This window comes from Pongo abelii, chromosome 19, assembly GCF_028885655.2.
Source record: "Pongo abelii isolate AG06213 chromosome 19, NHGRI_mPonAbe1-v2.0_pri, whole genome shotgun sequence".
Lineage (NCBI taxonomy): Eukaryota > Metazoa > Chordata > Mammalia > Primates > Hominidae > Pongo > Pongo abelii.
In genome coordinates this window covers 10,750,736-10,894,914 of record NC_072004.2, presented here as the reverse complement: position 1 = coordinate 10,894,914, position 144,179 = coordinate 10,750,736, and the positions used below count along the sequence as shown (strand labels likewise).

General features: G+C 45.1%; 3 protein-coding genes and 1 non-coding gene across 4 annotated transcripts; all 4 read left to right on the top strand.

Annotated features, from left to right (window-relative positions):
* Nucleotides 1–45,768: 45,768 nt before the first annotated feature.
* Nucleotides 45,769–88,110, top strand: LOC134760550 (basic proline-rich protein-like). Its single transcript, XM_063718570.1, has 5 exons — nt 45,769–45,870; nt 84,439–84,609; nt 84,836–86,559; nt 86,625–86,832; nt 87,907–88,110. The coding sequence occupies exons 1-5, from the start codon at nt 45,769–45,771 to the stop codon at nt 88,108–88,110; spliced, it is 2,409 nt and encodes an 802-aa protein (XP_063574640.1).
* On the top strand, nt 74,039–74,145 carry LOC112129764 (U6 spliceosomal RNA). Its single transcript, XR_002912117.3, has one exon. It is a non-coding gene; the product is annotated as a U6 spliceosomal RNA (small nuclear RNA).
* Nucleotides 88,111–107,631: 19,521 nt separating the features above from the next.
* PIRT (phosphoinositide interacting regulator of transient receptor potential channels) lies at nt 107,632–108,045 on the top strand. Its single transcript, XM_054535460.1, has one exon. It carries the CDS (start codon nt 107,632–107,634, stop codon nt 108,043–108,045), a length of 414 nt encoding a protein of 137 aa, XP_054391435.1.
* A 22,489-nt stretch (nt 108,046–130,534) lies between these two features.
* On the top strand, nt 130,535–130,774 carry TMEM238L (transmembrane protein 238 like). The gene has a single exon (XM_054535459.2). It carries the CDS (start codon nt 130,535–130,537, stop codon nt 130,772–130,774), a length of 240 nt encoding a protein of 79 aa, XP_054391434.1.
* Nucleotides 130,775–144,179: the final 13,405 nt, after the last annotated feature.

Genomic DNA, 144,179 nt, shown 5'->3' with positions numbered 1-144,179 from the left:
TCCCACCATGATTCCAGCCCTGGAGCCTCAAGGGCTGGGTGAAGCAGCATGCTCTATCTCAGCACAGGGTCAAGTCTGCTCTTAGGTGAGTCCCACACTGGTCTGCCTGAAAAGATGTCGTGCAGCTCAGGTGAGGTTAAGAAAGAAACAGTGTGGACACCTGAGAGAGCAAAGTTGTGAGTGTCTACAAGTTGAAGTCTAGGGCAGACAAATGTAGGGCAAAGACCTCTGTCTGGTTGTTAGCATGCAGTCAAGTCCCCACCCTGCCCAACCCATTCTGTTCATCCCTGTCTCTGTCCCGAGCCAGAGCTCTTTGACAGAAAGAGCAGAGTTCTGTATCTCTCTACCTCCATCCGTATTCCAGTCCTGTGAACATGCCTGGCTTCTGATGAGCATCATACAAATGTAAACCTACTGTTCCCAGGTTCTTTTCCTGTGACTTTAACTCACTAAATTTAAGATAACTAAACTGCTGGTATAATTGCTTCCAATTCCTCTTCTCCCTTTCTCTCTTTCCTTTTTTTTTTTTTTTTTTTTTTTTTTGAGATGGAGTTTTACTTTTTTGCCCAGGCTGGAGTGCGGTGGCACAATCTCGGCTCACTGCAACCTCCGCCTCTCGGGTTCAAGCGATTCCCCTTCCTCAGCCTCCCAAGTAGCTGAGATTACAGGCTCGGCTAATTTTTGTATTTTCAGTAGATATGGGGTTTCACCATGTTGGCTAGGCTGGTCTTGAACTCCTGACCTCGTGATCTGCCCGCCTCGGCCTCCCAATCCCCTTCTCTCTTAAGCCTGCTCCACTTTGTCTTTTGCTTCAATCATTCCATCAAAGTGACCTCGTCCAGGCTATTGCTAAATCCAAAAAGAGTGGAGAGACTAGGCGGTAGCTGGTGAGGAAGTGGGGCCAACAGGAAGTTTTGCTCTGTAAGATGGAACAAGTAACAGCGTGTTACTGGAGAGGGAGATAAATTGACACTGTAAAAGACAGCAGGGAGAATTGCTGGTGTGATGTCACAGAGTAGAGGAGAACGAATAGAATGAAAGTATAAAAACAAGATTGGCTTACTATGGGAACACAGACAGTTCATCTAGAAAAATGGTCCAGAAGGCGAAGCATACGATGCAGATGCCGTTAAGTGGATGGATTTGGTGGTGGGAATTTGAGGAAGCCCTCTTCAGATTGCTTCATTTTCCCAGTGATACAGGAAGTAAGTCGTCAGCCAATAGTGTGGGTGTGTGAGGAAGCCTAGGGGATTTCTGAGGTGAGAGGAGAAGATATGAACTAGTTATTTGAGAGAGGAGAATAGATGAACTAGGAAATACATTACTGCTCCCAACATCATGTCTGTAGTCATGAGTCAACAAAAGAATCATCTTAGGTTTATTTTTTGTTTTGTTTTCAAGCCTTATTCAGCTGCATGGGTGCAGGCATGGAGCAGGGAGAATAAAACAGTGTGAGATGTGCAAGGAAGTTGAAGGCACATACAAGGAAATAAAAATAATAGTCAGCCATGGACTTTAAACTGGATGAGGAGGGAAGCCATAACATCACGATGCAGTGGGCAGCGGAATGATCGGATCAGTGGATGGACTGTCCCTGCGAGATTGGAAAATTGTTAGAGTTAGTTACTAGACGCAATGAGTTAAAACATAGGAGGTAGTGGTCAAAAAGAGTTGCATAAAATAGACATTATGAAAAGTTGCAATTATTGATCATGAAGAGTTCTAGGATAAGACCATGGGAGTGAATGGCCAAGCTAGGGTAGAATATAACTTCAAGGGAGGAGAAGAATTCAAGAACGGAGAAAATTATCCAAGGGTTTGTGAAATCTTCAAGAATTAAGATGAGAGTTGTGTTGGAGACACTGAGATGGCCTTCAAGGATGCAAAACTGTCAAGAAGCGTGAGACCTGAGTGCTTGGTCAAGAGAAGTAGTACTGGAGGGTAGGGTCTGACATAGCCTGATAACATGAGAGTTCAATGGGGGTTTGAACGAAAGTGGGAGAAAGCCTGGTCTGAAAGAAGAAATGAGAAACCAGGAGACTCTGCGGTATAAGGAAAAGGGATGGGAGAGAAGCAAGCCATCACTTAGAGAGTGGCAGAGAAAACTGCCCTCAATGAAAGCCAGGTCCCCGTTACAGCAAGAAGAAAAAAGGTCCATCCAGAGGAAAGGTTGAAGACAGAGAATTTGGCTAATGATGGACCAGGAATTCCTGATGTCCCCGTGGATGGTTTCCATGAGATGAGGACAGATAGGAAATGCATGGGAATATGGAGTGCATTTGGGGAGTTAATGGGCTAAGAAATTTGGTAACCTAGGAATCTGGAGCCTTGTGTGCAGTGGAATTGAACAGAGATACAGGGGAAAATGAGATTTGTTATGAAGGACTCAGGGCAATTAGTAGTAGGGTTGAAAGCATTGAAGCGCAGAGAAGGGTGTGTGTCTAGAACTGACTCCGGACTCTGTCATTGGAGGTGAGGAGGCTGGAGAAGCTCAGTCTCATTCCAAACTCCAGAGACTCCTTCCTGATCCTTATCAAGGCTGGACAGGTTTTCTGGGAGCTGAGGTTTTAGGCCCACTGCTCAGGGTTCACTCTTGGCTCCTCTTGAGGGAAGGGCAGCCTTGCCACTATTTCCTCATATGAAAAAAATGAATCGTAGTACAACTATCTCTTAAGTAAAAATTATAGCATACCTCATGGAAGAATAAGTTCAAAAATGAATGTAAAAATCTTGGCATATTAGAAAGACTGCAATCTTTCCCTTTCCTCAACCACAACTCCATTTAAAAAAATAGACTATTAACTGATGGAACAGTTATGATTAGTGAGAAAAAATGCAGATATGAGTGGATCATATGCAAAATGCCTACTTGTCCTAGGTACACTTGGGAAGGTCTAACAGCTGGGCCTCCATCAATAGGCTACTGTTCTCCAAATGGAAACTAATGCAAGTGCCCAGGAGGAATTAATCAGTCTCTCTAGGACTGGTCTAGGAACCCACACTTTTTATGTGACATAGACTCCAACTGGTGGCTCACTAAATCTTGTTGATTGATTGGGAAGGCTGGGAGGGCTGGAGCCCAGCTGACAGCTCTATATCGATCGTGGCTTTTAGCCAAGTTATTAAGTGGTTAGAGTAAGGGGTTGTATGGCAGAGTCCCACATTTCCTCTCCGCCCTCCCCTTCCACGACATTTCAGCTGAAATCACAGTATTTCCCAAAAGGATATTAGCTCCCACGGACAAAAGGGCTGAATGCATTAAGCAAGACAGGCTTTATTGCACATATCAAATTTTCATGTGCTGTGTGGGGTGCCTGGGCTGTGCTCAGAACAGCTTACCCCTCACTTAGAAACCTGAGAGGAGTACAGGAGCCTGTGTGGCTTAGACATTTGGGGAAAGAGCAAAGAAGTCACCTTCAGAAAGGACTCAGTGGATGTTTGGCCTTCTGTAGCAGGGAAATTAGAGTGTGTAAAATTCTTCAGCAGTTCCAGGAATTCCCACTTTCTGAGTCAGGAGGAAATAAATTAACCTATGGAATGTTTCCCCTGAGAAGATGCAGCTTCCATCTGCTTAGCGTTGAGAAAATCAGTAAATCTATCAAGAAATAAATAAATGAAAGGGCCAGTATTATTGAGTGTTAACTAAGGGTTAAGACTGGCTTGGGCAGGTTCACATAGAGAGTCTCAGCTTTGGTCTCTGCATTAGTCTATAATACTAAAACAAGCTCATGTTTTTCCTCCTGTAAAACTCTCTAAGCTCATTATCTTGTCCCATGAGATGGTTCTAGTTCATCTGGATATAAGAGGACATATTCAGATCTTCTCCCATAATAGCAGTGAGTCCAATCTCGAGATTTGTAGAGTTATTAATGCATCTTCCCCACTGAATCTCCTCTTGGGGAGTAAGAATTATGCTGCAGGAAGATTCCTCTTCTACTGAGTGTAAGTATGAGGGAAAATGATAAAAATGGTACACACAGGAGACTTAGGTGGGACCCATCCCATGTGGGAGAGGGAGCAAAGAGCACAAGCACAAAGAAGAAGCCTTCTCTGAGCCCCTGCTTCTCTCCTCCAGGTGAGCCCCTGCCTCTTACCTCTTGACCTTCAAATGTAGGATGGTCACTTGCAGATAAGTCCCAACTCCAACCTTTATCATGCTGAGTCCAGCCCTTGAGGACCCCTTCACAAGCACAGAGGTTCAAGTGGAAGGAAAACTGGAGAATTCACAGAATCAATAAGAGAGATATGCTTTGGGTTACAGCCAAAGGTGAAACTTGATGATAAACCCTTGAATGTTTCACCTGAGCAATCTGCCATTTTGCTACCTTTCCCCAGTTATTTAGCATCCCACAAGGTTCCAAAAGTCAAGGGTGTTGGGGGCAAAAATCTAGAATGGCTGAGCAAATGTTAACAAAAGATTTTAGGTGGGGATAATGGGCAACAAAAGCCATTAGGACAAAGCCAGGTGCAGTGGCTCGCTCTTGTAATCCCAGCACTTTGGGAGGCCGAGGCAAGCGGATCACTTGAGGTCAGGAGTTCAAGACTAGCCTGGCCAACATGGTGAAACCCCATCTCTACTAAAAATACAAAAAGTAGCTGGGTGTGGTGGTGGGCACCTGTAATCTCAGCTACTCAGAGGCTAAAGCAGGAGAATCACTTGAACCCAGGAGGCGGAGGTTGCGGTGAGCCAAGATCACGCCATTGCACTCCAGCCTGGGAGACAGAGCAAGATTCCATCTCAAAAAAACAAACAAAAAAGCCATTAGGACAGATAATGCTGAGCAATGGATGGCCATTGTTGAGTGAATGCCCACCCAGCTTTCTTTCATCGCAGGTGGTGTAATTTCAGTGGTAACTGTGAACATTTTGTTTATTCATACTGTTCCAATGTGGGCAGGTCTGGGCAAACCTACTCCCAAAGTCCAAGGAAACTTAAAGATCAAAGAAAGAGGCTGACAAATCCAGTCTCTCAGGAACATTTAATAGGGACTTACAAACAGAAACCATGACTGTATCTTAGGAAGCAGCAAGGTAAGATGGTAGATCCTTGTGTCATTACCCCCCAGAGCCAGGGCTTATATACCGTAAAGAAAGGGTGATTCAGAAGGGATGTGTAGAACACTTGAAGTACTATAATCTCAAGGTTGTTTGACCTAAGGGCAGGATTTATGATAAGTACTTGCTCTTACGCAAGGAACAATGGATAAACTGGAAATCTTAGAGGCATTCTCAGAACAGGGGTTAATCAGAAACCAATATGGCTGATTGGCACCCACGTTGTTCTGACCTACACACTCCATCCACAATCTGGTTCTTAGAATCTCACATTCCCCCCTCTTCCATGATGGTCCCTCAGCCTTTAGGGAGGATGCTTGATGTGGTATAGCTTTAGCAGCTGTGCTTTGCCAATGAAAAACAGATCAGGCCCAGTGGGATTCCAAATCAAATCAGGGAGATTCACAGGCTGTTTAATCAGCTCTAGTCTTCAGAATACAGTGACTTTTTTTTTTCTCAGAAGTAAAACAATGAGATACATAACATTAGTAATTTAAATAGTAGTGTCGACAAAAAGAGTAAAACTCTGTAAAATATTTTAAGAGATTTATTCTGAGCCAAATAATGAGTGACCATGGCCTGTGACACAGCCCTCAGGAGATCCTGCGAACATGTGTCCAAGGTGGTGGGGGTAAAACTTGGTTTTATATATTTTAGGGAGGCACGAGACATCAATCAAATACATTTAAGAAATATATTGGTTTGGTTTAGGAAGGTGGGACAACTCAAAGCAGGGGGCTTCCAGGCTATAGGTAAATTTAAACATTTTCTGGTTGACAGTTGGTTGAGTTTATCTGAAGACCTAGGATTAATGGAAAGGAATGTTCAGGTTAAGATAAAGGATTGTGGAGACCAAGTTTTCTTATGCAGAGGAATCCTCAGATAGCAGACTTCAGAGAGATAGCAGGTTGTAAAATGTTTCTTATTCGACCTAAAAGGGTGCCTGGCTCTTAGTTATTATCTCCTGGATCCACAAAGGAAGAAAGGAAAACAAAGGGGAAAGGAGATTCTCTATAGAATGTGGATCGTTCTCACAAGAGACTTTGCAGGGCAAAGATATGGCAAGGAAATATATTTTGGGGTTAAATATTTTTTCCTTGTCTCGTCATGTTGTGTGAGGGTCAGATTGAAGAGTAAGTCATGGCTGAGCATGGTGGTTCACACCTGTAATCCCAGCACTTTGGGAGGCCGAGATGGGGGGATCACTTGAGGTCAGGAGTTTGAGACCAGCCTGGCCAACATGGTAAAACCCCATCTGCACTAAAAATACAAACATAATCCCAGCTATTCGGGATGCTGAGGCAGGAGAACCGGTTGAACCCGGAGGTGGAGGTTGCAGTGAGCCCAGACCACACCACTGCACTCCAGCCTGGGTGACAACAGTGAGATGAAAGAAAAGAAAAGAAAAGGAAAGAAAGAAAGAAAGAAAGAAAGAAAGAAAGAAAGAAAGAAAGAAAGAAAGAAAGAAAGAAAGAAAGAAAGAAAGAAAGAAAGAAAGAAAGAAAGAAAGAAAGAAAGAAAGAAAGAAAGAAAGGAAGGAAGGAAGGAAGGAAGGAAGGAAGGAAGAAAGGAAGGAAAGGAAGGAAGGAAGAAGGAAGGAAAGGAAGGAAGGAAGGGAAGAAAAAGAAAGAAGAAGAAAGAAAGAAAGAGAAAGAAAGAAAAAAAGAAAAGAAAGAAAGAGGGAAAGAAAGAAAGAAAGAGGGAAAGAAAAGAAAGAAGAGAAAAGTCACGATATACAGGGTCAAATAAAACCCATCTGATTTATGTTTTGTAGGGCATGACTCCCTAGACCCCTTAGGTAGGAATTTGGGCTAGATAAAAATCAGAGCTTAGTCCTCAGTGGAAATATAATGCACACAAGGATTACAATGAACAGAGAATCTGTAAGCCAGAACAACGGAAAAAGAAACCATTCCATTAAGAAGGCAACTAAAAGCATTGTGAAAAAAAAGTAAACCTGGTTCTTCTTTAGAGACTTGTTGCAGCCAGAAAACAATTCAGGACCAGCCCAAACTGTAGGCAAATAATAAAAACTTGAAAACAATGGCCAGGGCCAGAATCTAAATTTTTCTCCCTCCAGTCTCCCCATTTCTGCCAAGGATAAATCATAGTAGGACAGATTTACTTGCAAAATAAATTTTAGTCTTATTCTACTTTGCCTGATTATTTGCATAAAGTGTCACAAAAAATAGTGATCAGTCATATGGGCTCCTTTTAAGTTGGCTTTTCTGAAACTTTTATAAGAAATTTTGGATTCCCTCAAGGCCAGAAGCCAAGCCAAACACTCAGCATTAGACTGTGCTTCTAATACCTGTATGAACTCCTGTCTTCCCAAAGTCCCAAAATATTCTTCTCTTCCCAAAGTCCCCCATCAGAATGTTTCTCATAAAAACATTTAGGTGAAGAAGACACAAGTACTTTACATAAAGCCTGTTTAAATATTCTAACCTTCATAAATTTATTAACTTTTCCATTTTATTTTCCAGTTCCAGAAACTTTTCTTCTCCAAGACCAACTTTCTTCAAGACCATTTAACCCTGTCTTGAGAAAAAGGCTTTGCGTTTCCAGCAGGCGGTTGCGCCAAGGGATCCAGGCCCTTTCTCCCTCTTTATCTTGATTAACCTGCCTCGGTATTGCTCCAGCAATTGTTGGCTGACTTTTTCTTTGGAATTTTCACCTTCTGTTTTTTTTTTCCCTCCAATCTGGGGTAAATATAGAAAACCAGTTTGAGGCCCTTTAGTATTGGGGAACTAACAGGGGCTCACTTTGGTCCACTCAACCTTCTGTAGCATTGTATTAAGCCCTTTGTTTTAACCCATTAATTTCCATTTTACTCCCTGCATTTCTTAATAATTATTTTCAAAATTTCCATTGACTCTCTCCTTTCCTTTTTCCTTTGAGTTTCACTCCGTCAGTGTTTTGCACATTGAAGTTAGCAAATGGGAAATTGAGACAGCAAATTTAGGTAAGGCTTCCTGGACTGTCTTTTGGTTTTGCTGTAATAAGGTGCCCAAGCAAAAGGGGTCCCCTTAACCACAGCATTTACCATGACCTGGAGAATGGGCGCATTCAGTGGGTGAATATCCCTGTCATTATAAATTAGCCAGTCTTACATGGCTTGGATACAAAACACACCAGCTGCCTTACCTGGGGTGTCCACTTGGCATTTGTGGGTGGAGTTGAGCAGTCTGCCTTCTCAGGGTAAACAGACCTTACAGGCCTTTTATCCAGCCCATCAGGCTGGCTGTTCCCTCAGGAATACCAACCTGTGTGTCTAAATCACATATCTGTGATTATTCGATAGTGAGCTGTGGAGCCTGAATCAACCCAAACTTTTTTTAGTCTGCCGCATTTAAAAGCAAAGACACACATCTCAAATATGTTATTCTCACTACCCACTTTAGTAAAGGTTCCTCTGTGAGCTGATGATACTAACCTACTAAATGGAACAATTCCTTCACACTATCCCCTCTGGTTTCCATAGTTACTTGGTTTTGCCCTCCCCTGTGTTGACTACCTTCTTGGTACTCACAGATCTTTTGCCCTGGGCATAATTTTCCCCCTTTGTGGGTAGCTTTAAGGCTAGTGACATGAGCTCAGATAGACCCACATCAGCCTCAAGGCCCAACCCAGCACTCTTTTACTTTCATGTTAGCTACTATAGATAACGATAACCAAGGGTTTAAATATTTCACTTTTTCCTTGTTGGTTTGAATTTCCTTATGCATCCAGTGAACCAACTCCCCAGGAGTTGAATTCATCTTTAAATTTCACTGCTAATGTTTTCTTTAGTAACTAAGCATAGCACACCTGGAGTTCCATACCATGGTTGGCCATATGGCCACCTGGGAATCAAAGATTCTGCATTTTCCACCCTTTTGTCCTTTCTCCTCCTATTGACTATGATGAATAGTGTTTTTGTCAACATCCATGTACAAGCTTTTTTTAAAATATCTTTTTAAAATTATTTTGGGTGTATACTTACAAGTGACATTGCTAGGTAGCTCTATGTTTAACTGGGATAATATATTTAATAATATTTCACTGTGTATTTTGGTGATTGAATGAGATAGTGCATGTAAACTCACTTTCAGCACTAAAGAAATCTGTGAGACAAAATATTTTCTAAAACAACCCTTTGCGTTATTGCTTCCCAAAGACACTCAGTGGCTAAAAGCAGAGCCACTTTTCTCAGGAATATTCTTCTGTTGAAAAATGTGGGTTATCCAAATTGTAGGGATGAACATTCTTCCATGGAACTCAACAAAAGTTTTCATTTTTATTTGCATTATTAAAAACCTGAGCCTCTTGAGCTAAGCTATGGGTTGGCAAAGGCATACAGAGTGAGTGGAATAATGGACTTTGGAGACTTGGAAGGTGTGTAAGGAATAAAAAGCTACATATTGGGTACAATGTACACTACTCAAGTGACCGGTGCACTAAATCTTAGACTTCACCAGTGTACAATTCATTCATGTAACTAAAAACCATTTGTACCCCAAAAGCTATTGAAATTTTAAATATATATATATTATATATATATATATATTTTTTTTTTTTTTTTTTTTTGAGGCAGAGTTTTGCTCTTGTTGCCCAGGCTGGAGTGTAGTGGCACAATCTCGGCTCACTGCAACCTCTGCCTTCCAGTTTCAAGCAATTCTCCTACCTCAGCCTCCCGAGTAGCTGGGATTACTGGCACCCGCCACCACACCCGGCTAATTTTTGTATTTTTAGTAGAGACAGGGTTTCACCATGTTGGGCAGAGTGGTCTCGAATTCCTGACCTCGTGATCTGCCCGCCTCGGCCTCCCAAAGTGCTGGGATTATAGGCGTGAGCCACCACGCCTGGCCTTAAAAATATACTTTTTTGAAAAAGTGATGCTGGTTTAGGCTTGTGCAAACCAAGTTGCTCATTATTAGAAATTGAAGAAAAGCTAGAATTTGAACTGAGATCTGGCCCCAAACTCCATCTGTTTTCTTGTCATTAATTCTTGAAGGAGCTTACACACTTAAGATACATACAAGTAGAAAGAGTTTTTAAACAATAAAAGAGGTTTCCATTTGTGTAGTTCTGTTTAGATTATAAAACACTTCCACATAATTCTTATGAACACAAGTGTCTCCTCAAATCAGCATTATCTCTGGATTTCTTGATTCATTCAAAATAGTGCTTGACAAATGCTCATATCATTCATTCAAAGAATATTTATCAAAGCTCCCCAAGGTTGCAGGCATTGTGTCATGCCTGGCGAATACAGAGACAAAGGAAATACCCTTTTCCTTCAAGTAGTTCACAGTCTAGGGGAGAAACCGGCCCACAAGAAAACAGTCTGATGAATGTTTTGCCCAGTTTGCTGGAGAGACAGAGTAGAGGGAGGCCAATTCAGGCTAGAGGTGAGTCTCAAAGAATGAGAATGAATAAACGAATGCATGCATGAATACATGGCTCAAAATGCTTTACCATTAAGATAAATCTCCACCTTCTTAACAAAAAGAACCACAATAGGCCCCTTCATTATCTGAATACCAGCGAATGCTTCAATTCAATATGAATCACCGGTATATTGAGCACATACCACACGCCAGGCAATACACTGGAATCTCCATACCAGGGGACATGGCAGAGTTAGATCAGAAGTCAACAACTTCATCTAGAAAGGGCCAGATAGTAAATATTTTGGGCTTTGTTAGCCACACTGTTTCCGCAGCAGCAGTGGTGGTTTCTGCATGACTCTGCCATTGTAGTGCAAAACCAGTCACAGACAATATGTAATTGAAAGGGCATGACCTTGCGCTGATACACTTTTATTTACAAAAACTTTTGGCCAATAGGCAATAGTTAGCCAACCCCCTGAATTAGATAAATAAGGCTCCCAACCTAATGGTGTTGACAATCTACCCATCCTACTTCCCATCAAACTGTAGCTGTCTTTCTACATGTGATGTGTTCCTTCCACCTCCACACTTCGATCCCTGCTTCTCCATCTGCTTGGAGTGACTTTTCCACCTTTTAACTCTCTGTCATTACCCCAAATATCTCTTCAACCCCAATCCCTACACACAGGACACACTTCATTACCTGGTAAACTCCTGCCAAGTCTTTCAAGGGATAGCTAAGTTGCCTTTTCATGTATTTTGCTAAGTTGTTAAGTCTTCCAAAAAATAATGTAGGAACCTCTTTGACAATTACATTTTACAAATGCTTGCTTTGGCAAAGGACACGAGAATTTACAATTCTCAAAATTAGACATTTTATGAGTGCTTCACTTCAACTTTTTAAATAACATACATGGTTATTAAATACTATCTGCTTTTAAAAGTATTTGGAGTAAATTTTTTACAGCCATGCTCCACGGCTTAGAACTTAGATGCTTCAATCATTCATTCTGCTGTATTGAAATCAAGCCACATTTATTTATTGAAGAATACATTGGTCCTGAAAAAAGGAAAGACCGGGGAAAAGTCATTCTAAACAATACCAGGAGGTACAATGTGTGGTAGTGGGGTGGGCTTATATTTAGATATATTTTGTCTTAATGAAACTGCCTTTGCAAAGATGATGACAGTGAGAGAAGTCTAGCATGGCTGATTCCATTTTGCTTCTAGCCTCACAGGCTGGCTACCGTCGCTCATTTCTTGGAGTAGGACAAGCTAACTATGGGATGAATTTCATTTATAGCTTAACTTTGAGGCAAGGGGGATAGTAGCCCCTCCCTAAAACTGACCCCTTTCTTATTCAGGGATTGAAACTTGCCTTTATAAGACAAATGAAAGGCGACAAAAATAGGATTATGGGAGGGGCCTGCATTCTGCTAAAATGTAGGCATAGCTTGCCTTTCTATAGTCATTTACTGTGACAGACATCACAAGATTTGTAACTTCCCCAATTGCTCCTACAGATAACATCACTATTATAGAACCTAAGATTGGTCTTTTGAGATATTTTTCAGACTTCTGCATTCTGGCAACCTACTGACTCCACCAAGACCCATAACTCATGGCTCTCTAGCCAGAGGCTAACTCAGTGCACAAGGACCATTTTCCACAAGACCCATAACTCATGGCTCCCCAGCCAGAGGTTAACTCAGTGCACGAGGACCATTTTCCACAAGACCCATAGGCTAACTCAGTGCATGAGGACGATTTTCCACAAGACCCATAACTCATGGCTCCCCAGCCAGAGGCTAACTCAGTGCACAAGAACTATTTTCCACAAGACCCATAACTCATGGTTCTCCAGCCAGAGGCTAATTCAGTGCACGAGGACCATTTACCACAAGACCCATAACTCATGGCTCCCCAGCCAGAGGCTAACTCAGTGCACAAGAACTATTTTCCACAAGACCCATAACTCATGTTTCTCCAGCCAGAGGCTAACTCAGTGCACGAGGACCATTTACCACAAGACCCATAACTCATGGCTCCCCAGCCAGAGGCTCAGTGCACAAGGACCATTTTCCACACACTTATGATTTCTCCCCCAACCAATCAGCAGCACCCATTCCCTAGCCCCTGCCTGCCAAATTGCCCATAAAAACCCTAGCCTCTGAGTTCTCAGGGAGATGATTTGAGTAATAAACTCTCACCTTCTGCCTGAGTAGCCTTGCATTAATTAAACTCTTTCTTTAATGCAATACCACTAACTCAGTGAATTGACTCTATATGTGCAGTAGGCAAGAAGAACCCATCAGGCAATTACATTAACTTACTCAACTTCTATTTAAAAATTTAACCATTCCCATTGTTCTGTCCTTAATTGGAAAAACAGGACACTTGTGCAACAGGTACTTGTTAGAGAGTATACTGTGGAAGGCAATGTTGCTCAAATCTTAATAAAAACCTGATTAATTGTTCAACATTTAACCATAATTGAACAACATTAATTGTTCAACTCAGATTCCCAGGAAGACTGAGAAAAGGTAGAACCCCGCAATTCTTAAACCTAAGATTGATCAATAAACAACTGCCAAAACAGAGAATTGGGGTTCATCTTAATTGTAGATGGAAGTGGACTCAGAAAATCCTTCCTCGGCTTCACATCCTGGTACCCCTTGTCTTCACCCTATGAAAATGCCTGGGAAAAGTTAAAAAGGTGTTTCAATTTTTTAAAGAAATCCCCATCATTGGTCTAGTTCAGAAACTCAGGGTCTCTACCAGTCAGTTTTTTCTTATCCCTCAGATTTTAGCTAAAACACTTCCTTAAACCCGCAATTGAAAGTAGTAATTTTCTTTTCCTTTTCTTTTTTTTTTTTTTTTTTTTTGAGACAGAATTGCACTCTGTCGGGCTGGAGTGCAGTGGTGCAATCTCGGCTCACTGCAACCTCCACCTCCTGGGTTCAAGCAATTCTCCTGCCTCAGCCTCCCACGTAGCCAGGATTACAGGCATGTGCCAACACGCCTGGCTGATTTTTGTATTTTTAGTAGAGACGGGGTTGGTCAGGCTGGTCTCGAACTCCTGACCTCAGGTGATCTGCCTGCCTCAGCCTCCCAAAATGCTAGGATTAAAGGTGTGAGCCACTGCGCCCGGCCAAAAGTAGTAATTTTCTAGCATAGGAGTTTATCTATTTTCTACTAAACATTTAATTCAATAAATATGATCTTGTTTAAATGTTTCCTTATTCACAGTCTGTTCCCCTCCATTAGAATGTAAGCCACATGAGAGTAGGCACTGTGTCTCCCTTGGTCACAGCTGCTTCCATAGCAACTAAAGCAGGACATGTAGAAATCACCACTAAATAAATACTTACATAATGTGTGTGTACAAATATGTACACTTAAGAATCTTCGGCTGGGCGCGGTGGCTCACGCCTGTAATCCCAGTACTTTGGGAGGCCAAGGTGGGCAGATCACAAGGTCAGGAGATTGAGACCATCCTAGCTAACACGGTGAAACCCCATCTCTACTAAAAATACAAAAATTAGCTGGGCATGGCCTGTAGCTGGGCGTGCGCCTGTAGTCCCAGCTCCTGGGGAGGCTGAAGCAGGAGAATGGCATGAACCTGGGAGGCAGAGCTTGCAGTGAGCCGAGATCGTGCCACTGCACCCCAGCCTGGGCAACAGAGCAAGACTCCATCTCAAAAAAACAAAAACAAAAACAAAAAACAAATAAAAAAAGAATCTTCAAAATAGTGAAAACTTGAAAACAATCTAACTGTCCAAGTTAAATAAATGCATGGATATTATGAACTACATGCAACAACTTTAAAAATTGAGCTAAATCAATATGTATTGACATGCAAAGATGTTTAAAGTATATTGATAATTGAAAGAAAACAAAGTCATAGGGCAATAAATATTGCCTGATTCTACTTATTTTTAAAAGATTTATGTGTCTACTTGTGTAAAAGACATGTATTTGTATATGTATTAAATGTATTATAAACATTAAATTTAAAGGTCACATAAAACCTTTGCACAAATTACAAAAAGGTACCCCTTCCTCAAGATAGTTTACTTCAAGCTATCATAAAATTATAGTGATATTCTGACTTTGTTAGATCAAGGCATTTTACTGCCTTCTGCCAAAAAACTGTCACGATAACTACACAAATCTACAATGTCTAGGTGTGGTACCCTGTGCTGTTTATATCCTAAAAAACCACACATTGAAGTGCTTTAAAAAAATTCCGAAAGCAACCCATTGTATTGTTACCATTCAGTATCTCCAGGGGTAAAGTAGGAGCTGGAGTGAAGGTGAAGGGTTGCATTTATATTTGGCTTTCTTACATCTTTTCAATGTTTGAATCCTTTATGATGAGACTATTCAGGTAGTACTTGGATTTCAAAAATAAAAAGACAATAAAAAAAGAACCAATAAAAGCAACTAACAAAGACTCTAATCACCAAATATTTTAAAAATTATTCTCTGTCTTATAAACCAGAAATAAACATTTAGAAAATGGAAGGGGTTGGAAATCCTATTTACAATGACAAAAAGAATGATAAAACGATTAGAAATAAAGTGACAAGAATTGTGAACATACACTTACCCTATGACACAGCTATTTAGCTTGTAAATATTTACCCAAGGCAAGTGAAGACACGTATCCACAAACACACTTGTATAAGTGTTTTATCAGCTTCACTCATGAGAACCCCAAACTGGAAACAACTTAAAGGTCCATCAACAGGGAAATGTATAAAAAATATTATGAAATTGAAAGTATTGTATGATACTACTAAGGAATAAAAAGAACAAACTACTAGTATACAATTACATGGATGAGAAAAGAAGCCAGACACAAAGAAATGCACAGTGCCTGGCCCAGGCGCGGTGGCTCATGCCTGTAATCTCAGCACCTTGGGAGGCTGAGGTGGGTTGATCACGAGGTCAGGAGATCGAGACCATCCTGGCTAACATGGTGAAAACCCGTCTCTACTAAAAATACAAAAAAAACTAGCTGGGCATGGTGGCGGGCACCTATAGTCCCAGCTACTTGGGAGGCTGAGGCAGGAGAATGGTGTGAACCCGGGAGGCGGAGCTTGCAGTGAGCTGAGATTACGCCACTGCACTCCAGCCTGGGCAACAGAGTGAGACTCTGTCTCAAAAAAAAAAAAAAAAAGAAAAGAAATGCGCAGTGCCTGATGACAATGGACAATTGCATTTACGTGAAGTTTTAGAATCGGTGACACGAATCTCTAGGGTCAGGCAGCAACACGAATCTCTAGGGTTGTGGCAGGCCAGGTTTCCATGAGCAGCCAGAACAGTTTCCACTAACCCTTTACTATAATTCTGATGAGTGTATAAGTTAGACATTAAAGACCTGGAGAAACTGGTACCTGAGTACAAGGGCTGGAATGTAAAAACAACCCCATTAAGACCCCACTTGGGGTTTCTCAGACCCTAAAGTCTGATCAAGTAAGAATAGCATTCTTACACATACACCTCGTCACAGGGCCCATTTAGGATTTAAAAACTTTCCAAGGTTCTAGAGAAAGCTTTCCAAACCCTAGACCCTAGTTAAAGATTAGATATAGGTGGAATGAAACACTTCTACTGGTAGGTGCATTTCCACACATAGACATAAAACTTTAAATGTATATAAGCACTAGAATAAAACCTTGTAACTTTGAGTTGGTCTGGTGAGTTACTCTGAACTTCTCCCTGTCACCAGTTGCAGAAATCAATTCCCTTCTTTCCCAGTCTGTCTGCATCTCATTATTGGACAGTAGGAACTTGCTCTGTCCAGGAACAGGGTGATACAAAGCAGGTGGTGATTGCTCGCAAGGCATGGTGATTGACTGGAAGGCGGCACAAGGAACTTGCTGGGGCAAAGAATTGTTCTGTGTCTTGATGGGTGTTGGTTGACTACATGAATGGATACATCTGTTAAAAGCATCAGAGTTTTAGATGCGTGCATTGACTGTTGGTAAAGTCAAATGCAATGTTCAGATCTGTGCATTGACTGTTGGTAAATTTTATCTCCATAAAAAAAAAAAGAAAATGTTTAAAAAACTCTTGTCGAGAATTATATAAAAGGTGGGGCAGGAGGGACTTTCCTTGAAGAAATGTCAGATTTCTAGTTGGTTACAAAAGATAAAGGAGGCAAACGTTTTTCTGCATGTTTGCACAGTTGGTTTCAATTCTGTCACATGTTAAGACAGTATGAGATTTCTGCATGCTTTTTGTTGTTGTTGTTTTGTTTTGTTTTTGGAACTGAGTTTCGCTCTTGTTGCCTAGGCTGGAATGCAATGGCATGATCTTGTCTCACCGCAACCCCTGCCTCCCAGGTTCAAGCAATTCTCCTGCCTCAGCCTCTTGAGTAGTTGGGATTAAAGGCATGCGCCACCACGCCTGGCTAACTTTTTATTTTTAGTAGAGATGAGGTTTCTCCATGTTGGTCAGGCTGGTCTTGAACTCCCGACCTCAGGTGATCCGCCTGCCTCAGCCTCCCAAAGTGCTGGGATTACAGGTGTGAGCCACTGTGCCCAGCCTGAGACTTCTGCATGTTTAATAATCACATGTATAATAATAGCAGGCTCTGGTAACTGTCTTAGACTCATTAGCAGAGGCTGCAGAAGCTTATGCAAATCTAGTTCACAGGACATCAACTAATTCCTGACACACATCCACATCCACTGCTCTCTAATGATGGCAGATGGCATTCTGCAGATAACAGTGCAAGACTTCAAGAAAGAAACTGTCAAATCTTACATAATCCATCTAGGAATGTGTGGAGTAAATAAATAAATAACAATAACATCAATGGGAGCAAAACTTCAGTAGCTATGCGTTGATTTTACATAAATTTCCCAGCAGCAGAATAGGGAGATTAGAAGGAAGAAGAATATCACTTAGAAGCCAGCAACAATGTCCCTCCATATCTATGCGTCACAGCCCAGGCTCGCGCTGGGGCCATGCAGGGAATGGCAATAGCTCCTTCCTATTCTCTGATAGCTCAGAAGTGGCTCCGGAAGAGGCTGAAGCAAACACCAGCTGCTCAGACTTCACTTTTCCCTCCTGACTTTATCCTTGTGCTTTGTTCAAATTCTGGAATGGAGATAATAATGGCACTATGGCTCTGTCTGTGAGAAAACCTCACATGGAGGTTAGCCTTACTTATTTTTTTTTTTCTTGGGATGGAGTCTGACTCTGTTGCCCAGGCTGGAGTGCAATGCTGCGATCTTGGCTCACTGCAACCTCCGCCTCCCAGGTTCAAGCGATTCTCCTGCCTCAGCCTTCCAAGTAGCTGGGATTACAGGCGTGCGCCACCCGCCTGGTTAATTTTTGTATTTTTAGTGGATACAGGGTTTCACCATGTTGGCCAGGCTGATCTCGAACTCCTGACCTCAGGTGATCCACCCGTCTCACCCTCCCAAAGTGCTGGGATTATAAGCGTGAACCACCATGCCCGGCCGAGGTTAGCCTTACTTTTCAACTACCATCACAATAAATCATTAACTTTTCCACATGAAACCTACAGTACTAGGGAGCTTGCCCCATGAAAGGGTCAGACCAGAGCATCTGAAAACAGGAGACAAGAGGAGGAGAGACCCCCAAGCAAGAAGCCCAGCCTCCCTGAGGCCTCTTCCCTCTCAGTTCCCCATCCCTCACACCCATCTCATGTCCTGTAGGCAGCTCCGTTATCATTTACGTACTCCAGGAATAACCACACAGTTGTCTAAGTAGCTTGTGCATATAAAACGTGGTCTCTGCTCCCATAGGCAGCTAAAGGCAATGTGTCAAAGGAATTTCTAAGTATCAAGGCAGATTGAGCACAAATGTATAACTTGACTGCTCCCTGCTCCCCATCCCATTCCTGACTTCCCAAATTGCAACTAAAACTATCAATGAAATATCAGAATATGGGGAAATTATATGAGAAAGTTGGGAAAGAATGACACCCACATACCATTCATTCAGCAAGTTCCAGGTATTTCCCTGGGTGCTGTGCTGTATACTGTAAACGTTCAGCTAACTCTGCTAAATATAAAGGAGAAAGCATGAGCCTAATGAATAGGACTTTGAAATAGACATTCTCTTCCTGGGATCCTCTAATGAATGGCTTGTTTGAAAATCCACTCACAGACTGTGATCTCCCTGACAATCTGTGCACATACACACACACGGCCTCTCATAAATTTTTATTGTCTCACTTTAAAAAGTAAACTGAAAGAGCCAAGAGCAGTGGCACATGCCTGTTGTCCCAGCTACTGAGGAGGCTCAGGCAGGAGGATCGCTTAAACCTAGGAGTTTGAAGCTATAGAGCACTATGATCATGCCTGTGAAGAGCCACTGCACTCTAGCCTGGGCAATATAAAGACCCCATTTCCAAAAAAAAAAAGTAAACCAAAAGAATTGAAATCAGGGACTTGAACTGATCTTTGTACACCCATATTCATTACAATATTATTCACAATAATCAAAAGGTGGAAGCAACCCATGCCCATCAATGGATGAATGGATAAACAACTTATGGTCCAGACATACAATGGAATATTATTCAGCCTTGAAAAAGAATGAATTTCTGATACTTGCTACAGCATGGGTGATCCTTAAAAACATTTTGCTAAGTGAAATAAGCCAGACACAAAAAGGATAACTATTGGATGATTCCACTTATATGAGGTACTTCAAATAGTTAAATTCATCGAGAAAGAGGAATCCTGCTTACCAGGGCTGCGGGGAGGGGGAAATGGGGAGTTAGAGTTTAATGGGTACAGAGTTTCACTTTGAGATGATGAAAAAGTTCTGGAGATGCATGGCAGTGATGATTACACAACAATGTGAATGTACTTATTACCACTTAACTGTCCACTCAAAAATGATTCAAATGATAAATTTTGTATGCTGTATATTTTGCCACAGGAAAGAAAATGGCCAGCAAAGTATAACCAGACACTTGAAACGTCCTGTAATCGACAGAGAGAAAATCAAACTAGTATAAATAAGGAACCTGGGTTATGCAGAAATGACTCCAGGAGCAGAGGAAAGATCTACATCTTTATCTGGATCTGTGTCAGCATCTTTAGTAGAATGAAAGGAGCTATTTCCCCCGCCTGGACCGCGAATTGCAAAAGGAATAGCATTCCACACAAAAGAACTGTCCAAGAACAAGGAAAGAACTTTTAGAAATTAAAGTATTTGATAACTAAAATTTGATAATAGAATATGAAGTAGAGGGAATATCCCATAAATAGGTGAAAAGATAAGGAGGTAGAAAATAGTGGAGAAAAGAAAAAAGTATTTTTCAGAAATTGCAATATCTAAATAATTGGACTTAAAACAGCAAAGAAAATAAAAGGAAATCATTGAGGGAAATAACAGGAAAACATTCTTCAGAATTGAAAGGCCTAACTCCAGATGGAAGGAGCCCATAAAATGTTACGCATGATGAATACTAAAAAGTCAAACAAGGCACATCACTTTGAAATTTCAGAACCCCAGGGATTTTTACAAAAGGTTCTAAAAGTAACCACAGAGGAAAAATTAATAGGTCATATGCTAAGAATAAGAAATCAGAAACACAATCTCTTATGAGCAACATTAGATGCTAGAACATAATGAATCAAAGCCTTACAAGTTCTGAGGGAAAACTTATTGCCTAGAACTTTATATCCCCCTAAACTATAGATTGAGTATGATAAAGAATGTAGATGTTTTAAAACACATGTAAAAACTGAAAATTTCCTTGCTTTGTGACCTTTTTTTAGCTATGAAGAAAAAAGGAAAACACCAAATCTAACATAGAATAGTGAAGAAGTCACAGATAACAACTGTGCATTGTGGTTTTTGGTGCAGATTTAAATTCTGCAGTGCGACGTTAATGTCCTTATTTTTCTTGACGTCTAAGCAACAATCACTTTCATTATCTGATCTAATCTTTCCAATGAACCCTATAAAGTCAGTATGATTTTAAACTCCACATGAGCTAAAGGTTAGCTAGGCTGACTGTCAGGCGATAGAACAGGTTTTGAGGGGAAGGTAAGAACTTCTTTTTGATACACGAAACTTGACAACAGTTGGATGTATGGATCTGAAGCTTAGGATAGAGGTCTGGGCTACAGACAAAGGTTTTATAAGGAAAATAAAGTTATGGGAGGGAAAAAATGAACTATGAAAAGTAAACATATTTTTGTTTTTTGGTTTTGTGTTTCATCAAAAGACAGAGCCTCGCTCTGTTGCCCTGTTGCCCAGGCTGGAGTGCAGTGTCATGATCATAACACACTGCAGCCTCAAATTCCTAGGCTCAGGTGATCCTCCCACTTCAGCCTCCTGAGAAGCTGGGGCTACAGTCATGTGCCACCATGCCCGACTATTTTTTAATTTTTTTTGTAGAGATGGGGTCTTGCTACATTTCCACGCTGGTCTCAAACTCCTGGCCTCAAGAAATCCTCCCACCTCAGCCTCCCAACGTGCTGGGATTACAGGCATGAGCCACTTCACCCGGCCAAAAGTCAACATATTTTAAAAATAAAGAGTTTAAAAACATAAGAGAAATGATAATAAATAAGATAATAGATCAGAACCGATAGACTAGAAATAGTAATCAAAGCTATCTTAGAAGAAAGAATCTGTGACCTGTAGGCAGAGTGGAAGCTACCAATGAAAAGATTTTTGTTACATAGCTGGAAAAATAAGTGAACAGAGACCAAGGGCAAGAGCTGTCTTAGTTAAGGTGTTGTATTAAAAAGACAGAGATAGGAACATGTTTCCAGACAGAAAATGCTGGTTACTATTAAAAGAATCAACCTCCCCACTAGTCTTATAGTTCTATGGGGAGGAATTTTTATGAGAATAACACTCCTGGCCTTTTTCTCTACCTCGTGATTTCTCTGCATAAGAAGAGCAGCAACTTACAAGTGAAAAAAAAAAAGAACAGTAAGATAAGTGCATTTGAGAGAAGTAACTATACTAAAGACTCAGCCCTTGCCCCTGTCTGATCAGGTCTATCAGCTGTAGGAAGTATGCCCCTATCTCCTTACCTGCCAGGTGGTAACAGTCCAGCCCACACGGTAGAGCCAGGCAGTGGTACTCATGACTATGCCCAGGAGTCTGCCAATTTTAGGAGGTAGGGGTTAGTAAGTCCCTCTGGCCACAGATCTAAAGCCTCTTTCTCCAATCAGCTTTAAGGTAACACAACGAACATTTTGATTTTCCTTTTTCCATCTCCTGTGTTCTCAAGTTTATCCCAAAGTATGTAACCCAAGTCAGTACTAACTTGGGAGGGAAAGAGGAAGTAACTTAAAACACCAGTGGTTACCCACAGAAGATTACAAATACATGAGAAGACAGTAGCAAAGTTCACCATGTGCTGGTTCTTAGGCAAAATATAGCTCAGGTGTGTGTGCTGTTTGCTGATTTTACTTGGCATGTACAATGTTTGAAGTGGCCATATAATTAGGCAGGCACAATATTTGATTGTAACACACTTTTCTCCTGGGCATCACATTTAGGTTTCCCACATAATGGATGTAGAATTTGAGTTTCCTACCCCTCCAATACAGCAATGTTGACAGAATCAAAAGTTAAATAGAATTAGGTAGGTCTATAAGTACCAATATGGCTAGACCTCCAAGCCAACTGTTGACTGAAAATGCAGAACAATTGCATACAGGTCTTTCTAGAACCTTGTGGGATCTTTTTATGTATTCATATTCTGAACTTCGCGTTCATATGCCTATGGACCGGAGAGATGAAATCCCTGTCTTCTTTTACATTCCAGTAAAGTTCATTCCAGTGAATTTACATTCCAATAAGTGAGGCAGCCAATAAACAACATAATGGAATACACATGTAATATGACAGGAACTGATAAATTAAGAATAAGTAAATCTGAGCAAGGGCTCCCTCTCTCTTCCTGAGGTTGTTTCTGAGCTCTTGGTGCTTCATATAGGGCAGAACCGTCCTATGTGGAGAGAGAGGCACAATGCTGAGTGGAATTTTGATAAACTGCCAAACCACCTTCCCAAATGGCCATACTGATTTATAATCCTCCCAGCAGTGAGATTACAGATATTCCCCAATTTGAAAGACACAACGTATTGTATCCATTTTCACTTCCCTGATTAATTTGTGGTTGGTTTCTTGTTGTTCTTGGCCCCCTTTTCTACTGGGTTGTCCAGCCGATTCGTATTTCACCTTCACAGACCCAGTTTCCAGTTCCAAATTTGTTGGTCCTCCCCCATGGTGCTTTTACCAGAGTCCTTACTGGGAAGTAGACATGAAGCTCTCCTTAATCAAGTATGATTCAATCACTCAACTTGTAAATACAATTGGATGACAATTTGTAATGCTTCTTCCTAGACTCAATTAGGTGATTTGTCAACAAGATGTTATTTAAGCCTTATTACATGAAAAGGTAAGTGATAGTATCATCACTGCACAGATAAGCAAACAGTCTTGAGATAAATTACTTTACTTCAAGGTCCCACAACAAATAATTACAGAAGCCAGAACTCAAAACTGTGTCTGATGATCTGTAAAGCAATGCTCATCTCCCATCAGTACATTCCTCATTAGACATGGAGCACAAAAGTGACTCTGCAACAGCATTGGCTATTTCAAATTTTAGCTAAATTCAGATTGGCACTGGATGAAGCTCACAAAAATAAAGCTTTTGCAGTTGTCCACAGATCTTCTTAGCTCATCTTCCACCCCCAATCCAATGCTATTTTATCTCTGAAAAACAAGATCTCTCTTTCCATCCAGGTTCTAGGTCCATCCTCCCAATTCTAGGTCTTAAATTGCCCTCAACATAGCTTGACATTAGTCCAGATTATTTTCATAAAATTGTCTTCAATTGTTACTTCCTTAAATGATATAAACCAGGAAAATATCTAAGAGAGATTTTTTTCAGTTTTCCACATCCTTTTCTTCTGTACAAACATTCATTTAAACATGTTTAAAATCAAATTTACATGTCAGTTTCTCAGGTCCCAGACAAATGGTGGTTACTCAGATTATCATGTAAAGTTTAACATCACAGACTCCTAAAACATTGAAGCTGCAAGGAATTGCAGAGTCAACCCAGCCCAAGGATGGCCAGCAGGGTCTATAACTGGAAGCAGGTGCCAGGGAAGCTGGAGTTGCATCCAGACTCTTCAGGAAGGAGTGCTGTGCTCCATTAGTAATGTCTGCCCTGGACAGCTGTAGGAACTCAAGCCTCTGGGGCAGCTGCTGGAAAATGCTGATGTGAAAGAAACACTAAAACATCACTGGGATAGACTAGTTAAATGTAATTTGTTCCACTCCCACCAAAGCAGACAGCACTCTGAAGTGAAACTTTAAAAAGCACATCTCTGCTTATGTCTTTTGCAACTTACCCATGAAGTCCCACTTCGTTAAAATTCTCAACTGAAATATTTCATGATATAGTGCCTTTTGCTCAGAAGAAGAAATTTGTTTTATTAAATACATTTCAAAGGTTGTAATATAACTCCCAAGAAATGGACTAAAGAAATCAGGGGAGAGAACAACAACACACAAAAAAGGGAATATTTTAGAGTTTTTCAGTGACTCTGATTAGCCTTGTTGAAGTAAACTAGCAAATATAACTTTTATTAATACAATTTTTTTTTTTTGAGATGGAGTCTCGCTCTGTCGCCCAAGCTGGAATGCAGTGGTGCGATCTCGGCTCACTGCAAGCTCCGCTTCCTGGGTTCACGCCATTCTCCTGCCTCAGCCTCCTGAGTAGCTGGGACTACAGGCACCCGCCACCACGCCTGGCTAATTTTTTGTATTTTTAGAGGAGACAGGGTTTCACCATGTTAGTCAGGATGGTCTCAATCTCCTGGCCTTGTGATCCACACACCTTGACTTCCCAAAGTGCTGGGATTACAGGCGTGAGCCACCGCCCCCAGCCAATACAAATTTTTTTCTTTCAACTTCTCTCTCCTGCCTAGATAAATAAATATTGAACAACTTTGTAAGTAATATTGGTGGGATGAGGGCCAATTAATCTGGACTGCCCACACGTCAACATCTGGCCCTGCTACCTGGTGTGTGAGAATGTGCATGCCATATATTTATTATCCTTAATATCATCCAAATCCTACATTTTATGGAGTAGGAAACTGAGGCTCAGTTAGACTGAGCCATTTATCCATAAACATGCAACTAGTTAATGGTGGAGCTAGAATTTGAATTGGTGCCAATCATAATCTCTGATGTGGTTTGGCTCTGTGTCCCCACCCAAATCACATCTCGAATTGTAATCCCCATAATCCCCACGTGTTGAGGGAGGAACCTGGTGGGAATTGATTGGATCTTGGAGGTGGTATCCCCCATGTTGTGCTCATGACAGAGAGTGAGTTCTCACGAGATCGGATGGCTTTATAAGTGTTTGACAGTTCCCTTTCCACAAGCTCTCTCTCACCTGCCACCCTGTAAGATGTGCCTGCTCCCCCTTCTGCAATGATTGTGAGTTCCCTGAGGCCTCCCCAGCCATGCACAACTGTGAGTCAATTAAACCTTTTTCCTTACAAATCACCCAGTCTTGGGTAGTATCTTTATAGCAGTGTGAAAACAGACTAATACAGTCGCTAAAGACAGAATTCCCAATGTTTAAATCCTGAAAGCCAAATTCTGGGGAAGGGATTAGTGTGCTTTCAGTTGTATTAGGGATAGTTGCATTATGTTAGTTGCTTCACATTAGGTGGAACTGTTACCTTGCTATTGTCTTTATTTGCAAATTAAGTATGGTTTAAAGAGATGCATACAGTCGCCAAGTTGACAAGGGGTGGATTTGTGAACCTAATTTTAGGTGTCAACTTGATTGAATTAAGGAATACCTAGAATCCGGATAAAGCATTATTTTGGGTAAGTCTGTAAGGGTGTTTCCAAAGGAGAATAGTGTGTGAATCTGAGTAGAACAGGTGGGGGGAAGATCTGCCGTCAGTGCTGGCAGGCACCAGGCGGTTGGCTGGGGGTTCAGAGAGAAAAATGTAGGAAGCAAACTGAGAGCTGGGACAGACTTTTCTTCTGCTGCGTGGAACGTCAGAAATTTGACTCCACCAAAGTGCATCATCACAACATTGACTTTGTGTGTCAGCATCATGCCTGTAATTAATAACGTTGAAACTTCCTCAGTAAATGAAGAGATGTCCTCTATGTGCATCTTCATTTGTGAAAGGCAAAATTTCTCAAGATCTTGCTCTTTGGGTGATTGCATAGGCAATGATGACTCATCACTGTTTTTGATGGCTTTCATTGAAAGACTTAGGTTGTTTGTCACGGTATTTCAGGTGAACACAGATATAAAGCTGGATGCACACAACACCATCCATAGTAATATGTATCTATATATTTCACTTTTTGACATGATTCTTTATGAATATGATTCTTCTGCTGCCCATAAGTATCATATTCATGTGACTATAGTTAGTAAGCCTGGGTGTTTGTGCTTGTAATAATATGTATGTTGTTATTGCCTATTTTGTTGTGTCAAGTGGCCTATGAAGTGTTCTGTTGTGTTTTTATGTTTCTTAAATACATCCTCTTTTAAAAAAATGTAAATAAATGTCTTTTTTTTTTCTTTTTTTTCCCAAGACAGAGTCTTGCTCAGTCACCCAGGCTGGAGTACAGTGGTGCAATCTAGGCTCACTGCAACCTCCGCCTCCCGGGTTCAAGCAATTCTCCTGCCTCAGCCTCCTGAGTGGCTGGGATTACAGGCACCCGCCACCATTTTTTAGAAGAGATAGGTTTTCACCACATTGGCCAGGCTGGTCTTCAACTCTTAACCTCGTGATCTGCCGCCTTGGCCTCCCAAAATGCTGGAATTACAGACGTGAGACACTGTGACTGACCTAATAAATATATTCTAAATAATTTTTTAAATTAATTTTTCAAGAATCATATTTTTGGGATTTTGATCTTTCAGGATTGCGATTTTCCGGTTTTCAACCATCAGATTTACGGCATTCGGGATTGTGTCTTTCGGGATTATAGCCCAAGCCCATTTATAATCCATTTCTGTTGCCTCTTGGTTTAGTGCTTTAACCCCAGCTCATTGTTCAAGAAGTAGACATAGATTTAGGAGACAGAACTGAAATGGCACAGATTTGGGTGGTCCTAGGATGCTCACAGCCTGATAGCAGAGGCAAACCAGCAACTCCACAAGCCCCTCGGCTTTCCTGAGGAATGCAGTCAGAGGTCTTTAAAATCCCCAAGTTCACCCTTGCGTTTAGACCCCTTCACTCCCCTACCAGCACTAAAAGTCAACTTCCTTTCTGGAGTCTTTTTATGACAAAGAAATCTATCTTTAACACTTCATGAGAGTTATCCCGCACTGAACAGTAGAGAGCCACAAAATAACCAAGCTCATTCCTGCCTTGGGATCTTTGCACCAGCTGTTTGCTCTGGTAGGAACGTCACCTCCCCTCTGTCTTCACATGGCCAGCTCTTGTAACTGCAAGTTTCTTTTCTTAATTTGTTTTTAATTGTGGTAAAATATACATAAAATAAAATTTGCCAATTTTACCATTTTTAAGTGTACAAGCCAGTGGCATTAAGTATATTGACAATGTTGTGCAACCCTCACCACTATCTCTTTCCAAAACTTTTTATCACCCCAAACAGAAACTCCGTACCCACTAAGCAATACTCCCCATGCCCTCCCTACCCCCAGCACCTGGTAATTTCTGATCTATTTCCTATCTCTATGAGTTGCCTATTCTAGATATTTCACATAAGCAGAATCATACAATATTTGTCCTTTTGTGTCAGCTGATTTCACTTAGCACAGTGCCCTCAAGGCTCATCCATGTTGTAGCATGCATCAGCACTTCCTTCCTTTCTTTCTTTTTTTTTTTTTTTTTGAGATGGAGTTTCACTCTTGTTGCCCCGGCTGGAGTGCAATGGCACGATCTCAGCTCACCGCAGCCTCCACCTCCAGAGTTCAAGCGATTGTCCTGCCTCAGCCTCCTGAGTAGCTAGAACTACAGGTGTGCACCACCACAGCCAGCTAATTTTGTATTTTTAGTAGAGACAAGGTTTCTCCATGTTGGTCAGGCTGGTCTCAAACTCCCGACCTCAGGTGATCCGCCCACCTCAGCCTCCCAAAGTGCTGTGATTACAGGTGTGAGCCACCGTGCCCGGCCCTGTACTTCCTTTCTTTTTAAGGCTGAATAATATTCCACTGTACGGATAGACCACACTTTGTTTATCCATTCATCTGTTGCTGGGCATTTGGGTGGTCCCACCGTTTGGCTACTCTGAGTAACACTGCAGGGCTCCCTTCTTTTTTTTTAATTTTTAATTTAATTTTATTTTAAGTTCCAGGGCACCTATCCAGGATGTGCATGTTTGTTACATAGGTAAACATGTGCCGTGGTGGTTTGCTGTACCTGTCAACCCATCATCTAAGTATTAAGCCCAGCATGCATTAGCTATTTATCCTGATGCTCTCTCCCTCCCCCTGTTTGTTCCCCCTACAGGCCCCAGTGTGTGTTGTTCCCCTCCTTGTATCCATATATTTTCATTGTTCAGCTCCCACTTGTAAGTGAGAACGTGCAGTGTTTGGTTTTCTGTTCCTGAGTTAGTTTGCTGAGGATAATGGCTTCTAGCTTCATCCATATGAGGGCTCCCTTCTAACGCTGACTGCTCTCCCTCCTTCCCACTTTCCATCACGCCACTCTGTTTTATTTTCGTCAGTCTTTACCCCTTCAGTCTCCTTCCAAAAGGGCAGTCCATGGGAACAGAGAACCTTTTTATTCATCACTGGATCTCCAACTAGAAGTCCTAGTGTGAGGTCTGACACATAGTAGGTACTCAATAAATATTTTTTTAACAAATGAATTAAAAAAATAATGAAATGCAAAGACTGGGCAGGTAACCAGGCTCACTAACTTGCTAACTAACTCCAGCCCTCCCATTGCAGAGCAATGCATACAGATTCATATCTTAGCAAGATAACCAGTGACTACTTGTCGTGGGTCTTTGGGATGTGACGTATAAAGTATAACTCAAAACGATAAATCATCAAAACCAAGGATCTACCACATCATATGGTTGTGAGTTTCTATAATGCTGATGTGGGCAAAGGATCCAGGACACAGAAATGCTAGTGAGTAAAAGAAGTAGGATGAAGAGAAGAAAGAAGCTTTGCATAAGCTCTGTGCCTGGAAGAAAAGGCTGCTCATGTCTTTATACAAGGCGAGAATCTCCAGCATAGCTGACCCAGAGAGGCACGCGAGAACACAGCCCACCCTGGCAGCTCTGTGTCACCTTCTGCCCTGATTTAACAGGACTCTCTTTATCCCCAAGGATGAGACCACACATCTCTCTGAGAGAGCCTTCTTCCCACTGATCTCCGCCCTGGGGGGTTGTAGAAAATTTCAGTCGGTGCACGTTGATCCCATTATTGCTTACTACAAGACTATTTCCTGGGGCAGGGAGATAATCCAATTCTGCTCCTTTCCCACACACACGCATAAAACCATAATATATAATAAATGATGTCAAACGCAGCTCTATCCAGTTCAGCATTCTGTCCTTAACACCAGGAGCAAGGAATATTTTGTGAGCAGCTCTAGTACTTGTTCCACCTGACACAGACGCCACGTCCTGCTCTTTTACCACAAAGTCCCACTGTGTCCCTGAATCCTACTGTCCCATTGTCTCTGGACCACGTGCACATCATCCCTACTGGTTCCACTCAGCACATGCCCACTGGCTTCCTACAGTGTTCCAGGATCTGTGTTGGGAATGAGAGAGACAATGAGGGATGAGTCATGACCTCTGTCCTCAAGGGCTTCACCAAGAAACAGGAAAGGCAGACAATAAATCAGTTCCCATAAGACACTTGAGTAAGTGCTTAATTAGAGTTTGTTATTATGCTCTACGGGAATATAAATGAATAAAGAGTGTCAGAGAGCCCTGACATTTTATTTGGACCTTGAAGGTGAGTAGAAGGTCACCAGGGAGTTAGAAGGGTGGGAAAGGAGTCCAGGAAAGAGTAAGTACAGAGCCACCAAAGATTAAATGTATGTGCAGTGAACAGTGTGTTTCTGCGTGAGAAATCTGAGGGGCAAGGAGTAGCTGGCAAGCAGGACCAGAGAGGCCGACTGGAAGCAAATTGTGAGTGGTCTTCTCACGCAGGATACAGGATTTGGATTTCATCTTGTTGCAAACTGAGACCTCGCAGAGGTTTCCAAGCAGAATGTGACTGCAGTGACAATTGAATCTTTGTTAGCCAATCACATGCACATGTGAAGGAAGGAAAAATGTCAGTGATGCCTCCAAGTATTGGTAGCTTGGCCAGTGGGAGCAGGAGGAATGCTGAGCGCATTGATAGAAAAGGAACAGAGAAGGCAAGAGAAGAAAGGGATGGGAGTGGATCGCACTGCTGCTGAAGAATGTGTAAAATGAAATAAAAGGGTTAGCACGGCGACATCAAGAGAGGAAAAGAAGCCAAATGGGGCAATGAAAGAGAAATCTAAGTGGGAAGAGAGCTGGGACAGAACGCTGCCTTGGAAGTCCACAAGGTTGAAAATGTACATTAAGAATCACATGCTTCATAACTGTTGAATAACCTGAGGCTTGAAGGTGGTGACAGAATTTTGGAATGAGGAAATCTTTGGTGACCTTAGGAAGTTCATTTTCAGTATAGAGGTAGCAAAAAGAAGATGGATTGACATAGGCTGAAATTTGAATACAAGCAGAGGGAACAGTGGCTCTCAGCCATGGCTGCACATTAGAGATACTTGGGAAGATTTTGAAAATGCAAACGCCTGGGCCCCAAACCTAGAAATTCTGGTTTAATTGTCCTGGGATAAGGAATAACCATGGGTTTTTTTGTTTGTTTGTTTTTTGTTTTTTTTTTTGACAGAGTCACCCAGGCTGGGGTACACTGGCACAATCTCAGCTCACTGCAACCTCCACCTTCCGGATTTTAAGTGATTCTCCTGCCTCAGCCTCCCCAGTAGCTGGGATTACAGGCATGCACCACCATGCCTGGCCAATTTTTGTATTTTTAGTAGAGATGAGGTTTCATCATGTTGGCCAGGCTGGTCTCGAACTCCTGACCTCAAGTGATCCACCCTCCTCAGCCTCCCAAAGTGCTGGGATTATAGGCCTGAGCCACAATGCACGCCCAATCATGGGGATTTTTTTTAAAGCTCCCCCATAGGATTCCACTGGGCTGCAAAGGTGAAGGACCACTGGACAAGTGACTAAGAGAGGAACCTACAGGGCAGATCTTGAAAAGGAAGCAAAGTAGAAAGAAATGAGGTTTAAGCATGTGAAACGGGAAATGAATACATAATTGTATGTGGTGGGGGAAAGCCCGGAGGAAGAAAGAGACAGTGAAGATGTGAGAGTAGAATAATTTCAGATATAATGATGAAGGAAGTAAAAATATAGACAAATTTAGAAGTAAAAACTTAGAAGGGACATACGTGAAATAAATCACTTCTGATGACCTCCATATTCTCTGCAGAGCCTCAGCTGGGAATGGGGGTGATGGTGGGTTGGGTGGAGCAAGGGGAGGCCAGGGCAGCCACTGAAAGGAAAGGGAGAGAAAGTCAACAAGAGATGATTAGAAGATGACTGAGCAGGGTTGGCAGCACAGCTGAGGCTGGGAGGCTCATAAATTTGTAATGGAACCAATTCAGCATGGCTATGTGATTTTTCTCTAGCATTGGAAGGCACGGAGGGAGAAAACAAGCAGTTGGATTGACATAGCATTGGGGGTGGAAGGGAGGCCACAGCTGTGGAAGGACAAGGAGATGAAAGAGATGGGGGCATGGATAAGAGTGCCCTTGCAGGGACAGGTGATTCAATCTAGCTGAGGAAGGGGAGAAGGGCAAGGCCAAGTGAGGTCTGACAGCCTGTAAAATCAGGTGCCAGTTACACCAGAACACATATTTCGGTATAAGGTTTTGTATTTGTAGGTTTTGACTAGATGTAAATCAGGGTTCCCCAAAGAAAGAGAATCAATAGATATAGATAGATATTGATATAGATACAGATATAGATAGAGAGAAGAATGTTTATAATTAAGAACATTTATAATAAAGAACATTTATAGTATATCATGTATATATATGATTTATTATGATGTTATTGTAAAGAACTGGCTCACACAATTAGTGGCTGAGAAGTCCCATGATTGGCCATCTTCAAAGACCCAGGAAAACCAATACTGTAAATTCCAATCCATGTCTAAAGGTCTGAGCACTGATCATGTAAGTCCCAGTCCAAGTGCAGAAGACCAATGTCTCAGGCAGAAAGAGAGGGAGAGTTCAACTTTCCTCTGCCTTTTTGATCTATTTGGGCTCTCAACAGGATGAGCGATGCCCCTGCCCCCACCCCCTCTCCCGCTGCCACATTGGGAGGGGCCATCTGCTTTACTCAGCCTACCAATTCAAATGCTAATCTCTTCCCTCACAGACACACTCAGAGATAATGTTTAGCCAGATATGTTGGCATCCCGTAGTCCTGTCAGGGTGACACATGAAATCAACCATCACAGACTTGATAACAGTAGCTCTCATTGTAACCCTTGGTATTTATGCACCAGGTATCATGCTAACAGCTTTACATGTAGGGTCTCATTTACTACTCTCTCACTTTGCAGAAGAGTAACTGCAATTCAGAAAAGTCAGATTACTGTGGACTTCTCTAAGTCTCAGGCCCATGAATGTATGACCCAAAAGGGTTGCAGAGCTAGACTTCTGAGCATATGGATTTTGTAGGTTGGGTCATCCCAAGTGATGGGGAGGAACAAGGTATAGGAGGTGACAACAGGACTGCATTGGTGAAGTGAATGGAAGCTGAGTCATTGACACTGAGGAAGTCAGAGCCGTCTGTGGCCAGAGAATGGAATGCTTCAACAAGGTTGTGAAGTTATGCCAGTGGTCCAGGAGTCAGGGACCTCGGAGATCACAAGGAAAATTTAACTTCCCAGAAGCGGTAACATGAAGAAGAACCAGCCTAAAGCCAACTGGAATAAATGTTTAAAGGCCAGGGAGACTCTGATACTTGGCAAGAGGTGGCATCTCTCTCTTTGCAGGGTTCTCAGTTGTGGTGAGGGTCCCCAGGACCACCCTCAGGTTCAACGATTCACTAGAAGGACTCAGAAAACTCAGAAAACCTCTTATATTCATGGCTATGGTTTATTACACTGAAAGGATTCAGATTCAAAATTTGCAAAAGTAAAATAAAAATGGCACAGGGTAGTATACAAGAGAAACCAGACATGAGCTTCCAGTTGTCCTCTCTCAGTGGAAAAACACAGACAGGGCTTAATTCTCTCTGCAATAATACGTGCCTATGCACAAAATATTACCAGCCAGAGAAGCTTACCCAAGCCTTGGTGTCCAGGGTTTCTATGGGGATCAGTCATACAGACGTGGAGCACCCACGTGGTATACAAAGATATTCTTATCAGGCAGAGTATCCCAAGCACTTCTATCACTTACATTCTGATAATGCCTCTTGAACAGAGAAGAAAGTAAATGGTTCCCTTACACCTAGCATTCTAGGCCATGGACAACACTCAGCTTGTCTTCTCCATGCTACAGTCCAGTCTAATATTCGTGAGTGCTTCCTGTTTTACAATTCTCAATGAGTAACTCTTTTGTGGAGGGATATTCTATTAGAGATCACCCATGAGGGTTTTGCCTGGGGACTGCTTCATGCCTATCTTTCCTTGACCAACGGGGAGAAAATTCTATTCCAACTGCCCTTGGGGAAGGGTGTTACAGCAGCAAAAAGGAAAAAGAAAAAACAAAATCATGCTTAGATTTCCTTTTCCAAATGAACATTTGAACTTACGGCAGAGACAAATGTTTGACAGCAAAGGGATTTTGGAATTCCAAAGCAGAGCCTAGTAAGACTCAGGGCCGAAAGTTTAGTTAAGCAAAAAGATTTCATGACCAGTCAGAGCCAGCTTTTACCTCCACTCATATTAGATTAAAATCTCTTAAGTAGAAAGAGGGTGAAACTAGGAGTGGTCTGAGAGAAGCCTCTGTGTCCTGATCCTCTGGGGTCAGGTCCATGGTTCTGGGAAGAACCATAAGCCCAAGAGCAGAAGGAACCCACACTTACCTGCTTAGCAGGGCTGAGGCAAATAAGCAAGGTCTGGGAATTCTCCATCTGTATCCTACCACGGGGCCACCGTGATGGAGAATTGGCTTGAAGGGTCCAGGGAAACAGGCTTGACCTCCCAGGCCCCATGCAGTAAAAAAAGTAGGTCAGATGCTTCCCATTTAATCTTTTTTTTTTTTTTTTTTTTTTTTTTGAGACAGAATCTCACTCTGTCACCCAGGCTGGAGTGCAGTGGCACCATCTCAGTTCACTGCAACCTCCACCCCCCAGGATCAAGCAATTCTCGTGCCTCAGCCCCCTGAGTAGCTGGGATTACAGGTGTGTGGAACCACACCTGGCTAATTTTTGTGTTTTTAGTAGAAACAGGTTTTCGCCATGTTGACCAGGCTGGTCTCAAACTCCTGGCCTCAAGTGATCTGCCTGCCTCGGCCTCCCAAAATGTTGGGATTACAGGCGTGAGCCACTGCACCTGGACTCCCATTCGATTTTTAGGGTTGATGAGCCCTAATGTCCCCTTGTTGTCTTATGAGGCTGCAAAGTGAACTTTATGGACTAACCACCAGGGAAAAGATGAAAACTTGGATATCGCAAAGGAGGTCAGCAAAGATGGGCATTGACAACAGAGCCATTGGAAATGAGGATGTGGTAGAGACGCAGAAGAGAAGATGTGATGGCCAAGAATCAGAAACCATTCCCAAAGGCTTCCCAGTAGTCAAGTCTCCTCGAAATTAAATACAATTGTGGAGGGAGGAGGAAAAGGGGGAGCTGTGATCTGATTGAGAAAAATCTTGAATTAATTAGTTTTCCTAAAACGGCTAAGATTAAACATTCATTGTCAGTGACATGGAGCTGGAGGTAGAAATCAAATTCAGTTATGGAAATAAAAAGAGAATTGTCTTTTATTTTGCAAACCTGAGTTTGAGGTCTAGGAAATGAGCACTTGCCACATTTTAAACTCTTGAAAATTCAGAGATGGGAGGATAGGTAACATCATTGGTAGTAGCAGGAGCAGCAGGATTTTTTTCATGCTATATATATAGATGTCAGTTTCTCCAAATCGAAATTTGGCAGGCATTGTTCTGACCATGGAGCACATCTATAAGGGACTGCCTTCAAAAACGTGAACAGCGTGTGCCTAGGATATCTTGTTTCTGCATCAAGAGCACAACCATTCCTGAGCAGGCAGATATAGTGACCGTGCATTTCAAAAGGGAAGATGTGTACAACTTCTAGATGTGTGAAATTGTCTCAGAGATGCAGACTGGGCCCAAAACTGTTGGAATATCTGAAACAATTCATGGAATAAATCCAAACTCCCTAGTATGGAAAACAAAGCTTTTCAGGCTGTGGCCTTGCTTTCCTGACCCACCTCTCTGAGGCTTCCCAGCGGCACTCTGGTCACGATGAGCACTGGAAAGCCTCTAAACCTGCTGTGTGCACCTGCTTTGGGGATTTTGCACAGCCCATTCCCTTTTCTTGAATTGTCATCCCCACCCTTGTTGTTCTGGCTACTCCTATTTATCCTTCATGTCTAAAATTGAACTTACCTCTTTGTCTTAATCAGTTTGGGCTACTATTTTAAAAAAATACCATAAACTAGATTGCTTAGAGACTATAGAAACTTGTTGCTCACAGTTCTGGAGTTTGGGAAGTCCAAGATCAGTGTGCTGGAAGATTCAAGGTCTGGTGAAAGCCCCCTTCCTGATTCACCAACAGTGCCTTCTGGCTATGTCCTTACATGGTGGAAAGGATGAGGGGTCTACTTCAGACCTCACTTATAAGGGAACTAATCCCATTTATGAGGGCTCTGCCTTCCTGACCTAATTATCTCCTAGAGGATCCACTTCTTAATGCTTTGGGGATTAATATTTCAACATATGTTTGACTTCCTCTCATTATTGGGTATATACCCAAAGAAATATAAACTGTTCTATTATAAAGACACATGCACGTGTATGTTCATTGCAGCAGTACTCACAATAGCAAAGACATGGAATCAACCTAAATGCTCATTAATGGTAGACTGGATAAAGAAAATGTGGTACATATATACCATGGAATACTATACAGCCATAAGAAAGAATGAGATCATGACCTTTGCAGGAATATGGATGAAGCTGGAGGCCATTATCCTTAGCAAACTAATTCAGGAACAGAAAACCAAGTACCACATGTTCTCACTTATAAGAGGGAGCTAAATGATAAGAACACATGGACACATCGAGGGGAACAACACACACTGGGAACTACCCTAGTGTGGAGGGTGGGAGGAGGGAGAGAATCAGGAAAAATAACTAATGGGTTCTAAGCTTAATACCTGCGTGATGAAATAATCTGTACAACAAACTCCTGTGGAACAAGTTTACCTCTGTAACAAACATGTGTATTTACCCCTGAATTTAAAATAAAAGTTTAAAAAATTTTTTTAACAAAAGAAGATTTCAACATATGAATTCTGAAGAGACACAAACATGTGGACCATAGCACTCTTTCAGAAAGCCTTCCCAAATTTTCCCAAAGTGGTTTCATTGCCCTTCCCATGAACTCCCATGGGATCCTGAGTTTTCCCTGGCTGTAGCAGAACTTAGAAGAATGTATTTAATTGTCCATCTACCTATCCATCTCCCTCACTAGACTGTCAGCTACTTGAGGTGTATCTTGATCATCATCACATTCCCAGAGCCTAACGCTGCCCATGGCAAAGAGATTGTGCCCAATAAATACTTATTACCTCAACAGGGTTAATGACTCATGGAGAAGGAATAGCTCTGACCTGAACTACTTTAGAAAATCCAGGCTTACCAGCCCACTTCCCAAGGGGAAATGGCCCCCAGCAAATAGACATCAGAATCAGGGTTGTGGCCAAATAATTTTTCTTCACTTATTCCCTGGCAGAAATTAACAACCTGAGCAGCAGTGTGATACTTCTTATTCTTGGAGGAAGAGAAATCCCCCAGAGTAGTTAACCCAAATCAACAGGTGCACAGCCACTCTCTTTGGAGGGTCTATTTGTGCCAGTGCCAGAAGGCAGAACCTCAGCATCCCCATTCCTGAGGCTACGGTTCAGAGACTGGGCTGTTGGGGTTGACTGTGTGGGCACTCTCCAGGGGCTCGTTCTTTGCTCCGGGGCTTTTCTTATGAAAGTCCTGAACAGAAAGACTCACTGGAAACCTTTCCGATGGAGGCTGTATGCCGGGCACTCACAGAGAGTATATGATTTAATCCTCACAGAAACACTGAGGATAAAACCATTACTCTCAGATTTATAGAGGTAAAAACTGAGGCTCAGAGAGGTTAAATAACTCACTTGAAGATCATAGCTAGTCAGAGGGTACATTGTTCTTGAGAAAAATAAATAAACAACCTCCATCATATGGTTGTTCTGTTTTTACACTGCTATGGCAAAAAAAACATTCAATACCCCACTACCTGTTTTCAAAATCTTCCGGTGACAACACACACACACACACACACACACACACACACCATTAAGAGTCCAGCAGGTGATAATTGGTGTTGCTACAGCATGAAAGAAAAAAGGGAACTGTGAAACCCTCCACTATCCTGGGAAAGAATCGGGCATTTTCTACTTTGTTAACCATGGCATAAGGTAAAGATTTAAGCAATAGTTTCCCATGCTTCTGATTTAAGTTTAAAATTTCCAGGAAGAGCAGAATGTGTCAGTTAGTTAGCTCTTTGCCTTTTTTTTTTTTTTTTTTTGAGATTATGTAAGCTGTTTACTCTCACAAATACTCAGGTGAGTTTGAGTGCTGTTCACTGGCTCACACATCAATATTTCATGCAGTCATTAATCGTTCACAGATTATTTATCCTCTGCACATGCCCTCTAATGTTCCTTTATCTTAGTTGGTTGCCTTGAGTTATAAGTTCCAATGCCTATGAGAAGCAGACCCATAGTATAGAAATTAAGAGTCCCCACCATCCCCATTTAACACAGTACTGGAAGTCCTAGTCACAGAAATCAGGCAAGAGAAATAAATAAAAGGCATTCAAATAGGAAAAGAAGAAGTCAAGCTATCTTTGCTGATGATATGATTCTATGCCTAGAAAACCCTAAAGACTGTGCCAAAAGGCCCTAGAGCTCATAAGTGACTTTGGTAAAGTTTCAGTATGCAAAATCATTGTACAAAAATCAGTAGCATTTCTATACACCAAGAACATTCAAGCTGAGAGCCAAATTAAGAACACATTCCCACTTACAAAAGCCACAAAAGAATAAAATACTTAGGAATATAGTCAACTAAAGAGGTGAAAGATCTCTACAAAGAGACTTACAAAACACTGCCAAAAGAAATCACAGACTACACAAATAACTGTAAAATCATCCCAAGCTAATGGATTGGAAGAATCAGCATCATTAAAATGACCATACTGCCCGAAGCAATTTACAGGTCCAACACTATTCCAACCTATCAAAGTCATTTTTCACAGAATTAGAAAAAACTATTCTAAAATTCACATGAAACCAAAAAAGAGCCTGACCATATTGCCCAAAGCAATCTACAGATTCAATTCTATTCCTATCAAGTGACTGATGTCATTTTTTACAGAATTAGCACAAAAAAAGTTCTAAACTTCATCTGGAACCAAAACAGAGCCCAAATAGCCAAGGAAATGCTAATCAAAAAGAACAAAGCTGGAGGCATCATGCTACCCAACTTCAAACTTATTGTGGGACTCAGAAAGCCCCTCGGCTTTCCTGAGGAATGCAGTCAGAGGTCTTTAAAATCCCCAAGTTCAACCTTGCGTTTAGACCCCTTCGCTCCCCTACCAGCACTAAAAGTCAACTTCCTTTCTGGAGTCTTTTTATGACAAAGAAACCTATCTTTAACACTTCATGAGAGTTATCCCGCACCGAACAGTAGAGAGCCACAAAATAACCAAGCTCATTCCTGCCTTGGGATCTTTGCACCAGCTGTTTGCTCTGGTAGGAACGTCACCTCCCCTCTGTCTTCACATGGCCAGCTCTTGTAACTGCAAGTTTCTTTTCTTAATTTGTTTTTAATTGTGGTAAAATATACATAAAATAAAATTTGCCAATTTTACCATTTTTAAGTGTACAAGCCAGTGGCATTAAGTATATTGACAATGTTGTGCAACCCTCACCACTATCTCTTTCCAAAACTTTTTATCACCCCAAACAGAAACTCCGTACCCACTAAGCAATACTCCCCATGCCCTCCCTACCCCCAGCACCTGGTAATTTCTGATCTATTTCCTATCTCTATGAGTTGCCTATTCTAGATATTTCACATAAGCAGAATCATACAATATTTGTCCTTTTGTGTCTGCTGATTTCACTTAGCACAATGCCCTCAAGGCTCATCCATGTTGTAGCATGCATCAGCACTTCCTTCCTTTCTTTCTTTCTTTTTTTTTTGAGATGGAGTTTCGCTCTTGTTGCCCCGGCTGGAGTGCAATGGCACGATCTCGGCTCACCGCAGCCTCCACCTCCAGAGTTCAAGTGATTCTCCTGCCTCAGCCTCCTGAGTAGCTAGGACTACAGGTGTGCACCACCACAGCCAGCTAATTTTGTATTTTTAGTAGAGACAAGGTTTCTCCATGTTGGTCAGGCTGGTCTCAAACTCCCGACCTCAGGTGATCCACCCACCTCAGCCTCCCAAAGTGCTGTGATTACAGGCGTGAGCCACCGTGCCCGGCCCTGCACTTCCTTTCTTTTTAAGGCTGAATAATATTCCACTGTACGGATAGACCACACTTTGTTTATCCATTCATCTGTTGCTGGGCATTTGGGTGGTCCCACCGTTTGGCTACTCTGAGTAACACTGCAGGGCTCCCTTCTTTTTTTTTAATTTTTAATTTAATTTTATTTTAAGTTCCAGGGCACCTATCAAGGATGTGCAGGTTTGTTACATAGGTAAACATGTGCTGTGGTGGTTTGCTGTACCTGTCAACCCATCATCTAAGTATTAAGCCCAGCATGCATTAGCTATTTATCCTGATGCTCTCTCCCTCCCCCTATTTGTTCCCCCTACAGGCCCCAGTGTGTGTTGTTCCCCTCCTTGTATCCATATATTTTCATTGTTCAGCTCCCACTTGTAAGTGAGAATGTGCAGTGTTTGGTTTTCTGTTCCTGAGTTAGTTTGCTGAGGATAATGGCTTCTAGCTTCATCCATATGAGGGCTCCCTTCTAACGCTGACTGCTCTCCCTCCTTCCCACTTTCCATCACGCCACTCTGTTTTATTTTCGTCAGTCTTTACCCCTTCAGTCTCCTTCCAAAAGGGCAGTCCATGGGAACAGAGAACCTTTTTATTCATCACTGGATCTCCAACTAGAAGTCCTAGTGTGAGGTCTGACACATAGTAGGTACTCAATAAATATTTTTTTAACAAATGAATTAAAAAAATAATGAAATGCAAAGACTGGGCAGGTAACCAGGCTCACTAACTTGCTAACTAACTCCAGCCCTCCCATTGCAGAGCAATGCATACAGATTCATATCTTAGCAAGATAACCAGTGACTACTTGTCGTGGGTCTTTGGGATGTGACGTATAAAGTATAACTCAAAACGATAAATCATCAAAACCAAGGATCTACCACATCATATGGTTGTGAGTTTCTATAATGCTGATGTGGGCAAAGGATCCAGGACACAGAAATGCTAGTGAGTAAAAGAAGTAGGATGAAGAGAAGAAAGAAGCTTTGCATAAGCTCTGTGCCTGGAAGAAAAGGCTGCTCATGTCTTTATACAAGGCGAGAATCTCCAGCATAGCTGACCCAGAGAGGCACGCGAGAACACAGCCCACCCTGGCAGCTCTGTGTCACCTTCTGCCCTGATTTAACAGGACTCTCTTTATCCCCAAGGATGAGACCACACATCTCTCTGAGAGAGCCTTCTTCCCACTGATCTCCGCCCTGGGGGGTTGTAGAAAATTTCAGTCGGTGCACGTTGATCCCATTATTGCTTACTACAAGACTATTTCCTGGGGCAGGGAGATAATCCAATTCTGCTCCTTTCCCACACACACGCATAAAACCATAATATATAATAAATGATGTCAAACGCAGCTCTATCCAGTTCAGCATTCTGTCCTTAACACCAGGAGCAAGGAATATTTTGTGAGCAGCTCTAGTACTTGTTCCACCTGACACAGACGCCACGTCCTGCTCTTTTACCACAAAGTCCCACTGTGTCCCTGAATCCTACTGTCCCATTGTCTCTGGACCACGTGCACATCATCCCTACTGGTTCCACTCAGCACATGCCCACTGGCTTCCTACAGTGTTCCAGGATCTGTGTTGGGAATGAGAGAGACAATGAGGGATGAGTCATGACCTCTGTCCTCAAGGGCTTCACCAAGAAACAGGAAAGGCAGACAATAAATCAGTTCCCATAAGACACTTGAGTAAGTGCTTAATTAGAGTTTGTTATTATGCTCTACGGGAATATAAATGAATAAAGAGTGTCAGAGAGCCCTGACATTTTATTTGGACCTTGAAGGTGAGTAGAAGGTCACCAGGGAGTTAGAAGGGTGGGAAAGGAGTCCAGGAAAGAGTAAGTACAGAGCCACCAAAGATTAAATGTATGTGCAGTGAACAGTGTGTTTCTGCGTGAGAAATCTGAGGGGCAAGGAGTAGCTGGCAAGCAGGACCAGAGAGGCAGACTGGAAGCAAATTGTGAGTGGTCTTCTCACGCAGGATACAGGATTTGGATTTCTTGTTGCAAACTGAGACCTCGCAGAGGTTTCCAAGCAGAATGTGACTGCAGTGACAATTGAATCTTTGTTAGCCAATCACATGCACATGTGAAGGAAGGAAAAATGTCAGTGATGCCTCCAAGTATTGGTAGCTTGGCCAGTGGGAGCAGGAGGAATGCTGAGCACATTGATAGAAAAGGAACAGAGAAGGCAAGAGAAGAAAGGGATGGGAGTGGATCGCACTGCTGCTGAAGAATGTGTAAAATGAAATAAAAGGGTTAGCACGGCGACATCAAGAGAGGAAAAGAAGCCAAATGGGGCAATGAAAGAGAAATCTAAGTGGGAAGAGAGCTGGGACAGAACGCTGCCTTGGAAGTCCACAAGGTTGAAAATGTACATTAAGAATCACATGCTTCATAACTGTTGAATAACCTGAGGCTTGAAGGTGGTGACAGAATTTTGGAATGAGGAAATCTTTGGTGACCTTAGGAAGTTCATTTTCAGTATAGAGGTAGCAAAAAGAAGATGGATTGACATAGGCTGAAATTTGAATACAAGCAGAGGGAACAGTGGCTCTCAGCCATGGCTGCACATTAGAGATACTTGGGAAGATTTTGAAAATGCAAACGCCTGGGCCCCAAACCTAGAAATTCTGGTTTAATTGTCCTGGGATAAGGAATAACCATGGGTTTTTGTTTTTTGTTTTTTGTTTTTTGTTTTGACAGAGTCACCCAGGCTGGGGTACACTGGCACAATCTCAGCTCACTGCAACCTCCACCTTCCGGATTTTAAGTGATTCTCCTGCCTCAGCCTCCCCAGTAGCTGGGATTACAGGCATGCACCACCATGCCTGGCCAATTTTTGTATTTTTAGTAGAGATGAGGTTTCATCATGTTGGCCAGGCTGGTCTCGAACTCCTGACCTCAAGTGATCCACCCTCCTCAGCCTCCCAAAGTGCTGGGATTATAGGCCTGAGCCACAATGCACGCCCAATCATGGGGATTTTTTTTAAAGCTCCCCCATAGGATTCCACTGGGCTGCAAAGGTGAAGGACCACTGGACAAGTGACTAAGAGAGGAACCTACAGGGCAGATCTTGAAAAGGAAGCAAAGTAGAAAGAAATGAGGTTTAAGCATGTGAAACGGGAAATGAATACATAATTGTATGTGGTGGGGGAAAGCCCGGAGGAAGAAAGAGACAGTGAAGATGTGAGAGTAGAATAATTTCAGATATAATGATGAAGGAAGTAAAAATATAGACAAATTTAGAAGTAAAAACTTAGAAGGGACATACGTGAAATAAATCACTTCTGATGACCTCCATATTCTCTGCAGAGCCTCAGCTGGGAATGGGGGTGATGGTGGGTTGGGTGGAGCAAGGGGAGGCCAGGGCAGCCACTGAAAGGAAAGGGAGAGAAAGTCAACAAGAGATGATTAGAAGATGACTGAGCAGGGTTGGCAGCACAGCTGAGGCTGGGAGGCTCATAAATTTGTAATGGAACCAATTCAGCATGGCTATGTGATTTTTCTCTAGCATTGGAAGGCACGGAGGGAGAAAACAAGCAGTTGGATTGACATAGCATTGGGGATGGAAGGGAGGCCACAGCTGTGGAAGGACAAGGAGATGAAAGAGATGGGGGCATGGATAAGAGTGCCCTTGCAGGGACAGGTGATTCAATCTAGCTGAGGAAGGGGAGAAGGGCAAGGCCAAGTGAGGTCTGACAGCCTGTAAAATCAGGTGCCAGTTACACCAGAACACATATTTCGGTATAAGGTTTTGTATTTGTAGGTTTTGTCTAGATGTAAATCAGGGTTCCCCAAAGAAAGAGAATCAATAGATATAGATAGATATTGATATAGATACAGATATAGATAGAGAGAAGAATGTTTATAATTAAGAACATTTATAATAAAGAACATTTATAGTATATCATGTATATATATGATTTATTATGATGTTATTGTAAAGAACTGGCTCACACAATTAGTGGCTGAGAAGTCCCATGATTGGCCATCTTCAAAGACCCAGGAAAACCAATGCTGTAAATTCCAATCCATGTCTAAAGGTCTGAGCACTGATCATGTAAGTCCCAGTCCAAGTGCAGAAGACCAATGTCTCAGGCAGAAAGAGAGGGAGAGTTCAACTTTCCTCTGCCTTTTTGTTCTATTTGGGCTCTCAAAAGGATGAGCGATGCCCCTGCCCCCACCCCCTCTCCTGCTGCCACATTGGGAGGGGCCATCTGCTTTACTCAGCCTACCAATTCAAATGCTAATCTCTTCCCTCACAGACACACTCAGAGATAATGTTTAGCCAGATATGTTGGCATCCCGTAGTCCTGTCAGGGTGACACATGAAATCAACCATCACAGACTTGATAACAGTAGCTCTCATTGTAACCCTTGGTATTTATGCACCAGGTATCATGCTAACAGCTTTACATGTAGGGTCTCATTTACTACTCTCTCACTTTGCAGAAGAGTAACTGCAATTCAGAAAAGTCAGATTACTGTGGACTTCTCTAAGTCTCAGGCCCATGAATGTATGACCCAAAAGGGTTGCAGAGCTAGACTTCTGAGCATATGGATTTTGTAGGTTGGGTCATCCCAAGTGATGGGGAGGAACAAGGTATAGGAGGTGACAACAGGACTGCATTGGTGAAGTGAATGGAAGCTGAGTCATTGACACTGAGGAAGTCAGAGCCATCTGTGGCCAGAGAATGGAATGCTTCAACAAGGTTGTGAAGTTGTGCCAGTGGTCCAGGAGTCAGGGACCTCGGAGATCACAAGGAAAATTTAACTTCCCAGAAGCGGTAACATGAAGAAGAACCAGCCTAAAGCCAACTGGAATAAATGTTTAAAGGCCAGGGAGACTCTGATACTTGGCAAGAGGTGGCATCTCTCTCTTTGCAGGGTTCTCAGTTGTGGTGAGGGTCCCCAGGACCACCCTCAGGTTCAACGATTCACTAGAAGGACTCAGAAAACTCAGAAAACCTCTTATATTCATGGCTATGGTTTATTACACTGAAAGGATTCAGATTCAAAATTTGCAAAAGTAAAATAAAAATGGCACAGGGTAGTATACAAGAGAACCAGACATGAGCTTCCAGTTGTCCTCTCTCAGTGGAAAAACACAGACAGGGCTTAATTCTCTCTGCAATAATACGTGCCTATGCACAAAATATTACCAGCCAGAGAAGCTTACCCAAGCCTTGGTGTCCAGGGTTTCTATGGGGATCAGTCATACAGACGTGGAGCACCCACGTGGTATACAAAGATATTCTTATCAGGCAGAGTATTCCAAGCATTTCTATCACTTACATTCTGATAATGCCTCTTGAACAGAGAAGAAAGTAAATGGTTCCCTTACACCTAGCATTCTAGGCCATGGACAACACTCAGCTTGTCTTCTCCATGCTACAGTCCAGTCTAATATTCGTGAGTGCTTCCTGTTTTACAATTCTCAATGAGTAACTCTTTTGTGGAGGGATATTCTATTAGAGATCACCCATGAGAGTTTTGCCTGGGGACTGCTTCATGCCTATCTTTCCTTGACCAACGGGGAGAAAATTCTATTCCAACTGCCCTTGGGGAAGGGTGTTACAGCAGCAAAAAGGAAAAAGAAAAAACAAAATCATGCTTAGATTTCCTTTTCCAAATGAACATTTGAACTTACGGCAGAGACAAATGTTTGACAGCAAAGGGATTTTGGAATTCCAAAGCAGAGCCTAGTAAGACTCAGGGCCGAAAGTTTAGTTAAGCAAAAAGATTTCATGACCAGTCAGAGCCAGCTTTTACCTCCACTCATATTAGATTAAAATCTCTTAAGTAGAAAGAGGGTGAAACTAGGAGTGGTCTGAGAGAAGCCTCTGTGTCCTGATCCTCTGGGGTCAGGTCCATGGTTCTGGGAAGAACCATAAGCCCAAGAGCAGAAGGAACCCACACTTACCTGCTTAGCAGGGCTGAGGCAAATAAGCAAGGTCTGGGAATTCTCCATCTGTATCTTACCACGGGGCCACCGTGATGGAGAATTGGCTTGAAGGGTCCAGGGAAACAGGCTTGACCTCCCAGGCCCCATGCAGTAAAAAAAGTAGGTCAGATGCTTCCCATTTAATCTTTTTTTTTTTTTTTTTTTTGAGACAGAATCTCACTCTGTCACCCAGGCTGGAGTGCAGTGGCACCATCTCAGTTCACTGCAACCTCCACCCCCCAGGATCAAGTAATTCTCGTGCCTCAGCCCCCTGAGTAGCTGGGATTACAGGTGTGTGGAACCACGCCTGGCTAATTTTTGTCTTTTTAGTAGAAACAGGTTTTCGCCATGTTGACCAGGCTGGTCTCAAACTCCTGGCCTCAAGTGATCTGCCTGCCTCGGCCTCCCAAAATGTTGGGATTACAGGCGTGAGCCACTGCACCTGGACTCCCATTCGATTTTTAGGGTTGATGAGCCCTAATGTCCCCTTGTTGTCTTATGAGGCTGCAAAGTGAACTTTATGGACTAACCACCAGGGAAAAGACGAAAACTTGGATATCGCAAAGGAGGTCAGCAAAGATGGGCATTGACAACAGAGCCATTGGGAATGAGGATGTGGTAGAGATGCAGAAGAGAAGATGTGATGGCCAAGAATCAGAAACCATTCCCAACGGCTTCCCAGTAGTCAAGTCTCCTCGAAATTAAATACAATTGTGGAGGGAGGAGGAAAAGGGGGAGCTGTGATCTGATTGAGAAAAATCTTGAATTAATTAGTTTTCCTAAAACGGCTAAGATTAAACATTCATTGTCAGTGACATGGAGCTGGAGGTAGAAATCAAATTCAGTTATGGAAATAAAAAGAGAATTGTCTTTTATTTTGCAAACCTGAGTTTGAGGTCTAGGAAATGAGCACTTGCCACATTTTAAACTCTTGAAAATTCAGAGATGGGAGGATAGGTAACATCATTGGTAGTAGCAGGAGCAGCAGGATTTTTTTCATGCTATATATATAGATGTCAGTTTCTCCAAATCGAAATTTGGCAGGCATTGTTCTGACCATGGAGCACATCTATAAGGGACTGCCTTCAAAAACGTGAACAGCGTGTGCCTAGGATATCTTGTTTCTGCATCAAGAGCACAACCATTCCTGAGCAGGCAGATATAGTGACCGTGCATTCAAAAGGGAAGATGTGTACAACTTCTAGATGTGTGAAATTGTCTCAGAGATGCAGACTGGGCCCAAAACTGTTGGAATATCTGAAACAATTCATGGAATAAATCCAAACTCCCTAGTATGGAAAACAAAGCTTTTCAGGCTGTGGCCTTGCTTTCCTGACCCACCTCTCTGAGGCTTCCCAGCGGCACTCTGGTCACGATGAGCACTGGAAAGCCTCTAAACCTGCTGTGTGCACCTGCTTTGGGGATTTTGCACAGCCCATTCCCTTTTCTTGAATTGTCATCCCCACCCTTGTTGTTCTGGCTACTCCTATTTATCCTTCATGTCTAAAATTGAACTTACCTCTTTGTCTTAATCAGTTTGGGCTACTATTTTAAAAAAATACCATAAACTAGATTGCTTAGAGACTATAGAAACTTGTTGCTCACAGTTCTGGAGTTTGGGAAGTCCAAGATCAGTGTGCTGGAAGATTCAAGGTCTGGTGAAAGCCCCCTTCCTGATTCACCAACAGTGCCTTCTGGCTATGTCCTTACATGGTGGAAAGGATGAGGGGTCTACTTCAGACCTCACTTATAAGGGAACTAATCCCATTTATGAGGGCTCTGCCTTCCTGACCTAATTATCTCCTAGAGGATCCACTTCTTAATGCTTTGGGGATTAATATTTCAACATATGTTTGACTTCCTCTCATTATTGGGTATATACCCAAAGAAATATAAACTGTTCTATTATAAAGACACATGCACGTGTATGTTCATTGCAGCAGTACTCACAATAGCAAAGACATGGAATCAACCTAAATGCTCATTAATGGTAGACTGGATAAAGAAAATGTGGTACATATATACCATGGAATACTATACAGCCATAAGAAAGAATGAGATCATGACCTTTGCAGGAATATGGATGAAGCTGGAGGCCATTATCCTTAGCAAACTAATTCAGGAACAGAAAACCAAGTACCACATGTTCTCACTTATAAGAGGGAGCTAAATGATAAGAACACATGGACACATCGAGGGGAACAACACACACTGGGAACTACCCTAGTGTGGAGGGTGGGAGGAGGGAGAGAATCAGGAAAAATAACTAATGGGTACTAAGCTTAATACCTGCGTGATGAAATAATCTGTACAACAAACTCCTGTGGAACAAGTTTACCTCTGTAACAAACATGTGTATTTACCCCTGAATTTAAAATAAAAGTTTAAAAAATTTTTTTAACAAAAAAAGATTTCAACATATGAATTCTGAAGAGACACAAACATGCGGACCATAGCACTCTTTCAGAAAGCCTTCCCAAATTTTCCCAAAGTGGTTTCATTGCCCTTCCCATGAACTCCCATGGGATCCTGAGTTTTCCCTGGCTGTAGCAGAACTTAGAAGAATGTATTTAATTGTCCATCTACCTATCCATCTCCCTCACTAGACTGTCAGCTACTTGAGGTGTATCTTGATCATCATCACATTCCCAGAGCCTAACGCTGCCCATGGCAAAGAGATTGTGCCCAATAAATACTTATTACCTCAACAGGGTTAATGACTCATGGAGAAGGAATAGCTCTGACCTGAACTACTTTAGAAAATCCAGGCTTACCAGCCCACTTCCCAAGGGGAAATGGCCCCCAGCAAATAGACATCAGAATCAGGGTTGTGGCCAAATAATTTTTCTTCACTTATTCCCTGGCAGAAATTAACACCCTGAGCAGCAGTGTGATACTTTTTATTCTTGGAGGAAGAGAAATCCCCCAGGGTAGTTAACCCAAATCAACAGGTGCACAGCCACTCTCTTTGGAGGGTCTATTTGTGCCAGTGCCAGAAGGCAGAACCTCAGCATCCCCATTCCTGAGGCTACGGTTCAGAGACTGGGCTGTTGGGGTTGACTGTGTGGGCACTCTCCAGGGGCTCGTTCTCTGCTCCGGGGCTTTTCTTATGAAAGTCCTGAACAGAAAGACTCACTGGAAACCTTTCCGATGGAGGCTGTATGCCGGGCACTCACAGAGAGCATATGATTTAATCCTCACAGAAACACTGAGGATAAAACCATTACTCTCAGATTTATAGAGGTAAAAACTGAGGCTCAGAGAGGTTAAATAACTCACTTGAAGATCATAGCTAGTCAGAGGGTACATTGTTCTTGAGAAAAATAAATAAACAACCTCCATCATATGGTTGTTCTGTTTTTACACTGCTATGGCAAAAAAAACATTCAATACCCCACTACCTGTTTTCAAAATCTTCCGGTGACAACACACACACACACACACACACACACACACACACACCATTAAGAGTCCAGCAGGTGATAATTGGTGTTGCTACAGCATGAAAGAAAAAAGGGAACTGTGAAACCCTCCACTATCCTGGGAAAGAATCGGGCATTTTCTACTTTGTTAACCATGGCATAAGGTAAAGATTTAAGCAATAGTTTCCCATGCTTCTGATTTAAGTTTAAAATTTCCAGGAAGAGCAGAATGTGTCAGTTAGTTAGCTCTTTGCCTTTTTTTTTTTTTTTTGAGATTATGTAAGCTGTTTACTCTCACAAATACTCAGGTGAGTTTGAGTGCTGTTCACTGGCTCACACATCAATATTTCATGCAGTCATTAATCGTTCACAGATTATTTATCCTCTGCACATGCCCTCTAATGTTCCTTTATCTTAGTTGGTTGCCTTGAGTTATAAGTTCCAATGCCTATGAGAAGCAGACCCATAGTATAGAAATTAAGAGTCTCCACCATCCCCACTTAACACAGTACTGGAAGTCCTAGTCACAGAAATCAGGCAAGAGAAATAAATAAAAGGCATTCAAATAGGAAAAGAAGAAGTCAAGCTATCTTTGCTGATGATATGATTCTATGCCTAGAAAACCCTAAAGACTGTGCCAAAAGGCCCTAGAGCTCATAAGTGACTTTGGTAAAGTTTCAGTATGCAAAATCATTGTACAAAAATCAGTAGCATTTCTATACACCAATAACATTCAAGCTGAGAGCCAAATTAAGAACACATTCCCACTTACAAAAGCCACAAAAGAATAAAATACTTAGGAATATAGTCAACTAAAGAGGTGAAAGATCTCTACAAAGAGACTTACAAAACACTGCCAAAAGAAATCAGACTACACAAATAACTGTAAAATCATCCCAAGCTAATGGATTGGAAGAATCAGCATCATTAAAATGACCATACTGCCCGAAGCAATTTACAGGTCCAACACTATTCCAACCTATCAAAGTCATTTTTCACAGAATTAGAAAAAACTATTCTAAAATTCACATGAAACCAAAAAAGAGCCTGACCATATTGCCCAAAGCAATCTACAGATTCAATTCTATTCCTATCAAGTGACTGATGTCATTTTTTACAGAATTAGCACAAAAAAAGTTCTAAACTTCATCTGGAACCAAAACAGAGCCCAAATAGCCAAGGAAATGCTAATCAAAAAGAACAAAGCTGGAGGCATCATGCTACCCAACTTCAAACTATACTATAAGGCAACAGTAATCAAAACAGCATGATACGGGTACAAAAATAGACACATAGACCAATGGAACAGAATAGAAAACTCAGAAATAAAGCTGCACACCTACAATCATCTGATCTTTGACAAAGTTTAGAAAAATAAGCAATGGGGAAGGGACTCCCTATTCAATAAATGGTGCTGGGATAACAGGCTAGCCATATGCAGAAGAATGAAACTGGACCTCTACCTTTCACCACATACAAAAATTAACTCAAGATGGACTAAAGACTTAAAGGTAAGACCTCAAACTGTAAGAATCCTAGAGGAAAACCTAGGAAACACCATCTGGACATCAGCCTTGGGACAGAATTTATGACTAAGTCCTCAAAAGCAATTGCAACAAAAGCAAAAATTGACAATTGGGACCTAATGAAACTAAAGAGCTACACAGCAAAAGAAATTACCAACAGAGTAAACAGACAATCTATGCAACAGGAGAAAATGCTTACAAACTATGCATCCAACAAAGGTCAAATATCCAGAATCTATAAGGAACTTAAATAAATCAACAAGCAAAAAACAAATAACCTCCTTAAAAAGTGGGCAAAGGACATGGACAGACACTTCTCAAAAGAAGACATACAAGCAGCCAACAAACATATGGAAAAATGCTCATTATCATTAATCATAAGATAAATGCAAGTCAAAACCACAATGAGATAGCATCTCACATCAGTCAGAATGGCCATTATTAAAAAGTCAAAAAACAGCAGATGCTGGAGAGGCTGTGGAGAAAGGAAAATGCTTATACATTGTTGGTGGGAATGTAAATTAGTTCAGCCACTGTGGAAAGCAGTTTGCAGACTTCTCAAAGAACTTAAAACAGAACTACCATTTGACCTAGTAATACCATTACTGGATGTATATTCAAAAGAAATAAATCGTCCTACCAAAAAGACACAAGGACATACCATCCTGAACATGCCTGATCTCATCTGATCTCAGAAGCCAAGCAGGGTCAGGCCTGGTTAGTACTTGGATGGGTGACACATGCACATGTACGTTCATCACAGCACTATTCACAATGGCAAAGACAGGGAATCAACCCAGGTGCCCATCAATGGCAGTTTGGATAAATAGAATGTGATACATATACATCATGGAATGCTATGCAGCCATAAAAAAGAACAAAACCATGTCCTTTGAAGCAACATGGATGCAACTGGAGGCCATTATCCTAAGTGAATTAATGAAGGAACAGAAAAACAAATACTGCATGGGAGCTAAACAATGGGTATTCATGGACATAAAGAAGGGAACCACTAGAGGGGAAAGAGAGGGAGGCAAAGGTTGAAAAACTACCTATTGGCTACTATGCTCACTATCGGCATGATGGGATCAATGATACCCAAACCTCAACATCATGCAATATGTCCAAGTAACAAACCTGAACATGTACCCCCTGCTTCTAAAATAAAAGTTGAAAAAGAAATACATAACCACCTATGGGTGTTCCTAAGCAGAAAATAGAATCTCGCATTTATTTTGGCACCTAAAAAAAAATTGGGCTGGGTGCAGGGGCTCACGCCTGTAATCCCAGCACTTTGGGAGGCTGAGGCGGGCAGATCGCCTGAGGTCAGGAGTTCAAGACCAGCCTGGTCAACATGGTGAAACCCTATCTAAAAATACAAAAAATTAGCTGGGCGTGGTGGTGGGTGCCAGTAATCCCAGCTACTTGGGAGGCTGAGACAGAAGAATCACTTGAACCTGGGAGGCAGAGGTTGCAGTGAGCCGAGATCGCACCATTGCACTCCGGCCTGGGCAAAAAGAGTGAAACTCCATCTCAAAAAAAAAAAATTAACAGTCCCAAGAGGCTTGGAGGGATATGTAATAATGACTTAGAGTATGTACTCCATCTGCAGGGGGCGCCAAGACTCAACTCCAGCCAATGGTTGCTATGTAGAATCCCAGAGTTCTTGTGCCTGGGTCTTTTGATTTTCCCCCGCCCACAAAAAAAAAAAAAAGAAAAAAGTCATTAATCTGGAATTTTGCATGAAATTTCCTGATTTGCAAAACACTATGTGACCCAAACAGCATATGTCTGTGGGTAATTTTCTATCCAGTCTGTGACTCCTGTATGACCATCTGCAACAGACCCTAGGATCCAGGTCTTGAATGAGCTCACCAGAGAGCTGAACAGCACTGCCCGTAATCTAAGAGCAGACAGCCCTGAGCAGGTGAGGATAGGCAGCTATGGGGCACAGTGGCAGGAAAGTTCTGTGTCTGATGAAGTCTCAAGCATTGAGCCAAGAAAGAAAGGAACTATCCGTCCTGTCAGAAAACTACAATGCTCAACAAGTCCTTATGGTCTCAATTTTAACATTTTTGGTTATCACTGCAACAGTAACATCTGCTCAGGCAATATGAGACAGGGCTCTGGGAACATTATGTGACACTTTTTATCTCAGCTCTGGGTGAGGTGAACTGCAAGTACAACTATTTACAAGCAAGACAATCACAGGTACGGAGGTGTGCCAACATGCTCGGTGAAATTCAGAGGGAATCTGACCAAGAGCTTAGACAGATTTCCAAAAGAGTAGTGTGAGGTGTTAGAAGAAGCAGAGCTGATAGGAAAACTCATAACAGCATGTTCTTCCTCAGAAGCATCTTTTCTTTATTTGGCAAGGATGCAGCAAGGGCTTAGCTAGACCCTAGGGATCTGCCAGTGAACCACACTGACCATGTTCATCAGTGGAAGTCAAAGTCAAGAAGAGGCCCCTGAGTTCTGCACTGTCCAGGCAAGATCACCCTTCACCCAGCCCTGCCATTCTGACAGCAGGACTCCCTAAACTCAACCCTCAGTACCCAGCCTTTCATCCCCTAAACCTCTGTGAACCCCCTAATCTGACTACCCCCAACTTCCCAAACCCACCCACTGGGTCACTGGAATGCATGATCTATTATCAGCAAAATCTCTTTATCTTCCATTGCGACTCTAAACATTCCCTTCACCTTTCTGTCCTCACAGAATAAGGGGGCCATCAAGAGCAGAATGTGATGGAAAAATAATTATATTAATAGCAAACATTTATATGCACAACCACTGTCCCAAGCCTAGCGCAAGCACAGCTCCTATATCTATTGCCTGAACTTCACAACAATTCCATAAGCCCATTACCATTCTATATTTGATGAGGAAACAGAAGCACAAAGAGGTCGATTATTAGCCCAAGATCACAGAGTTGAGAAGTAGTGCATTAGAAACACAGGACTTGAATCAAAACAGTTGGAGCCCAAACCCTGTGTATGTAACGACTGTGATATACAGTAGTACAGAATGGTCTGTGGTCAAAGACACAACTCCAGGAAGCAGCAACAGAGGCAACAACAGGGAGGAAGGATTAGGAGGGCTCCGCATCCACTGGGTTTCAGAACTAGCCCCTAAGAAAATCTCAAAGCTCCCTGCAAAGACACCATTTCCCCTGCTGTCCTCTGAAAAGGCAGCTGATTTTTTTCATTCCCATACCCCTTGTTCCACTGGGCCTGGAGGTGAGGCAGGGCTCCTTTTTGCCCGTTACTCCTTTTTGCCCGTTACTCCTTTTTGCCCGTTACTGATCTTCCACACCACTGTCCCCAACACTCCCGGTTTTAAGAGTCATGCTGCCATACTGAACAACCCACTACCCTCCTTGTCGTAGTCAACTGTTGAGCCCTGTGTCATTCCCCTCATTTCTACAAGATCCCGGCACCTGGGTCATGGACACCTCCAATACTACCTCAGCTGTGATTCTCAGTGATTTTGCTTTCCATAGAGAAATCCCTGCAAAGCCCTGGACTGCCCATTCCATGACCTCCTCTTTTCTGGGGATTGTTTTCCTTCATCCTAACTCATCCACTCTCTCTTATAGTCATACCCTGGACCTTTTTACACAAGTAATTGCACTCTGTTATCTCAATTCTAAGAATCCTACTTTCCAACCACCACATTTCATTTTTAGTTTGCCAATTCCAAAAAGTATTGACCCCTCTATAAACTAAATACATGATTATATCTAAATATATGATCAATACATGGTTGTACTGTCCCTCAACTCCTCCATTGCCTCACTCTTCTTATCCAGCTTCCATTCAAGTAGGTGCTGTTACCATTACTCCCTAGAACATACTCCAGCTCCTTTTTTCCTCACTCCCTAATTCTCACCTAGGAAAAAAAAAACAACCCTCAACCCTTATTAAATCTCACTCTCTAACTATTCTGAACCTTTATCCAAGCAGCTGAACTTGGTAGGAGAAAAATATGCAAGCATATTGACTGGCCTATTTCAAATGCATGAGATCCTACCTCAAGGGGCCCAAATGCTACCTTCCAGTCCTACTCCATTTCGCAAGTCATCCATTCATATGCTTTTCTGCCTAGTGTGATTGGAGAAAATCCAATTAAGGGACTAAACTATTATTTTATAACTTCTTTCTCCTCCTCACTCTGGACTAAGAAAATAGAAGCAATCAGAAGAAAATGTAGCAGGCTTCCACCAAGACATCTACCACCCTCAGGGCATTTGTCCTGTAAGCTCTGCGTTCCCGCTCAATGAACTGATTCACAGATGAACTGAAGGCTCTAAGGCCAGCCCTTCTGCTTGAACCCTAGGTCCTCATTCTCTTTTTCAATACCAAGGTCATTGATCGGTCAGCCACGCTGTCTCCTGCACCATCAAATTTTCTCTGTCTTCTTGACCTTTTCCATCCAATGCAAAACACAAACCCTTTGCTGACCCTTCACCTACTTCTAGTTCCCACTCATTTCTCCTCTCTCCTTTGCAGAATGGTCTCCAATTTCTGACCTCTTTTTCCATCTTGAACTCAATCCTTTTGGGCTTTTTTGCCCATCACCTCACCAAAACAGCCCTTATCTAGGTTTCCAATACCTCCATGTTGCAAAGCCCAATCATCAATTCTCGGTCTTCATCTTACTCAGTCTCTCAGAAACATTTGACAATGTTTGTCCCTCTCTTCTTCCTGAAAGTCTTTTATGATTTGCCTCCAGGATGCTCTTTTCTCTAGAGTCTTCTTCTACGTCACTGACCACTCCTTCTTGGTTGTTTCTCCTGGTCCCTGCTCAGATCTCAGACATCTGAACATCAGCGGCCCCAGACCCAGCCTTCGGCTTTCTTTTCCTGGTCTGCCCTCCTCACTAGAGACCTCTCTAAGACCTCATTAAGGCTCATGGTGTTAAATGCAATTTACACTGATGGCTCCCAGGTTTATATCTCCTGCTAGACCTCTCTCCTGAATTCCACATGCCTCAACCCAACTTTACGTCTCAGCTGGATTCTTAACACACATCTCAAACTTTAAACAAACAAAACCCAACTCCTGAGTCACATACCTCCCAGTCACATACCTCCCAATTCTCTCTCTCTCTCTTTCTCTCTCTCTCTTTCTCTCTCTCTCTCTCTCTGTCTTTCTCCCCTTGCTCAAAAACAGCTTCCCATTGCACTCAGAGTAAAAGCTAGGGCCACCTGCTGCCTCTCTGATTTCATCTTCCACCAGTCTCACATGGGATTATTCTGCGACAGTTGCATTGGTCTTCTTGCTGTTTCTTGAATATCCCAAACATGTTCCAGCTCTCAAAACCTTTGCATTTTCCATTTGCTCTTCTTTAAATGCCCCGCCTCCCAGAGAGCTTCATGATATGGTCCTTCACTGCTTTCAGTCTCCGTTTTCATGCAACCTGATTCGAGAGAATTTTTCTGACAACTGTGTTAGGTAGCAATTCCCTTTGTCCCCATCCTGGAACCAGAATACGAGTTCTGGGTGAGCAGGCTGTATCTGAAGGGCTTAAAACAGTACCTAAGATGTGTATAGGTAATTTGTAGCTATTTGTGGTAAGCTCTTGTCCTTTCGGAGCTCACACTTTGGTAAGACAGACAAACATTGAATAATTAATGACACATATAATTAATCCTATTGCTGAAATACTTTGTGAAGAATAATTATAGGCCAGGCATGGTGGCTCATGCCTGAAATCCCAACATTTTGGGAGGCTGAGGCGGGTGGGTTACCTGAGGTCAGGAGTTTGAGACCAGCCTGGCCAACATGGTGAAACCCCGCTTCTACTAGAAACACAAAAATTAGCCAGGTGTGGTGGCACGTGCCTGTAATCCCAGGTACTCAGGAGCCTAAGGTGGGAGAATCGCTTGAACCCGGGCGGAGGAGGTTGCAGTGAGTGAAGATCACACCACTGCACTCCAGGATAGGCAGCAGAGTGAGACTCCCTCTCAAATAAAAAAAAAAAAAAGAATTACAGAGCAAATTTAGGGTATACATGTAGCATATTCAGGGATGTTACATAAAAAAGAATATGGCTTCCAGACCCAAAGCTATGGGAACTCTGTAACTCCTTAAGGATCAGAGTTATGTGTCTCTTAGAAAAAAAAAAAAAAAGGATGACATAGACATATCCAAATTGACTTGTCCTAGGAATTTCCAATTCTCTAGCATTTATTTATCCAAATATCTCTGCCTCCACTTTTAGCCACATGTAAAGCATCCTCAAGGTAGGTGGCAGAGCAGAGGAGATACCCTGTATTCCAACCCTTTAGTGATAGAGAGTTTTCAGTTTGCTCAGAGGCCACTGTACCTCCATAGCTTCCAGCATCCTGTGCTTGGATTATGCCTTCCCTGTATCAACTTAAAGACGCAAGTAGACACATGAGACAAGAGGTTCCATTGCATTTGGTGGCACCTTCTACACTATAGACATAGTGAGAGCTTGATCAGTGATGGATAGGTGGATAGATGGAGGCGTGGACAGGTAGGGATAAAGTGAGGAAGACGTCAGATCATCCAGGTGTTCCTCACGCTGGTTCCTCAGGTTCCTTGCCATTCCCTATGGAACAGGAAGAAAAATTCAAGAAGAATCTATGCCAGCCTGGTGGTTAGATCCTCAATTACCATACCTTGGAGTTGTAATGCCAGGGAAAAGAACTTTCCATGAACACCCTCACCAACCAGCATCCTTCAGCCTTTTTTGGGACCATGGTGGTTGGGACATCATCTTGAATCGAGCTTCCTATCCTGGAGCTCAAAGGTGGCTCCTTGTGCTGTTGGTCATTATCATCACCTGTCATCATAGGATTTGTGAGTCAGTTCCTTGACCTCATCTTTTCCACTGATTTTTTTCCTCCATCCTAACTCAGCCACTCCCTCCATAGTCATACCCCAGATTCATTTTATAGAAGAGGCAGGGGGAAAATGAAGGTCAGAAAAGGTAAAGTGAAATGCTCAAGGTCAACATCAAGAATTAATGAGAAAGGTGGGACTTGATTCAAAGTTGCCAATCCCTCAACAACACTGCAACACCCTCTAGGAAATGTGCTCTGTATCCAGCCCCCGCCCCTGGCACTTTGCATGCAAAGTTGCTGCTAGGGGATGAGCCAGGTTCCCAGTGAACAACTAACCCTTGGTCCTCCCGCCAGGGCTGAGCCTAAGTTAAGCATACATTCAGCCAGGAAAGGGCGGGCAGAGGAGATTCTGCTCTGCTTCTAGCTCATACTCCTTCCCAAAAAGATTGCAAAAAGAGAGCAACTTAAAGCCAGTATCCGTCCAGCCCTTAAGCCAGAGGTTACGTGTTTGCCTGGGGGATGGAGTATAAAATAGCTGCTGGATGTGCACCACATTTATCTTGTTCTCTGTGCCCCTGGAGTGTGCTGTTTACTTTCTCACTGGAGGTGCAATTATTTAATGAGGTGCTGAAGCCTGGGGAAGATTGCACATTTTAATCAAAGCACCAGATGAGCAAGTCTAGATGACTTTACAAAATGTATTTGAGGCGAATTTTGCACAGCAATGTCTGGATATCAGGTAATTAAGTGAAAAGGGAAATAACTTCCCAAGGGGTGTAAACAAACACACCAAGTCAGTCTCATTTCAGTGTTATGCTGAGTGGGGAAAATGGATTTTGGAGTGGACTGTGGACTGCAACCCAGGGCTGCTTCCTCCAATGTCAAAACAGGCTTTGTGAGGCCGGGAGCTGCGGGGCCATGGTGCCTCCTACAGGTTGAAGGGAAAAAACAACCCTCAGACAAAGTCTTGTCGAATTTCTTCAGTTAAAGGAGGAATAGGAAGCCTGAAGCCTGGAAGGGCAAAGTGACTTCCTCAAGGTCGCATGGCTGTTTAGGGGAGGAGCGAAGACCAGACTCTGGTTTTCTGACCCTCAGTCCTGTGTTGCTTCCAGTCCACCAGGCCAATGCTACCCAAATGTCAGCTACTGGGAACAACAAAAGCAATAATAATAACAACCTAAAATAATGAGACATCTAAAATAATGAGAGCTGACACATATGAGTGTGTGTGCCAGGTGCTATGTCTTGTATGATGTCTCCATTTCTCATTAGACAGCTCCCCAAGACCCCAGGAAGAAGATACTATTATCCTCAGTCTAGAGGTGAGAAAACAGAAGCAGAACATTTAAGAAACCAGCCCAACATTATACAAGCAGAGAGTGTCGTAGAGCAAGTGCCAGACACAGATGCCCTGATATCCCATGGTTCCACAGTCTCTGAGCTTCCAGACCCTTCCCTAGGTCCCTAAGACTTCAGAAGCACAAGCCTAGAAACCTCCATCTCCAAGGTCCTGCTACTAAATCTGTTACTACATTTACCAAGTGATATCTCTTTGGGACCACACCAATCCTGATGAGCAACTCAGTCTTTTTCTCAGTTCCACAATAGCAAAACCAAAACAACGCTGGAGGAAATAAAATGCAAGATGCATTTGCAAGTGTGGTTACTTAGGAGTCATGAGGGAGGGTCCCAGAGAACACCTTCCAGCCATCTCCTGAAAACCACCTTTTAGACATTTTCTTCCAAATTCCAGGGGTTTCTTTCCAGCTTTCTCATAGGCATTTCTTGCTCTTTCTCCTGCTTGGGTCTGGGCTATGGTTCAGCTTTCCAGTTCTTATCCTTCCCCTTACCCCACCTTCTTCTATCTCCTTTGTCTCCTTCCTGCATTGTGAGGAAAAAATAGACAATTCATTTCATTGGACACCCATGCCTTCAGGGTCTCTCACCTTCTGCCCTGAGCAGCTTATCAAGATATTTTCTTGGACAGAGGCAATTTCCTTGTTAGACAGGGATTCTAGAACTAGCTGCTAAGAAAACGCGTTATTCACTTTGTGACACCAATAAATATGAGGTCTCCACTTCATTTTTTTATGCCCACATATATGTTTACTTCCACAGCAGGTGGTTTCTGCAGGATAATTCACATTTGGGACCCCATAAGTTGAGCATCTTCATTTATCATGTTTCCCCTGAACTTGTTCTTTCTTGAATTTCACCCTCAAGACATCATAATGATGCGAACTTTGTACTGGCTGAGGCTGAAGGATGTCCACCTGCCTCCTGAGTCCAACCCCTGAGCAACAGCTCTCTCAAAGAGCACACATAGTAGAAGCTCCTCGAGAATAGAGTCCTTGGTTGGCTTAATTCTGTATCCCCAGAACCTAATACTGTATATGGCCTGCCTACAAAAGGCACTCTTTCATTCTACATACATTTATTGAGCACCTGCTATGATCAAGGCCCTATATTTTAGGTTTTGAAGATATACAAGTAAAGAAAATATAGTCCCTAAACTCAAAGCTGGGTCTATATCAGAGGTTCTTGAACTTTTGCAGATGTGGGTCCCAGTGGGAAATTGGTAAAAGCCTTAGATCATCTTTCCAGAAAATATACAGTACTTTGGCATATAATCCATGGTAGATAGCAGCAGTGGCCCTAATTCTTCTCTCTTTTCTGAATGATGCCCTTGGCCATGCAGCATGGCCAACCTTCCCTCTGTGAATAGGGGGGCCTTCCCCACCACTTGACTTTGAGCTCATCCATGTAACTTGCTTTGGTCAAAGGGATGTTAGTGGGAATGGCCAATGCAGAAGCTGATGAAACAGGCTTGCATTTTGGGGCCTGATCTTTTGCATTTCCACCACCACCATGAGAAGGACCTCCTGGGTTAGCCGTCTAGTCCAGAAGGGAGATGGGAAGCATGTGGAACACGGCTCAGCTGCCGCAGCAAGGGCCAGTCTCCATCAGCCAGCAGTCAGGTAATCCCAGAGGTGTAAACAAGCCCATCCAAGAGTGGCAGGACCCCTACCTGGCTGAATTCCAGCTGACTCTAGACACATAACAAATATTCGCTTACTATGAGCCACTGAGGTTTTGTGGTTACTCTTATTCTGTATAATTCTGGCAGTAAGTAAATAATACAAAAATTTAAGGGCATATCATGGATAGCCTAAATGTCCAAATACCCCAAGTTGAGAACCCCTGATCTTTTAGGAGACACAGAGAAGGATTCGCAAATTACATCATAGTAGAAAGAACAACAATGCGGTAAAAGCAAGCACCTAACAAGCTCTTCCTTTGCACAGGAGGTGATGTCCAATCTAAAATCTGAAGAATAGACAGGAATAGATCAACTTAAGACAGAGAAGAAACTGTTCCAGAAGTGGAAATTAGCAAGCACAAAAACAATAAAATCAGAGAAAGCATGGTAGGTTAGTCATTTTGATGGGACTGCAAGCATTTTAGTTGCTCTTCAAACAGGTAGCTCTTCAAAAATTGAGAAAGGAGTCCTAAATACTTCCAATATTTAAGATGCTGATATATTTTTAAAACGAAGGTATGCTAAAAAAGAGCACAAAAATAATGGTACGACTTAAGTATTTTTCATTGAGCGAATAAACTGTTTTAACATTGGGAGGAATATAATGATTGTATGCGTGGCCTTATTTGAATGCAACATTAAATGCCTAATCATGTTCTTCATAAATGTGAGAACTGGGAATGGTGGCCTTCCTGTCCCCACACCCCAATCCAGTCTAAAATAGAGGGTGTGAAGACAGAGGGGGCGTTAGTGAGAGCTGAGACTCAATAATGTCTTGTTCAACTGAGTTGAAATGAAGTGAATAATTTTCAGATTTCAACAAGAAGAAAATGCACCCTGGCTTAGTAAGAGTCCTCTCCATTCATCTGCTCATAGGCAGCATAAACTGGAAAGCCCTCAACTCCAACTACAGAGTTTGGTGCACAGATCTCCATCTTGGCCATCTTGATTCCCAAGGGGTTCCCAGCCACTCCACAGGCCCAGAACAATTGGTCCAAGTTGCCCACTAGCCCATGGCGAGGTGATAATGGTGTCACACCACCACCTAGTGGCCACTCCTGTGAAATCGTATTCTCCTTAACCTCTGGGATTTACAAGCTTGCCCACGTGAGTCTTCTGCTTGGGAAAGGACTACCAGTGACTGGGAGGACCCAGAGTTCCTCTCTCTCAATATATTAAGGGTGATATAAAGTGTTTTGCCCAAATCCCAGCATGTAACACTCAGAGCTTAGTAACCGCAATTATTAACATTACCATTACTATTGCCATGATACTGTAGAAATTCCTGAGTCTCTTTGAAATTAATTGGGCTACCGGAAAATGAGATTTTTCAGAGATAATTAAGAATCCATTTCTACTTTAATTTCATTCAATAAACAGGTACTAAATGTTTAATATATGCCAGCACTGTACTGTGTAACTGGGACAGCGTGAAGAAGATATAAAAATGGCTAAGATGCAGTCCCTGCTCTAAGACATTTCCAGTCCAGAAGGAGAAGTAGGTACGTAAACAGCCAGCTCTCAAGTGCTAAATAGAGACACAGCCGGAGTGCTGGCTATGACAGCGCGGAAGCAGCAGTGATTCATTTAGACGCCTGTGGTTTCCCTTAATTCTCAAAATAAAATCTTGGTCCTTACTATGGTCTTGCAGGGTCTGGCGGGGCTGCCTCTCTACGCTGCTTCTGGGCCTCTCTCCAGCACCTTGGAGAGCTCCTGGCCTCAAAGAAGGAAAGGAAACTTCATGAGATTGCAGAATAGGCAAAAGGCCGCGGGGGTGGGGGGTTGGGGGTTGCAGATGCTGTTTCTGGAGTCAAGGTTCTAGCTCTGTGACCTGGAACAAGAAACTTAACCTCTCTGTGTCTTATTAGCCTCATGGTGGAAAGGACGATGTTAATAACAGCACCTACCTCCTGGGGTCATTGTGAGGATTCAAAGACTTTATATTACAATGTAAAGGCACTTAGTCTCTGGGGCATGGTAAATCTTCCTTTTTTTTTTTAAGACATGGTCTTTTTCTGTCTTCTGTCACCCAGGCTGAAATGCATGGCACGATCACGGCTCACTGCAGCCTCAACTTCTTGGCCTCAAGCAAGTAGCCTCCCAAGTAGCTGGGTCTACAGGTGCTCACCACCATGCCCTGCTAAATTTTTTGTATTTTGTAGAGACAGGTTTTCCAAATGTTGCTCTGGCTAGTCTCTAACTCGTGAGCTCAAGCAATCAGCCTGCCTTGGCTTCCCAAAGTGCTGGGATTACAGGCGTGAGCCACTGCACCTGGCCTAGATCCTCCATATTTTTATTACCAGCTGTACTCTGCAAAAACCTCCTGGACTCTCCGTGAGATGCAGACCCAACTTTGTAGGCATTCAAGCTTTTGTGTTGTTGCTGTTGTTAAAGCTTGGTCTATCCTGTTTAAAGCTTTGCTTTCATATGTGATTCAGCACTCCCCACGCACCCACTGAGTGCATTTGGAATTGGAGGTGCAGAAGAAGGTGCCGGGCAAGCTCCCTTTTTTCTTTTGTCCTTGATTTGTCCCCTTCATCATCCTGTGTGACTCTAAACCCTTTAGAGGCCTACCACTGGCCTGTGGCCCAGCAGCAAGGACACGAGGAAGGGAGGTTCTGCTCGCATTGCTCACGTGACAATGTTCTGACTCATTCCTGTGCTGGTGACCTCTATGAGGGAGGATCCTGATGGAAGTGGTGCATTTGGCTTCTATGGAAAGCTGTTCAGCTTTGCACTGCCCACCCTTGACTCTTTTCTTTTTTTTTTTTCTTTTTTTTGAGACAGAGTCTCACTCTGTTGCCCAGGCTAGAGTGCAGTGGCACGATCTCGGCTCACTGCAACCTCCACCTCCCAGGTTCAAGTGATTCTCCTGCCTCAGTCTCCTGAATAGCTGGGATTACAGGTGCGCACCACCACACCGGCTAATTTTTGTATTTTTAGCAGAGGCGGGGTTTCACCATGTTGGTCAGGCTGGTCTTGAGCTCCTGACCTCATGATCTACCCACCTTGGCCTCCCAAAGTGCTGGGATTACAGGCATGAGTCGCTGTGTCCGGCCCCTTGACTCCTTTCTAAAGAAGATCTCTGGAGGCGAACCATGTGGCCCTTTGTCCACCAGTTTATGTTCACCCTCTTCTCCAGGCCACCATCCTGTTGTCCAGTCTACTAGACTGGGTGATCCACATGGGCAGGACCTGTCCCTCACCACTGTAGAGTCAGTTCTGGGTACAGTGCCTGGCGTATGTGTGTCTTCAACAAGTGCTCGTGGCATTTGCAATATTTTCCCTTCCCAGCATCAGGAAATAGATGGGATGAATATTTATGATCACTATCTGATGTCCTTAGACAAAGGGAGGAGAGGGACCAAAAGGTCCACTCTGCATCTTTGGGGGCTTTGGGGGGGTGTAGGTATATAATAACTGCAAGTCTCTATTAGGGCCTCAGCACTCAGAGAGGCTGCTGGCCTGCTCTTATGATACATATGCCTCTAAAAATATATTGGGAAAAATTCATCTCTTTGTATCCCAGTGAAGTAAAGGGAAGTGAAACAGGTCATTAAAATGAGACTTTTTGTCATCTCAGAGTTTCAGCTGTGACCCCAAAGCTAAAAACAATGAGTGCCAAGTAGACCCCCAAATGTCTGAACCACATGTGTAGGCTTGGCGAAGGGCATTGCCAAAAGCTACTTCTGCTTTCAATAGATGTGCACCCGTCTCCAGGCTATGGAGGAAAAAGCCGAGACTCACAGGAAGTTGAAGAGATACAAAGGATTAGATCTTCGAAGAGAGGTATTGGTGTTGTGTGTGGGTTGCTCTCCACACATGGGTGAGAGCAAGCTTCGGGTCCAACACCTCAGGTCAGAGAAAGGACAGGACTTAAGGAGAACTATCGAGGCTCCCTGAAACCTGGATGGCAGCCAGGCTCATTCCTAAAGAGTCTACAGATAATAGGCAACAGCTGAACACAGAGGCTGCCACAGATGCAAACTGCACTTACACTGAGCGTGGGGGAAAGAGCCTGTGATGGGTGGTCCAGGAAAGAGACAGCCATGGCCCTTCTAGAAAAAGACCCTGTCTGACATATACACCGTGGAACACTATGTAACCATAAAAAGGAATGAGACCATGTCCTTTGCAGGGGCATGGATGAGGCTGGAAGCCATCATTCTCAGCAAACTAACACAGGAACAGAAAACCAAACACCACATGTTCTCACTCATAAGTGGGGGTTGAAAAATGAGAACACATGGACACAGGGAGGGGAACAACACACGCCAGGGCCTGTTGGGGGGTGAGGGGCAAGGGGAGGGAACATAGAGGATGGGTCAGTAGTGGCAGCAAACCACCGTGGTACACGTATACCTATGTAACAAGCCTGCATGTTCTGCACATGTGTCCTGGAACCTAAAGTAAAATAAAAAATAAAAAGAAAGAAAGAAAAAGACCCTGTCTGAATATGCCCAACAGTAAAAATGTTTAAATAGTTTTATTGAAACATAATAGATTTACAAAGAACTGCACATACTTAAAGGATGCAATTTGATACATGCACAAAACTATCTCCATAATCAAGAAAAGGAACTTATCCATCACCCCCAGAAATGTCCTTCTACTCCTTTAGAATCCATCCCTCCCACCCTTCCCTTTGCCTCATTAAAAAGCAATCACCGCTCTGCTCTCTGTCACTGTAAATCAGTGCGTATTTTTGAGCATTTTATAGAAATGGAATCAGACAGTATGCACGCTTTTTTTGTTCGCCTTCTTTCACTCAGCGTAATTATTTTTAGATGCAACCATGTTGTTGTATCAATAGTTCACTCCTTTTTATCGCTGAGTGGTACTCCAGCGTGGGAATGTACAACGATTTGTTTCTTCATTCATCTGCTGATGGGCATTTGGGATGTAGGTGGCAGGAATTTGACTAATTATCTTCTGCTCTCTTATTTTTAGAAATATTCTGTTGCCACGTGTGTTGCTTTTATAATCAGGTTACCACTGAAGTGTTTTTTTTTTTTTTTTAAATGAAGAGGAAGAAAAGAAGCTTGCCCATGTGGGCTTCCTGCCAGGAGTGAGGTAATCTCAGCAGAAGGAGCTGTGGGCGTGCCATTGGGTGCACAGCTGTCAAGAGAAAAAAGTCAAAAGCAGCCAACATGTGGTGGCTTCCTCAGCTTTAGGGGCTGCAGTCAGAGGGCTCATGGAGGAATTCACAAAGTGCCACATAGAGAGAGAGAGACATGTGCTTACTGCCACATACAGATTACAGGCGGGTGTAGGAAGCCTCTTCTGTCCTTCCTCTCCTCTCTCCTCCCCACCTACGACCCCAACACAAGAGGGTCCTAAAATGTCTGATGGGGTGTTAGGGTAGGTAAGATGGGAATGGGTGGAGAAGCAATCACAACTATTTCCCCCACTATGACTTCCAAACCTGAAATCGGCCGAGTGGTGGAAGGAGAGTCTGGAGTTTGTATATTAGACTGGACTAGATTTTCTCTTACCTAGAAGTAGCCGAGTAGCATTATTATATCAAATTTGTCGTTATTGTCTAAGAGTGACCACAAAAGTGACTGCATTCACCCAAAATGTTTTCCAGGGACAGAGATCAGGTAGAAATGGGCACATACAAAAAAGAATGTTCTCATTTAACGAACCAGTTGCCGAAGTTCTGATCGAATGGTACCATGAAGCAATAATTTCTACTTTAAGGAAGACCAAAACATTGACATATATATGCTTATACCCTTAAAACAAACTTGCTTCGCCAAAATTGTTGCCCCTTTATACTTTCAGGGGCTCAACTTGAGGCCATAGGTGAAGGCCCTCCACACCCATTCCCATCACAAAGCATTCGGGGAAGCTCCAGCCTGTTCAGACCTTGTAAAAAGAGTGTACTGAAGGATGGAAGCAAAGCAGGCCACCTGGCTATTGCTCGGCAATGCAGCCAGAACTTTGCTGAGAGGGAAACTGTGATTGTTTTCATCTCTGGGTGTGCTAAAATGCTCTCCCCTTATAATCAAAAGAATCAAAGCACAGTTTTGCCCAGAGAGGAGAGACAACCTAATTTTACCAATGCCTGGAACAGTGAAGCCAGACTGAGGTATTGCAACTTTGTTAGTTTGTGGGGAAAATAAAAACTCAGCAAGGTCCTTGAGCTCTTAGGTGCAGAAATCCATTAGCCTTCCTTAAGGAGAAGTCCACCCCAGGAAAGGCCATGACAATGGCACATCACTGAAAACTAGTCAGGCACCATTGCACATAACAGATTCACCGTACGTATTAGAATGAAAGATCCACACTCGACCATCATTCTACATCAATGAGTCCTTGCCAATGTACGTGATAATCATAGCTGCATTTGTTGAGCCGCGTCACTTTCATCCTTGCAACATCCCTGTGAGGAATCTCATTTTACAGATGGAGAAACTGATGTTCAGAGACATTACATTACATGCCCAGTATTATATAGACAGAAGGCAGCAGAGTCAAGCCCAGGTCTGTTTGGTTCCAAACTCCAGAATCTGGCATGTGACACCAACACCATGGGCTGTTATTGAGTGAGATGGAGTGGGGAGGGGGTGTATGGTTAGTCTCAAAGTTGGAAATGTTCTTCTTCTGAAATGCCAGATGGTTGTCACCAAGAGGAAAGGCCAGCAGACTATCTTCCAAGATGTCTCATAAACTAATATGGCTTACTTTAGGGAATTTTCCATCATCCTAGATCTGCTACTTGGATGCTACAGAATCTGAAAAGGGATCCATCTCTCAATAGAGACACTTTAACCAAGCACAGAACACTGGCAGATAAAACCAGAATGCCAATGCCTTCATTTACTGTGAGAAATTACTGGCACGGAGATCTAAAAATTCAGATTCCATAGAATGAGCCCAATGTCTCACCATAGGCAGACTCCAAGGAGAAGCCAAATCACAGACTGAAAGTTTCTGGTGAGCCTGAAGTCAGAAAGAGGGAAGTTCAATAATCCAGTGCTTCAGGCATCCAGCTGAGATACCTCAGTGTTTTCATTCCGCAAGGAGGATGGTCTTGCCAGTGAGACCAGAGTCGCTTAAAATATGTGGGCTCCACCTCTGCCCTGACAAAACCAGAACTCTTCCAGTCACTAGTTAAGTGGAATATCCTAGGATGGATCCTGCTGATATTTGCCTCTGGTACTCACATTTCTTTCTTGTTCCAGAGTTGACAAGTCCTTCCTCTGATGGACACATCCTTTCTTGATGGAAATATATTCAGTCTGGTGGCTGTGGGGGCTTGTCTACCTGAGAGCTGTGCCTTCTTCTTCAGCTGAGTTCACATATCTGTACTGTGATGCACTGTGCCTAATTCCCCAAAAGGCAATCTTGCTTCCTTCATTTCCAAATCTGGGAAGGCAAATGTCTACTGTGCCCAGAGAAGGAAAGGTAGCTGCATCCTTTTCTGTGAATACCCTTCTATAGGTGAATATTAGATTTTTTAAGGAAAGAAGCAGTTTTAATTAAGATGTATATAAACATTATATGCAGAGAACCCAAAAAAGAAGAAACGGATATTAGTTTCCAAGTGCTTAATGAGGGCTTGGTGCCATGCTAGGGGCATTTAATAAGCACAGCAATTCAAGGAAATAGTTATTAGTGCCACCATTTTACAGTTAGGAGAACTGAAACTCAGAAAGATTAAGTGACTGCTAGTTTCAAGAGAATCGGGATTTCAACACTGGCCTGTCTGACTCTGAGACTCTGCTAGGAACCCGTGCACCAAGAAAAGTGCTCATATCTGTGAAGATGCATTGTGAGCTGCCAATGAGGTATGGTAACTGTCTAAAACTGAAAGGAAAGCTGAGGAGCCATATTTTATAATCAGCAGACTGCTTTTTCAGCTAAAACATGAGTAACCTTCTAGAATGTTTTGCAAAGGCTTTGATACCTGAACTGGTTGCATTTCCATAATGATACCATTTAAATACAACTGGACTATCTTCCTGCCACAAACCAACATAGGAACTCCTTCACTCATTCCATTCCAATTCCTAGGGTGGTGAGGTCAAAGGCAGCCAAGCTCCTTCAAACATAAAGTAAAATAAGAAGTTCTCATCAGAAGCCCATGGCTGTGGTTACAGATGTACAGAGCTCACCAACACTTTAAAGAAATGTAAGTTGCTCATTTACAATAACAAAGACTTGGAACCAACCCAAATGCCCATCAGTGATAGACTGGATAAAGAAAATGTGTCACATATACACCATGGAATACTATGCAGCCATGAAAAAGAATGAGTTCATGTCCTTTGTAGGGACATGGATGAAGCTGGAAACCATCATTCTCAGCAAACTAACACAGAACAGAAAACCAAACACCACATGTTCTCACTAAGAAGTGGGAGTTGAACAATGAGAACACATAGACACAGGGAGGGGAACATCACACACCAGGGCCTGTCAGGGGGTGGGGGGCAAGAGGAGAGGGAGCATTAGGACAAATACCTAATCCATGCAGGGCTTAAAGCCTAGATGACGGGTTGATAGGTGCAGCAAACCACCAGGGTATATGTATGCCTATGTAACAAACCTGCACATTCTTCACATGTATCCCAGAACTTAAAGTAAAATTTTTTTTAAAAAAGCCAAAAAAAGGAATATAAGTTGCTCAAAGGGATGGGGAAAAGCTTGCTATAGCCATGATCTGGATGCAGTCTATTGGGAATTCTTCAATACCTCCCATCATTCAGACAGGCCCCCGAGATCACTATCCTGGCAGCTCCTACTTAGCAACCCCCAAAATACCCTCTCCTTGGCTTCCTGGCCCTTGTCATTCTATGCTGTGAGAAATGAAAGACAAAAAGAAGACCTTGGATGGCTCTCGCTCCCAGAGATAACAAGACCTGAAATATGGGGCAGAAGGAACATGAGGAGATTATGGATTGTCATCCCGGTGGAATGCTAGTTTCAGATTTCTAGCACCAGGTCACTTCTGCAGCTGAGACATAGCATGACCAAGACAGCATGGGTCCTCTCTCACTGAAGAGCATTCTTGGTATATTCAGTTCATGGTTCCAGGCTGTCAAGATCTGGAAGGAAAGGAAAAGGAAAGGAAGGAAAGCAAAAAAAAAAAAAAAAAAAAAAAAAAAAAATAGGCATTTGTAATGTTTTTTTTAAAGCATATTTGATTTCATCTAGTTCCCCAAACATTTCATCTAGTTCCCCATCATTATCTGCATTTTATGGAGGAGGAAGCTGAAGTATAGAGAAGTTAAACACACACACTCAAGTCATAGACTTGGTAGGATCAAACTCAGGCCTAAAGGAGTGGAAAGTCCATGCTATTTTTCATTAAAGCATGGGTTTATTTTTCATTAAAGCATGGGTTCAGAAGATCACTAGTTGAACACCAAAGTTTCCTAAGCCAAAATGAGTATTTTTAAAGAATGCTCTACATTGTATTTGTTGTTTTCTCCCCACATGCAGTAGGTAGAATAATGCTCCCTCCCCACCAAGATGTCCATGCCCTCATCCCTGGGCCCCGTGAATTGTTAGGTTACATGAAAAAGGGGAATTAAGGTTGCTGTATTAGTCCATTTTCATGCTGCTGATAAAGACACATCTGAGACTGGGAAGAAAAAGAGATTTAATGGACTCACAGTTGCACGTGGCTGGGGAGGCTTCGCAATCACGGCAGAAGGCAAGGAGGAGCAAGTCACCTCTTACATGGATGGCAGCAGGCAAAGAGATAGCTTGTGCAAGGAAACTCCCCCTTGTAAAACCGTCAGATCTCATGAGACTTATTCACTATCATGAGAACAGCATGGAAAAGATCTGACCTCATGATTCAATTACCTCCCACCAAGTCCCCTCCACCACACGTGGGACTTCAAGATGAGATTTGGGTGGGAACATGGCCAAACAATAACCTTGAGATGAGAAAATCATCCTGATTTATCCAAGGGGGCTCAGTGTATTCACATGGGGCAGAGGGAGTAAAAAGAGTGAGTTGGAGAAAGCTGTGACACTGGAAGCAGAGTCAGAAAGATGCCACATAATTCACTTTGAAGGTGGAAGAAGGGGCCACAAGACAAAGAATGTGGGCAGCCTCCAGAAGCTGGAAATGCACAAGGAAATGGATTCTTCCTGAGAGCCACCAAAGGAATTGGCCCTGATGATGACTTCATTTCATCCCAGTGAGACCAATGTTGAACTTCCAAACTGAAGAATGGCAAGATAATAAATTGACATTGTTTTATGCCACCCATGTGTGGAAGCCACATTACTATACAACAAGGTCCCAGCTTTCATAATGGTAGGCCACGAATCCAAGAAGCAGACACGGCTCGAGTCCCAGCCTGACTATGTCTGGCTGACCCAGCATGATCCATCCATTTCACTCATGCTCGGAAGATCTTGCCAGGAAAACTTGAAATAGTTGAGGCTGTCACCTAAAACCCCACCTTAGTTAGAAATGGTTTGGTTGTGTGGAACATAGCTCTACTCATCAAGGCTCACGTGAAAAAGGAAAGCTATTTAGAAGCAGAGTGAAGCTTCATGGAACCAGAAATTTAGTAGATGGCATTCTCGCTCTCTTCCTTCTTTTCTCTCTCACTCTCTCTCTCCTCTCCTCCTCTTATTTCTTCTTTTCTATAAATATCTTATTTATTATTCTATTCTTGCAGACATGACTTCGCTTACATCTCTGCGTGTACAAGGCTTCAACAAAGCCATCCCAAGATGATGGCTTCTGTTCCATGACGTTCCAGCGTTCCAGCCTTGTTCCCCCCATAGCCAAATGTGTCAGTCTTCCTATCCCTGATGCAAAGGTCTGAACACATTGAAACTGATAAGCTCAGCTCCAATCTGGTATTCACTCTCAACTCCATCAGTTATGGTCAGGATGAAGGAGCCAGGAGCTGGGACTTTTGCTATAAAAATCTGTCTCATTGGGTACTGTGGCTTAGGCAGGCCCTTTAAGATGACATCAGGGAGCAGAGAGGAAATTACTGGCATCCTCAGAACATCTCTGCATCCTGGGGCTGGCCTCAGAAACAGAAAGCCATCACTTCTGCTGGCTGAACTGCCCTCCTCCCAGGCGCATGGACTGAGATAGAAGGCCAAGCCAGGTTACGTTATATACAGGATTCACGTGCCCCACGGTGGCCGAAAACACCCAGTTCCTAAGGGTGAAACTTACAGCAAGCCTGTCCATCCTGATGTTAACAAGCTAAAGTTTGCTCGAAGCCTTTGGTTCATTGCAGAGGAGTGAGCTGGATGCTACCGTGGGCCTCTAAGAGGCCTGAATTCTCACTGGGTTGGTAAAGATTCCTCATACAAATTTTTTGAGGTTATCCTCATTGATACATTCCATAAAGCTGTCAGAAGAAATCCTGACACCCTGTGAATCACCATACCAGTCCACAAGCACAGAGAGATGAATGGGCTGATAGCTGCAGGCTGAAAGAGCTGTGGCCTTGGAAAGGCCCGTAAGTTCCACCACACCATCAGTGGTTCTCACAGTGCAGCTTGGAGAAGGCGCAATACTCTCTGGCTCCACCGTTACCGCTAATATAAATAATGTTTGCAAAATTCACACCTAAGAAACAATTTAGGATATTCAAAAAAACAAACCTCCAATGGCCATACCTCTTTGCACTTGCTGATGTGCCAGCAGCCCAAGGCATACCAGCTCGGGCTATTGCACTCCTACCTATTTAACAGTTTAAGAAACTGAGGTTTACATTTGACCCAGCCATCACATTCCTGGGTATATACACAAAGGATTACAAATCATGCTGCTATAAAGACACATGCACATGTATGTTTATTGCAGCACTATTCACAATAGCAAAGACTTGGAACCAACCCAAATGTCCATCAATGATAGACTGGATTAAGAAAATGTGGCACATATACACCATTGAATACCATGCAAAAAGGATGAGTTCATGTCCTTTGTACGGACATGGATGAAGCTGGAAACCATCATTCTCAGCAAACTATCGCAAGGACAAAAAACCAAACACCGCATGTTCTCACTCATAGGTGGGAATTGAACAATGAGAACACGTGGACACAGGAAGGGGAACATCACACGCTGGGGTCTGTTGTGGGGTGGGGGGAGGGGGGAGGGATAGCATTAGGAGATATACCTAATGTAAATGAGGAGTTAATGGGTGCAGCACACCAACATGGCACATGTATACATATGTAACAAACCTGCACGTTGTGAACATGTACCCTAGAACTTAAAGTATAATTAAAAAAAAAAAAAGAAACTGAGGTTTAGTGAGATAAGATTTGAAGAAAGGCCCACAGCTAGTGGCATAAAAACTGGCCATAGAACTCATCTCTTCGTTCTCAGGTCCAGCGTTTTATTTTACGTCATCACTCATAAATTTCCCCTAGAACTGTTATGAGCATCCAAATACCTGTTACTAATGAGAATACTAAACCTGGGCTGGCTCAGCAACTGTACCACTAATAGACAGTCCCATAACTATGGACATATGATCAGGAAGAGGTCTTCTCCTCCATGGAAAATCTGTAAGTTTTCATCATGGAATCATGCATTCTAACAGAGGCTGGTTCCAGGAAGAAGCAGGCAAATTCTGAAATATTCTCCCAGGGTGAACCCCCTTGCAGGTGATCCATCTGACTCAATTTCACCGCAGGGAAGATCCATCTCCAGAACTCTTTCACATGCCAAACCTTCTAGGTATGAGACACGATAATTAACTGCATGTTCTGATAAGCTGGCTGACAATTAAAGCTGAGGTTGCTAAGCAGTTCTGAGAACAATTACCGATGTGGTTTTCATATTTGTGACAATGGTCTAAAAAAGAAGCATGTTATGATTCCTGGTGGATAAGGCCCCTGCTAGTCATGTTTTAATTATTAACTTAATTATATGGATGAAGCAATAAGTGGTAATTTAGTTCCTTCACTGACACTTAATTCTCGCTCACTCAGCCACCAGGCTGGGGACTCTTCAGAAGCAATTTGTTTTAGGAATTCATTTTAGATATATCCAGCAGTATCAGGGCTCTACCACCATGTGTCCCTCTGAAACAGAGGCAAGAATGGGTAGGAGGGTAAGTGGGAGAAGAAGTGATGTGTCCTGGTAAACTGCCATGATCTGGATACACTAAAATGAGCTAGCGACGGGAGAACTGGCCCAGATAGGCACTGGCTGTGAATGTGAAGCTGAATGCGCCAAGCGCGGTGTTCAAACAACACACCTTCCTCATTAAGTCCAAAAATTATTGGGAGGATATAAGAGTGAATAAGAGGCCAGGCACGGTGGCTCATGCCTGTAATCCCAGCACTCTGGAAGGCCAAGGCCGATAGATTGCCTGAGATCAGGAGTTCAAGACCAGCCTGGCCAACATAGTGAAACCCCGTCTCTACTAAAAGTATAAAAAATTAGCTGGGAGTGGTAGTGGACACGTGTAATCCTAGCTACTCAAGAGGCTGAGGCACGAGAATCGCTTGAACTCAGGAGGTGGAGGTTGCGGCAAGCTGAGATGGTGCCATTGCACTCCAGCCTGGGCAACAAGAGCGAAACTCTGTCTCAAAAAAAAAAAAAAAAGGTGAATAAGAGATTGGAAAGATTGTTCTGGGCTCCCCACTTAAGAGTGGAGGATGTGGACTCAAGGGTTTTAGAGAAAACATTTTTTCTTCCCACAGTCTTTCTAGAGTTTTTCATGTTCTTATTTTTCAGAAACAGCCACTCCATTTCCCTTGGAATGTTAGTGGAATCTATTTAGATGTGATACTTCCCTGACCAAACAGGGAAGGACCTGGTGTAGTGGACAAGGAAAAAAGAAAGATCACAAGGAAGAGTTATGATCTAGAGAAAAATATACCCCTAGGGCTGTTTCCTAAACCCACATGGTTGGGAATGTGGTCAACTTCAAAGGCAACTCAGGAAGCCACATGGGAGCCCAGCCATCAGGGATAGACCACTGAAGCCAAGATTGGGAGGTATGGCTTAACGCTTAACCCAACCAAGTAGAGGCTTAAGCTGCTGATTGTTTAGTACCTCAGTTAAGATTGGTCTAAAACATTAAGTCATGTACTCACCTTGGCAGCACATATACTGAAATTGGAATGATATAGAGGAGATTAGCATGGCCTCGGTGCACAGATAACAAAAAACTTGTGAAGGATCAGGATAGGCTGGGCGCAGTGGCTGACACCTGTAATCTCAGCACTTTGGGAGGCCAAGGCGGGCGGATCACAAGGTCAGGAGATCGAGACCATCCTGGCTAACACGGTGAAACCCTGTCTCTAGTAAAAATACAAAAAAAAATTAGCCAGGCGTGGTGGCAGGTGCCTGTAGTCCCAGCTACCCAGGAGGCTGAGGCAGGAGAATGGTGTGAACCCAGGAGGCGGAGCTTGCAGTGAGCCGAGTTCGCGCCACTGTACTCTAGCCTGGGCAACAGAGCGGGGCTCCGTCTCAAAAAAAAAAAAAAAAAAAAAAAATGTTGGGTCGGGATACACGTCTACATTTGTGACTTTCGTAAGTAGAAGTATCCATATATGTGAATGTATTTAGCAAACATCGATCACACCATGCTTTTTACTGTTTTGTTTTTTGAGATGGAGTCTCACTCTGTCACCCAGGCTGGAGTACAGTGGCACGATCTCGGCTTACTGCAAACTCCACCTCCAGGTTCAAGCGATTCTCCTGCCTTAGCCTCTGGAGTAGCTGGGATTACGGTGTTTTGTTTTGTTTTGTTTTGTTTTGTATTTCAGTAGAGATGGAGTTTCGCCATGTTGGCCAGGCTGGCCTCGAACTCCTGACCTCAGGTGATCCGCCCCCGCTTGGCCTCCCAAAGTGCTGGGATTACAGGCATGAGCCACCACGCCCAGCCCCTTTTACTATTTTGTAAAGTGTGTTTTTGTGCTCGCTGAACAGTATATCATATACCTCTCCATAAATAATGTTTATTTTATCATTTTGTCATTTAGTACATCATAGTTTTAAAATGGTTTATTTTGACATCTCGTGAATGCATAGTCTTAAAAGATATTTTATTAATTTTCTATTGTGGGACATTTGTTTTGAATTTTTCACTATAAATCACAGTGCAAGACAGAACTGCCACCTTTTCCCACTGGCCTGACGCATTGCTGCTATCACGTCCTAGTTCCCACACATACATGGGTTCGTTCTGGACTCTCTGCTCTGTTGCATTTGTCCTTCAAGCTATTTACACACCATCCCCATATTGTTTTAGTTATTATAACTTTGTCATGTGTTTCCCTGCCCCTCCAAGCCTCTGATTTATATTTTTAAATGTCTATGCTATTCTCTTACATTTTCTACTCCAGGTGCATTTTTTTCTTCAGTTTGAAAAACTCCATGAAATATCCCTAAGGTTCTTAAGGGAATTGTTTTGTATTTATAAATTACTTTGTGTAGAACTGACCTACTGGGGCTTCCCACCAGGAACACAATTTGTCTCTGTTTATTCACGTCTTCCTTTGTGGCCTTCTGGACAGTTTCACAACTTTTCTTCATATCGAAAACCTATATTTTCTAATTGATTACTCCTAGTATGTAAGAATGCTTTTGAATTTTTGAATGTTAGTTTTTTATCCTCTCCATTTTTTTCTATTGAAGTGTTTGTCTTTTTCTTAGTAGTTCAGGTATTAGACTTTCTCAGGCTCTGAAAAAGCAGGTTACCTGTGATGATGGGGTGGATGACCGCCTGCCTCATACCCAGGTGTGATCACTGCACTGTGATCTTAAATCAATCACACCACCTTTCCACTCCAAAGTTTCATTGTCAATAAGATGGTACATTTCTCCATTCCTCTCTCAGAGAAGTAGCAAAGATCAAGTCAGCAAGTACCTTCTTAATCCACATTGCCCGACATGGTAGCTACTAAGCTAAGAGACTATTTAAATTTAAATTAATGAAAAGTAAACAAAATTTAGAATTCAATTTTCACCTAAGGTCCCTTTGGTCACCTTCCAAGTGCTCGTAGCCACATGTGGCTAGTGGCTGCATCTTGGACAACACAAAGAAAGCATACTCTCATCATTGTAGAAAGTACAACTGGATGGCCCTGTTGAAAGCCTGGTGAAAGTACAAGTTAGGTTATTATTGCTGCTGGTGGAGGTTGGAATTCTCATATATATATGAGGAGAGGCACTCATTCACACAGGCCCACACTCCAATATCCACGGGGGCTGCCTAAGCACTCACAAAAACACTCATATTTCATCACTGTATCTAAAGCAGTCACAAAGCAAAGAAAACATGAATTAAACCTTTGAAAAATGAGAGCAAGGGTCAAATAATTGAGTGCACTATTTTTCATAAATGTCATTATCTAGACCACAAATAGATTCATGAACCTTCTAATTATAGCAGCAAGAAAGTACTATTTTCTATGAAGTTGCTCATTCAGATTAACCATTTACAAAAAAGACATGTTATCTTCTGAACTCTAACATCCTTTATTCATGGTCTGCAATACAGGACTTGGGGCTATGAGCAGGATGGAGCAAAGAGCAGCCAAAGGAGAGCACCAGGAGCCTAAGTCCTGCTCAGAAGGTGCCTGGATTTCTCTGGCATGAGGCAAGAAGACAGTGATGAATAACAGGTGCTCCCCCCACCACAGGACTTAATAAAGCAGCCACTAATAATAACAATAGCAAGAGCAATATCAACCATTGACTACATTCCAAGGCTCATGCTAAATGCCTTATATACCTTACTGCTCTTGCCAAAAGACCAATGAGGTAGGTATTTGGCATTATTCCCATTTTACAGGTGCAGAGACAAGGTTCATAGAGGTTTTATAACTTACTGAGGTCACGCGGGAAAGAGTTCAGAGTCATGGATCCAATGGAAGTAGGCATGACTTGAGAACCTGTGTTCCTAATTATCATGTTTCTCGTCTCTGGTCAGGATGGTCCTAAATGGGAAAAATGATTCTACCTGCACAGGAATGTTTGTGCCCTGGTTCCATCCCCCATTCTTCTCAACCTCGGCTCCGTCCTGAACTGCAAGGGCCTCACATGGTACGTGGACATCCCAGCCTGTACATCCAACTCCATCCACTCCCTTCCCATCTCCTATGAATAGTCCCCATGCAGGCCCTGGAAGTGAGCTCAAGGCTAGTTGTACAAGGATCTCAAGTATCCAGAGTAGGGTCTAGTGGGGAAGAGGATGGTCCCTTGGTCCCAAGACTCCCCTGTAGGGAAGGGCACAGCTGAAGGAGGATCAAAGGAGGGTCCTCTGAAGAACCATTACTCAAAGTTTGGTTCTGGGACCAGCAGCATCAGCATCACCTGGGAACTTGTTAGAAATGAAAATCTGGGGGCCCCACCCCAGACCTCTTGAATCAGAAACTCTGGAATGAGAGCCAGCAGTCTGTGTTTTATTAAGCTCTCTAGGTGATTCCAATGCTAAGTTTTAAGGTATATATAGCTTGGATATTGAACCCTCCAAACCTCATGTTAAAATTTGAACCCAATATTGGAGATGGGGACTAATGGGAAGTGTTTTGGGTCACGGGGATGGATTCCTCATGAATGGCTTGGTGCGGTCTTGGTGAAAATGAGTAGTTTTCACTCTATAGAGCTGATTGTTAAAAAGAACCTGGCACCTCCCTCCTCTCTCTCTTGCTTCCTTTCTCACCATATGATCTCTGAACGTGCTGGCTCCCCTTTCCCTTTCACCATAAGTGGAAGCAGCCTGAGGCCCTCCATAGATGCAGATGCTGGCACCATGATTTTTGTACAGTCTGCAACACCATGAGCCAAATAAGCCTCTTTTATAAATTACTTAGCCTCAGATATTCCTTCGTAGCAACACAAATGGACCAAGACAGCTTGAGAACCACTGCTCCAGGGCAGCACTTGTTACACAAGTGTGGCCTAAGAGCCAGTGGCATCAGCATCATCTAAGAGCTTGTGAGAAATGCAAATTCTGGGCCTCCCCACAGACCTGCTGAATCAGAATTGATGAGGGCCCAGCCCAGCCATTTTTGTCTTAACATCCTCTCCACGTGATTATAAGCCATGCCCAGGCAGAAACACAGCAAATTGCAGAAATCACAGGGAGGGCTTTGAACTTCCTGTGGAAGTTCAAAGAATAATCTTACCTAGATTTCAAGAAGCAAGTAGACTCAAGGTCATTTTAGAACTTTCAAAGTCACGAATTATCTTCATATTTGGAGATGCTCAACCTCACAGCATATTAAACATAGCAATCAAAATATGCCCACCTTGGACATAATTTATATATGACGATATAACCATGCACTGAATTTTAGTGGGCTCAATGACTTAATGTTACCTTGGAAAAGATTTTGTTAATATTTTCTTTCTGAGTTTTGGAGAGGTTTTTTTTAAACTCTCAATTACTTTTGTAGGTCTTAGTGAAGCTTGCAGAGCTCTGGCACGGGTCTGTATTACCGAGGTCATCTTTATGAACTGGATGTAAATAGATAAGAGTGTGTGAAAGTCACTGGCTTGGCTAATGCTGGAGACAGGCTCCAGGATTGTGTCCTCTGTTACTTTAGAGGGAAAAAAGCAGGACATTGTAGCTGTTTAATTTCATTGTTATTCTTTGGACAGGGGTCCAGTACGCTACAAACACTGGCTGAAATTATCTAATCCATTTGAGAACCTCACCAGGGAGGACCGCTTAAATCAAATAGGTCCGCAGAGAAATTAGTGTGAAAGGACAAGTGAATGTCAATTAAAACCAGTGACTGGCATTGCAGGATGAGATTTGGACTTTAAGGGCTAAACAGAAAAAATGTCCATCCTTTGGGGTTGTAATACACGGCAGCAGGTCCTCCTCATAGACCCCAGTAAGATTCTCAGCAAAACAAATGACCTCATTAATTAAATGAGTTAGTACTCTCACCACGCTTTCCTTAATTGCTATTCTGACTTTCGGGAGAGGCATTTTCAAGCCAAATTGAACACCCAGAGCCTCCAGTAATCAATGCCACAATAAGCCCTGTGTGCTCTGAAAGCAACTGCAAAGACACCTGCACAAGATGTGCCCACAGCTTGCCTCCATCTGCTGAGGCTCCCCATGTGAGCCTAGTGCCTAAGTGCCCTACCCAACTGGCTTTGTCCTCCAACCCAGCTAGAAATCCAGAAAGTCCTTCATCATCCTCTCCCTACAGAAGACATTTTATTTTAATTTGAAGATATGCTCCACTTCCATTTTATTTGTTGAATACATATTATGTGAATGCCTTTGATTCTGTCCTAAGTACAAGAGGTAAAGGAATAAACATCATAGGCCAAAATTACTGTTCCATGGGGCTGTTATTCTATTTGGTGAGTTTCTTCTACAGCCTTGACCGCTGCTTGTTTTGTGTGAGATGTCCCTTTTCTGTTTTATGCCACCCAACATGTATCTGTGTTGCATTTGAGGATAATGACTTTTTCTTTTTCTTTTCTTTTTTTTTTTTTTGAGACGGAGTCTCACTGTCTCCCAGCTGGAGTGTGGTGGCACAATCTCGGCTCACTGCAAGCTCTGCCCTCTGTGTTCATGCCATTCTCCTGCCTCAGCCTCCCTAGTAGCTGGGACTACAAGCACCCGCCACCACGCCCGGCTAAATTTTTTTTTTTATTTTTCGTAGAGACGGGGTTTCACCGTGTTCGTCAGGATGGTCTCGCTCTCCTGACTTCGTGATCCGCCTTCCTTGGTCTCCCAAAGTGCTGGGATTACAGGCGTGAGCCACCGTGCCTGGCGGATAGTGACTTTTTCATATAAATTTCTTTCCCCAGTGCCTAGGACTGCCTGACACATAGCAGTTGCATCAATTAGGAATTGGTTATATTGGTTTGTAAGTAGAATTTGGTTGTAAGTGACAGAAATCCTCTCCTCCCCCCAAAAAAACATGCAGTGGCTTAAATCAGATAATGATTTTTTTTTTAATCATTTAGTTCAGGAGTAGAAGGTCCTGGGCTGTCCCCGTGGCTCCACAATATCCTCAATGCTCCAATTTCCTTTTATTTCTGTTTTCACCCTTTTTACTGCTCAGTTCCACCCACAAGACTTCTTCATTGTCCTCAGAGGGCCACTGCAGCAATAAAAGTGGCACTCACAGTCCAGACAGTAAGAAAGCGGAAGGTGTAAACGGAAAACAAGCCAGGCATTTAGGAGGTGCTCCTGGAAACCCCAACTGCATCTTCTCCTGGTGTTTCATTTTCCTGACCTATGTCTCAAAACCACATCCTTCTTTAAGAACGTGGTAATTTTTAAATGTTTCCACTTGGATAAACCTCCTTCTGAGAAGTGGAGCCTAACTTTTCTCCCCTTGAGTGCACACTGTACTTAGTGACTTGCTTCTAATAAATAGAATGTGGCAGAAATGATGGTGTGTGACTTCCGAGATTAAATGATAAGTGATACTGTGACCTCTTTCTAGAATCACTCATTCTGGGGAAGCAAGCCACCATGTTGTGAGGCCACACAAGCAGCCCTGTGGAGACGTTCATACATGCAGGAACTGAGACCTCCTGCCAACAACCGCATGAATGTCCCCGACCCATTGAAACTAGGAATGAGCCACCTGGGAAGCAAGTCCACAGCCTCAGGCAAGCCTTCAGATGAGTTGCAGCCCAGGTCAAAGTCTTGACCGCAACTTCATGAGTGACCCTGAGCTGAAAACATCAGCTAAGCTGTTCCCAAATTTTTGACTCACGGAAACAATGTGAGGTAACAAATGTTTATTGTGCTAATCTGCTAATTTGGGGAATACTTTGTTACACAGCTTTAGATAACTAAAACAAAGGGAGACTGTGAAATATTAATTTTGGTCATCAATGTGGCAGAGACTGCTAGTTTTCCACAAAAATCTACTTATTACTTCTTTGAGCACAGAGCTAGACTATATTTCCCCTCCTTCTTTACAGTTAAGTGTGGCCATGTGACTAAGTGCTCTCAAATGGAATGTGAATAAAAGTGATGTATACCACCTGTAGGCTTGGCAAAAAGACCTGCATATACTCCTCCAAACATTTTCCCTTCCAACCCGACTTTTCTGTTTTTGCCAGATCAGTGTAGATAATAAATGACAAGGCCATAGGAGAGAGCAGAGCCACAAATGGAAGGAGCCTGGGTCCCTGAGGAATCAAGTAGAAAAGAGTTGCCTGGACAAGGTGAAGACATGCCAAAGGTTACTATGAGAGCATGAAATAAATTTCTATTATGTTAAGTCACTGAAATTTTGGAATCCTTTTCTTTTATTTTCCTTTTTTATTTTTATTTTTTGAGATGGAGTCTTGCTCTGTCACCCAGGCTGGAGTGCAGTGGCATGATCTCAGCTCACTGCAACCTCCACCTCCCAGGTTTGAGCAATTCTCCTGCCTCAGCCTCCCGAGTAGCTGGGATTACAGGCATACATCACCACGCCCAGCTTATTTTTGGATTTTTAGTAGAGATGGGGTTTCCCCATGTTGGCCAGGCTGGTCTCGAACTGGAATCTTTTCCTTATCTCAGCCTAGACTATTCTACCAAATATAGAAATATTTCTGCCACCCCCCTCCCCTCTGCCAAAATTGCAACTGTTAGAAAGAAAGAGAGATTGCAGGTGAACCCTAGAAGTCTTAGTCTCAGGAAATAGTCCATGGTTAAGTATACACAGCACCTCCTGGCTGGTGCACAGAGGGAGGTCTGTCTCTGAGACTGTTCAAGGCACTCTAAAGTGGGCAGGATGATCTCCTGAGGGCAGAGTCCCTAGACTCTGCCCTCAGGAGATCATGTTGGTATCTTAAGATAGTGAGGAGGGGAATTGGATCTTGGAGGAGAAGGAGGTGAATTGTAGGCCTGATCCTACCTCATTATCACTCCCATAGGCACCAAACACTGATATCTAACTCAGGCTATCTCCACCCTGGGGTGTCCCTGCTCCATCAAGAAGTGTACAATCTGCCCACGTCCATCCTTATCTCCTCCTTGGCTTATGTAGAAATATTTCCTTCTTCACCCTTGCTTGAACATTTTCACCACTGTGTTGCTATCCTGAAACCTACATAAGGCTACCCAAGGGCACCTAAGGAAGGACACCTTTCTGATATTTCATTCATTCAGACATGGAAGCTAACATTTACAAAGACTCTATTATTGCTGATCATAGTCTACAAGGTGCAGCAAGCTCTGGCCCATGCTTATGACTCCAGTTTCATCTGAGCCACTTTTGCCTGGTTTTCTGACCTCCTGCCAAGTACCTTTCTAAGTCAGTCTTACCCAGGCTCAGAGCCTCCCCCTGCTAACAGGATACCAAATGCCAAGACCTTAGCTTGTAGGTCTCTATTGAGATGGTCCCTGCTCTGGGACGCCTCCATGATACTCTATGAACTAGGTCAGGTCCTCCCATGGTATAGTCTTATAGCTCCTGTACCTCTTCTTTCTAGTCACTATTGAGTAATTACTGGAGTAATGACCTATTTAATGCTTACCTTTCTCACTAGTCTGAATGCTCGGGAAGAGCAGGCATTATGTGTCTCTGATTTCCCATGCAACAGAAGCATCCTGGAGCCTGGTAGTAGGGAAACATTTCTTGAATGAATTCATGTGCTAGAGACAGGGAGGCAGGGGCTGAATCTCTTGCCCTGGAGAGGCTAAACTGACTAGAAGGGAGAGAAGCATGTAGACAAATAAACTGTTATATTTGATGAACCGTTTATCCCTTGGATTGGACTCAAAGGCAGCCCTCTTCCCAATGAATCTGACTTAGGGAAAACTATGTTACAACAAAGATCACTCAATAGCCATAGCTCCAGGGAAGACTTTCTGGACTGATCAGGGAAGAATTCATAGCCTTTCTTAAATGCCACTCGGACTGAAAGGAACCTGTTCTTATTAATTATTATTGTAATTATTCACTCACCCTTCCCCATCCCAATATATACTGAGAGATATAGCAGAGGTCCAGTGAAGGTGACTTACTAACTTCTAATTTGTACAATTTGTCAGGCCCGTCTATGACTAATGGTGGAATCTTCAAGAAATCATGATGCATATCCTTGTTTTGGGGAGAAACAGCAGAAAGGGATTTATCCATGGTGCTTTCAAGTAGGAAACCATGACCTGAGGGAATGAGTGAATAGAATATTCCAGTATTAATGTTGTTTGTGGCCATATAAAGCCTGCCCTGCCAATGCACTGTGGTATTCAGGGTTTTGAGAGATTCTGGACACATTTCTTTCCACTGCAAGTTACAGAAACACCCTTTTGAGCAGCATAAAATGTAAGAATGTGGATTGTCTCATGCAAGAAGTACAAAAGTAAGCTAGCTCCAGGCTGAGATGGTCTGCCTCCCAGTCTAATTCTCTGAAATTTTCTGAGCTTTGCCTGACACTACATGTCTCTTTTTCCTTGGCCAACTTTCTTCTGTGGTCACCGACTGTCCCTCACATCCATGGTACTTTGAAACGTTACCAAGGTCTGAGCTCTTTCCACAGCTGAGATGCTGGTCCACTACTTTGTTTTTTTGAAGGAGCCTAACATTGTTCCCTTTTGCAAATATAATGCCCACAATGCTCCAAAAAGGGAATGCTGTGTTCCTTTCAGACCAAAAATGATCACAAGTAATCGGAATACAACTTCTACTGATGAGGCCCCTTCCACGGGGTGTGTTCACTGGTATTCTTGGTTCAACTCGGTTCAACTCATCCTTGTTGAATCCAAAGATGTACTTGGGCCCTGCCTCCGGAAAAGCCAAGGTGGACTGGCCCAGACACTAAAAAGAATGAAAGAGCATGTCACACGGATGATGGAGCTAAGAAAAAAGTCTTAACAACAGGAAGGCCTTCTCTCCATCCACCAACATCCATGTCATTCCCCTCCACCACCCCAACACTGGGAAAGGATGTCCTGAGTTGAGAGAATGGAAGAGAATCATGGTATGCATTATTCTGCTTGGGTCATCATAACAAACTACCATAGACTGGGCGATTTAAGCAACAGAAATTTATTTTCTCACAGCTCTGGAGGCTGGAAGTCCAAGATCAAGGTGCTGGTAGGATTGCTTTCTTCTAAGTTCTCCTTAGCTTGCAGTCAGCAATCTTATCGCTGTGTTCTCACATAGCTTTCCTCTGTGTAGGCATGCACCTAGTGCCTCTTCTTCGTCTAAGGACACCAATCCTACTGGATTAAGGCCCTTATCATCTTACTTAACCTTAATTACCTCTTTAACAAATACAATCACGTTGGGGGTTACGACAGCTTCAACATATGAATTTGGGGGTGGGGGCATACTTAACACATAACAAAGAGTAAGAAGAAAACACAGACATTGGTGTTTTCCCAATACAGGGGCCCTGCAACCCACTGCCTGACCTGAGGCCCATATTGATGAATAACTCAGTTGCATCTTGGAAAAAGTACAGCAAAGAAGAACAAATTTCTTACTCCAAGTGGAGTTCCAGAAAAGAAGCAGGGAAATGACCAGATCCTAATGAGAGGGAGCTGTTTATATCTCTAGAGACGTATCACCTCCGATGGCTGCGCAGCAATTCTTTGTGCCCTGAGGCAGTATGGAAGCAGTAGAAGGATTTCTGAGGACCAAGAATGGGTAGAAGTAGAGATGAAAGTCGCCAACCCTGGAAAGGCCATAAAGATGGGAACCGGTGGAGGCTCAGCAGTGACCTGTGTGGTAGCAGCAGCTATGGATGACTTGAAGATCAGACCTCCACCTCCATCTCCATCTGCAGCTCCCTCACTACCACTACCACTACACCATAACCACCATCACCACCACCACCACACCCACCTCTACCAATACCATCCACATTCATCACCATCATCAAAACCAAAGCTAACACATCCAACAACAACAGTGCTGTCATCAGCACACTCACCAACACTATAACCACCACCAGAATCACGACTCTCCTCATCATCACCGCCTTCATCACCACTGCAACCACTTCTACCTCTATCAGCTCTACCTTCACAACCACAGCCTGCATGGCCTCCAGTCTTTAACTTTACTGCCTCCAAGACCTCCACCACTATCCCCACCATCACCTCCACTTCCACCACCATCACCGCCTCCATCTCCACCATCACCTCCACTTCCACCACCACCATCACCATCTCCACCATCACCTTCATTTCCACCACCACCATCACCTCCACTTCCACCACCACCGCCTCCATCTCGACCATCACCTCCACTTTCACCACCACCACCACCATCTCCACCATCACCTCCATTTCCACCACCACCATCACCTCCACTTCCCCCACCACCACCTCCATCTCCACCATCACCTCCACTTCCACCACCACCACCATCTCCACCATCACCTCCACTTCCACCACCACCATCACCATCTCCACCATCACTTCCACTTCCACCACCACCATCATCTCCACTTCCACCACCACCATCACCATCTCCACCATCACCTCCACTTCCACCACCACCACCATCTCCACCATCACCTTCATTTCCACCACCACCATCTCCGTCTCCACCATCACCTCCACTTCCACCACCACCACCATCTCCACCATCAGCTTCATTTCCACCACCACCATCACCTCCACTTCCCCCACCACCATCTCCATCTCCACTATCACCTTCATTTCCACCACCACCATCACCTCCACTTCCACCACCACCACCTCCATCTCCACCATCACTTTCATTTCCACCACCACCGCCTCCATCTCCACCATCACCTTCATTTCCACCACCACCGCCTCCATCTCCACCATCACCTTCATTTCCACCGCCACCACCTCCATCTCCACCACCATCACCATCTCCACCATCACTTCCACTTCCACCACCACCACCTCCATCTCCACCATCACCTTCATTTCCACCACCACCATCACCTCCACTTCCACCACCACCACCTCCATCTCCACCATCACCTTCATTTCCACCACCACCATCACCATCTCCACCATCATCTTCATTTCCACCACCACCATCACCTCCACTTCCATCACCACCATCACCATCTCCACCATCACCTCCACTTCCACCACCACCATCACCATCTCCACCATCACTTCCACTTCCACCACCACCATCACCTCCACTTCCACCACCACCATCACCATCTCCATCATCACCTTCACTTCCACCACCACCACCATCTCCACCATCACCTTCATTTCCACCACCACCATCTCCGTCTCCACCATCACCTCCACTTCCACCACCACCACCATCTCCACCATCACCTTCATTTCCACCACCACCATCACCTCCACTTCCCCCACCACCATCTCCATCTCCACTATTACCTTCATTTCCACCACCACCATCACCTCCACTTCCACCACCACCGCCTCCATCTCCACCATCACTTTCATTTCCACCACCACCACCTCCATCTCCACCATCACCTTCATTTCCACCACCACCACCTCCATCTCCACCACCATCACCATCTCCACCATCACTTTCACTTCCACCACCACCACCTCCATCTCCACCATCACCTTCATTTCCACCACCACCATCACCTCCACTTCCACCACCACCGCCTCCATCTCCACCATCACCTTCATTTCCACCACCACCATCACCATCTCCACCATCATCTTCATTTCCACCACCACCATCACCTCCACTTCCACCACCATCACCATCTCCACCATCACCTTCACTTCCACACCACCTTCATCTCCATCATCACCTTCACTTCTACCACCACCACCTCCATCTCCACCATCACCTCCACTTCCACCATCACCGCCTCCATTCCCACCATCACCTTCATTTCCACCACCACCACCTCCATCTCCACCATCACCTCCACTTCCACCACCACCACCATCTCCACCATCACCTCCATTTCCACCACCACCTTCATCTCCATCATCACCTCTACTTCTACCACCATCACCACCACCTGTATCACCTCCATCACTTTTCTTTGGTTCCTATATGTCCTTCAAGCCTCATCCTAACCATCAACCTTCATTTGTTTCTTTTATTTTGTTGGGTTTTTTTTTTTTTTTTTTTGAGACACGGTTTCACTTTCATTGCTCAGGTTGGAGTGCAGTGGTGGGATCTCTGCTCACTGCAACCTTTGCCTCCTGGGTTCAAGTGATTCTCCTGCCTCAGCTTCCCGAGTAGCTAGGACTGCAGGTGCGTGCCACCGCACCCAGCTAATTTTTGGATTTTTTTGTAGAGATGGGATTTTGCCATGTTGGCCAGGCTGGTCTTGAACTCCTGAGCTCAATTGATCCACCCACCTCAACCTCCCAAAGTGCTGAGACTAACCGTTACCTTTTTGAGGAAGCCTCTCCCATCACCACCCTATGCCAATCGTCCTTTGTATTTTCTCTTTTTTAGACAAGGTCTTGCTCTGTCACTCAGACTGGGGTGCAGTGGTGCCATCTCCTCTCACTGCAGCCTCGACTTCCTGGGCACAGAGTATTCTCCCACCTCAGCCCCCCAAGTAGCTGGGACTACACATGCCCGCCACCATGCCTGGCTAATTTTGGGGGGGGTGTTTGTTTGTTTGTTTTTTGTAGAGAGAAGGTTTCCCTGTCTTATCAAGCCTCTCCTTTGTATTCTCAATTGCGCAGCACAGACATGGCTGTATTGAAGAGTTTCTGCTTCTGGATTGGAATTGTTGATTCAGTTGCCTGTTTTTTCACATAAATTGTATAGTTCTCTTTATTTCCAATGCCTAACCTAAAACAGTGTCTGGTATATAAGAGACCTATATAATCAATATTTGATGGTGAGATGCATACATGACTACATGAGTCTTTTAAATTATTTAAAAACTAGTAGGTCTTAATTATTTGACATTTTGAAATTGCAATGAATATTACTGTGAGATAGTATTTATCAGCAATGTGTAAGATTCGATTTTCTAATTTCCAGTCCACTGCGAATTACCAGGCCAGAGACACATCGTGAAGGAATAATTGAAGTCGACTTCAGATAGCAGCACTGCTCCACGATCACCACTAGGTGGCAGGCGCACCCCAAGAGGAGGCCACCTCCGCCCTAGGCCACAGCCCCGCCCTTGGGCGCCGCGTCCCACCCAACCCCAGCTCCTTCCTGGGACTGACGCCCCACCAGGAAGGGCAGGTGCCAGCAGATAACGATTGCCCTGGGAACTTCCCCGAAGAAAGATGCTCCTTCCTCCGCCACTCCCACTCCTACTTCTTGTAAACTCCACCAGTCTCTTCATTCTTCACTTCCCCAGCTCCCCGTCCCCACCTCCCCATACACAATTGCCCTAGCTTTAGCGCTCCCGGCTCCCCGCGCAGAGCCCAGAGGGCTGCTATCTCCCACATCACTGCTCAATTATATGCACCGAGAAAGAGAAGGGACAGACCTTCCTGGAGGCTCCCCCGAAGGACATCTTGAGAATTGTCTGGTGTGTGAGGCTGCAGCAGACAGGAGGAAGAGAGACAGGAACAAGGAAAAACTTCAGAAGAGGCAAGAAGAGAGAGAAAAGCAAAGCCGGAGGGAGTTGGAGGTTAAGGATAACGCCTTAGGCGCTGTGTATCCTCAAGACAGCTTACGGAGCCCAGCCAGAGTCAGGGAAGACACCTGTACCTGAGTCTCTCAAGAGAGCCAAGAGGACCAGACCAGCAGAGACTTAGGCTCACAGAATTCCGTCTCCTTGGTCATAAACCCTGATGGGAAGGGAAAGGAGGCAAAGACAAACGTAGTGGGAGGTGGAGCAGGTGGAAGATGGTGGTCCCTCCCTGGGCTGCCTAAGTTGAGTAATTGCTTTGCATAACTTTCCTGGGCCCTGTGTTTAAAAAAAAAAAAAAAAAAAAAAAAAAAGGCTTGCCCTCCTTGGAAGGAGCCTAGAGTCTTACGGGCAAAGGGGGCCTCCTCTCCTCCACCCCCACCCTGGGGCTGGAGCCCCTCCCTCCCAGCCTGCTTCCCCCCTTACTTCCCCTGGCTTTGCATCTTGCTCTGCTGTTGGGCACGGTTTGGAAGGGGGCTGGGACTCCCTCTGGGCACAGTTTCCAATAGTTTCCAAAAGTCGGTGGTGTTTTCTTTCAGCTTGCTGTGTGTTTGGTTAGGATAATGAGCTACCTAATGGTTATTAGACTATAATAAAAAGATACCAAAACAAACAAGGATGTCAACATAGGCACCTCTTTGTTAAGCTTGTCACCGACACCCAGTGCTGACAGCCCACTCCGGACTCCTTCCCATGGTTAGAACCTCTCTCCCCCTCTGCACTGGCATTGGCAAGAGATACCCAGGGTCCTGTGGAAACTCCTGCTCAGGGCAGTCGCCTCCTCTGAAGTTACCCTGAAGGTTCCTATTTCCTCATTCTTCCCCTGCCTTGGCGTGGGCGGGAGGGAGAGTGTAGCTGGGTTGCAAGTTCAGTTGCTCCCGAGATCTGCTATAAAGAAAGTGACGTTATTCCAAAGCTAGCTTAGGGGAAGAAGCACAGGCTTCCTACCTTAAGGGTACCGCTTCTCTTTTGGAAGAGAAATCAGGGATTTTTAGAAGGGGATTTTGCATGCGTGATGTGCAGGGGAGAAAACAAGCAGGTGGGGGTCTGCGTAACTTCCAGTGCCTTATCTATATGTGCCTTATCTACAGGGCTGCCTTACCAGAAGTGGTCAAGTTGGTGACATCGCAGGCCGAACTAGGTTGTAAAGTGGCCTTGTCTCGAGGTGCACTCCAGATGAGAGAGAGTTTTGTAGAGCAGGCATACTTTTGGTTGTAAATTGGCTTTTGTCTCTCAAGGCAAACTCCCGGTGGGAAGGGTTTCCACTCTGGAGCTTTTAAGTACGCACACAGTTAGTTAAGCTTACCCTATAGGCAGTGTCCGGTGAAGGGAAGGTAAAAGGTTATAACTGCATTTCTAAAGAGCTAAGTAGGAAGCGGGGCACAGGAGAAGAGGAGGAAAGAGAAAAAAAAGAGAAAATATAATTTTAAATATTAACTTATTATCTCTTAGAAAATGAGAGTACTGGCTGGGCACGGTGGCTCACGCCTGTAATCCCAGCATTTTGGAAGGCCTGAGGCGGGTGGATCACGAGGTCAGGAGATCGAGACCATCCTGGCCAACATGGTGAAACCTCGTCTCTGCTAAAACTACAAAAAATTAGCCGGGTGTGGTGGCAGGCACCTGTAGTCCCAGCTACTCGGGAGGCTGAGGCAGGAGAATTGCTTGACCCGGGAGGCGGAGGTTGCAGTGAGCCAAGATTGCGCCACTATACTCCAGCCTGGGAGGCAGAGGAAGACTCTGTCTCAAAAAAGAAAAGAAAACGGGAGCACTCGGTTAGAAGGGGATGATGGAAATGACCATGGCATTCGGAGTCTTTCGGCTCAGTAACCAGTTCCAGCATCACAAGGGAGAAGCAAACAGAAAATGTAGCCCCTGGCCAAACGGCATGTGGGCCAAAGCCCTGTATGCATTGCCAGGTACCTTAAGAATATTCATGTGACTGTTTATTCACCATTGACTGGGCACCCCTCCTGGGCCAAGGCATTGTACTAGGATCCAGGGCCACAGTGGAAATTGAGACACGGCCCTTGCAAAATGCAGGCAAGTGATAAATGGCACTGTGAGGAAGCAGGCAGCCAAATCTGGAATGAGGGAAGTTCTCTAAGACAGAAGTCCTGTGTCTTCAATGAATAAATGTTATGAACAGAGGAGGGAAAGGCTGTTAGAGGCCAAAAGAAGTGCTGGAGGTAGAGCTACTAAAAGTAATTGCTGGAACTTGTTGGGATCCTGCTTTGAAGAAACCTGACTCTAAAAGGGTGGTTTCGAGGCTGGGCACGGTGGCTCACAACTGCAATCCCAGCACTTCTGGAGGCCAAGGCGGGAGGATCACTTGAAGCCGGGAGTTCGAGACCAGCCTGGGCAACAAAGTGAGACTCTCTGTACAAAAAAATTTAAAAATTAGCCAGGCATGGTGGCGGGTGATTGTGATACTAGCTACTCGGGAGGCTGAGATGGAAGACTCTCTTGAGCCCAGGAGATCCAGGCTGCAGTGAGCCATGATTGCACCACTGCATTCCAGCTTGGGCAACAAAGCGAGACACTGTTTCAAAAGCAAAAAAAAAAAAAAAAAGAAAAAAGAAAAAAAAGTTGTTTTGAGACAATCAAGGGAATGTGAATGTGGAATGGGTATTCACTTTAAGAATTCTTCAACTTCGTGTATGGTTATGATGGCACTGTGGTTATTATTTCAAAAAAGAAGGAAGGAGGTCATCTGTTAGGGAAACACAACTCTCTATTTGCAAGGCTTTACTGAAGAAGAGACGTATAGAATTTACTTTAAAATACTAAATGAAATAAAGTATCTTGACCAATGTGGGGGTTAGGGGTGCCAACCTCAGTGCAGTCAAAATGTCATATGTAACTTTTGACTCCCCCAAACTTAATTATTAATATCCTGTTGTTGACCAGAGGCCTTACTGATAAGATGAAGAGTCAATTAACATATAAATGAAACAGTATCTACTCATATATATATATATATATATATATATATATTTTTTTTTTTTTTTGAGATGGAGTCTTGCTCTGTTGCCCAGGCTGGAGAGCAGTGGTGTGATCTCGGCTCACTGCAACCTCCACCTCCCGGGTTCACACCATTCTCCTGCCTCAGCCTTCCAAGTAGCTGGGACTACAGGTGCCCGCCAGCATGCCTAGCTAATTTTTTTTTTTTTTGTATTTTTAGTAGAGACGGGGTTTCACTGTGTGAGCCAGGATGGTCTCAATCTCCTGACTTTGTGATCCACCCACCTCGGCCTCCCAAGTGAGCCACGGCACCTAGCCAGTATCTACTCATATTTTATGCATTTATGACATATCTATCTTTTTTCTTAATTTTTTCAATATTTCTAGGCTAAAGAGTTTGTATGTAGGTTTCTTCAAGTTGTCACAAGTCTCAAAAAAGTCAATATATTTATGGAAGAAATATCCAGGCCAGGCATGGTGGCTCATTCCTTGTAATCTCAGCACTGTGGGAGGCCCAGGCAGGAGGATCACTTGAAGATGGAAGTTCAAGACCAGCCTGGGCAACATAGCAAGACACCATCTCTACAGAAAAATTAAAAGTTAGCCAGACATGGTGGCATGTGCCTGTGTTCCTAGTTACTCAGGAGGCTAAGGTGGGAGGATCACTTGAGCCCAGGAACTCGAGGCTGCAGTGAGCTGGGATAGCACCACTGCACTCCAGCCTGGAAGACAGCCAGACCCTATCTCAAAGAAGAAAAATTGCCAACATATAAGTGGACCCTCGAAGTTCAAACTTGTGTTGTTCTCAAGGGTCAACTATACATATACAAGGGAGACATGTGAAAAAGAATGAACATTGATAATTGTTGAAGCTGGATTGTGGAAGTTCATTAGGTAACGTGTGCACGTGTGTGTGTGTTTAAAATTTTTCATAATAAACACTTTTTATTTAAAAAAAAAAAAACTATTCCAAGGAGTTTAGGGGAAGCGAGTGGGGGACAGACAGACAGTCAACAAGAAGTATAATAGAGCAGAAGAGCGAAGGCCCAGAGGCTGTGCAGGGCCAAGGCCAGACTGACTGGGTCAGCTAAATGAAGATGGGCTAGGCGTGGTGGCTCACGCCTGTAATTCCAGCACTTTGGGAGGCTGAGGCGGGCAGATTGCTTGAGCTCAGGAGTTCAAGACCAGCCTGGACAACATGGTGAAACCCCATCTCTACAAAAAAAAATACAAACAAAAAAATTAGCCAGGCATGGTGGTGCACATCTATAATCTCAGCTACTGGGAGGCTGAGGAGGGAGAATCACTTGCGCCTAGGAGTCAAGACTGCAGTGAGCCGAGATCACGCCCATGCACTCCAGCCTGGGAAACAGGAGTGAGACCTTGTCTCAAAAATAAATACATACATACATACGTACATAAAGATTGACAGAAAGAACATTCCAGAAGGAGACAGCCCACGTGCACCGGGATGGATGTTCCAAATGACATGCCACTGCCCAAAAGTGTTTACTAAGGAAACCAATTCATCTGGTTTGCTTGGAACTTTCATGGTTTTAGCACTGAAAGTCCCACATTTCAGGAAATCCATCAGTACCCAGTGAGCCTGGATGGCTGGTCACCCTACCTTACCACTGTCTTGTGCAACACTGGACTGGCCAGGTGAGGGGGCACAGCGCTGAGCAGGAGCAGCTACAGGGTGGGGAGTTAGGGCACTGTGGATAAGAGGCTAAGAGCCATCCCCAGGCAGTGACCATCCCTGCTCCCATCCCCTTCCACACCACAGCTGCAGTAGCGGCGTCTTCATCCTGGGACACCGGAGTCAGCTGCCCAGGGACCATGATGGCTCCTCACGCCTCCTCATCTGTCCTGCTAGGAAGAGGATGTGCAGACAGAACAGCTTCTACCCTGGACATGTTCTCCTCTGATGCTTGCTGCCCCTCCAATTTACATTTATATTTAAATATGTACTTATACACATGTGTATTATATGCATATATATTATGTATATATTCTTTAAGCACTTGCTATGAGCATTTTCTCATTTACTCTTCATAAAAACTCTGTGATGTAGCAATGATCCCACTCAATGAATACATGAGGAAATTAAGGCCCAGAGAAGTAATTCATCCAAGGCCAAATACAGAGATAGCAATATACCTCACATGGCTACCTCATAGAGTTGTATGGGGAATAAGTGAATTGTTGTATATATAAAGTGCTTAGAAGAGTGCCTGACATGGAGGGAGTGATAAATAAGGGTTTAACTTAGGATGGTATTACTCTGCCACACTGCCATGCCCTGCAGAGGGTGGGGGAATAGCCTGAACTTTGTAAAAATAAATAAATAAATCATTTGATTATTTGCATTGCAAAATAATTCACTCTAGGGTTCCTTTGCAAGCCAAGCCACTTGGTTTTACAAACTGATTTGAGTATAAAGTCAGAGGCACCTAAGGCAAAGCAACTCACATCCTCAAAAACCTTCAAAGTCAAGTTCCCCTGGACACTCAAGGCAGGCCTCTCCCTGCCCATTGCCCTGAGCAGAGATCCTTATCTTCGCAGAGGACAGAGGGCGTACTCAGCCTGATCCCTCACAGCCGCTCAGGGGACAGGCTCATCCTCCTAGCTCTCTGCTTCTCTAGGCACGGATCACACAGCAACCTCTGCAGAGCCTTCTAGGCTCAGAATCTCCTGCTCATTGCACAGGTGAGGAACTCAAGCTGCCAAATGTGGGAGAGTCTCATACCTGCCTTGACAGCAGCTTCCTTGGATGACTCCTAGGAAAGCCCTCCCGGCAGATCACAGAGGAATCCCCTCAGTGTACTGTTCCCAGTAGCAAGGATGCCCACCCACCAGTTATCCTGAGGAGCAACAGCTGCCCACATTCTCAGGTTAGTGTGGGCCAGGGCAGGAGCCAGCGTGCCTTCCAGAATCGTAGGCAATTTTGCCGACCTCAGTGTATCCATCAGCATCTTGAGAACTGGCCACTTAACAGCTCACATCCAGCTTCCCCAAGCACAGTCTGGTAAAGGTTTATAGAGGAGAAAACCTTTTCACCCTCCTTGCAGATTTTCATCATTCTCTTCTCATCACTGTGGCAGCAGGCATCCCATAAAAAACAACAGGGCATCATGAGGAATGATTGGAGGAGCGATGGGGAACAAGCTTTTTTGCCTGTTTGAGATGTCGGGCCTGGGATGAGGGTAAGTCCTGTTGTGGGCTCCTGGCATTTTGTAACATAGGGTGCCCACCCATGCATTGGAAAGTTCCAAGAAGTGTCCCTGCCATCTTGCAAGCAAGGATGTTTTCTAAGTCTGCATATGTCCCCTCCAACATCCAGAACGCAGAGAGTTCCCAGATCGAATTATTAAGGCCTGCACTGAACAGAGCCAGTGTAGCCTGAGCCAGCCAGAGGGTCTGATCCACTCTTCGGCAACCCACCCCCACCACCATGGCCACCACACACCTCCACCAACCCAGAAACTCCAGGTCCTCTGATTTCTGAGCCTGGGTCGGGAGAAGCTGCCCTGCCCAGGCACCAACGGAACGCATGCCTCCATGAAACTTGAAGACAGACTGCAGAGAAGCATCATGAATTTTTCACAAGATTCATCTAATCGTGGCTGAGCAGAGCTGAGAAAGCCACATTCCGAGGACCCGTGCCAGCAGCTCGCAAAGAGTTAACCCATTAGGCCATCGCCTGGTGAGCTCATCCATCCCTGCTGGAGCCTGCTCAGTTGCTGGGATTCACAACACACTGACTTCTGGACATGGTCAGGGTGGCTTTCTCCGGCTGGCATGGACTTGAGCAGAAACTCATTGCCAGCTTCCTCCTTGCATGAGCACCGAGTGATTCCCAGGTCCCCCATCCTCCTCTGGGACATCGAGGACAGTAAGTAAGGAGGGAATGTTTCCCTCTGCCCTTCCTTCCATCTCGCTGGAGGAAGGAGCTGGTTTTAACTTTGCTTTGGAGCATGTTGTCTTTAAACTGGGGTTGGAAGGCAAGCATGAACAACAAGCGGAGAAGAGGGGGCTATGCCCTGGGAGGGGGTGAAGTCAGCCTGGAGGCACTGCCTGCTGAGGGTCTTGGCAGACAGTGGTGGCCAGAGGAAGGGGGGCCGCCCCTTGCTGTGTACCTGGAAGAAGGGAATTTGTAGGCAGAGGGCTGCTTCAGTCCTGCGTGTATAGCATCCAGCCTTCACTCTTAGCAGCCATTGTGGGAAGGGCTGGGCAGGGACCATCCTCCCAAATCTAGGTGGAAGAAGAAGCAAAAAAGCCAGACAGTAAGTGCAAGGCCACCCCCAGAGCCCAGAGTACATGGGTGGAATCTCGGACCCCAGCCGTCCTCCTGAGCACCCCGTATCAGACCTCAGCGGCTGCCAATGTCTTCCTCCTGCAGCTGTGGCAGGTGTCTGGGGCAGCTGCCAGAAAAACAAGGTGGAGTGCGCTGGCTGCCTCGGGGTTTTATCTCAGACAGGGGGAACAAGGCAGGCACATGCAAACACAGACAAAGACTTGACTCAGTCAGGCAACTGTGTGCCGTGAGGACCCTGCATCTGGGTAAAGCCAGACGTGATCACACACACGATCGCCCGAGCTATTTTTCTACCCGGTCACTGGCCAGGGTCTGGGCACCAGCTGGGTGGCCTGACGAGGGAGGTGAGTGGCACCCTCTAGGTTGACTGTGACCTTTGGGAAACTTCCCTTCCTAGAAGCGCTATGAGCAGGTGACAGATGTGTGGCCATTACTCAGAAACCCTCTAGCTTCTATTAGCCCAGACACTTGGCCCCCACTCACCTTATCAGAGGGGTGGACAGTCACCAACTGAATGTCCTGGTGAGGGGAAGAAAACACCACCAGAGAAGATAAGGGACCTGGGGACGACCATTGGCAAGCTGGAGCTGGGTGGGGCATTAACGGGGACTCCGTGAGGGAAACAGGAGGACCCTCCACTTCTTACCACTCTGGGTCTTCCACAGGAATAGTACATGGTGTTATTCCCACCACTTCCATCCTGCCTTCCCCACTTCTCCCCCAGACTCTCCTCGCTGGGCCCAGCCTCCCAGCAGTGAGGTAATATGTGCCTCTCTCCTCTGCTTTCAGCTCTTGCAACTTCCAGAATAGCCCAGGTGCTATCGGAGCTCTCTAGATGGAGGGGCCTGAGGGGCAGAAGCTCAGGAAGGGCCAGATAACTCCAGGCCCAAGCACAGCAGCACAGCAGGATCTCTTACAATGTTAGGGGTGCCAGATGTATTGCCAGATGCCCAATTCAATTTGAATTTGTCAAACAACAAATAAATTTTTTTGCATGCGTTTGTCCCATGCAATACTGGAACATTCTTACATGAAAAAAACTATCCGTTGTTGATCTGAGGCTGAAATGTAACTGGACACCTTGTAGTTTTATTCTCTAAATCTGACAACCCTATTAATACCAACCGTATTTCAGCACGTTCAAAGGAGGACAGCACCACGGAAAGGCTGGGGAGTGAGTTCAGAGGTGGAGATGTACAGGTACGGAGTGGTGGAACGCAAGGAAGAAAGGCGGTGAAGAAAACAAGAAGAAAAAAAAGGCAGGGCTCTCTCCTTGAGAAAGCATAAATAAAAGAGCAGGATTGGCTGGGCGCAGTAGCTCGCGCCTGTAATCCTAGCACTTTGGGAAGCTGAGGGAGGTGGATCACCTGAGGTCAGGAGTTCGAGGCCAGCCTGGCCAACATGGCAAAACCCTGTCTCTACTAAAAATTCAAAAATTAGCCAGGCGTGGTGGCAGGCACCTGTAATCCCAGCTACTCAGGAGGCTGAGGCAGGAGAATAGCTTGAACCTGGGAGGTAGAGGTTGCAGTGAGTTAAGATCACACCACTTCACTCTAAACTGGGCAAAAGAGCGAAACTCCATCTCAAAAAAAAAAAAAAAAGCAGGATTTGGAGGCTGGCAGCTCTGAGCCTGTGTTCCTAGCTGCAAAATGGGAATGATAACAGTATTACCCTCCTAGAGCGGAGGATTAAAAGAGACTCCCCAGGCGAAGAAAGTGGCACATGCCAGGCATTTTATGCTGGATTTATGGCATAGTGACAATGGTGACTTTGAGGCCACTGTGCCACAGGCCCCTTGCTGGCCTCTTGCTGCTTGCTGGCCCCAGCTCGGGGACCCCGGCATCCTTGGCAGCTCTAACCAACAGTCCTAGGCCTATCTCCTCAGCCAAGGCTGCAGTTCTGTTCACTATGTCCCACCTCGGGCGTCCTCCCCACTTGCTTTTCCCATAATTTGAAAATAAACGTTAAAACCGCCCCCAAAGAGGGGCGGAATAGACTTGAACACAGAGTCTGGAGCCAGGCAGGCTGCAAAACTCACATTCCAATCCAGATGCTCTCCTCACCTGTGAGTCATCTTGGGCAAATCACTTATACCTCTCTGATCCTCAGTTTCCTCACCTTCAAAGTGGGGCAAGAATATAGCTTCCCCAGAGGAGTGACTGGGTGGGAGGATGAAATGAGGCAATGTAGACAAAGCATTTAGCATGGCTCCCACCACACACTAAGCATTTGATAAATGGTAGTTATTATTATTGTATAAAAAGCACCTGCCCTCCCCAGCCACATGGCTTCTTTGGCCTTGGAGAAGCAGCTGAGGTACATTGGAGATTTTTGTAGGAACTTCGGCCAGCAGAAGGAAGCCTGCCTTGGCGAGGTGAGCGGTCACTTAGGCCAAAGAAGGGAGGCAGGGAGGAGTTGGTCAGTGTGTCCTGCCTTTGCCCCTTCTCAGCTGCCTCCATGCCGCCTTGTGAGCTGCTTCCGTCCTGACACCTGGCTGTAATATCAAAGGGAAATTTTTACAACCACTGAATGGGAAGGAACAGGACCAGTGACTTGGTAAAGCAGTACTAGTCAAGTTCTAACCTTCTGTAGTTAAAAAAAAAAAAAAAAAAAAAAGGCTGGGCGCGGTGGCTCACGTCTGTAATCCCAGCACTTTGGGAGGCCAAGGCGGGCGGATCATGAGGTCAGGAGATTGAGACAATCCTGGCTAACACGGTGAAACCCCGTCTCTACTAAAAATAGAAAAAATTAGCCAGGCACGGTGGCGGGCGCCTGTAGTCCCAGCTACTTGGGAGGCTGAGGCAGGAGAATGGCGTGAACCCGGGAGGCAGAGGTTGCAGTGAGCCGAGATCTCGCCATTGCTCTCCAGCCTGGGCAACAGAGCAAAACTCTGTCTCAGAAAAAAAAAAGAAAAAGAAATGCACAGATCTAACAGCACCATATTGACGAATGGGTCCCTCATGCAACCCCCACCAATGTCACCGCATTGAACATGTCCATCAACCCTGGGAAATTTCCTCGTGTATCTTCCAGTTGGTTCCTCCTCAAGCCCCAGAACCATTTTCTGAGCTTTGCCACCTTAATTAGTTCTTAGCTGGCTTCAGAATGCCAGGTAGATGGAAATATGCCATATAGGAACTCTTTTATATCCGATCTCTTCCACCCAGCACGTCTGCTCATCCATGCTGTTGTGCACTTCAGAAGTTAGCTCCTTTCTACTGCTTAGTAACATTCCATTGTGTGATTATACAACCATTTATCCTTTCTTCTGTTGAGGGACATTTGGGTTGTTTTCTTTTTCTTTTTCTTTTTCTTTTTTTTTGCTATTATGAATAAAGCTTTTATGACTATTCTTAAACAAGTCTTTTTGCAGATGTGCCTTTTCATTTCTCTGGGACAAATAAACATTTGGAAGTGGAACTGCTGGGTCAAAGGGTAGATGTATATTTAACTTTGTAAAAAACAACCAATTTCACATTCCCACCAGCTCGGGTTGTTCCACGTTCACACCAACCTGCGGTATTGTGAGATTTTCACATTTTATCCATTGTAGTGCATGTGTGGTGATGTCTCGTTGTGGCTTTAATTTGTATTTTCCTGTTAAACATCAATGTCAAGCACTTTTTCCTGGGTTCCTTGTTCACTTGTTATCTTGTAATGAGTCTATTTAAACATTTGGCCAATTTTAACTGGGCTCTTTGTCTATTAATCATATGTAGCATTGACAGATACTTTTTTTTTTTTTTTTGAGATGGAGTCTCGCCCCATTGCCCAGGCTGGAGTGCAGTGGCGTGATCTTGGCTCACTGCAACTTCCATCTGCCAGTTTCAAGTGATTCTCGTGCCTCAGCCTCCCGAGTAGCTGGGATTATAGGTGTACACCACCACGTCCAGCTAATTTTTTCTATTTTTAGCAGAGACAGAGTTTCACCATGTTGGCCAGGCTGGTCTCGAACTCCTGACCTCAAGTGATCTGCTGCCTCGGCCTTTCAAAGTGCTAGGATTAGATTACAGGTATGAACCACTGTGTTCAGTCCAGATACATATTTTGTAAATATTTTGTCACAGTTCAGAGTTTGCCTATTCATTTCCTTCATGGTGTCATCTAATGAGCAGGCATTTTAAATTTTGATGATATCTGTTTTACTGATTTTTTTTTCTGTCTCTATCTTGTCTATGAAATCTATGCCTGTCCCCAGGTCACAAAGATTTTTCTCCTGTGGTTTCCCCAAAAATCTTTATAGTTTTACCTTTTACATTTAGGTTAGACCCAGGATCCAGCTCTAGTTTTTGTTGATGACGTGAAGTGGGATCAAGTTTCATACTTTTTTCCATGTGAATATCCAGTTGTTCCAGCACCATTTGTTGAAATGACTTTCCTTTCCACGTTGAATTGCTTTGATGCATTTGTTGAAAATCAATTGTCCTCTGTGTTTTTTCTACCCTCTTCCCTTCCCTTTTCTTGCCTGGCATCCCTGTCCCTACCACATATCCATGTAAGAGGTGAATAAGTTCTTTCTTTAAACCAGGAAATGGGCCCCGAGTTGTACAGTCAGGGATCATCACTCCAGGGTTCTGGGCATGTCAGGTGGATTCCCAGACCCCCTCTCATCCTCTTAGCACTAAGGGTCTATGCGGTTGATTTGATCTTAAAGGTCAGCAACTACCTAGGAAAAACCAGTGCTGTTTGGGGGATGGAAGGTCACAGAGCTCTAGGGATAAATCTGCTTATGGAAAAGGGAAAGGAATCATGGTTCACACGGAGGCTGAGACGTATCCAAGTCCATGTTCAAACTTCCCTAATTATCCCCAATGCCTTGTACAATTGGCTTGTTCTAATCAGAATCCACAGAAAGGAACATATTGCATTTAGTTATATCTTTTAATTCTCTTTGTTTAAGCATTTTATTGACATAGATTGTACACACACAAAAACGGTCACACATTAAGTGTACTGTGCCACTAGTACACACCCTTGTAGCCAGCTGCCAGGTCAGGAATCAGAACATAGCCAGGCACAGTGGCTCACGCCTGTAATCCCAGCACTTTGGGAGGCTGAGGTGGGCAGATCACGTGAGGTTGGGAGTTCGAGACCAGCCTAACCAACATAAAGAAACCCCATCTCTACTAAAAAATACAAGATTAGCTGGGTATGGTGGCACATGCCTATAATCCCAGCTACTCGGGAGGCTGAGGCAGGAGAATCACTTGAACCCAGGAGGCGGAGGTTGCAGTGAGCCGAGGAGCAGAGATTGTGCCATTGCACTCCAGCCTGGGCAACAAGAGCGAAACTCCGACTCAAAAAAAAAAAAAAAAAAAAGAATCAGAACGTTGCCAGCACCTCAGAAGTCCCCATTCCAGTCACTACCCCCACCAAAGGCAGCCACTATCCTAACTTTTCATAGCATAGACTGTTTTACATGTATTTGAATTTTAGAGAAATGAGATCACATCGCATGCATTCTTTTTCGATCTGGCTTCTCGTTGCTGTATAGTCCCAGACCGGCACTGTTTCTTGGTGCCAGCCTGCAGGCTGCTCAGCCTGGTTGTGTACTATAATTAAGTCCCCACCCACTAACTCAGCCTTCTGAAGCTCCAAACTGGCCTCCAGGTAAGAAGGACCCATCCGCCCTTCTCCAGTTGCCGCCCTGCAGGGGAACTGACATTCAAATCTGAGGTGAGTCCAGGAGGCCCTGCAACTCCAGCCTTCTCCCGTTCCTCCATAGGCCCATCCTCTCTGGGGCCTCAGTCCTTGCCCAGTCTGGGGCATCAGGACCTTAAAGGAAACTGAGTATACTTATTTTTTAGGGCTGGCATGACAAATTGCCACAGACTTGGTGACTTGAAACAACAGAAATTGAATATCTCACATTCTTAGAGGCCAGAAGTCTAAAATTAAGATGTTGGTGGGGTTGGGTCTTTCCAGAGGCTCAGAGGGAGAGTCCACTCCATGCCTCTCTCCCAGCCTCGAGAAACCCTTGGTGTGCCTTGGTTTGTATAAACATTCCTTCCATCTCTCCTCTACACATAGCCTTCCCCTCTGTGCGTCAAATTCCCCTCTCCCTTCTCTTAGAAGGAGGATGCCAATCATTGGATTTAGAACCCACTCTAACTCAGGATGTTTTAATCTCAAGATCCTTATCTTAATTGTATCTGCAATGACCCTTATTCCAAATAAGGTCACATTCTGAGGTTCTGGGTAGACATATCTTTTTGGGGGCCACAATTCAACTCCCTACAGTGAGTGAAGGATCTCCTGAATCACACAAACCAAACTACTAGTAACTTAATTGAAGCGGAAAAGGGTGGTTCTCACTGGACCAGCTCCCTGAGTGTTACCTGGTCCCCCACAGAGCTGCAGCATCTGGGTCAAGTCCTCTGAGCAGCTGCCCAAGTGCCAGGCTGTGAGCCAGGTGCCATGGGGGTAGAAGATGAGGAAGCCCAGCCTCTATCCTGAGTTTTCAAGCTAGGCAGGAGGAAAGGCTGGCCAGAGCAGCCTTTGATCCACCACATTGATCTTGCCCACCCCAGGGGACCTTTGCAATGTCTGGAGATATATTTGATTGTGATGATAACAACAGGGAGGAAGAGGTACTATTGGCATCTAGCGGGTAGAGGCCAGGAATGTTGCTAACCATCCTACAATACAAACATCCTACAATCCTATAGTCTGCCACAGCAATCAATTTTCCAATCCAAAATGCCAACAGTGCCATTGTTAAAAAGCCCTGGTATACAAAAAAAAAAAAGTAGAATCTTATTGGGCTTTAATAAAATGTTATAAAACTCCTACAGCCCATGAATTGGTGATTTTCTAAAAACCTCAATTTTCAAATTTCAAGCTGATTCATTACCTATAGACTTATCTGAAATAGCTAAGAAAACTCCTTCATTTTATAAATGGAAAAACAGAGACCCAGAAAGAAAATAATTGCATGGCAACCAAGGCCATTTCCTGAACACGTAGAATGTGTCAGACAATATGGCAGTGTTATTTGAAATTTGACTGTCACAGCAACCCTATGAGGTAGACACTCCATTATCCCTGTTTTAAATGGGGCTCGTAAGGCTCAGGGGCTGAAGTAACCTGACCAAGGTCCCACAGATGTAAGTGGCAAACTGCGTTCAAATCGTGGTCGCTCTGATGCCAAAGACCTGGATCTTTCCATCACAAGCAGCTTCTGCAAGTAAGTTTAGTGACTTGCTGGAACTGTGAATAAGTAGTTCCCAGTACAGAGTTCCACTCACAGCCCCGCCCTGCCTGCCTGCTTCTGTTTATAGATGCTCCTTGCCTTTTGCCTGGTCACAGTTACAGAGAGTAGGGTGGGAGGGAGAGGACAGTAGGCATTCCCTCTGCTCAGGGGAAGAGAACTGCTTCTCATTCAGTCATTGCCTAGAAATGCCTCCTTGCCTATTCACTCTCCCAAAGACACATCCTCCCTCCCAACAAATTAATGGTTACTGTTCTTTGGGATTTCATGGACCATTGCAGATAGATAGATAGATAGGTAGATAGATAGATAGACATCTACATAGTGGCCAATTTTTTTCTGAGCAGTTACTAACAAAACCAATGATCCTCTTCCATCATAATCGTTTCATAAAATGAAGACTATTCTAATGCCAAGGAAGGACTCCACTCCATTACATTCTGATCTCAGAATAAAAAATAGTCCTTCAAACTGAACAAATGTAACATTATGAAAAACTTACAACAGGATTCTTCTTTCTCACATCGCGCAGTGGGTCAATGTTAGGGGATTATGAATCTAAGTCATTCTGTATTCATTGAGAGATTATTTTACTACAGGATGAAGCCCCAAAGTGAAAATCTCAAGATTCTTGTAGTTGAGGAACCTTCGGAACCCATCCAGACTAGCTGCTGTGCAGTGCAAGGAGCTTTGAGGCCGAAGACCTTGGCCTGATGCAGGGGTTGGTATAGTTTGCCAAGCTCCTAAACCCCACTGGGCCTCAGTCTCTGCCCCTAGAAAATGACACTGAACTAGCGACCACGTTGCAGAGCCAGAAAGAAGGTCCTAGTTACTTCCAGCAAGGCCCATTTTCCTCTCTCAGAATCTACAGTCCAATGTCCCTGCAGTGGCCCCAGCCTCCAGTTCAACACTTCCTGTTCCTGAGCCCCCTCACTCCCAGATGGCAGCTCCCAGGAGCAAGCCCTTCCCTTCCCGGCCCCAGCTATCTTCTCTGGCACCACTGACAATCACTGCATTTTAATTCCTTCATCACAACCTTTCCAACCTCGGGAAACAGCCATCATATCGCCCCATGTCTTCACTGAAAAGGGATGGAAATGACTACTGAGAAAAAGAAATTCTGCTGAAGATGATCAAACATCCTCATATGAGACCAGATTGCAGTAACCAGCACAAGGTCTCCTAACAGCTTTATGAACCCATCCCTACCCCCCAGCCCACAGGGGGAAAAAATCACTTTTTAAATGGCTACTTTGCTTATGCAAATATACCACAGTCTCCAAAGGTAAGCACACACTGGGTGCCTACAGTTACAAAAGCATCTTGTAATATTTTCAGAGTCTTAGGAAGCACAGATCCAAACTGTAACATTACCAAGGCCAAATTCTGAGGGCCTTGGTTACAACTCCTATTTCCCCCTGTTAAAGGGGAGGGATCTGTAACTGCTTGTTCTAGAGAATGGAATCATTATTCTTGGGGTCTGGGAAGACACTGGTTCAGAAAAGTTCAGACCTGAGCAGTGAGGGATGGAATGAACAGGTTGGAGGGACTCAGCTGAAATTGACGTCGTCGGAAGGATTGAAGGAGAACGCATTCAGTAAAGGACTCCTCTCTGTGTAGAAGTGCCTTGGTCAAGAGGAAGGGGCAGGTTGCAGATAAATGTAACATGTATCAGGGCTTGGGAGCCACCAGCTCTGGACACCACCTCCTTTATCCCAAGTAACACGGTTTCCCAAAGTGCACCCCCCACCCCATAACTGAGTCTAATTCTAGCCTCCCTAGCAGGCACCCTATTTGAGCTGGGGAGGGTGGTTTCATTGTGACCGGGATGAATAGCCTACCTTCCCCAATACAATTTTTTGGTATGGAAAGAAATCTCTCGCATCCCACTCACAAATAGAGATATTTGTAAATGCTGACGTGAGTGGGGCGTGAGTAGCCCAACAGGAAACAGAAGAAGCCAGAGGAGGAAACGCAGGATTCTTGGCCAGGAAAGAGGGCAGAAGCCAAGGTCCAAAGGCCAAGGTCTCCCTCTTCATCTGAAGAGGCAGAAAGAGCAGAAGCCTCGGAGAGCTGCTTAAGGAAAGTCATCCCAAGCAGGCAGGAGACCCTCGGAGAACAGCCAGAGAGCTTGAGGACTCGGGGTACAGGAGGAGAGAGCCCATGTGCTCTGTCCCAGAGAGCAGCAACCGCCTGAGCTTACTGCAGGGGAGGCACCAGGCTCCTGCTAGAAGATAAATAAGTGTGTAAGTGGTTTCTATATAAGTGGAGCAGGTCCTGTGTTTGTCCCTAGCAACCAGTGGAAGGAAGAGGAAGGGAAAGAAGGGAGAGAGAGTTGTTCATTTACTTACTCATTCAATTAAAGATGTATAAAATCTCTGGAGTACAGAGCACCGTACAGACAACTTGGAGACATCTGAAAGATGAATCAGGGCAGTAACTTTGTGAAACCTCCAGGCAGGGAACCTGGGCTCTCTCAAACAGAACCTATCCTCAGGAAAGTATCTAATATCAGCCATTTACATCTTATTATCTTGTTATAAATATATAGACCTTTGCCTTGAACCCACATTTCTGATTATGAAATGAAAGGCATTAATCTAGGCCGGGTGTGGTGGCTCACACCTGTAATCCCAGCACTTTGGGAGGCTAAGGAGGGTGGATCTCCTAAGGTCAGGAGTTCAAGACCAGCCTGACCAACATGGTGAAACCCTGTCTCTACTAAAAATACAAAAATTAGCTGGGCATGGTGGTGGGCACCTGTAATTCCAGCTACTCAGGAGGCTGAGGCAGGAGAATTGCTTGAACCCGGGAGGCGGAGGTTGCAGTGAGCCGCGATCGCACCATTGCACTCCAGCCTGGGCAACAAGAGCAAAACTCCACTTCAAAAAGAAAAAAAAGAAAGAAAGAAAAGAAAAGAAAAAAAAGAAATGCTTTAATTGGACATTAAAAGAATTTGAGAAAGCACTGGTCTGGTGAAGTATTTGGCGGACAAGCAGCGCTTCTCTACAGCCCAGCCCTAAAATTGCTCCAAACGGGGGACCATCTACCTCCCCTGAGTCAGGGTCAGCGATGAGGGAGCCCCGGTGGCTAAGAGCTATGCAGATTGGCTCTCGATGAGACCCTGGGGTGGGCAATGGAGTGAGACTCCATACCTTTCCAGGCCTAAGAATGGGAAGCTGGAAATTGGCCTTGATGTAATTAACATGGAGGGTGGGGAAGGGTGGCATTTAGATCTTAGAAGGTTACACTGTGGAGGCCAGGCACAGTGGCTCATGCTTGTAATCCCAGCACTTTGGGAGGCCAAGGCGGGTAGATCACCTGAGGTCGGGAGTTCGAGACCAACCTGACCAATATGGAGAAACCCCGTCTCTACTAAAAATACAAAATTAGCTGGGTGTGGTGGTGCATGCCTGTAATCCCTACTACTCAGGAGGCTGAGGCAGGAGGATCATTTGAACCTGGGAGGTGGAGGGTGCAGTTAGCTGAGATTACACCATTGCACTCCAGCCTGGGCAACAAGAGTGAAACTCCATCTCAAAAAAAAAAAAAAAAAGGAAGTTTGCACTGTGAACCTGAGACATCACTGTCCTCTGCTGACAGAGCACGTGAAAGGCTGCACGAAATGGTGTTCTCCAGACTGTGCATAGCCTGGTAGGAGTGACAGGGTTCAAATCTGAGGTCAGGCTGTTCCTTATCGTGTGATCTTCAGGAAGTTGCTTCACCTCTCTGAAGCTTCACTATCTCATCAGTAAAACAGGACTAATGCCTAATTCACAGGTTTATTGTGAGATTTCAATTTAATAAAGGAAGTGTTTGATGCAGTGTCTGGCACAGGACACACACGCAGACTTTATCTATAAAGCATCACTCTTCTAATAGACAAACGATATCATTTATGGAGTACTCGCCATATGCTAGGCATTATTTCAATGCATTACATCCCTTAACTCACACCATTTTGAAAATTCTATGAAAGAAGTAACATTATTCTTATCTTATAGATAGAAAACTGAGACAAAGAGAGGTTGAGTAATTCCATCAAGATCAGACAACTAGAAAGTGGTTGGGTCTGAAAATAAAATGCCATTCAACAAACTATAGCTGGCCAGGTGCAGTGGCTCATGCCTGTAATCCTAGCACTTTGGGAGGCCGAGGCAGGTGGATAACTTGAGGTCAGGAGTTCGAGACCAGCCTGGCCAACATGGTGAAAACCCATCTCTACTAAGAATACACAAATTAGCCAGGCTTCGTGGCGGGTGCCTGGAATCACAGCTACTCAGGAGGCTGAGGCAGGAGAATCACTTGAACCCGGGAGGTGGAGGTTGCAGTGAGCTGAAGTCACGGCCACTGCATTCCAGCCTGGGTGACAGAGGGAGACTCCATCTAAAAAACAAACAAACAAAAACCTATAACTTTTGTTTGTTTCTAAAATGGCATCACTGTTCTTTGTTTTAAATATTAAAAGCCATTGAATAAAATGATATAATATTTATCTCTTGCAAGAAAAAAAAACATTATACCAGCTTGGGTGGTTTCTTATTTATGTGAATTTCATTTCGTTTTCTTTTTTGGCTTCAGCACAAAGACCTTGTTCACCCTCCACTGAGAGTGGGGCTAGAGATGGATGCTGAGTACAGGAAGGGTGTGTGAGGATTCCTTTGGCTCCACTCTTGTTTCCAACTATTGCCTGTCCTAGGCGCCCAGTCCTGAGCAACCATGACGATGGAGACTCTCCCCAAGGTTCTAGAGGTCGATGAGAAGTCTCCAGAAGCCAACGACCTGCTGCCCAGCCAGACCGCCAGCTCCCTGTGCATCAGCTCCAGGAGCGAGTCTGTCTGGACCACCACCCCCAGGAGTAACTGGGAAATCTACCGCAAGCCCATCGTTATCATGTCAGTGGGCGGTGCCATCCTGCTTTTCAGCGTGGTCATCACCTGCTTGGCTTACATCTTGAAGCTGAGTAAGAAGAGCTTCTCCATCCTCAAAATGGTAGGGCCCGGCTTCCTGTCCCTGGGACTCATGATGCTGGTGTGCGGGCTGGTGTGGGTGCCCATCATCAAAAAGAAACAGAGGCACAGAAAGAAGTCGAATTTCTTACGCAGCCTCAAGTCTTTCTTCCTGACTCGCTGATGGTGGTTTCCACATCTCCCTGCCACCTTGACTGGGAGAAGATCTGATGACCAACATCCAACATCCCTCTCTCCTCTGTAGGGTGCCATAAAACTGATCCAGGAAAATGTTCTTCCTGACCCTTTGGGGAAGATAGAGCTTGGGGCTCCACCCTCCATGCAGCCGGGAATGTTGCCAGATATATCCACTTGACCTCTATTCTGACTGATGCTTCCTTGGATCCTGGCTGTGGCCTTCCCTTTGGTCACTCTAACCCCCTGCCCCTGTATCCAGGCATCATTCATCCAATGCCCTCTGCCAAGTGCAATGCATGCTGGGAAATTCTTCAAGGGTGGGCTATGCCCAAGGGAGAACCTCATGGTTACATATCTGAGTGCCAGAGCTGGATTCTTCATTTGCATCCTTCTGGAACCAAAACTGACCCACGGAGGTCCTTTACAGAGGAGGGAGGGATGGCTGAGCTCTGACCCATTGGGTCTGACAGCCCCAGCTCCCTTAGCAGACTTTCAAGATCACAAGTATCAAACATTCCAAAGACTGAACAATGAAGGGAGGCCTGGGAAAAACACTCTCCAAGATGGCACGTGCCCCTGGACATGACGACATGACTCTAGGGGTTAGTCAGCTGAAGAAGTTTATTTCCTAATTATATAATATTTACATCAGAGGCAGTGGGGTAGGCTAGGGGATGTCACGGTTTCCGCTTGACCTTATAACTCCTTCTCATTGACCACTTTCTTCTCTGAACTTGGTCATTAGCCAAGGACAAATGCATGTTGCCCTAATTTCTTTCCTACCCCTGCCTCTATCTCTGCATCTAGAACAGCAAAATGGAAAGATACAGAGGGATCCTGTAAGACTGTTTTCCCCTTCACATCCATCAACATCAAAATTGAGAGAATCAAGTTCCATATCTGAATGATCTGTCGGTTTCTAGAGATGGAATTCACATTAGAAAATTCCAACTTCTGTTATCCCTGCCCCCATCCACCAAAAAAGCCAACATTTATTGAGTGTCCCGCTCTTGGATAAGCCCTGGTTGGGGGCAAGACATGGTCCCTGCTGCCTTCTTGCTTCCCAAGGTGAGAGAGGCAGCCAAGCCAACTGGCGAAATGCAGGTGGGTGTGGGAACACAGGCGGTGTCTACCCTAGACTTGAGAGAGGACAGAGAAATTCCTGGAGGCCATGTCCTCCAACCCAAAAACAAAAGGAAAGATAAGAGTTACCAAAGAGGGGAAAGAATGGCATTGGAAGCAGCAGGAGCTGCTATGCGTGTGCAGGAGCAGCTTGGGGAAGGAGAAGCATGATGGAATTACGAAACTGCACAGTCACTTGTCTGACCTCCCAGATGTTTTTACTTCATCCCTCTCTTGCCCGGCTTCCCACCTCTTTGCCAAGTGCCTAGTGCAGCTTCTCCTGGAGGCACATTGAGGGCCTCCTGGGGTATACGGTAGAGATGGGAAGTGGGTTTCCAGAGAGCCTGGCAAGCAGAGAGTCCCTGAGAGGTAAGTGCTTCTGTAACTCCCTGTGGCAACCAAGAGGCCCGTAGATGAAAGAACAGAAGTGGTACCTGTTAGGGAGCCAGCCACGCTCTCCTAGGCCAAGCCAAAGACCCCTGGAGAGCATTTGGTAATGAGGTGTGAGAGGAGAGCATCCTGCACCAGAATCACTCTTGTCTTGAGCTAATTCTCTTCACTCCTCAGCCTTGTGCCCTCCCCAGTTAGCATGGCCCTCCAGATATCCCCATCCTCCATGGCAGTTCCATATGCAGAGCCAGAATCCATCCTTGTTCCCTCTTCACTGTGAGAAAATCCATGGAGGCAAGCACTTGTGTCATGGGGACTACCGCTTACCTGACCCACCCATGGAGTCAGAGTTTGGGGAACTCATGGCCATTGAGGCTCACCCAGGATGGCCATAGCCTTCATGGAGACCCATGCCAGTGTGGCCACGTCTCTAGCTCACCTCTAGCCCTGCACACAGGCGGTCAGGACCAATCTTGGGAGTGTTGCAAGTGCTATGTCATTAATTGTAGTCTTAGTGCCTCAGTGACAAACCTTGCAGTTCATTTCCCTTCTTCTGACATGAATGCAGATTTGATGGCCCTATAATATTACTCTTGCATTCCTCGATGCATTCTTAAATGGGAGCAAATGGGACGGGCTCCAGATCACTCACTGGAAACCCACACTCCAGGTGCCTCATTTCCTCTGCCCAGGAGCTTGTAGCCTGGGCACAGCTATATGAGGAGGTCCCATTTGGATACTGCTATCATGGATGTCTTAATGGAAGGAAGTTTAGGGATAACTACAACTCTAGAAGTCCAGGTTCTGGACTTACTTTGCAGACTCTAGCAGTACCTGCCTCCATTCCCTGCCCACTCAAGCTAGTTTCTCAGCAGAGAGAGCATGAGGAAATATCCCCAAACATCGTCATCCCCACTGAGATCCTCCACATGAGTGTGGGCTGGAAATGTTCCAGGGTCACACTGAGGCAGGACATTCTTTGCCAATGCCTATTGCCCCATGGAAGGCTGAGGTACAGATGCACCTGATCTGGAAATGCAGCCCAGGTCAGACTCCACATTTCAGCAACAAAGCATCACCTGCAGTGACTCTTTTCATGTCAGTGGGTCAAAGGACAGAACCAGCTTCCATGTTTTAGGCTCACTAGATTGTATCATGCTCCCCATGGCTATTCTGTTTGAGAGAATTTGATCTAACTCGAAGCCTAAAGGAATCAATGTAATGTTGAATTGTATTCTGTGTAACAGTGTCTGCTGTGTTTTCATTCTTCTCTTCAGGAATTTTAAGACTATGTCCACCAATTAATTCCTCTAAAATGCACCCCACCCTCCATTGCCACACACCCTTCTCCCCAGATTGCTGCCTGGGAGAAAATGGACAGGATGGATTTTGTGCATGGTTCCTCAGGCATCTTGTAGGAGCTGATGACCCTACTCTGAGATGCTGACGGGGCAGAGACCAGCAGCTTCCAACTCCTTCCGTCCCCACAAGCCAAGTATTGAGAACAAAAAAAGAGATATCGAGAAAGAACCATCCAGAATGAATCAGTGTTCCGGGGCAAGGCAGGCAGCTACTCCAGGGTCAGCCTATCAATGTCCCCAGTAACTGACAAGAGCAGGCACAAGAAGCAGGTGCAGTTCAGCTACCCAGGTCTCCTTTCTTCTAAGCCCCTTCTCCTCATCTCCTGTGCTGGCCTCCTCTGCCCCTCCAGCTTTTTAATCCTGACTCTCTTACACTTGGCTTCCCACCAAACTCACTGTGGCCTTGACTTTCTGCTTGCATTAGCTGGCTCAATCCATAAAGGAGAAAAGAAAGCAACTGGTGGTGTGTCTGGGTAGAGCAAAGGATATTTTATTCCTCCTTCAATTCCTGCAACATTGCCAGAGTCATGACCCCCCACCCTTCTTGACCCTCATACCCATCTCCTCACTATCTCCTGCACTTGAAGATCAGAGGGCATTGGAAAACCAAAACCCAGAGCTCCAAACATGTCTGATATTAAATGTGGGCAAGGAAACTACCCAGGGGGTGTACCTGGGGATGCTGCTGGGTGGCAACAACCCTGTGCCTTGGGGGTTTGGAGGGTAGGGCTGGGGAGGGGAGGACAGAAGAAGGAGGGGTGATCAGAGGTGATTGGCAAGGAAGCATTCTGGGGTGGTGTCTGAAAAGCTGGGGAATGAAATGATGACTGTTTATTGGGTGTTCACTACATGCCTGAAGCTGATCTAAGCACTTTATTTATTGACTCATTCAATCCTTTCCAAAATCCTGTCCTGAAATACTGTTACCATCATCCTCACTTTACAAGTGAGATAAGTAAGGCACAGGGACGTCAAGCTAGGGCAGCATGATTGAAACCCAGCTAGTCTAGCTGCAGAGGCCATGCCCATACCCTCCACCTCCACACAGCTCTCTAAAGGCCTCTGAGGAGCAGCAGAAGGCACCAGCATCAATAAGGTGGGGAAAGCGGAAAGGGAGCTGAGGTCACCAGACAGGCTGGGAGGGCACACCAGGCAGGGGCCCAGGACAGGGGTAAAATTTCCAGCCAGAAGCCCAGAAGGGAAGACAAAAGGAGCCACCAGCCAGGAAGAAGCCCACATTCTGAGCACCTCCTCTGTGCCAGACCGCGTGCTGGGGGCTTTCACACAGTTTAGTTTGTTCTTTTTCTCCCCTGTATTCAAATCTTTGTAGCACCTTTTCCAGATAAGTAAATGGGGCTTAGGAAAGTAAGTTACATGCCCCAGGTCTCAGCCTATAAGCACTGGATCAGAGGCGTAAGCCCATGGCTGCTTCCAGAGCTCATGTGTTCTTAAACCCTGAGCTCCCGGCCATAGGTATGAGGTTCCATTCCACGGGCATGGTCAGGGGCAGGAATGGGGGCCCCAATCACCACGCTGTCAAAGCAAGGTGGCCTTGGTACATACAGCCTTTGTTCCAGGGGCCAGGCTCACTTACTAAGAGCAGGAGGATTCAGGACCTGCTGACACAGGTTATGTGTTCACATTGCATCACATTATAGGCCAAATTCATAACCCCTCAGAAGGCTAAGACTACCTCCCACACAGAGTACCTAGAAGCAAAGGGGCAATCAAGATCCAATACCATGCCAGGCACGGGGACTCACACCTGTAATCCCAGCAATGTGGGATGCCGAGGCAGGTAGATCCCTTGGGTCAGGCGTTCAAGACCAGCCTGGCCAACATGGTGAAACCCCATCTCTACCAAAAATACAAAAATTAGCAGGGTGTGGTAGCAAGCACCTGTAATCCCAGCTACTTGGGAGGCTGCGGCAGGAGAACTGCTTGACCCCTGGAGGCAGAGTCTGCAGTGAGCCAAGATCATGCCACTGAACTCCAGCCTAGGCAAGAGATAGAGACTCCATCTCAAAAAATAAAAAAAGACCCAATACCACTTCTCCAGAGAAGAGCTGCTGAGCACCAGGTCTTCCCGCAGGTAGAGGTGCTTTAGGGGCCACTTGCTCTGTTCCTTCATTCTCAAAAGACCCTCCCTCTATCTCTCAAGACTAGAGAGGAGTCACTGAAGGGCCCTGGGCTTGGTCACTGAAGGGCCTTGACCCTACTACACCAGGTCCTGGAAAGAAGCCCCCTGCAGAAACCAGGGCAGACAATTGCTCTCCCAGGTCCTACCTCCGTCCCCATCCCTGGAGCCCTGAGCCTGTGCTCCTAGCACCTGCAAGGAGGGCCAGTTCCTGTTGGCCGTTTCCTCCTATCCAGACCTGCACAGAGCTCCAGGCACTCCACCAGCCCAGGTGGGCCCTGGCTCTGTGCAGTCAGCTTCCCCTGGTCTCCATGGGGTGGGTCCTCTATGGCTAAGGGACAGTGCTCACTTCTGTGGACTACAGGTGCAGGAAAGAGAGATTGCAGGCCTTCTCCAAGTCCAGGTCTCCTATTCCAAAGAGAAAGAAGTTTAGGTAAAGGTCAGCTCCAAAATAAGACCATCTCCCACTGCACAGCAGGGCTCTCTGGCAAAACCACCAAAGTGACTGCAAAGAGGAGGGGGAGTGATGGCCAGTGGCCCCTCTGATAATCATGTAGACCATGTTGGGCTCTTTTTCAATCAATAAAGGAATGTAAGCATCAGTCATGGTCCTTTTCCTGTGGGGTTGCATGGGAGGAAGAACTGAAAGAGAAGGGAAGCAGATTCTATTCTGGCAGCCTTTGCCCATCTCATTCCCTGGGGCCTGGGGCCCTTCCCTTCCTCTGATCCCTTTCTCAGACATGGTCTCTGATCCCTCCCTCAAGAGTAGCTACTAGCCTAGCATTTCAAGGCCCTGAGTACGTGCCATGCACCAGACATCAAAACTGGGGATGCTGTGAGGAAGATGAGCTCTCATCTCAGAAAGCAATCAGAAGAGTCCCTAGAGGAGAGAAGCAAGGACATCATCAGTTAGGATGGAGACAGAGGGAGGACAGAACGCACAGAGGGTATGTGCCCAAGTCAGTCTGGCCCCAGGCTGCCTTTCCAGCTCTCTAGAATGGAGCTATGATAGGTGTTTACGTAGGGGTGGGAGGCGAGAGGAAAAGAATGGGGAGATGGAGGGGGAGGGGGACTGGGAGCTGCCTATGGGTTAGTAGGAGAACCCCAGCCTATAAAAAGCAATGCCCTTTTGATTCCATTCACACCTCTATTTCACGGTCTTGTTTTTTGCTGTTTCCTTGGAAACCTGTCCATCATAGCCTTCAATTGTGTTGTGCAGCTGTCATGTCTAAGGAAGGCACTTTGGGGAATCAGTATCTCCCCACATGTCCCCATCTGGCTACACTTCTGTCCTGAGACCCAGCCATCAAAGAAACAGCAGTGCAATTTATTCCCTTTCCTGGAATGTTGGTCTCCCAGAAGATTCTTCCCTAGATTTCATCTCTTCCTCATTCTAAATAATTCTCTGAATGATTTTGTCCATGACAATGGCTTCAGTTATTTTCTGTGTGTTGGTGACTTTGCAAAACATACATCTAAATGCCTACTGAATATACAGTGTTAGCCTCCTATTGTGATTATAAAATATAAAGGAACACCATAACTTTAGTAGCTTAAACCAACACAAATTTATTATCTCACAGTTCTGGAGGTCAGTAGTCCAACATGGATCTCACAGGGCTAAAGCCCAGGTGCAGGCAGCGTTGTGTGTCCTTCTGGAGTCTCTAGGGGAGAATCTGTTCCTTGCTTTTTTCAGCTTCTGGAGGCCGCCTGCAGTCCCTGGCTTGAGGCCCCTTCCATCTTCGTAGCCAACGTCCACAGAAGACGGCTGGCGTTCTTATGTCATCACAGCTTTTATCTGACACTCCTGCCTCCGTCTTTCATTTATAAGGACCCCTATGTGATGCTGTATATTGGGCACTTATATTGAGACCTTACATTGGGCCCTCCTGGATAGCCCAGGATAATCCCCCAATCTCAAAATCCTTTTATGAGTCTGCTCAGGCTGCCATAACAAAGTGCCATGACTGGATGGCTTAAACACCAGAAATTTGTTTTCCCACAGTTCTAGGGGCTGGAAGTCTGAGAGCAAGGTGTCAGCAGGTTTGGTTTCTTCTGAGGGCTCTCTGTTTGGCTTGCAGATGGCCGTCTTCTCCCTATGTGTCCACGTGGTCCTTTCTCAGTATGTGTCTGGTCCCTAATCTCATCTTCTTATGGGGACACCAGGCAGATTTGATTAGGGCCCACCCTGATGACAATATTAACTTAATGACCTCTTTAAACACTCTGTCTCCAAATACAGTCCAATTCTGAGGTGCTGGGGATTCAAATTTTACTACATGAATTTGGGGGCAATGCAGTTCAGCCCATAACACCCCTTAATCACAACTCAAAGTCCCTTTTGCCATGTATGGTAACCTACTCATAAATTCCAGGGACCTGGATTTGGACATCTTTAGGGGACCATTTTTCTGCCTATGACAAAAACCTTCACCTTAATGCCTCCAGCAGTATATACTCAACCTGCCTCAGACTGAATTCCTCCACTTCCTTCTTCTGTGTCGCCTGTCTCAGGAAACGACACCACCATTCAGTACCATTTGGCCAATTGCCCAAGCCAGAAATCTGGTTTTCTGGAGGAAATGTCAGAGACAACTACTTGCCTATTCAATATCCTTTTCCCCCATCTTCTTTGGTAATAAAACCTCTAGTTTTTTTGAAGGCAGCAATATGCCCGGCTAAAGTATGATCCTTCCTAGATTCCCCAGCCTCCCTCATGACAGCAGTTGACCAATGAGATGTGTCTGGAAATCCTTAGGTGGAGGCCAAAAAAGCTCTCCGTCTACCACAAGCTCTTCACCTGCCAGATGCTGCTGTTCCTTCACCCTTGCATCTTTGGATGCAGACTCAATGACTGGAGCTGCAGCTGCAATCCTGGGACCACTAACTGACCTTGAGAATAAATGCCATTTTCAAGGAGGGTAGAGCAGAAAGTTACAAGATGCCTGTGTCCTTCATGACATCCAGGGAGCAACTGGACTGCCCAACCCCAGGCTTCTCTTACAGAAGATAAACATAAAACTTTATCTTATGTAAGTCGCCATTATTTTGGGTCTGTTACTTGCAGCCAACTGCAATTCCTACTTATGTGACATGACTGGGAGAAGTTATTTTCTTCTTCTGAGTTTTGAATATGATTTGATTAGGTTCTGAACTGATATACTTAGAGCAAAGACTCTCATAAGTAAGTTCTGAATCAATGACATTTTATATTTGTCTGTCATCTATTTCAAAGCATTCCTCAAGTCTCTAAGGAAAGAGAAAATAGAGAAAAAAGTCAAAGCATCATGACTTTGATGGTTCCAGTCCTCTTCCCCTCCTACCTCTGAGGCTGCAGGAACTTTCTCACACCAGACATCCAGGTGGTAGACAGGGAAGAGTGGGGTTCACACAGGGCACCCAGCTTTCTCAGTGGCCTCTCAGGCTGGCCCACCCCTTCTAAGAGCTGAGGCAGGGGTGGGTGGGTGAAAGAGGATGGTGGGGAGGAATTGTATTGAAGGAGACACTGCTCTCTCTCTCTCTTCCAGGTCTCAATCTCTGCAGTTGTCAAAATTAAGATTACCTAACCTTACCGAATATACAGCATCACGTATGTTTAAGAGTTGACTCTGGGCCGGGCGTGGTGGCTTACACCTGTAATCCCAGCACTTTGGGAGGCCGAGGCAGGTGGATCACAAGGTCAGGAGATCGACACCATCCTGGCCAACATGGTGAAACCCCATCTCTACTAAAAATACAAAAATTAGCTAGGTATGGTGGTGTGCACCTGTAATCCCAGCTACTTGGGAGGCTGAGGCAGGAGAATCACTTGAACCTGGGAGGCAGAGGTTGCAGTGGGCTGAGATCGCACCACTGCACTCCAGCCTGGGCAACAGAGCAAGACTCTGCCTCAAAAAAAAAAAAAAAAAGAAAAAAAAGAGTCGACTCTGGAGGCGGCCCACCAGGTCTCACACCCCCTCTGGGCTTCCCAGCTGTTTGATAGTGAGTAACTTACTTACTACAACCTGGAAGAGGGCCCTCACCAAACTCCAGCCAAGCTGGCTCCCTGATCTTGAACTTCCAGCCTCCAGAAATGTGAGAAATAAACGACTGTTGCCTATAATATAAGCCACTCAGTCCATAGCAGCCTGAACTGTAACAGCAGCCTGAACTGACTAAAACAGTAGGTATTCAGTAAAATGCAGATGTTGTTATTATCTTTGTCATAAGAAGAGGGAATCTCAGGCTACAACCATAATGCAAGAATTCCCAAATCATCCGGAAAAATAGCTTTACGTTTGAACATGTAAAACCATATATAGACTCTTTCGGGTAGGACATAGGGACTGTTGTGGGGTGGGGGGAGGGGGGAGGGATAGCATTAGGAGATATACCTAATGCTAAATGGCGAGTTAATGGGTGCAGCACACCAGCATGGCACATGTATACATATGTAACTAACCTGCACGTTGTGCACATGTACCCTAAAACTTAAAGTATAATAATAATTTTTAAAAAAAATTCCAAAAAAAAAAAAATAGATATCTGATTTCAAACAAAGGCTACAACATTTTGGCAACCAAGCACAGGGTCTTACCCATGACATTACTGTAATTATTAGAGATCCTCTTAAGACCCAGACTAATTTGCACACGCACATTTTTACTTAGAATTTTGCTCAGAATCCAAGTAAGAACCTCACAAAAGTCGGGTAAGAACTTCGAGTAAATAATTCTGGGAGCAATTGCCAAACTCCCCTGGTGCCTATGCACAGGCAAGAGGGAAGAAGAGGCCAGTGGAATGTGCCTGCAGGAATTGCCATCCCCCAAGGGAGAGGGCGAGGCTGCTTTCTGGGACAGGCGGGGAAACCAGACTAGCAACTGGCACCAGGCATGACCCATGGTAAAGGCCAGAGCAGCTGCTTTCAGGTTCACCCCAACAAACAGATGAAAGGGAGCGGGGCTGGCCCCTGGGAGAGCCTGTGTGTGTGAGAAGAGACAGGCCAAGATAGGCCTGGGTGGAGGCCACATGAGCTGCTGGAGAATGAGGAGTGGCTGCTCAGTCTGGAGGAGGAAGGGCTGGCCAGGCTTTGAGGCTGACACCGATGTGGGAAAGGCATGGGATGGCTTACAAAGCCTTCTCCCATAAGGCCTCTGAAAGACCACACTGTTCCATTCATCCACTCAGTGAGTAGCTGTGGAGCACCGGAGCACACGGCCTCAGTGCTGAGCTGGGTCCTGGGGAGAGGAAGGGTGTGAACAAAACAGACAAAAGTTCCTGCATTCTAGAACTTCCCCCTGCCAGGAGCAGACAGGCCACAAACAAGGACACCATCAAATGAGGAAGATGCTGTCAGAGAGTGATGAGGGCTGTGAAGCCGAGAAACTGGGTGAAGGAGAGAGACGAGCGGGGGCTACTTAAGATTCTGGCTGCAGGAGGCCTCTCTGGTGAGGGAGCATTTGTGCTCAGACCTGAATGAAGAAGAGGCAGCCATGTGAAGATCTCGGGTAGAACATTCCAGAAGAGGGAAGGGGAAAACAAGGACAGAGGGGCTCCCAGCAGAGAGAAGGCAAGCAGTGTGAGTTGGAGACCACATCTCACCTCTTTCTACCTCCCCTCTCTCCTCTCCACGCTGCCAGATGAGCCTTGTCGGTCCACCATGTTGGTCTGACTCACAGCCCCATTGGGTAATGCCTGTCATTTGGTTGTTCTCGATCTCTTTGGTTCACATGGCTGAAGGGTGTTCTGTTTTGTTTTTTTCTAATTTCTTATGATGTCTAGTAGCTTTTAAATCAAGTTTGTAAATCAAAATACAGTGAAGTTGTAGCTCTACAAAATGAATAAATTCTAGAAGTATGCTGTACAGCATGGTGTATTGTGCGCTTAAAACTTTGTTAAGAGGGTAGATATGACGATAAGTGTCTCAGGAGGCACCATTAGCACCCAGCTTTGCAAAACAGAAAGCTGGTAGTCCACAATAACCCGTTCCCTTTCCCTCATCCCACATTGCATCCACCACTGTGTTCTGTTGACTTCATTTCCCTGCAGGCTCTCAAATTGATCCACCTCTGTGGAAAGAGAGGTTTCTTCACTGTCCTCACCTTCCTCCTATCAGCTCAGCTGCAACTGTGCTTGCTGCTTGCCACACTCTCCTCTGATCTCAGCCCCTTCCAATCTGTTCTCTATACAACAGCCTCCTTAAAAAAATATGGATTGCTTGGGTGGGTTCCAAGTCTGCTATTGTAAATAGTGCTGCAATAAACATGCGGGTGCATGTGTCTTTATAGTAGAATGATTTATAATCCTTTGGGTATATACTCAGTAATGGGATTTCTGGGTCAAATGTATCCTGGAACTTAAAGTAAAATTTAAAAAAAAAAATTTTTTTTTGAGATAGAATCTTGCTCTGTCACCCAGGCTGGAGTGCAGTGGCACGATCTCAGCTCACCACAACCTCTGCCTCCTGGGTTCAAGCGGTTCTCCTGCCTCAGCCACCCGAGTAGCTGGGATTACAGGCACACACCACCACGCCTGGCTAGTTTTTGTATTTTTAGTAGAGACGGGGTTTCACCATGTTGGTCAGTCTGGTCTTGATCTCCTGACCTCTTGATCTGCCCACCCCGGCCTCCTGAAGTGCTGGGATTACAGGCGTGAGCCACTGCGCCTGGCCAAATAAAAATTTTTTTAAAAAATTTAAAAAATAAAAAATAAAATATGGATCACATCCCCTACTGATTAAAACTCTCCAACAGCTTCCCAACACTCCTAGAAGAAAGATGTTAGCACGATTCTTTGCCCCTTCCTCCTCTCTGTCCCAGCCACACGGCAGGGCCATCTACCACCATCAGTGCTTTCATACACTCCTGCCTTACCTGGGAGCCTCTTCACACCCCTTTCCCTGGCCTCACCTGCTCATCCTTTGAATCTCAGTTCCAACAGCAGAGCCTCAGGGAAGCCTTGGTCAGTGCCCTCTTTATCACATTCTCATAGATCGTGGTCTTTCACCTCTGACTGTTGATCTCTCATCTCTGTCATATTTACATGTTAATTTACATGATTAGTTCATGTCTGCTTTTCCACTGTCTTTTCCTCCCTCTCCCCACTCTTTTTTTTTTTTTTTGAGATGGAGTCTCGCTTTGTCGCCCAGGCTGGAGTGCAGTGGCACGATCTCAGCTCACTGCAAGCTCTGTCTCCCGGGTTCACGCCATTCTCCGGCCTCAGCCTCCCAAGTAGCTGGGACTACAGGCGGCTCCCACCACGTCTGGCTAATTTTTTGTATTTTTTAGTAAAGACGGGGTTTCACCATGTTAGCCAGGATGGTCTCGATCTCCTGACCTCATGATCTGCCCGCCTCAGCCTCCCAAAGCCTCCCCCCACTTTAAGCTCCCTGAAGGCAGGCACCATATTCCTCTTGCTCACTTATACCTAGCTTTGCACATCTTTAAAGATGTCTTGGCAGCTTAGGAGTGCTGGACCCCAGCTCCACTAGGAGGTCATGGCTAGGGAGGCAGTTAGGCCTGAAGCTCTGGCTCTGAAGCTGTGGGTGGAGCTGCCTGGGCAGGGCCTCTGGAACTTGGCACTAGGCCTGGCTGCAGCAGGAAGGGGGTGACAGCCAAGACCTCTGGCAGCTTAACCTTGGAACTTTGCAAGCAGGCTTTGCACCTGATTGCTCCTAGGGCGATCCAGTGATGCCAGAAAATGGTGACAGAAAGATCGGCTTTAACGCCTAACCCAGCTGCTCTCGTGGTGGTGATGCCTCAGGATTTCCATCTCAACACCTTGTACAATGTGCCCAGCAATGAATTGGAGCTGAGTGTCAGCAGAAACAGGCAGCAAAAATAAACGGGTGTGGAAGGGACCCACATTCACAGTAGACCACTGAAGCGCTGGATTCCCCTGTGTCATAGGACTTCAAGGTATTATTGTGGAAGCAATTAATTTGCTTTGATAGGAGGTAGCTGGGAGACTACTTCCCCAGAAATGGGAGGAAGGAAGAGAGGAACAGCACAGAGGCACTTTGAGTAGAGCTGAGTAGAGTTGGGGAGATTTGGTGAAGCAGCCTCAGCTTTTACAATAAACTGGGAGTGTCCCAGGAATTATAAAGAATGAATCTACTCAATGAACACCAAGGTGCTGGGCTACCAAGGAGAAGGAAGAGATGCTTGTACTGAAAGGGATGCCCAGCCTCATGAGGGGGGCAGATAACTAAAAAACTACTTGAATCAATGTAACGAGGACTATTATAAAAGTAAATAGGAATCCAGTTTTCACTTTAGGATAAGATAACTATTATCAAGAAAATCGAAAACAACCAATTTTGGTGAGGATATAAAGAGACTAGAACCCTCCTAGACCACTGATGGGATTGTAAAATGGTGCAGCCACTGTGGAAAGCAAATGGGATCCTCGAATGAGAATGGGTTCCTCCAAAAATTAAACATAGGCTGGGCACGGTGGCTCATGCCTGGAATCCCAGAACTTTGGGGGAACGAGGCAGGTGGATCACCTGAGGTCAGGAGTTCAAGACCAGCCTGGCTAACATGGTGAACCCTGTCTACTAAAAATACAAAAATTAGCTGGTCCTGGTGGTGCACACCTGTGATCCCAGCTACTCAGGAGGCTGAGGCAGGAGAATCACCTGAACCCAGGTGGCAGAAGTTGCAGTGAACCGAGATAGCACCAGTGCACTCCAGCCTGGGCAACAGAGTGAGAGTCCGCCTCAAAAAAAAAAAAATTAAACATAGAATTACCATATGATCCAGCAATTCTACTTCTGGGTATATACACTCATACCCAAAGGAATCAAAAGCACAGACTCAAATGGATATTTTTATACCCATGGTTATAGCAGCATCATTCACAATAATCAAGAGGTGGAAGCAACCCTAGTGTCCATCCACAGGTGAATGGATACATAAAATGTGGTAAATACACGCAATGGAGCATTATTTAACCTTAAAGGGAAGAAAATTCTGACACATGCTACAACCTGGATGAACCTTGAGGACTCCATGCTAAGAAAAAGAAGCCAGTTACCAAAGGACAAGTATAGTATGATTTCATTTACATGAGGTAGGTAGAGTAGTCAAACTCATAGAGACAGAAAGTAGAATGGTGGTTGCAGGGGCTTATGGGAAGGGAGTCTGGGGGGTTAGTATGTAATGGGCACAGAGCTTCATTTCAGGACAATAAAAATGTTCTGGAGGTGGATGGTGGCGATAGTGGCACAATGCGAATGCATTTAATGCCACCGAACTGTACACTTAAAAATGATTAAGGCAGCAAATTGTTAGTCACATACATTTTCTACAATTAAAATAAATAATTTTTAATTAAAAACTTAATTAAAGGCCAGGCACAGTGGCTCATGCCTTAATCTCAGCACTTTAGGAGGCCGAGGCAGGTGACTCAACTGAAGTCGGGTGTTTGAGACCAGCCTGACCAACATGGTGAAATCCCATCTCTACTAAAAATACAAAAATTAGCCAGGTGTGGTGGCGTGTGCCTGTAATCCCAGCTACTCAGGAGACTGAGGCAGGAGAATCTCTTGAGCCTCTTGAACCCAAGAGGCGGAGGTTGCAGTGAGCCAAGATCATGCTACTGCACTCTAGCCTGGCCTGGACAATAGAGTAAGACTCCGTCTCAAAAAAAAAAAAAAAAAAAAAAAAAAAAAAAAAAAAAGAACAATTAATTAAATGGGAATAAGAGTAAGAAAGAAACTAACTTGATTCTCTGAGGATTTGGGAAACAACTGGCACAAGGGTGGGGAAGAGGAAAGGGAGAGGAGTGGTATTTGTATTTAATGCCCGTTAGACAGCAGGACCAGGTTCTAACTGCAGCTCTGTTACCTACTTGCTGGCTGAACCTAGGCAACTCTCTTAACAGCTTTCAACTCTGGAAGAGGAACAGGACTGCAGGGAGGAAAAGGAGATGCTGGATGTAGATTGATGTCCACTGTACATAAAGTGCAACACAAATGCATGGAAATATTATTATCTGCTGAAAGGGGGCAAGGTTACCAACGTGCAGAGAAGGAAGGTGATGAGCAGCAAGGAAGTGGTAATGGGAGGATGCTTTTGAGATCTGGACGGGAGTCATGAAAGTTTAGGTCATTCCAGTGGGGAATAAGATAGGAAAACCAGAAAAGAGGGCTAGAGTTTCCTGAGCTGGAGGGAGGGTCCTCGAGCGTGGATTACAGAGGTCCAGGCAGCGCACTTTGGGGAATTCTTATAAGACCCTGTGGTAGCCTAACAGAGGAGGAATGAAGAGCTCTGAAAATTATGAGGGGTCACTAAGATAAGAGCGAATACATTTCTGAAAATACTGACCCTAAGTCCCACACTGAGAAAAAAGAGGAGTAAATGAAGATTGACTGGGGAGCATTGATCAGGGTTAACATTTTTCCAAATTCTGGCACTATATCCCGGCAGTATGGGAAGGGATTTCAGTGGGCACACAGGCTCACGTTAAAAGGCATAGCCATTTCAATTTTCATTCAATCTTTCCTATGACTTCCAGGACAAAGCCACTGGTTGGTGCTATTATGTTTTATGTACCTCTCTAAACTTTGTGAGTCTTGGGTCTTTATTTGAGAAAGAGAGCAATTTCAGTAGGCAACAATGTCTAGCTTGGAAATCAGCAAATCTGACCTGCTGCCTGGTTTTGTAAGTAAAGGTGTTTTGTTTTGTTTTGTTTTGTTGGAGATGGAGTCTCCCTCTGTCATCCAGGCTGGAGTGCAGTGGTGCAATCTCGGCTTACTGCAACCTCCAACTCCCTGGTTCAAGTGATTCTCCTGCCTCAGCCTCCCAAGTAGCTGGGACTACAGGCATGGGCAACAACACCCAGTTATTTTTTGTATTTTTAGTAGACAAGGTTTCACCATGTTGGACAGGCTGGTTTCAAACTCCTGACCACAGGTGATCTGCCCACCTCAGCCTCCCAAAGTGCCGGGATTACAGTAAAGTTTTATTGGAATGCAGCCACACTCATTCATTTACATATCATCTCTGGCTCTTCCACCATGCAGTAGTCCGTTTTCATACTGCTATAAAGACATACCCAAGCCTGGGTAATTTATAAAGGAAAGAGGTTTAATTGACTCACAGCTCAGCATGGCTGGGGAGTCCTCAGGAAACTTACAATCATGGTGGAAGGGGAAGGGGAAGCAAGGCACCTTCTTCACAAGGCGGCAGGAAGGAGAAGTGCTCAGCAAAGGGGGATGAGCCCCTTAGATCTCGTGAGAACTCACTATCACAAGAACAGCATGGGGGAAACTACCCCAATGATCCAATTACCTCTCCCTGGTCTCTCCTTTGACAGTTGGGGATAATGAGAATTATGTGGATTATAATTTGAGATGAGATTTGGGTCGGGACACAAAGCCAAACCATATCACACTACAATGGCAGTGTTGAATGGCTGTAACGGAGACCAACAGGATTGCCTGCAAAGCCCAAAATGTTTACTATCTGGCCCAATACAGAAAAAGTTTGAGTACCCCTGGTCTGATTTAACTACAATTGTTTTGTGTTCAGTGTATTTATTCCCAAGTACTTTCTGTCTAAGTCACACCAGTTTTTCACTGATGGTGACAATAACTGATTGCACTTTTAACAAATCCATTTTTTTTTTTTTTTTTTTTGAGACGGAGTCTTGCTCTGTCGCCCAGGCTGGAGTGCAGTGGCGCAATCTCAGCTCACTGCAAGCTCCGCATCCCAGGTTCATGCCATTCTCCTGCCTCAGCCTCCCAAGTAGCTGGGACTACAAGCACCCGCCACCATGCCCGGCTATTTTTTTTGTATTTTTTGAGTAGAGACAACAAATCCATTTTTAAAAATTAACAAAATAATACAATATTAACAAATGAATGTAATATTCTATAAGTAAGAGACATAAATTGCAGGGAATGGTACACTTATACAATAAGTGAGGCTTGATAAACACTGGATTACGAGAGTAGGGAGCATTGAGGGATTTGAGGATGGTGAAGATAAAGAGCCATTTTGGTAGAGGTAAGGTGATCTGAAAGATAAAATGGGTCTGGGAAGGGGATTTCATGAAAATAAAGGATTTGTACCCATCAAAGAATGGTGAGACAGCACTGCACGTCCTAATAGATTTAGTGAGGGTAGTATGGGGAGGCCAAGGGACAGGCAGCTGCAACCAAGTGAAGTCGAGGTTGGTAAAGGGGAGAAAATGATGGTGCCAGAGAATCATGGATGGATGCCTTCCAACCTGGGGTTTTCCTTACATAAGCATCATGGCAGAAATGTAAAGATTCCCAGTGGCAACCATAACAATAACACTTGTCCCTGTTTACAGAGTGCGAGTTCTAAGCACTTCACACCCATGCACTCACTTAAGCCTCACAGTAATCCTGTGAGGAAACTGAGGCACAGAGAGGGTAAGTGACTTGCTCAAGGTCACACAGCATGTGAGTGGCACAGCCAGGCACTCTACTAAGCTCTGCACCATGGAAAGGTAGGCAGGCCTAATGAACAGGCCGGCATGGCTAGACCCGCTCAACATCTGAGCCTGCCACCCAGGATGTGACTGGGCCTTTGTCATTCATGGAGTCAGGTCTGGGATCTGTGACGCTGGGTCAGCTGAGCACCTGGCTAGTCCATCCTGGTGTCAGTCGCCTGCCCTTTAGGATCCGGGTCATGAAGAGGCTGTCATCTGGTGACATCATGGATGAAAAATTATGATGACTTTGCCAAGGGAATGACAAGGTCTCAGATGCCGAGAAGAGGCAGAGCTGTGAGACAGCAGCAGAAAGACAAACCTCTCAGAGGCACAGGGGTGGCTGCAGCCCCAATAGCCCAGCAAAATCGCAAAAGGACAGAGGCAGAGGGGCCCTCAGTGACCAAATTGGAAGTTGCAGGCCAGGGGCTAGGCATCCACCTGTGCCTTCCACACCATGTTATGTTTCAGAAAGCAAACGTCCAGAGGAGTGTAACAGATGCCTACTGTCTTATACTTCCCTGTTTTTGCAATTTTTTCTGAAATTATTAAATTGCAATATAATCTGAAATTATACCATTCATGTGTTAATTATTGCCTCCACTCTTAGCATGTTATCTCTGTGACGTTAGGTCAAGATCAAGATCATACTTGATCTTGATCCTGCTGCCTGACCCATAGTAGGTGCTAATAATATTGGTTCAATTTAAATCCCACTTCAGCTCAAACTTCAAAATGTGTAGGGGTCACTTAGTGTTACCCACTCATGGAGAATGAGCACCTTGGCTTGGTGAAAAGAGGGGACAGCAGCCAGAACCCAAGCAGGGTGAGAAGACCCCACCTTCTCAGCCTCTCACCCAGGGACACAGACATGGCCAACAGCATCTCCGTGTCCCCAGGGGAGACGGGGAGGGGTTGAAGCATTTGTCTTGGTGTCTGGTGGCATGGTGGGCCACCTTCAATGGGGTGCTGACTTTGCAATTATGTTTTTTCTGAAAACTTGGTTTGAGAGTCTACATTTTCTATCTATACTACTAGCTAGAAATCAAAGGCTGTCCAAATAAACAAACAAACTTTTTAGCTGTTGCTATGGGCTGTGGTTGAATTCTGTCCTCCCAATTCATATGCTGAAATCCTAACCCCCAGTAACTCAGAATGGGACTTTATTTGGAAGTAGGATCTTTGCAGATCTAGTTAGGATGAGTTCATACTGGAGCAGGATGGTGCTTCTTATAACAGGGGAAATGTGGACACAGACATGTGCACAGGGAGAACGCCATGTGAAGATAAAGGCAGAGATCAAACTGGTGCATCTACAAGGCAAGGAACGTCACAGATGGCCAGCAAACCACCCGGAGCTAGGGCCGAGGCCTGGACCCTATTCTCCCTCACAGCCCTCAAGGGAACCAACCCTGGAGACACCTTGATCTCAAGACTTCCAGGCTCCAGAACTGGGAGATGATACATTTCTACTGTTCGAGCCACCCTGGCTGTGGTGCTTTGTTACAGCAGCCCTGGCAAAGCATGCAGCTATTTCCAGCTGTGGATCCAGCCTTGGTAAGTGAGCAAGTCACAAAGGATCTCTGTGAGAAGAAGAGGGTGGTGGTGTTCTTCTTGCTAACGGGAGTGCAGCAAACTGCTCTCTGATCACCTGCCCCTCATCCATGCCTGCCTCTGCCCAGGCAGTTTCTGGTTCCCATACTTGGAGCCACCCTCCCTACTCACTTTCATCTCCCTTTTCTTTCTAGCCTGCCCCACTCCAGAGCTCCAGACTCACCTGGCTTTGCATCAAACGTCCCAGTAGGTCTCTCCCAGCTGTGCAAATACCGAGGCTGCCTCAACACACAGGAGTGGTTACTTTGGGAAACAAGAGTAAGAAAGATACACAGGGGCAGAGGTGGAGAGGCACCTCACAGCCTGGCCAGTCACCTGGAGTGGGGCCATGGTTAGCGATTTGCCAGAATGGCCAGGTATCATGAGAGAGAATGCAGACCACAGAACTGAGAGTACGACGTGGCCCATTTCTGTAAGGAAGAAGGATGTTTATGGTTCTGGGACGCATCCTTGGGAGGATGCGTCCCAAGGAGTTCATGCTAATTAGCTCTGGATACTGAAATAGCAAGTGGTTTCAATTTTCTTCCTTTTGCTCATAAATAGGGCATAGTATTTTAGCAGGAAACGTGTATGTGAGTGTGTTTGTGTGTGCAAAAAGAGTAATACAGTCAGCCCTCTGTATCTGGGGGTTCCAATGCTGCAGATTCAACCAATCATGAACCTAAAATATTCAGAAAAACCACAAATATAAATAATAATGCAACAATAAAAAACATGAATAAAAACATAGTGTAACAACTATTTACATAGCATTTACATCATATTAGGGATTATAAGTCATCTAGAGATGACTTAAAGCATACGGGAGGATGTACATAGGTGCTTTTTTGTTTGGTTTGTTTTTTTTTTTTTTTTGAGACAAGATCTCACTCACTCTGTCTCCCAGACTGGAGTGCAGTGGCATAACCACGGCCCGCTGCTGCAGCCTTGACCTCCTGGGCTCAAGCAATCCTCTTGCCTCAGCCTCCTGAGTAGCTAGGACTACAGGCATACACCACCACCCTGGCCAATTTTTGTATTTTTTGTGGAGACGGGATATCCCTATGTTGCCCAGGCTGGTCTCAAACTCCTGAGCTCAAGCAATCCGCCCGCCTCGGCCTCTCAAAGCTCTGGGATTACAGGCTTGAGTCACTGCACCCAGCTGCGCATAGGTTCTATATAAGGAATTTGAGCATCTTCGGATTCTGGTATCCCCAGGGGTCCTGGAGCCCATCCCCCACAGACAACAAGGGACAACTGTACTGAAAATCTTGAGTAGATCCAGAACCTAAGGAATGAGCATTTACCTGGATGCTCAATGTCTATGTCGAGTGAGGCTGACCTGAAGTGGGGTAGAAGGGGAAGCTTTCTTTGTTATCTGCTTCTCTTTGACCCAGCGTGTTAGGTGGGACTACATTGACCAACCATGCCGGTTGACCCAGAAACAAAGGATTTTCCAGCATGCAGAAATTTTAGTGCTAAATTGTTGTCCGTGGTGGACTAGAGCCACACACACAGGACTCTGCAAAGGGACCTGGGAACCTGTATATGGCTAGACCGGGACTCATTAGCCCGGCCCTGTGCAGACACAGCAGCAGTGCTTGTCTTGGCACTGGGAAGAGGCCATTGCTGTCCATCAATAGTTTTTCCCAAGAGACTCTCTCCTACACAGGGAACAATAAATTGAAAGAGTCATGGCTTCCCCAGCAATGCGAGGTGTTCCTGTAGGTACCTGGCCCCTTCCGAGGACCTAGTGGAACAGGAGGCAAGTATTGGCCTCAGCTACTTCCCACTTTGAGATGCTCCAGAATGTTCACCCGGCTTGGTTCAAGTCTCGTGGCGTTTCAGATCCTAAGAACTATGGTTTAGGTCATCCCCTGCCACCTTCCGCAAAATATTTTCTGAAAGTTTCTTTCTCATCCTGGCTTATTTTACACATAGAAAAATGAAGGCCGGGCATGGTGGCTTATGCCTGTAATCCCAGCACTTTGGGAGGTGGAGGCGGGCAGATCACCTGAGGTCAGAGTTCAAGACCAGCCTGGCCAAGTAGAGTTTGAAACCCCATCTCTAATACAAATACAAAAATTAGCCAGGCATGGTCGTGGGCACCTGTAATTCCAGCTACTCCAGAGGCTGAGGTGGGAAAATTGCTTGAACTTGGGAGGCAAAGGTTAAAGTGAGCCAAGATCACACCATTGCACTCCAGCCTGGGCGACAAGAATGAAACTGTCTCAAAAAGAAGGAAATCAGATCCACCTACTTATTCTCACCCTCTGGGGAAGGCAAAAGTGAGAGTGTAAATTATTTTCTTCATTTATCTGGGGAAACTGAGGCCCAGAGAGGTTTGGTGCCTTGTTCGAGCCTCCCTGTGAATCAGGGACAGAGGGGTAGCTGTCCGTAGCCCTACCAAGGACTGCCGCTGCATTTTCCTCATTTGATCTTCACCCCCACACCCCCTGTGAGTAGCCACAGGGATAAGATCACTCCATTCCATGCAGAAGGGACACAAGCAGTGTCTGGAAGGGCTTACAGAGTCATCTATCATGAGAGAGAAAACGAACATAAAATGAGTTCATGTAGAAAACACAGAGGCAACAGGCCCCGGAAACATCCCTTGACTTTTGCCTGGGAATTGCCCTTTGGTCCACACAGAATCCACTGCAGGAAGAGGCCAGAAGTTTCTTCTCACCCTGTTGTCTTCTCTCTGTCCCCTCTCTGTCCACTCTGTCTTTTCCATCTCTACCCCTTTCCTGCCCTTATCCTTACTGTCCATTATCCTAGGGAGCTCAGATCCTTCTGTCTGCAGAGTGAGGACTCTACAAGGAGGCAAATCTTCTCTTGCTAATATGGACCAATTCTTACAGCAACACTTCAAAATCGATTGATGTTACAAACTCTTGTCTATGTCCTTTACATAAAACCTTTTCCCCCAAGGAAGAGAGTAGGGCAGAGAGGTGAAGAGGAATGGAAACTCCACCGCTCCACCCCACTATATTAGATGAAGCAGCTGTGTCTCAGTAACAGGGCACTCAGGCTCTCTGGCTCCCAGGAGTTAGAGAAAAAGGCACAGAACAGCCCCTCCCCCAGAATCACAGGACCGCCAGCTTGGCAGATGCATCCAAGGGCACCCTGACTCCTCTGCCATGTGGATTGTAGGTCCCAGCGACGAGCAGCCCAATTAACAGTGATGTCAGACTGTTTGGGTCCAGGTCATTCCTGAGCCACGAGACAGTCAAGCAATATCCTGCCCCACTGGCTGCCGTGCTCATAAAGGTAGACCCACGTGTACTTCCCTGTGGCTCCAAGACGCACCAGCTCGCTCATTTGCTCACACCCAGCAGGCAGAGAAGGCAGCAGCAGGCAGGACCGCCACCCTCCCATGCAAATCACCCCTGGGAGTGCAGCTGGGCTCCTCCCGCTCCTCCTGGGCAATGTTCCTGGGGAGTCTGTGGGGAAGATGCCATCCAGGGCGCTGTGCACTCTTCCTCATCCTCGCCCTCCTGCTGGACGCAGTCGGCCTGGTCCTTTTGCTGCTGGGGATCTTGGCCCCCCTGAATTACTGGGACTTCTTCGTCTACACAGGTGCCCTGATCCTGGCTTTCAGCCTACTGCTCTGGATCATCTGGTATTCCCTCAACATCGAGGTGTCTCCTGAAAAACTGGACATGTAGTTTCACCATGGGAAGAGGAGAAGAGACGCAGGTGCTGTATGCAGACATGTCTGTGAACCTGGGGCCCTTGGGCAGCAACGCGTTGCAGCTTCCACCTAGCAAGCCACACCGGGACCAGGTGAGTGCGCACAAGAACTACCTGGCAGGGTGGCCGGAGAGGCTTAGACAAGCAGGGGCAAGACCAGGCCTCCTGAGGCCGTATGAGCAAATAGCCGGACACTGCACCTTGACTGGGGATCTTGTGGCCTCAGGTCCTGCTGGGGTGGCCAGCCAAGAGGACGTGGGGCAGGTGTTTTCTCCTCTGGGCCCTTTTCCCTGCAGAGGCTGGAAAGAGAGTCTCAACAGCCCCTTCCACCCCTGATACGCCACGAACAATCCTGGCTTCCAGGCACAATGGGAAGTTATCCCTTTAGCTTGGAACCTGGGGAGAAAAAGACCCCATCTGGGTTCTCTGTCGGGAAGAATCTCTGCTGGGGAGAAAAGTCTTTAGCACGGGAGAGGACGGAAAGTTCCCCAATGACTCTTGTGCCCTTGCACGCATGAAGGGGTGTGAACTGGGCTACAGTAAAAGCAAACAGAGCAGAACCACCCAGAACGGTCCCTCTCATTCACTTCCTCCCTGCACCTGCCCAGATGGGATACATGAAGGGGGGTAGGGACTACTCGCCTCCGTGCCCACTCAGTGCACACACCTCCTCTCTCTGCAGTGTTCCCACCCCACCCTCACTCACACTCACACGCAACCAACACATGTGCCCAGCCAGTCTCCAAGACCCAGAAGTCAAGAGAGTTTGGCTTCATGGATTTCATCCGCTGAGTTGCACGTCACAGCTCAGTCTATTGCGTGCAACCAAAGAAGCAGAGAGTTGTAAGATTTTTTCACATCAATACAGAGTCCCAGAGATAGAGTGGTCTGGTCCTTACAACCCTGAATTAGAGATGGACAGCTGTCTCCAGGGGACTGAAGTCAGAGCCATGGTCCATTGGGCAGCCATACCCTCCTCCCCAGGTGGGCCCAACCTGCACGCAGGTGTATCCAGGCACTCCAGTTTCTTACTCCCTTACAAGAAGTAAGAGCAAAGGTCATTGCTGAGTTGAAAGAAGGAAATAATAATTGTGTCTTTTGTGGGGGATTACACCTGACTCTCAGAACTCAGAGAAAAGAGAGGCAAATTGAAGAGGTCTCAGTAGAGTAAGGTAAGCCCATACCTAGGAAATGATGTAGAAAGAGATGAGAAGTCAGTCCCACTCTGATCTTCAACACTTGTTAGCTGGGTGATGTTGGCCAGGTTGCACACTCTGAGTCTCAGGATTCTCATCTGTAAGATGAAGAGAATATTTCTGGCCCTTATTGCTGCAAGGATCGAAAAGAGATAAGGCAGGGAAAGGCTGTACAATTGATGTGGTTCTTACACCAGATGTCACGCATACAAAACACATAATCTGGGATGAGTTAACTGACCCAAAGTCCAAATGTGAAGTACCTTGGTGTCTCTCAAATTGGTAGTGATGGGGGTCAACTCACACTTTGCATCAGGAAACTTCAGAGCAAAAAGGGTCCCTGGTTTGTGTGCTGGTAAGTTGGAATGTGTCAGGCACCGTGCAAGACACTGGGGATAAGAAATGAGACACATGGACCAGGCACAGTGACTCGCACCTGTAATCCTAGCATTTTGGGAGGCCGAGGCGGGCAGATCACTTGAGGTCAGGAGTTCAAGATCAGCCTGGGCAACATGGTGAAACCCCACCTCCACCAAAAATACAAAAAATTAGCCATGCATGGTGATGTGCACCTGTAATCCCAGCTATTCAGGAGGTTGAAGCAGAAGGATTGCTGGAGCCCAGGAGACACAGGCTGCAGTGGGCAGAGATTGCGCCACTGCATTCCAACCTGGGCAGCAGAGTGAGACCTGTCTCAATTTAAAAAAAAAAAAAAAAAGAGACACATGACATGGGGGCTCTACTCTCAGGGAGTTTACCATCAGGTGAGAAAGACAGACACTCACCAAAGATTCACACTTACAGAAGTACAATAACAAAGTCAGGTCTGCTCTAGGAAGGAGAGGAGCATCCTCCCACAAGAATATTCAATACAGAAACTGACCCAGAAGATGGAGTCAGGGAAGGCTTCCTGGAGGAGGTGATGTTAGGCTGAATGCCAAAGGAAGAGTGGGAGGTGAATGGAAAGTCTTTCAGGGAGAGGCAATGGCTTGGGCAAAGGTCCTGGGATAACAGGAAATAAAAGACAACAGGGAGATTGAAGGGCAGAGAGCAAATGTCGGTGAGGGTTAGGGCTCTGTGGTAGACAGAGGCCAGATCTGGCAGGGCCTTGAGGGCCCTCTGAAGGATTTTGGTCATTACTTGAAGAACGATAAGAATCCACTGAGGGCCGGGCGCGGTGGCTCACACCTGTAATCCCAGCACTTTGGGAGGCCGAGGTGGGCGGATCACGAGGTCAGGAGATCGAGACCACAGTGAAACCCCGTCTCTACTAAAAATACAAAAAATTAGCCGGGCACAGTGGCAGGCGCCTGTAGTCCCAGCTACTTGGGAGGCTGAGGCAGGAGAATGGCGTGAACCTGGGAGGCAGAGCTTGCAGCGAGCCGAGATCACGCCACTGCACTCCAGCCTGGGCAACAGAGCGAGACTCCATCTCAAAAAAAAAAAAAAAGAAAAAAGGAATCCATTGAAGAGATATAAGCAGAGGTAGGGGCCTAACGTAATTGGACCTGTGTTTCCAAGAGACCACCCCGGCCACAGTATAGATTATTATGGTTATGATTATTACCAGCTGAAACCCATTTAGGGAGCCAAGACAAGTACCCAAACAACACAGAGTCCCCAGAGTGAGGATCCGTGCCCTGAACAGCCTTCCCTCGTTGAACAGAAGTTCAATAGCCCGGCGTTGAAGAGCATGGGCCATACCTAGACTCTCTGGCTTGAATCCAGTTTTATTCCTTTCTAGCAACGTGACTTGGGGCAAGTTACTTCACCTCTCTGTGCCCCATTACTCCAAATATGTAAAATGGAGACGGTGCTAATAATAGCCACTACATCATAAGGATGTTGCCCAGATTAGATGGATTAATATTTGTTCAGCACTACGCAAGTGATGACTAAATAAAGCGTCAGTCACGATGCAGGTAGCCAGCATATTACAGAGGGTGAGGTCCTGACACATTATGATCAGTTCTAATGGCAATGTACAACATTAGGATTTTTCGGTAGATATGAGACTGAATGCTGCTCCAGAATGCTAGAGTTTTGTCCTGGTTCAAAGAAACTTTGGAAGTTTTAATATGTTCTTTATTGTATTCCTTACTGAACCTCCATCCCCTGACACATTTCAGGGATGGCCCAGAGTGACAGATTCGTGTGTGCTGAGACCTGCTTTTCAGGACGTTGCTCACTTATGGGGCTGCCCAACCCTCCTCCACCCCATGGCCTTGGGCGGGTCATTTTACTTCCCTTTAGAGTTAAACATGTGGTTTCCGGCTGGGCACGGTGGCTCACGCCTGTAATCCCAGCACTTTGGGAGGCCGAGGCGGGCGGATCACGAGGTCAGGAGACTGAAACCATCCTGGCTAACATGGTGAAACCCCATCTCTACTAAAAATACACAAAAATTAGCCGGGTGTCGTGGTGGGCACCTGTAGTCCCAGCTATTCAGGAAGCTGAGTCAGGAGAATGGCGTGGACCCAGGAGGCGGAGCTTGCAGTGAGCCGAGATCGTGCCACTACACTCCAGCCTGGGTGACAGAGCGAGACTCCATCTCAAAAAAAAAAAAAAAGAAAAAAAAAAAAAAAGATGTGGTTTCCAAGGGAGGTTTCAAACTGTGTTCTGCCAATGTCCCTGGAAGGGAATTGGGCCTGGGGTGAGGGGAAGAGTGAGGGGACAGGAGTCCAGCAGCCCTACCCACCCCATAACACATATTTCACCCAGAACAGTGGAGCTCTCAGCAGCTTTGCACATTAAACTGGCATGTAAAACTTCACATGAACACAAGCTTCTGATGCCAAAAAAATATTTGAAAAGCAGCTCGTCTCACTTCCCCTACAGCCTACGACCTTTGGCCTATATGTCAATGCCAGACACATTCACGATTTACGGGCGGATTGTAACTGGCTTTGCCAGCTCTCTCATTCTCAGAGCAGGGTAAAAGGAAAGAATGTGGGCTCCCTGCATTCAGAGCTGATGCTAACATTCCTAGCTCAGGCTTCAGAGGCTCTGTAAGATGAGGTTGAGGCCGGGCACGAAGGCTCATGCCTGTCATCCCAGCACTTTTGAAGGCCAAAGCCAGAGGATCACTTGAGGCCAGAAGTTGGAGACCAGCCTGGCCAACATAGTGAAACCCCGTCTCTACTAAAAATACAAAAAATAGCCAGGCATTGTGGCTTGTGCCTGTAACCCCAGCTACTTGGGAGGCTGAGGCAGGAGAATAGCTTGAACCCAAGAGGCGGACATTGCAGTGGGCCAAGATCATGCCACTGCACTCCAGCCTGGGCAGCAAAGCAAGACTCCATCCCCCAAAAAATAAAAAAAAAAAATGAGTTTAATAGGACCTGCCCTGACCCTGCCCCAGAGATGAGGAGGTCCCATGCCGGGTCAGGACAGGGCAGGGGCCTGGCTGCCCCGCAAGCCCTCCACCCACAGCCTGTGTGGTTCTCTAGAGACAGAGGGCAGGGTGGCTGCTAAACCTCAAAGGCACCCCCAGGAAGTTTCAGGGTGAGTGGCTGATTTTTATAGATCAACTGTGCTCCAAGAGAGACAGGCTGCCATTTGATTTTATCACCTGGTAGCTGTATTTTCAGATTTTTTTTTTTTACTCCATTTTCCACTGCTTAGTTATTTCCTGCAGATAAGGATAAGTCCCCAGGCAAAGTCAGAAGAAGACTCTTGTCCTTTTTTAACAGGGTGTCCAAGACTACACACCCAAACAATACACACACACCAACACCTCGCACACGTACACACACATCCCTCTTCTACTGCACATGTGTTCATGCACACACAAACACACCCCCCACACACTCACATCTACCACACACACACACCCAGAAACACACACTCACAGAAACAAACACACCCACTCTCACACCAACCAAAGCCAAAAGGCTCACAGCCTTGAGCCTTGGAAAATGAAACTTGTTCCTCCACTTCAACTTTTTCCAACAGGCAGCCTCTCCCCTCTGCCCACAGAGGAGGCCAGCGGAGCTGCCAAGTCAGCTCAAAGGTGAGCCTGGTAAAAAGCCCTCCGCTCCTGCTCGACGAGTCTGTGCCCCATGCAGACATGGTGCCAGGGCTGTGTGGAGGAGCAAACATTTCTCTAATCTCTCCAAGGATTTTTAATCTAAGGGGAGAGATAAAGCACGTGCACGATACTTCACAAAGTTTCCAAGGGAAAATGCATTGCGGGAGATAAGCACAGTCTTGCCAGGGCTCTGAAAGCTGAGAGGAGGCACAGAACCTCCTGGTTGGGGGAAGCGTGCCGTGTGTGGTTCTGACTGAGCTGCTAAGGAACAGGTAAGAATGTGACAAGCAGAGATGGCACAGGGACAGCAGCGGTAGGTGGTGGGTAGGGGGGCAGTCCAGGCAAAAGGAAGGACTGCAGAAACGAAAGAATTAGGGTGTCTAGGAAAAGCTGAGCAGGCACATTTGCCTGGGGGCTGGGGTCTTCTGTGCTGGCTGTGCAGGACTTTGAACACCAGGTGAGGATTCTGACACTAGGCGAGGAGGGAGGAGCCTTCAATGGTGTTAGATACTAGGGAGCAGCATGATCAAGCTTTGCCTGTAGAAGAGTAACTAAGCGTCCTGTGCAGAATGGATGAGAGAGAAGCAGCAGAGAGACGGCAAGGCCATTCAGCAAGCTCAGGTGGCAGGTAATAAAAGGGCTCAAGCTGAAATGATGGCCACGGAGGGGAGGGGAGAAGAGCAAAGACTGCCTGAGTGGAGAACAGCCTGTCCTGTTCTACAACAGGTCGGGGGTGGCGTTGTCAAAGACTTCAGAAAGCGCCCCTGGGGCATGGAATGAGGGAGGTCAGAAGCAGGCATGAGTTTGTTTAAAATGATTCATTTTCTTTTGAACATGCAGAGTTTGATATGCAAATCGTATATGAGCAGAACTACCTAATTGGCATTGAATGTGCAGATTTTAAACTCAGAAGAAAGATCAGATGTGGAGGGAGAGGTTAGGGGTTAGAGACATGTGGATGAGATTACAGAGGGTGAGGATGTAGAGAGAAAAGGGATTGGGAGAGTGAGAAAGGAAGGAAGGAAGGAAGGGAGGGAGGGAGGGAAGGAGGGAAGGAAGGGAAGCAGGGGAGGAAGAAAGGAGAAAATAACACTAAGATTCACTGAACCAGGCCCTAGGGTTGCACATTATCCCATTTCACCCTATCAACAAGGCCATGAGGAAAGTATTATTATCATCATCATCATTATTATTCCCCTCTCTTACAGATAAGGATAATAAAGTGTATGGAGGTTAAGTAACTTGCCCTACATAATGGAACTAGGCAGTGATCGAGCCAGATGATTGTAAAACCAGGTATATCTGACCCTATGGTTTATGCTCTTTCCATAAGACCAGGGGTAGGCAACTACAACCTATGGGCCAAATCTGGCCCACCTCCTGTTCTTGTAGATAGTGTTTTATTGGAGAACAGCCTGGCTCATTCACTCTCATATTATCTATGGCTGTTTCATGCTATAGTGGCAGGGTCGAGCAATGGTAACAGAGACCATGTGGCCTGCAGAGCCGATGACATTTACTACCTGGCCCTTTACAGAAAACATTTGCCAGCCCCTGGCCTAGTCACGTATGTTTCCTATAGGAGCCAGGTCAGAACATTGAGCCATGCCTGCATGTGGGGAACGGGAAAAGGAAAGCAGATGGAAGAGCCCAAATGGAAGTTCCCAGTAATAGTAAGGAAGAGACGTTATGCCAATGGCAAAGAGGACAAAGAAGGACAGTTATCAAGAGTGAGGGGAACTGACCGTCAAGTGCTTCAAAGCCAACAAAAAAAGGCTGAAGGAAAGGCAGTTAGGCAGATCCAGCAATGTGCCTTTCTCAGTAAATGGTGGAGACAGAAATCAGATGATGCTACTCATCGGGTGGCTGAAGATGGGTGAGGAGTGAGTGCAGATTCATCTTCAAAGTATTTGGTGATGAGATTAAGAGGGTAGGGCAGTCACCTGCTGGCATAACCCTGCTAAGGTGGGAATTTTTAGAGAAGGGATATAGAACATTGAGCAAGACAGTAAGTGGAGGAGAGAAAGTCAGCAGAGAGGAAAAGAAGATGCTGAAGTGATAGACGAAGATGAACCGTGATCACATCCAAGGTGGAGGTTGAGGCAGAATCCAGAGAGCAGAGAGAGGTAGGCATCAGCTTTGCCTGCAAGGAAGGGTAAGGAGAGGGAACTCAGATTTGATGAGAATCTTGATATTTATTAAGCCAATCACTTATTTTCATGATCTCATTCAGTGCTTACAACTCTGTGAGTGAGGGATTCAAATTTCCATTTTCCAGGCAAAGGAAGCTGAGTCTCATGTGGTTTCAGGGCTAGCCCAAGGTAACAGTGCCATGGAGAGGCTGCTCTAGGATTCAAACCTACATCTGGCAACTTCAAAGACTATGCTGGTTTCACCACACACAGGCTTGAAATTGATGGATTTGGGTTGGGGGCTGATCCATTTTATCTTCCTTTGTTCAATACAGGTCCCATCTGATGGAGGAGAATCAATTTAAGGAGATGCCCTCCCTTTACAGCACACCCTTTAACAGCATCCAGGAGGAATGAGAGGCTGCAGTGCTGAGGCTTTCAAAGTACTCACAAGGATGCCCGAGAATGGCTGCGATGCCAGGCTTCTGGCAGGTTCCAGGCTCCATCACAAGCCCAGCATCCCTGCACCAGATCTGACATCACTGCTGCTGTGCCAGCTGTTTATGAACGGCCTGAGTAGCTAGCAGGTTTTTATGGCAGGAGCCCTGCCGGGGGCTTAGACACCAAAAGAGAAGTCTCATCCTCTGCAGTTCTTCTTGTGAATGTCCTTTTAGAAAAACAATTAGAACCAAGCACAAGCCCCAAAGTCCAAATGGGATCTCCTGCGAGCACATATCAAGCAGGATTGTTGCTATTTCTCCTCACGGGCTCTTTGGACAGACTGTGTGAGCTCCTGGAGGGTTCCACTACATCTACCCTTTGATACTGACTAGTTGGCTCATGGTGACATATTCCAATGTGTTGATTGCAAACATGAACGTACAGCCAGTGCTGTCTGCGGGAAGACTCTCTCCTCCTCAGTGGGGCCATACTGTGCAGTATTAATGCAGCCCCACTTGTTTGCACAGCCTGGCCATGCAGTGGCTCATATTGAGCTTTTAGCCAACTGAAACCCCCTGTGTGTTTTTCTGACAAGCCAGCTAGGCCTCTGCTATGCTGTCCTTGTGTCTTTCATTTGATGACCTTAAGGGCAGGACTGTTTTTATCTTAAGTTACAGTTGGTCAAGTCCAGCCCAAGGACAGCAACTCTGAGGGTCAAGCCTCATAGGCTAACCAGAGAGATGTGCCCTGCTTTGTCACCCACCAGAGCCCGACCTGCCCCACTAATTTATATTTCCCCTGGTCTCATTTTGTACTTTTTATTTACATTTCGCCCTGAAAGTGTATGTGTCTCCTATAAGCTGCCTCCGATCTTTCATGGTACGAGGAGGTTACCTAAATAAAGGAGATTTGGCCTTTGTTTTTATGCAACAGGACACATTTGCAAGTCTTCGTGATCTCATAACAGTTCTCCCAGTTTTAGGATATCCTTTTCCCATTTGTTTAACCTGCCTTGGTGCAAATCCTGTAATTCTGCACTCAGTACAGTGCCTCCAGGGAAGGGACACATAGAACACAGTGTGATAAAGACAGAGCAAGGATGGGCGTGGTGGCTCACGCTTGTAATCCCAGCACTTCGGGAGGCCAAGGCGGGTGGATCACGAGGTCAAGAGATGCAGATGGTCCTGACCAACATGATGAAACCCTGTCTCTACTAAAACTACAAAAATTAGCTGGGGGTGGTGGCGCACACCTGTAGTCCCAGCTACTTGGGAGGCTGAGGCAGGAGAATCACTTGAACCCGGGAGGCAGAGGTTGCAGTGAGCCGAGATCGTGCTACTGCACTCCAGCCTGGTGACAGAGCGAGACTCTGTCTCAAAAAAAAGAGACAGAGCACAGGTTATCCTGACACCATGAAGTCTTCTGGCATCTCTGTGCTCTGCCACCAGCCTACTGTCTCTGAATTGGGCTGGACTCAGAAATCTGAAGAGCTATCAAAAAAGAACATTTGGAATTAAGAAGAAAGATTTCTTTCCTATTCAGAATCTCCCCCAACCACCTTCACTTGTAATCCTTTCCATCTTCCCAGTTGGAAGTTTCTTTCTATGTCTGAGCTGACTATACACTGTGAGGGGCCAGAGCCTCTTACTTGGGGTTCTAAAGTTCAGGGAAGGAAAAGTCGCATGTAATCAAAATCACTCTGAAAAATTCCTTGGGAAGACATTGTGTTGGAGGCCACATGACTTCTCTTAATGAGACCAGCATAGTTGTTTGTTTTGTTTTAATTCTAGAAGTGGAACCATTTTCTGTTTTCTTTGGCTGGGTACCAAATGCAGTCATTGGCTCTTAGTAGAAGCCACATTGTTCAAAATATGCAAATCTTGAAAAACTAGGATCACACTTAGGCCAGAGCACATGTTCACGTCTAAGAGAGACTGAAGGAGCTCAGAGTGGCTGGACAGCAGATTCCGACCTCACATGTCACACTCACTCTAGGGAGTCTCCCGCACTATTTACATCGTCGTCTCTCACACTTGGGCTGTTAGTCTGCAAGTTAAATGCACATATGGTGGTTCTCCATATAGAGCATTTGTTCGACCCAATTAGAGGCCATGCTGCTTGGCAGAATGACTATAGAATAAATCTGTGATAATAGGAGTAAGGGGTGAATTAAATGCAGTCCCCGCTGATTACTTACTAGTCTTTAGATTAGCCTGCAGGAAGAAAAGGGAGGCCCACAGAGGAGGATTTCCTGGAATTTATCATTGACCACCCAGCAACCACATTTAAGAACTGAAACTGAGAGGGCCACCTAGACAGTGCATGCGGAAATTGCAGGGCAATCCCTCCAGGGCAAGGCTTGCTCTGTACCTGAGCATCTACAAGGACACCACTCAGAGAGACTCCTTACAGTACAGAATTGGAGGACATGAGCCCTGAAGCCATCTTTTTTTTTTTTTTTTTTTTTTTTGAGAAAGAGTTTCTTTCTTTCACCCAGGCTGAAGTCGAGTGGCGCGATCCTGGCTCACTGCAACCTCCGCCTTCTGGTTTCAAACGATTCTTCTGCCTCAGTCTCCCAAGTAGCTGGGATTACAGGTGCCCACCACCATGCCTGGCTAATTCTTTTATTTTTAGTAGAGACAGGGTTTCACCACATTGGCCAGACTGGTCTCGAACTCCTGACCTCGAGATCCGCCCGCCTCAGCCTCCCAAAGTGCTGGGATTACATCTTAAAAACCACGGAGCCACGCTTATCCAACTGTACGCAAATCGCTTGGGGATCTTGTTAAATGCACATTCACTGTGGCTCATGTTGTAATCCCAGCACTTTAAGAGGCCAATGTTGGTGGATCACTTGAGTCCAAGAGTTTGAGACCAGCATGGGCAACATGATGAAATCCAGTCTCTACAAAAAATACACGAATTAACTGGGCATGGTGGCACATGCCTGTAATCCCAGCTACTTGGGAAGCTGAGGCGGAAGGATCACCGGAACCTGGGGTAGTTGAGGCTGCAGTGAACCGTGATTGCGCCACTGCACTCCACCTGGGTGACAGAGTGAGATCCTGACTCAAAAAATAAAATAAAAAAATACAGAGAGAGATTCAGATTCAGTAGGTCTGGGGAGGGGCCTGAGACTCCGCATTTCTAACAAGCTCCCAGGCCGTGCTGCTGCTACTGGTTCCTGAGACACTTTGAAGAGAGAGGCTGTCAAGCAACCCCATCATTTCAGGGATGGGGAAACTGAAACCGCAGGTAAAGCGGCTTCACCAAGTTCAAGCAACTGAAAAGTGACAGATCCAGGTCTGGAGCCCAGGTCTCCAGGCTGCCAATAAAGGCCTCTTTCCTCTCCATAAATGGCTGACTGGCTTCTCCCAAGCCCTGCTGAGCCTCAGGCAGAACAAGCAAGGAAGCAGGTCAACAGCTGTGGAAGTGAGGCACGCTCATACTGCAGAGGAGTCATGCACCTTTCCCCCTCGGGCCTCACCCTGGCTGTGCCGCGTGCCCAGGAATGAGCAGGCCTCCACGCTGCTCTGTGTCACTTCAGATGCCACGGCGCTGAGCCCATGGGTGCCCCTCACACAGGGCAGGGAGGGAGGAGGAAATAGGAGGGGCCACAATGCCACCAGGCAGCTCCACATTGAGCCGGACTACATCTGATCTGGACTTGTCCTCCCAGAAAGCTCTCCACCAAAGGGCTGGGCATGGTGAGCCTCCTACTGTTCCCCAGGCCCACCTCATGGCCCCTTCTCCTTTTCATTCCCTCTGGAGGCAATTGGGCCTCTTCAGTGACCTGAACTCTGTCCACCCTGCCACTTACAGGCTGAGTGACTATAGGTAGCCCTCTCCTGTTAGGAGGTAATAATAATGACATCACAATCACAAGTGATCCAGCGCCAGTCTTCAGGACTTCTGCAGCCTCCTGAATTGGCAAATACCTTAGAAGTTATCATGCCTCATGTCTGTAATCCCAGCACTTTGGGAGGCCGAGGCAGGTGGATCACCTGAGGTCGGGAGTTCGAGACCAGCCTGACCAATGTGGAGAAGCCCCTTCTCTACTAAAAATACAAAATTAGCCCGGTATAGTGGTGCATGCCTGTAATCCCAGCTACTCAGGAGGTTGAGGCAGGAGAATCGCTTGAACCCGGGAGGCAGAGGTTGCGGTGAGCCAAGATCGCGCCGTTGTACTCCAACAGCAAAACTCCGTCTCAAAAAAAAAAAAAATCAAAATGTAGAGCTGTAAATCTTAGGCCATCACCTCCTGATTCTAGGGCTATAAACCTGTTGTTTTCAAAGGTATTTAAAGGAAGGTTTGCCATAACGATCAAGTCCACATTTCTCACAACCTCATCCCCATGGTTTATTGCAGAGATGACCAACAGGACCCACAAAACCAGGGGAAGGTGGTCATACTAGGTGGAAGGGCAGCCCACCCCCCAATCAGTAGCCTCGAAGCCCCTCAGATTGAACTCATCTCTCAGTGAAATTACAGTACGATTGAGGAAGGGGAGCTTATCCTGGCTGGATCACAAGCTGACCAGCACCGTTGAGGCAGGCTCAGAAATGTATTTGCATAAAGGATCGAAGAGCCTCCTGGGTAAAAACAAACCCTAAGGGTACAGGGAGTCAGGCAAACAGGCTTGGCCTAGTAGCAGAAACTTCACACGGGTATGTTCAGCTTCCTTTACCTTCCAACTGTGTTTGTTCTCAGAGAAAAAGGGCTGCAAGAAGGAAGAGACTGAATTGCAGAGAAAACATACTCTCTATGATACTGGGATATACATCTCAGCACTTGAAGGCATCCAGCATACACTTGTGTTTGTTCCTGGTAGACAGAGTAATAATCTGGTGGAAAAATAAAACAATAGATGCCAACTGATAGTTGACTGAAATTGTTTAAGAGCTGAATCAGTTCTTCCAAGACTCCCAGAAGTTTCTTGGCAGGGCAGGCACACAAGGGGAATAGGTGCTAGCCGGGAAAACAAGGATAACAAAAAAGCCATTTCTTGTCAGGGGTATTGGGAAGAAAGGCTCAGAATACCAGAAGCTGAATATGAATCTGGGAATACCACAGTTTGCTGTGTGAGCCAGTGCTATGCACAGATCCACGGACAAAACAAAGGGAATGGCCAGAAGTGGGTGCCTCTGACTTTACAGTAGCCACATGGTTGCAGGCTTATAGCGTTCCTTTATTCAACAGATGGTCACCTTGGGCCTCATTCCAGCCTGGGTCCCAAAGACTGCCTCAACTGGAACGTGGAAGGTTCCTTAGCATTTGACATTGATAACTTTTAGAAAAGGAAGGGAGAAGTAAGGTACAGATTCCCACTGGAGCCACCCTGCCATCGGACATCTCTGCCATACCCCATACTGCACTGGTCTGTGTGTACCCAAACCCCCCAAGTCAGCATGCAAATAATTTGAATGCCATTTCTACACACTATTTTATAAGTTAACACCTTAAATGCCGAATTTGGCCCACCTCTGCTTTCCAAGTTTCGGCACCCAGTTTACTATTATCTCTTTCTTTTCTTTCCTTTCTTGTTTCTCTTTCTTCAAACTGGCTGCGTCTGCACCAGCC

Excerpts from the sequence above, each read along its gene's own strand:
- LOC134760550 (XM_063718570.1), top strand. The coding sequence starts at position 45,769 with ATGGGCATTGACAACAGAGCCATTGGGAATGAGGATGTGGTAGAGATG. Across the intron at positions 45,871-84,438 it reads CCATTCCCAACGGCTTCCCA|AGACGTATCACCTCCGATGG; the intron begins GTAGTCAAGTCT and ends TTATATCTCTAG. Across the intron at positions 84,610-84,835 it reads GCTCAGCAGTGACCTGTGTG|AATCACGACTCTCCTCATCA; the intron begins GTAGCAGCAGCT and ends AACCACCACCAG.
- PIRT (XM_054535460.1), top strand. The coding sequence starts at position 107,632 with ATGACGATGGAGACTCTCCCCAAGGTTCTAGAGGTCGATGAGAAGTCT.
- TMEM238L (XM_054535459.2), top strand. The coding sequence starts at position 130,535 with ATGTTCCTGGGGAGTCTGTGGGGAAGATGCCATCCAGGGCGCTGTGCA.